Source organism: Durio zibethinus, chromosome 3 (genome assembly GCF_047325235.1).
Source record: "Durio zibethinus cultivar Kanyao isolate XHJ-2024 chromosome 3, ASM4732523v1, whole genome shotgun sequence".
Taxonomy (NCBI): Eukaryota; Viridiplantae; Streptophyta; class Magnoliopsida; order Malvales; family Malvaceae; genus Durio; species Durio zibethinus.
The window spans coordinates 11,798,385-11,919,977 of NC_143164.1; the positions used below are offsets into that span (position 1 = coordinate 11,798,385).

The window sequence follows — 121,593 nt, forward strand, 5'->3', positions numbered from 1 at the left end:
TTCTTATGTATTACGATAAAGAAATATGAATTTAAAAAAAAAAAAAAAGATGGAGAAATACGTGTGACCATAATTTTTTTTTCATTTTTGTTTGCGATTTCTCTCTCTCTCTCTCTCTCTCTCTCTCTCTCTCTCTCTCTTTTCATTTTACTAGTATATTTTTGTGCATTTAGTTGTTTGCTAAATCACAAACCAATATCATTTTAGTTAATTAAATTATATTTATTCTTATATATTTAACTTGTATCTTACCTTGAAGGCTTTCAACTCGAATTTCATACCAACAAAATTTTTGGATAATCACCTATATTTTATATTACTTTAGAAATAAAATTTTTTTATGATTTTAGTTTTTAATAATTTTATAGTATCTACTTTTTTCCAAAAATATTGAAAGGAAAATTGGTCCAACTTTCAAGAATATCACTTAAACTTTCTTTGATTGAAAATATTCATTTAATCTACTTTGAATATTATAATATTTAAAAAGTTTGATGAGTCAACTTGACTGATGAAGAAAACTATACATGTTTATATAGGAAATTATTGGACAAATAAATCAATTAAAAATCAAATAGCAATTATGCATGAATGACAATAAAAAGAATAAAATCTTTGTCTTGAAACAACTTGCATTAATTAAATTCAAATATAACAGTATACTTTTCTTTGAAACTATCATTATTAAGGAAAATTAAACTTGAAAATTTTGTAAGAAAATGGAATATATAAATATTAATATCTTAATTTCATGCTAAAACATGAAACTAAAGAAAATGATAAACATTGGCATGAAATGTTGAAGAACAGTGAGGCAAAATAATGAGTGTTATTTTTTAATATAATTGAACTATATATCAAAGCATTTCATACATATATTATTATACATTTATTAACCGTAACAAAGAAAAACACTTAAATTATTAATTATTGTTATCACTTTAAATTTTGATCATAAAATCATGTCTAATAACAAGCACATATATATTGAATATGCTTGATTTTTCTTTAATTTTTTAGTATTCAACAATGCAATAAACATGGGGATAAAAAGTGGATGGCACATAAATTAACTTGCACATAATATAGGGCTTTACTATTCTTTTACTTCAATATATATATATATATATATATAAATATATATATAAATATATATATATATATGCGTATTAATATGTGATTACGAGCTATAAATATATATAAAATAATAAATATAAATTTTACTTGTTAAATTCATTTTTATAAAAAAAAGTCAAAAGATAAGATTAAATTTTCATATGTAAAAACTTTAACATTTAATGTAGATCATTATTAACAAGATATTTTTGAAATTTCATCAAAAAGTATATACATGAGGATGGAGTTTTTTTTTATTATTATTATTCTAAGATATAAAATTATATTTTTAAAAAAATAAAATTAACTTATCTTTAGTTGATCAAAGTAAACATGAAAAGTTGTACTGATATTTTTACAAAATATGAAAATATATTAAAAATGAAAACAAATTTGAATCTATGCAAAATTTTATCTAAACATATTTTTTATTTTTTATTTAACAACATTTTTAATTGAATATTTGAAGTTCTTTTAAAAAAATAAAAAGATTATTTTATATATATATATATATATGAGAGAGAGAGAGAGAGAGATCCACAAAATTAATTTAGTTTTACAAATTTTCATACTTTTTATGCCATTTATATTTAATTAATCAAATTGTTGGATGTCATACTTCATTAATGTATTCATGTAAATCATGCATTGTGAAATTTTGAGTTAATTAAAATTATTTAACTATTTGTTTTGTAATAAAAATTTTCAAATGTTAAATATATATCTTGGTTTATATAATAGAGATATAGGATTGATTTAAAACTTTATATGCATAATAGATATAAGTACATTGATTTGAAAATTTTTAACAATTGAGTTGTTAAAATATTAATCATACTTAAAGCTATAAAAATATCTCAAATTAATTAATTTTATACCTATATAACATATTATATATTATTATACAATGATCATTTATTTATATTTATATATTTATAAAATATAAAAATAACCATGCACCAAATTAATTTTAATAAATACTAAATAAAACGAGGAAAGCGGCAAATTAAAATTGGGAATTGGGTGAGGGACCTGAACTTGGCATGTTGCTCCAGAATTTTGGACAGTATTGCCACTGCCAAGTGAACGGACTTCATAATGAAATTGGGGTCACATATTTTTCATTTTCAACTTTATCTACTAATATTTTCTCAGAAAAAAAAAAAAATTAAACACTTTAGCTGATATTATCAATGTTCCCTTGGACTCGGGGAAAAATAATTAGTTGTACAGCTGTACTTTTTCAGTGCTATATGCTTCACTGAAGTTTTATTTTTCTTGCATAAGGATAAGAATTCTATCATTTTTTATATTTTCTTTTGCTCGAATTTATTTAATTATTAAATAATAAAAGTTTAATTAATTTTAAATTTATTTTTAATTGATTCAAATTAAATTTTAATTAAATTATACTCCAACGCAAGTATATGTTAAATATTTTAAATTTATCTTTCATTCTATTATATATTATGTTTGAGATTAATGTATTATTTTATTTTTATTTAAAATAAATAATTATCATTATTTAAAAAAGTTTAATGATAAAAAAATTGATTAAAAAAATAAAAAGGATGAAAAAGGAAAAAAAAAAACCAAAACAAAGTATTTTTATTATTTAAAGTAAAAATTGAACAAATATTAGTTTCACTGATGGAATCCTAATTCCCAATACTAATTACTTTTTTAAGAGAGATAAAAAATGTTTTTCAAGCTAATAAGGATTAAGTTATTTTCAATAAAATGTCTTGGATGATAACTATATTTTTCTTTTTTTAAAATTTTTTTTTATTTTAGCCAATTTCTTTATCACTAAAACTTTTTTCAAGTAAGGGTGACTAATTTAGTTCAAATAAAAACAATTTAATAAATTAATCTAACAGTTAATATATAATTGAATTAAAAATAATTTTAAAATATTTAGCATATACTTAAATTAGAATATAATGTAATTAGAATTTAATTTGATATTAATTAAATATAATATTATAATTAATTAAAATTTGATTATTTTTAGTTAAAAAAGTCTTTGGTAAAAGAAAATATAAATATAAATATAAATATAAATAATAAAATATATATTTTTCGTTTAAAATTAATTTAATAAATTACACCTGTTAGTTGTTTGTTTTTTTTACTAAATTTCAATGAACAAAAAAGTTTTTTTTTTTCAACCTAACAACGAATAAGTATATTTTGACATATATAGTTAGTTTAGTATTAATATTATAGATGAAAAACTCGATTTAAAAAAAAAAAATTGAAAAGCACTATAAAAATTTATTGTAAAAAATTATGATTTAAGATTATTGATTAATGTTTGGTATTGCTGGAAAAAAATTAAAATATTTAAAGATGACATGATATTGGAAAGAAAGAATAAGTTGTTTTTGTCAAAAAACAATAATGAAGTAATATTTGATTATTTTATTTTTAAATCATAAATTTCAAATCACAATTATATTTTTTAATTAATTTTTAGGATTAGCCCATTTTTAACAATTAAAAAAAAATACTTTTAACTCGAATTATAATATATTTAGCATTACTTTTACATTAAAGAGCTGCATTTAAGAACCCAGATACAATGCTAAACCTATCAAATTTCATGGCAAATATAATTTTTTTTCAAAATCCCAAACATTAAATCAGGCTGACGTGAATGAGAAACGATTAAGTTTTGTCTTTTCTTGTAAATCTCACTTGTCTCATTTTAAAATGAAAATTACTTATAATATTCATTGTACTAAAAAAACTACATTCATTGTACTAAAAAAATTAATTATTATCTTTTAACTTGTTCCATGCAAATGTGCATGTTAAAGACTGTAAAAAACGAGAAAAAGAATCTCACCAACCATTCGTATATTCCATTCGGCAATTGCCCTCATCAAAATAATAATAATAATAATAAATCATAAAAAAAAAAAAGAAAGTTTTTTGTTTAAAGAAAAGTAAAAGTTTTTGTTTTTAAAAAAAAAAAGTCAATTACTTTTTCTTTGGAAAATTCATTTCCTTTAGAAAGAGTGATTTGACAATTGTTGAAAATCAACAAACAAGACATTTGAACACAGCAAAAACGTGGAAGAAATTTTGTTAAAAATGGGGCCTGGCATCTCGACCAAGGGGGGACCATGGCCTCCTTTTTGTGGCAATTAGAAATTTGGATAATTGAGAAAAACTAATTAGAGTTGGAGTTATAATTTTATCTTATTCAAAAAAAAAAAAAAAAAAGAATATTGAGATGAATGTTTGTTATTGTTTCTGGAAGATATTGCAATTACAAATTTACCATTAAATCTTTTTTTCAATTTAAGAAAGACAAAGAACCAGAGAAAATTAATATCTACTAAAGAGAATTCAAGCTAAATTTAATGATAACTAATTGATAAAATATTTTCTGGAGCTAAAAAGTTTAATGATAAAAGAAATTGATTTAAACAAAGAGCAAGAGAAAACAATATACATATATTTATATATATTAGCTAACTAATTGTGATCAAATTCAAGGTAAATTCTGTCTCGCAAATCAGAATGAATTGTTTGTCGATGTCGATCCGGCAGAAAGTACCATAGGCCTCAATGTTTTGGTAATTAAAAGGATCGAAGAGGATAATTTAAAAAGATAAAAAAAAAATAAAAATGAGTAATTTAGTAATTATGATTTCCTTCTTAACCAAACTATTAATTTCAGTAATGATTTTTGACAAACTATCATTATTTTTCATTCGTTGCCTTTATTTTTAATTTTCCTTTTTCTTTTAACAAAATTTATGCCAAAAATCCTTGACAATTGAAACCAACCACTTGTTGGCTCCTTGCCATTATAAGCTGTACATCACTTTGATGGTTAATTTGATTGGCGGAAAAAGTAAATTGGCAGCATAAAAGTTATGGTAAATTTGGTGGCATTTTCTTCACGAGAGTGGTTGTTGCTATCAAGTGATTAAATTCATTTTTCTTACAAAATGTTGATGAGACATACTTCTTTCCTCGTTAGAATTTCTTGCTTGTATTCTAAAGTTTATGTTTGTTATGCATGTACTCGATAGGGTAATAGACTTTTGAATTAATTAATTAGGAACAAAATACTAGTTTCTAAGAAAAAACAAAGCATATAATGAAAAAAATGCTAACACTAGCCAAAATTTTTGGCGATTTATATAGCAAAACAAACAAACAGGCAATACCCATACAACAAATAAAAAAGTAAGTTAAAAATAAAAATAAAAATTTATAAATATATTTATTTCAGTCCAACTTATAATGACTTGCTTAAAACCCAATCCATTAACAAAACAAATCTTTACAACCATAAGAATAAGAAAGTTTATACTATTTTAATAACACCCTTTTAATAATCCATTTATTTAGCCATTATTTTGATATCTAATTATTTGGGATTGTCAAACTAAAATCAAAATGTCTTATTTATAAAGATGAAACACTTTAGAACTTTACTAAACTTCCTATGTGGGATTCAATACAAACTTTTAACTCTTATAACTTCACTCAAAGTTTAATGTGAGATTAAGAGATTCAAGGCAAACCTCAACAAATTTTCCCTTGATATAAATTTATAAACACTTTAATAGTATTTGCAAAATTGACATGCTTGCTCTTTTTTTTTTTCATCTTAAGAATCCCAACAACTAAGCCTCTATAAAAAATATACAAGTGATTCTTGACTCTATTCCCTTGTTGAACCACATTACCATTCTTGTAAACTTTACATGAATCATTTCGTCCATAGTATGTATACTCACGAGAAACTAACTTACTCAAAACAATCAAATTATAGTTATAACTCGATACATATAAGATAAAGAGTCATAATAATACCATTATGAGATTTAAAGCGAACACTCTTAATATCTTGAATTTACACCTTTTCATTGTTGGCAACCATAATATCATCATACTTCTCATTCTCTTCCAACTTTATAAAGTAACTCTTATCATTGCAAATATAGACAGAAGTAGCTGAATCTAAAACTCAACCTTTATCACCTTTCAAAGTTTGAGTCTCTTCCACACAAGTCATTAAAAGGTCACCATCATCAAACACAACAACAATAGTATTATTTTTTCCTTCATTCGATTTCTTCTCATCATTCACCTTTTTGAAAGCAACCATATCCCATCTCAATTCTTGCAGTGCACTTGGATATTTACCTTTTTATCATAATAATAACATTTTATATCACTATGATTTCTTTCTTTTAATTTGGATCTCCTTTTTGATATTTCAATCTTCTCTTGAGTCTTCTCTCGATTATAACTCTTTATGGCTAGTACACTTCTTTTAGGTGATGAGTTCTTTATTCCCATAAATCTTTCATTCTTATGCAACATGGTAGTCACATCATTTAACTTCAAAGTAGACTTATCTACCAACAAAATCTAAACTAAAGGCTTATAGGACTTGAACAAATATGACAACAAATTTAAAGCATACTCTTCATCTTTTAACTCATCAACAGAAATAGTCAACAATTGAGAAACTAACTTATTAAACTCGTTCAGGTGATTATGAAGACTCATACCTTCTTTCATATTCAAAGAATACAAATTTATCTTTAAACATAATTTATTAGTCAATGATTTTGTCACGTAGATACCCTAAAGCTTATCTTACAAATTTTTCAGAGTACTCTCAATTAACACACTAAATTTTACCTCAGATCTAGGGTCAATTATTAAGTACTAATAGTTTTATTCTGAATTTTTATTCTAATTACTGTAAGACATTTTCTTAAGCTTACTATTCTCTTACGCTTGATCTAGAGATATCAATCTTGCCATTACCCAATAGGGAGCCCATTTTTTACTCAAATGGGGATAGAGATGGGTATTATATTATAGGTATAAGATGTGAACGGATATGATTTTAAATTTTTATTGAATATAAGGATGAGGATGGATAATATAGCACATGTCCTGTATCCGTACCCTACATATATATTTATATATATTTAGTAAATAAATTTTTATTAAATGATATATATTATTATTTTAAATTTACTAGAATTAATATAATTTTATTGAAAAAAATATATTAATATATATTTATAAAAATTACTTAAATATACAAGATAAAAATAAAAAAATAAAAATTGGTTTTTATTTTTTTTTAAAGCTATGGGTATAGGGATTATTCATACCTATTAAATACCTATAGGGATGAGGATGGGGATGAGAATAAATTTGAAATATTCTTTGGGTATAGATATGAGGATGTGTATAATATAAAAATTCAAGGATGGAGAATGTTTTACCCTCCTCAGACCCTATCCAATGACATCCCTAGCTTAATCTAACCCTTATTATATTAACAAATTTTGAATAATACTTTTTCATAGCATAAAATTACTCTTTTCATCAAATAAAGGAATCTCAAACTTAGTTAAACTATGCATACTTTCGGACACTTTGAGATACTCACACATTTTTCATGAAACTCGAACTCTTTTCTTTTAGGTTTGCCTTTTCTCATATCTCAAATCGAAAACAAATAAACATGCAACTCCCACACATAAACAATATAGTAAGCCTAAAACAAAAAAAAAAAAAAATACAAATATATTTGATTCAGCCCAGTCCAAAATAGTCTACTTCAAACCCAATCTATTAATAAAACAAATCTTTACAAATATGAGACTTTTGAAATGAAAAAATTATCAAAAATTCCTTATTCAAAACTTAACCTAAAACCCAATTACATCATTTTAATTGTCCACTCACTTAGCTATTTTTTTTTGTGTCTAACTATTTAAGATTACCAAACTAAATCAAAACATCTTATTTATAAGGGTGAAACACATTATAACTTTACTAAACTTCTCATCTGCGACAAACTCTCAACTTTTATAATTTCACTCAACTTTTGATGTGAGATTAAGAGATTTAAGGCAAACCTCAACAATTTTCACCAACAGTTGAGCAGCTCAATGCTTTGACCCGCTAGCTCTAAAACCTTATAGACTTGATCTAAAGCACATTGGTTCCAACTCCACCATTGAAAGATCCATAACTTACCTCAAAACTATTAGAAATATTTTTAAATATGGAAATAATATGATTAAGTAAAGATTTAATCAAATAAATTATATTAAGTTGTTTAATATAGTTTAAGGAAATGTTTCAAGGTAAATAGGATTGATTTTGGACTTAAAAAACAATGAAAGTTGGCATATACCATAGGAATAGTAGACTGCTTTAGTAAGAGCAATTGACTACCATGTTCATGCCTAAAGGAGCAGCGACTACTTATGAAGAAGTTGACTGCTATACATTCTAGAAATATATTCGGTACAAAACTTAAAAAATAAGCAATCGACCACCTACACTAGAGAATCAACAACTATGGATGGAACCGATTGCTATTTCAATTTCTATTAGTTTTGTGCATTTTGGAATTTAGGGAAATCAACTTCCTTAATACAACAATCGATTGTCCTATTTCATGAAGCATTCTAGAAACAGAAATTACAAAGAGGCAGTTGGCTGGCTTCAAAGAGTAGTTGAATGCTTTAGTGAAAAATTATAATTTTTTGGAAACGTGAAAAATGATTTCTATTAGAATGAAAAAAAATGACTATTCAAATGAACCAATTTGTTTGTTACTTTTAGAAAGATATCATCTTGATTAAATGAGGTGATTTTTTTTTATTAAAACAACAAAAAAATCAGAATCTTAAGATATAATCTCTATAAATAGACATTATGAGTGTTCATTTGAATATATACAAAAAGATTGAATAAATTCAAAAACTCTTTCTTTTCTCTCATTCTTTCATAAATAAAGTTCAGTTACTTTTATACTATTTCTGTAGAAATTAATGTTCAAAGTTTGATATTTTCGTTTTCATCAAAGAATGTTTAATAATTTGATATTACATATGCAAGGTGAAATCAAACAAGATTTTATTATATCTTGAGGCATTTTGATTATATCTCTTTTGCATACTATAACTAAAAAAGATGAACTAAGTCTTAAGGAAATTGGTATTACCTTGAAGTCAATTTTTTTTTGTTCTTTAAAAGTTTCATCATAAGTTCAATCAGGACTGTAAGAAAAGACTAAGTGGAAAATCATTATCAACTACAAGTTCATGAAAATGTGAGTCTTAAAACTAAAAAAAAATCTACTACCGACCCAAAAAAACCACCACATAACACGACAACGATGCTAATTCCTCAGCCCTGAAGGAACAAGTCCCCAAAATTATCACCCCAACTTAAAAGCAAATCACCTCCACCAAGCAAACTAATTCGGCTAAGCAAGCTTTTGATCATCAACAAAGCGCTCCCTATAAATAAAAAATTGAAAGCTCAGATAGAAGCAATGGAAAGACAATTGTTTGTTGGTTGATAAAATATTTTAAATTTGATTGTCAATTTTACTTAATTTGATAATTTGTATTAATCAATTATAAACTTATAAGATATGATAGAATTATCTTTATTATTATGCGATTTAAAATTCAATTTATCCAAAAAAAGAATTGTAAAACCAGCTTGTCTTAAAGGATAACATAATACCTAAAAGTTTAGTAGAAAGGGTGATATCAAGGGATTCAATAAAACAATCAACATTTGAAATAAAGATTTAATTAGCTGTATGTCAAAAGCTATCAACTCAACCCACACACGAAATTTCTTGAGCAATACGGCTATAAATTCTGAGTTGACTTCTCTCCTACAAGAGTCTTCCTCCAAACTGACCCTTTATTTATCTAAAATTAGGAAATTAATTATATGAACTATATATATTTATAACAGATGGCCTATAATATATATATAAAACATAATTATTAAATTCGGATTGACCTCGATCGGATTAATTGACCCAATGATCTAACACTTGGATGGATTCCTTAATCAGATCTTCATGCAATTGATCCCGCCAAAAAATCCGGATTGATCAGTTAGGTTTATGACGAGAGTGGATTTGTGTTTATGTGACTATTTTTAATTACATATAATCTGTTTATGACAGTTGACTAGTAAATGCATGGTAATAGAAGGATTTATGTAATAATTTCTTGATTTAATTGACTTGGTTTTTTTTTTTTTTTAACTTGAACTCAGAAACATTATTTGTTAATATGATCAAAATTGGTGTCTTTTCGTAAACTTCCTTTTGATACATTTCAAAATAATAATAGTAAATAACACAGGTGACTTCTCTAATTTTTGTTTATTAGAGACTTGTCAACTTCTAGAAATCAATGAATTTTTTCATGATACATTTAAATTCCTCCCTATTCCCATGCATGTATGTTTCCGGTCAGCCATCTCCAATACAAGGAATGAGGACACTAATATAAGTTCAGAATAAAGCTTTGTTTCCATATACAAGGAATGAGGACGTTAATTCTTTTTAATTAGGTATGGGTCGACCATTTTCATTAAAATGCAACAAAATTTAATTAATTACTTACATTCTATTTTATCAGAAAATTGTGGTCTAATCTGGTAGGTATGTACAAAATTCACTATTTAATCATTTTTGGTGTAAATTAGACAAATAATCATTAAACTTTCACATAATTCCTGTTTTGATTACTAAACTTTAATTTATTTTAAATAGATTAATAAAATTTGTCAACTAGATCAAATTCAGTCACTTTTAATATATTCTATCCAATCAAGTGACGAAAAAAATGATGTGGCTGCTACATTAGTCAAAGTTGACGTCTTTTTGTTCTTCACTTCTTCGTCTAGTGGCTAAGGAGCTTTTATAAGGATATAAAAGTTCTGATTTCTGAGTCATGATCTCTTCCCTCTTTCCCCCTTGCTAGGACTTCGCCCTCCCCTTAACCGGAAAAGAAAAAAAGTTCACGTCTTTTTTATTTATTTACCTCATTCCCACTTCTTTTCTCATTTTTTCTCTTCATTGATAGGTATATAGTTTTGATTTTTAAATGAAAAAATGCCTAAAAGCCTACTATTTGTAATTTAATTTGATTGATGAGCTAGTTTATGTAGTAGATTATATATATATATATGTCTGTGTATGGCAATTTATGTTATTCTACGATCACTTGGTTGATTAAAATCTATATATGGGTGACCAAATTTAGTATATATAGTCGACCAACTTCAATTACCTATCTGGAGACAAAATAAAGTAATTTAAAGATCAAAATGTAAGTATCTGAAAGGTTAATGCAAGACAGACCGGTTCTAGAAGCAAAGGAGGTGAAATTTTTAGGATGGTTAATTTCAAAAACAGTCCAAATTTTTTTGGTAAAAAAGAATCAGATAATTAAGGAACAGCCCTCGACCCTGCAGAGCCATATATCACCATTGAACAAGAAATAAGGGAAAATTGAAAAGAAATGAGGGAACATTTGTACCAAGTCTAAAAAATAAAGAACAAAGGGTATAAGAAGATTAAACATTATGTTACATGTATTTCAATTATCTTAATGAAATACATATGCTCTATGTTTAAAAACATGAATTTAACAAAATGAATTTTGGTTTAATTTGTTATATAAATTATGAGCATGAAATGTATACATTATGCATGCACAAATTAATTGTGTTTTAATATATGTGTATTTGAAAGGGAATTATAAGATAAATATCAAATTTACAAATACTTGTAGATATTTTAAATTTACCATTAAATATATATTCAACAAATTCATAAATTTAATAATGATCATGAATGTCATATTTACATTTATTTTATCACAAAATTTATAGTAAATTTAAAATCCACATCATTTCTTTTAAATCTAAGTTACCAACCGTCACATAATATTGAAGGTGAAACAATCTTTGTATTAATCTTCACTTGGGCTTAGCTCAAGTGATTAAGTGTACGGTGTGGATACGGCATAATACATATGCTTTGGTAAGTATATATATCCCGGTCAAGGAGGATTTCAAAGGGCACATTTTCGGACTTTTTGTGTGTGTGGAAACATCCTGGTCAAGGAGGATTTAAAAGGGCATATTTTGAGACCTTTTTTTTCTGTGTGGCATGCTTTAAATAAATTTTCACACGTGGTATGTCTGATACTCGCAGAAATGGTGATTTAATTAATAAATAATTACAGAAATAATTAATATTGGTTATGGCCTTAAATAATATACATATTTTTTTCTTTCATGGTGTAGTAAATATTTTTCTACTTTCAACTTTTTTTAACAAAGAAAATTATAATATAAGAATAAAAAAAAATTACGAATGTTATAGATTTAAATTTTAAATTTATAACATATCTATATAAATCAATTAAATTAAAATTTGAATTCATGTTATATCTTTCATGGTAATTAACTCGATGGTTTCAAAATCCCGTAAATATAGTCTCCAATTTTGCTCATAAATAAGAATATTTTTTTTTAATGTAAGATATATATCCTCTTTAATGAGGTGGGGTTAGGCAAAGCAATGTGTAAAGATTAGAGTTATAATGTAAACAATGCAAAGCAAAAGTCCCAGGCACGTGTGACGTGTCTGCATGAAGGGAAGGCTAATGTCTTCCACAAGGAAATTCCCTTGAAAATCCCCTTTAAATTGTTTTTTAAGCTCTCTCATTTGAAGTAAATCGAAAACAAAGAAATTTCCAACTCTTTGAAGATTTTCCACTCACACCCTCTCGTACTCCAACAATGTCCAACTCCAACGTCACCACCACCTTCCTAGCAATAGCCGAAGCAGCAGCAACAAACATCCCGCAAAACCCAACCCCTATTTCCACTCACACCATGGATATTAACAGTAGTGATCAGCAACTACAAGACTTTGAAGATTTTCTAATTCTTGCTGCCGCTGATCATGAAGAAACTAAGGAATCTACCGCCTCTTCTTGTCTCAAAGCGTCGACTACTTTTTCTCAAAACCCTTTCATTTCATCACATGATCAGAATGAGATGATGACTAGCAGTTCAGTCAATGATAGCTGCTGGGAGCAGGTTCCAAGAAGTAGCTCTGCTGATTATAATATGGAACCGTAACAAATCTCCTTCCAATTTATTGTATACTTTTTCTGCACTTAATTATCTATCTGTATAACTTATATAATTCCTTTGCTTGTTACTAATTCTGGTATTTAATTTTCTTTCTCGTGTAGAAATGATGATAAAAAGACAATGGAAAGGGATGATGACGTGGGGTTTAAAATTGCTTTCCGAACCAAATCTGATATTGAGATAATGGATGATGGGTACAAATGGAGAAAATATGGGAAGAAGATGGTTAAGAATAGCCCGAATCCAAGGTAATTGAAGCATATATAAGCTGAAGCTGGTCCTGGCTGTAGTCTCCTTTAATCGGCTTTAACTTAGATATGGTATATGTAGGAGTGAAGCACAGATGGATGATTTAACTAATCCCTTCAAGTATGTAAACCTCTTCTTCTAGGCTCTAGGAATATATTTTCTTTTTTTGGTAAAAAAAATGTTTAGGTACCCTAATCCATGATCAAGGTATATCACAAGCCTCAACGAAGATTTATATATTCATTAAATTATGGGAGCATCGCTTGCAGTGGAAATCGAATTTAACCCTTACAAGTAATTAAAGCATTCAGTCAACTCACTTGGCATCTAGGAACATATATTCATGTAAAATTAAAGGTTCCAATTTAGCCTGACTGACGGGCAAACTAATGGTGTCACTTACTGAGCTGAGGGGCTAGGCTAGGAATGGATATTATTGGAATAATTCTTTTGTTGCTCTTATATATATGATTGCGGTTTGTTAATTAATTTACTTATTGACATACATATATACATACATACAGGAACTATTACCGGTGCTCAAGCGGGGGATGCAAGGTGAAGAAAAGGGTGGAAAGGGAAAGAGATGATCCGCGGTTTGTGATAACAACTTACCAGGGGAAGCATAACCATGAAAGCCTTGCACCTGCTCCTGGTCACTGCACTTCACACTACGCCCTTCAAATTCTTCATCAGCCCTAGCCTTTCCTACATATATTGATCATATAATAGACTACAGCATATTTGCTTCAATCTATCATCAACTAATTAATGCAAATATGCTAAGGCTTTCAATATTGGAGATGAAGCTTGGTTCCATAGATGAAGCATCGGTAATTCACTCTCTTTCCTCATTGAAAGCATTAGCATATATAAGATAGGATTATGGTTGTAGTTAATCCAGTCTACTTGTTTATCTTATTTTATCCTATTATCCTTATTTTATATATGGTGTTACAAACTTTACCTTAATATCAATCAAGATAGGCTTATGGATGTCATGAAGTCAAGGTAACTAAATTGATGCCAAACTTAAACTTGACTCAAGTATGAAACTCAAGCTTAAATTGAATTGAGTTTTATTTTTAAACTCAGAATTGACATAAAAAAAAATTAATTGAGTGATTCAAGTTTAACTTTTACGTTTGATTATTATTTAAAATTAAAATGAATTTTTATTTCAAATTATTAATTAATATTAAGCTCAATGTAATTAGAGCTAATATTTTGTTTTATTGTTTTCATTTGTTACTTTTTCTAAATTTGTCATGTGATAAGCTATTCCTTTTACCTATATGTAATGGGTTTTGTAAAAATAGTGTTTAATGTCTCACATTGTTAAATATTAAATTTCTTGTGGTCTTATTATTACATGGGATCACTCCATCTAAAAGTCAGTTGGCTTTAAATTAGTTGTTTAACAAAAATAATTATAAATATAAACAAATTAATTACTAATTATGTTAACTAAATATTACTGAACTTTTTTTGTGATTAATCGTGTTTGCCATTATTTAGTTTCTTAATCAAGTACTGATTAGATCTAAATTTTGCTGTTACTAATCCTTAGGTTTCATTAAATTGGTGCCTTTATTATTTATTTTTTTTTTTAAAAAATAAATAGTAAAAGGTAAATAGTAAAAGTATAAACAAAAAAAGTCCTTAATTGATCAAATCATTTGTTTTTTTTTTTTTTTTTTTTTTAACATTCATGCTCAAACTATTGTTTTAATTATTAAGAGTATTACTAAGGTATCCTTCTTTGTTAATGAATACATATATATAGTTTATAATTGATGTAATAAGATTATAAATTTTATAAACTGTTATTGAAATATATGATGTTATTTTATTAATAAAACTATTTTAAAAAATAAAATTTTGTGTATTTACTGTAAGGGTTTATAAAATTTTATATTAACTTATTATGAGATTACATAATTTAATGATAGTGTAAAAATTTGCTCACAAATAATCCATCAAAAACAAACTTATATATATGCAATTTGTATATTAATTTATTTGTAAAAGGAGTCAAAATTCCAATGAGGAATATACGTAGATAAGCCATGATTACTACCAATTTGGAAAGACTATGATCTTGTCTTCTTTATTTCTTAATAAAACATATATAAAAGCAATTTGAACATATAGAATAGTAAGCACAAAATTAGCTGTTTAGCAAAGAAAGTGGTCAAGAACTTTTCTTCTATGGCTGCGTTAATTTTGGTGACAGCAACAAGGGCATTATCCCACGTTTTAATTCTCTTCGATGACCTTTTTTTTGAACTAATATAGACTAATCAAAATATTTAGCAGCAGCCAATGGGAGAAGATGATAAAACCTTAAGGTTTTAATTTCAAGTATTATTGTGTGTGGGTTTAATTGCTTAGTTAAATTATAATTTATTAGTTGATTTATTAAGTGATATATTAATTGATTTTATGAATGTAATATTTGATTATGAGTATAACTTTAAAAAAAAAAAAATGTAGTAGCATGTTTTTGGTAGTTTTTTTCTTCTTGCCGCTTACTAAATACGGTTTTGTCAACATGAAACATATGGACTTGTACATTTACACAAGATGATATTCAAATTCAAAGTAATTCATCAACATTTGCTTACTGTATTCATAATTTAACCTACAAAATCCATAATAAACTCAAAAATTTTAAAAATATATAATATTTGAAATTATAATTAAATAAAAATATTTTTATTAATTAAATATTATCTTGGATCGGGCTATAGTTATAATTACAAGACAATTTATTCGACTCTGAATTTTATACGAACAAGTCAATGATTTTGTTTTAAGAACTAACACGCATCAAAATTGGTTCATGTTGTCCATGGTTTGTTCTTTTTTAAAATGTTAGTTTAATCAAAATTAAATTTCTTTTATTATTAACAATAAAATTATTTTGAGTATTTTGTACTCAATGATTTTTCAATGCACCAAACAGAGTAATTTATGATATGAAAAATGCTCTGTTTAACTCATGTAAAATAGAAAAATGTCTAATATGATATATGTACCTCAACAAAAGTTGAGATAAAGAAAAAAAAAGATGTTGAAATTTTCAGGTTGGGTCTATGAAGCATAATTTTGGTAGCAAATCTTTCTCATTCATATGATTCAACTTCCCGAAAGGAACCAAATCGACAAAATAATATAGATAGTAATTTTTCAACAAATGATCATTTTATCCTTCTAATTTTTTATTAATTACTCGACATTTGTTCGAAAAGATAATAATGTCCTTTTTGTATTAAATGAAAAAAACACCCATCTTTTAAATGATAAACTACTATAATGTCTTTCCTTTATTAAATGACAAAAATACCCCTTTTATAAATATAAAATACTATAATGACACTTATATCTTAAATAACGAAGATATGCCTCTTACAAATGACGAATTATTATGATACCTTTAAGTCATAATTACAAAAATACCCACAATCCCATAATTGGTTAAAATTGTTATAGTATCCCTTTTACTATAATTACGGAAATGTCTTTACTACCATGATTGTCCAAAATTGTTATAATATCTTTTTATCGTAATTATGAAAATATTCTCCTACCAAAATTGATCAAAATAGTTATAATATTCTTTACCATAATTACAAAAATGTCTTTATGATTGCTTTATAAGAAGTTAATATGTACTATTTTATTTGAAAATTACTATAATACTGCTTTTAATTTACTTATTAAATTTTAACATAAAAATATAAAATTAATTACATAGTAAATTACTAAAATACCTTTATCATCGTTTTATAAAAAATTGATGTGTGAAATTTTATCTGAAAATTGCTATTCAATTACATATATTAAATTTTAATATAATATAAAATTAATTACATATTAAATTGCTAATCTCATTGAGATTATAAAAATGCCCCTATAGTTCTTTGATTAAGAGTTAACACATATCTGAAATGATTATAATATCCTTTTATCATAATTACCGAAATATCACGCTTACCATAATTGTTGAAATTACGATAATATCCTTTTTACTATAATTTGAGAAAATTCCTATGATGCCTTTATTATCATAATTATGAAAATATCCCTTTTATCATAATTTTTCAAAATTATTTTTATACCCCTCTTACCATAGTCAAAATTACTATAATGCCCCATATCATCTAACTATATATAAAAGTAATCTACCAAAGAAACAACAATTTTGCCCCTGTAGACACCTCAATTTGTTTGGGGGTCTACTTGGCATTGATTTTATTTAAAAAAAATAATTATTAAAAAATTAAAAAAAAGAAAAAATTGGGTGGTTGAATTTGTGTAAAACTGGGATTGAAGAGTTTGAAATAGATTGGTAAAGGTTAAGTTGAATTAAAGTTTGAAGGGAATTGGAATTTCTTTTGAGTATGGGGTTTTATGGATTTAAGCCTATAAATATAGCCTTAAACCAAGCAGCAAAAGAACAAATGAAAATCAGAGAGATAGATTGTCATTATGTATAGATCTGTGGACTTATTGCTAGACATGACTAAAAGGAGTCACCACTAATCTTTTTTGTTTAGGTGTGATTGGCCACCTGAAGCACATTCTGGTCCATTAAACTAGATGTTAGGTTCAGAGTACGGTTACACACAAGGAAGGTTATAACACTCCCACGACGCCCATCCAACAGATAGTACCAGCATGACTTCCAATTATTCAAGCTTTGATCATATTTTTGATTCACCAGATAATTTAATATTGAAAATATATCTTAATAGTTTGGTAGCAATTTAAGATAATTCTTTCACCTTATGAGTATTCATAAATACTAGTGTTACACTCTGAAAAGGCTCCGTTGTCGGATTTATTGATTTATTTTATTCCAAAAAATCAGTAAAGTCTTTCAATAGTTTGGTAAGACTTACTTTAAAGTAGATCTCTCAATAATTTATGAGATTTTATTGTAAAAAGATTTGTAAAACTTTTATGGATTTCATTAAATCTCCTAATAGTTTGGCAAAACTTAATTTGAAAGATAATCCTCCAATTAGAGAATGAAAATTATTTATTTATTATTTTTTTAAAAAAAACTGATTTATGAAATTTCTTAATAATTTGGTGGATTTTATAAATTTATTTGAAAAGGATTTTTTTTTAGACTTATTACTTTGTTTTTCTTTTTATCTTATTGGAAAAGATTTTTTCTTTGCTTATTCTGCTTTCCAGAAAGAAAAGATCTTTCTTCTTTTTCTTTTTTCCTTTTTAAAAAATGGATTACTAAATTAATTAAATAAAAAAACTAGTAAAATAAAATAATAAAAAAACTTAAAATAAAATAAAACGTAAAATATGAAAATAAATGAAAATCAAAAAATAAAATGAAAATGAAAAAGAAAATCTTACGAAGCAGGTTGGGTCTGCACATAGATCTTCACGTAGGTTGTTGGGTAGTCGCGTGGATATGGGGTGTTCAAAACGCTGTCTTTTTAGACTAGTATAAAAGCCAAGTCTCTATGCCTAGCTTTAGAAATCTTCTGCCCACTCTTTCTTTAACCTAAAAACTCTCTCCCCTCTTTTTAAAAACTTATCTAGAAACTTAATCAAAATTTGAAAAATTCATCGAATTCTAGAAATCTTGTCCAAATCTCATTGAAAACTACAAACTCTTGTTGAAAACTTCATCGAAAAATTCATATGTTCTTCTAAAAATCCAAAATTTTTCATAAAAAAACCATAATTTTCCTAGATTCTCCAAAGTTCCTCTAGAAACCTTTTAAAACCCTTAGAAGCTTAAAATCGAATCTAGAACTCCAAATTAATCCCAGAATCTCACAAATCAAAATTGCAGAAACTATCTTTTCCTAGAATCTCAGAAACCTACTCTTAGAAATTTTTCAGACCTTTTTTTTTCCAAAAATTCCCTACCTTGTTCATTTCTTTGTTCTTTGGTTTAATTTATAAATAGCTCCAGTGAGCATATTTAGGAAACGAATAGAATCATCTGAGGTTTGAATCCTAAAGTTGGATTCTGTCCAAGCATGATCTTAAGTCCTAGCAATTATACCAATTTGATTTCGCATTAAAGCTCTTTGAATACGCTGTTGAGGTTCTGGTCTGACCAATCTCAAATTTGGATTTCCTTATTCACGAGCAGATTCAAACAAAAAGGAAAAGAGCAAAGAAAAATAAAAATAACATTAATATAATAATAATAATAATAATAATAATAATAACAGTAATAATAACAGTAATAATAATAATAATAATAATAATAATTTTATAAATATAGAATACTATAATATAAGATACTATACTATATACTATACTATGATAATGCTAATAATAATACATTAGAATAGATAATAGCATATTATACTATAGTAAAAAGCGATAATAATAAAGAAAATCAACGCCGATTTGCCCCTGACACAAATGAGTGTTTACAGTTGCCCATATTTGCATATCACTATTAGAAAAGATGATGCAAATATCTAGACACCCACTATGTTCAAGTCAAATTAGCAAGTAAAATTGAGCAGGACTAAACCGCCAATTAAGAAGATGATCTGGGCTGAATCGAGATCGAATGACTGAGATGATGCCATGAGTCTGAAAGTAAATGGATCGAGTCAAGGTCAAAGTTAAATGACTGGGACAATGTCATGGGTTTGAAAGCAACCAAGATCGAAACAAGGTTGAAGATAAATGATCGGGACGATGCCGTGGGTCTGAAAGTGACCAAGATCGAGTTGAGGTCATAGATTAATGACCGAAACAATACTATAAGTTCAAAAAATGATCTGACTTAAGCTAAGATTGGATGATTAGGATGATGCCATAAGTTTGAAAGTGACCAAGATCTAGTCGAAGTCATGGATAAATAACCGGAATGATGTCGTGAGTCCAAAAATGATTTGACCTGAGTCGAGATCAGATGACTGAGACGATGCTACGAGTCTAAAAGTGACCAAAATCGAGTTAAGATCATGGATAAATGATCAAGATGATGTCACAAGTCTAAAAGTGATCAAGACTGAATCAAAGTCATAGATAAATGATCAGGTTGATACTACAAGTCTAAAAATGACCTGACCTAAGCCAATATCAGATGCTGAGATAATGCCACGAGCTTGAGAGTGGCCAAGATCGAGTCGAGGTCGTGGATAAATGATCAAGGCAATGACGTGAGTTTGAAAGTGATCAAGACCAAGTCGAGGTCATGGATAAATGATCAGAATGATGTCGTTAGTCGAAAAAAGATCTGGCCTAAACCAAGATCGGATGATTGGGATGATGTTGCGAGTCTAGAAACGATCAAGACTGAGACGAATCATAGATAAATGACTGAGATGATGTCGTAAATCAAGAAATGATCTGGAATGAGCTGGGATCGAAACCCATGATGAATGAACATGCAATGAATGTATGCCCTATTTAATATACAAATAGAATGTCTATCATGGTACTAAGGCTTCCACAGCTTTCATCTGCATTCTCATTTTTGCACACCTTTGGCAAGGAAACTATCCTTCGTTACCTTGAATAAGTATTTATCTTCATCCCAAGGAAAGCTTTTGAAATTAGTGATTTTCTCTTATTTGAAGGAGTTCATCCTTGGTTTTTATCTTTTTCAATTTTTTCAAAGAAACATATAATTTCTTATGACTGTGTTTAATTATTAATCATTTTCTTAATTTTAAAATATGAGATGCAGGTTATGCACTTCTTCTATTTATGGCAAGGCACAACGAGAAAAGGGAAAGTATATATTGAAAGTGGACAATAGGACGAATATCATTTATTTGGATAAGTAATAAATTACAAATGATGGCAAAAAACAAGATAAAGGTGTATAAGAATGGTTATTCAGGATAGCAATGCCCTAAAATAAATGATTAGATAATCATGACAGTAAATCTTGGATTTCATAAAAAAATTCAACCAAAACGTGATGCCCCAACACCTCAGAACTCTTTGAAATTCATTGTCTCAGGTATGTCTCTCATGTGATGCCATATTTTACTCATCTGAGTTGTTCTTCTTCAATTCAAGCTATCTCTTTGGGTTTTTAACTTAAACTTTTTTTTATTTTTTATTATTTTATTTTATTTTTTTTGGGTCATGCAAAGTACTTATTCATAGCATTAGAATTAATAGGATTAGAAAGCTCATCTCCATCCATTTTTGACAAAATTAAAGCTTTTTCTGGAAAAGCTTTCTTTACAATATATGGTTTTTCCCAATTTGGAGTCCATTTCTCTCTATCATCATGTTGGCTTGAAAGAATTCTTTTCAAAACTAACTCTTATTCTCGAAATTGATGAGGTCAGACCTTTTTGTCACAAGCTCTCATCATTTTCTTTTAGTACAGCTGGCCATGATAGAGTGCTGTTAGTCTCTTTTTCTCAATAAAGTTCAATTGCTCATAGCACTCCCAAATTCATTCAACTTCTTCTAATCCCACTTCCCTTAGGACTTTCAAGGATAAGATCTCTACTTCTACTAGCAATATGACTTTCATTCTGTGGATTAGGGAAAATGGAGATGCCTTGGTGGAAGTATATACAGATGTTCGATAAGCATGTAGAGCAAAAGGTAATTTTTCATGCTAGTTCTTATATGTTTCGATCATCTTTTTTAGGATCCTTTTGATATTCTTATTTGTAGCTTCCACTGTCCCATTCATTTTTGGGCGATATGAAGCTTAATTGTGATGCTTGATCTTAAACTTAGTGCATACTTCTTGCATAATTTTGCTATTCAAGTTCTTTATATTATCTGAAATGATCCTTTCTAGGAGCCCATATCTACAGATTATCTCTCTTTTAATAAACTTGCAAACCATAGATTTCATTATAGTTATGAAGGAAGTAGCTTCAACCCATTTAGTAAAGTAATCAATCATCATGAAAATAAATCTATTCTTATTTGAGGCCTTTAGGGTAATGGGACCAATGATATCCATTCCTCATATAGAAAATGGCCAAGGTGGTGCTATAACATGTAAAACACTGGGCAGAGCATGGATCTTATTGGCATAAATCTAGCATTTGTGACATTTTCGAGCATTGTCAATGCAATCTTTTTCTATTGTCAACCAGTAGTACTCGGCCCATATGATCTGTCTTGTCATCATATGTCCATTAACATGTGCCCTACATACACCATCATATACCTCATGAAGAATCTTCTTGGCTTTAGAAACACCTACACAACGTAATAATACTTGGTCTTTATCTTTTTTATACAAAATTTTCCTATCTAAAAAGAATCCCATAGCCAATTTTCTCAAGACTTTTTTATCATTTTTTGTTGCTTGATTTGGGTACTGTTAATTCTTTAGATATCGCATAATGTCATGACACTAGGGATTACCACTTTCTTTTTCCTCCAAGTTGGCATAATGCTGTGGCATATTTCTCACATCTAATTTGACGGGTTGAATTTCAGCGGTATCACCATTTTGCACCATCACAGCTAAAGTTGCCAAATTTTTACTATTTGATTACCTTCATGGGCAAATGTTCAAACTTGATGCTTTCAAATTGTTTACACAACTTTAAGATGTATTTGTGGTAAGGGATGAGTTTTGAATCCTTTGTCTCCCATTCACCCTGTAGTTTATAGATAACTAAGGCTGAATCTTCAAACACCTTTAATGATTAGATTTTTCTATCCAAAGTAGCATGTAACTCCATAACACAAGCTTCATATTCAGCCATATTATTGGTGTAGTTGAAGTTTAATCTTATTGTTACGGGATAGTAATGTTTTATTAGAGATATTAATATTGTTCCAATCCTATGTCCTAAGGCATTGGTAGCCCCATTGAAATACATCATTCATGTTTCATCCTTGTCTTCTTTTACTCTTGAGATGGCCATTAATTCTTCATCTGAAAAGTCCATTTTCATAGGTTCATAATCGTCAACAGCCCTAGCTATTAAAAATTCAGCAATAACACTTATTTTGATTGCTTTTTGGCTCACATACACTATGTCATATTCTGAAAGCATCACTTGCCATCTTACAATTCTTCTTGATAGTGATGGCCTTTCAAAGATGTATTTAATGGGATCCAACTTAGCTATGAGCCTGGTTGTATGGTAAAGCATGTACTACCTGAGTTTTTTAGCTGTCCAAGATAAAGCACAGCATATTTTCTTGAGTGATGAGTAATTATACTCATATTTTGTAAACTTTTACTCAAGTAGTAAATAGCCTTCTTCTTCTTGTCGAATTCATCTTACTGCCCTAACACACATCTCATTGACTTCTCATATACCACTATGTACAGAATTAGTAGTTTTTTTTAAAACAAGTGGTGCTAATATTAGAGGATTTGATAGATATTATTTAACCTTATCAAAAACTTCTTGACATTCTTCATTCCATTCATCGAGATTATTCTTTCGAATGAGTTTAAAAATGGGATCCCATTTAAAAGTGAGTTGAGAAATAAATCGAGAGATATAGTTCAATCTGCCTAAGAAACCTCGAACCTTTTTTTGTGTGCTTGGCAGGGATAAATTTTGAATGGCCCAAATTTTGTCTAGGTCAACCTCTATCCCTTTTTTATTGACTATAAATCCCAACAATTTTCCTAACCTGGCTCTGAATGTACATTTGATCAGATTCAGCTTGAGCTGAAACTTTCTTAACCTTTCAAATAATTTTTAGAGATTAGCTACATGATCTTCCCCTTTCCAAGATTTTGTGATCATGTCATCCATATATACCTTGATCTCCTTGTGCATTATATCATGGAAGAGTGTCACCATGGCCCTTGATAGGTTACCTCAATATTTTTCAGTCCACAGGGTATAACCTTATAACAAAAAGTTCTTTACATAGTAATGAAAGTGATCTTTTTCATATCATCTTAGGCCATCTTTCTCTAATGATAACCAGAGAATCTATCCATAAAAGAAAACACCAAATGTCGACCATATTATCCACTAATGTATCTATGTGAGGTAAAGAAAAATTATCTTTTAGATTAACTCTGTTCAAATCTCGATAGTTTACACACATTCGTACTTTTTCATCCTTTTTGGGGACAGGTACTATATTAGTCACCCATTCAAGATACTTGGCTACTTGTAGAAAATTGGCATCAAATTGTTTTTTTACCTCATTTTTAATTTTCAACAACATTTTTAGTTTCATGATCCTTAACTTTTGCTGCACCAGTTTGCATTCTGGCTTTAAAGGTAGCCTATGTTTTATTATTTCAATGTTAAGCCCAGGTATATCTTGGTAGGATTAGGCAAACACATCCATAAATTCTTGCAGCATATTTTTTAATCGTTGTTTATCAACTGCTGAAAGTGAAGTACCAACTTTGACTTTTTTTTTTATTTTCAGCATCACCCAGATTAATCATTTTAATAACTTTTTGATGAAGCTCGATGGATTTATCCTCTTGTTCAATTAACCTCATTAAATTCAAAGATAAGATGTATTCTTAAGAGTCATCTTCAATGTCAAGTTCATCATTATTAATTGAATTTTGGAAATTAAACACTGGATCATTATCATAATTACCTTCATATTCATTTGGAGACTTAAAATTTGATGAAATAGGAAATATTGGCAAAATGCTTTGATGGATAGAATAGAAAAAGTGGACAAAATGCATGTTTCTACTTTCATTGAAATAATGAAAAATAAAAGGCCCAAACATAAGAGTTCATCATAATCTTTTTGGGCATAAGCAATTAGGAGATGAGATTACATTGAACGAAAATCAGAAACAATAGGTATTTGGATGACCCTCCAATTCTTCAATTTATAGCTAGGTGGGCATGGATAAACTAGAGCTTCCTCACTTTGACTTTCATTATCCACCATATGAATGGATAACTTGGCAAAAGCTTTCTCCCATCCTGGTTCTTTTTTTGTGTCTTATTCAGCTTTCGGGTGCATTTATCTTCTAAGAATGAAAGTTTCATTTAAATAAGAAACAACCATCGATCCATTTTTTACCCTCCTACTATTGTTCTGCACTTCTTCCATCTCATAACCTAATCCTACTATACCATTGTTGTCTTTAAGTTTCGATGGCCCTCTTATCCCTTGTAGATTCTTACCCAAACCAGACCCAATGCTCCAACCCTTATTGATCATCTGATTGATCATCATTCTGCTAAATTTGAGCCCTTCACTTATTACATTAACGGGTTCAAAAGATGAGTAAGAGCATTCTAATGATTCTTTTATAGCTTTTATATATGGGATATTTATAGGTTGGGTCACCAATAAGTCTTCTTCCCCAGCCATAATCACCAATTATCCTTTCACATTGAATTTGATTTTTTAATGCAGTGAGGAAAGGACAGCGTCAAGTTTATGGATCCATAGTCTTCCCAATAAGCAACTATATTATAAGGAGATATCTATGACTTAGAACTTTATATTAAAAACACACGGCCCAATCTATATGGGCAACTCAATATCTCTCAAAACTTTTTATCTAATCCTATTGAATGCTCGGATCACCATATGACTTCTTTGGATGTATGACTTATCGAAGGGTAATCTGGTTAAGGTAGACATGGGCATAACATTGATAGCCAATCCATTATCAATAAAGACTTTGGTTACTATATGGCTTTTGTATTTGATAGTGATGTGCAAAGCCTTGGTGCTCCCTTTACCTTCAGGTGAGATCTCATCATCACTAAAAGAGATGTGATGCAGCACTACTAGGTTCTCTGTCAAGTGATTCACATACTCTACAGACACATTATAGGTCACATAAGCCTGATTTAATACCTTTAGCAAGGCATTATGATAGGGTTCTTAATTCAGAAGTAGTGACAACAAAGAGATTTTAGTTGACATCATGTTCAGTTGCTCCACTATAGAGTATTCACTATGTTTGACTAGCTTTAAAAACTCACAAACATCTTTTTTTGGCATAGACCTTGGGGCGTCTTTTTTTGGAATCTCTTTTGGTCTAGTTTGCTTCTCCTTCATTTTTTTGTTTTCTCTAAAATTTTTAGAGTATAATATATTCCACTTCTAGTTATGCCTTCTACTCTTGTTATGTTTGTAGATTTAGACTTTGGCATAGCTTTTTGTTACCTTAGGGTTATCATCTCATAATTATATCTCTATGGTTTTACCCTCTCATTTTTATAAGGGAATAGGCGTGAGACTTTGAAAGCTATTAGCTTGGGAACAAACTTATTCCCAATTGATTTTGGCTTTTCATTGTAGTGGATGGTGATAGGCTTTGGCACCTATTTGTCTATCATGGACACTTCATATTTTTTAAAGCTTTCAACTCTTTATATAATTCTATCTAGTAAGAGTCTATTAATTTTTGTAGCTCTTCATGAAATTATGTACAGATATCAATGAAATGTCTTGAAGCTCCACTATGATACTTTCATTTTTGCTTAGGGATACATCTTCCCACGTAGGTGTGTAAAACTGCTGGTTGTATTAATCCGACCTCATATAAGGCACATATAGCTAGTTAAATGACATTTTAAGCTCTTCCACCTTTCTTTTCATATGCCTTTTGTCCTTGTCTAAGGCATTGACTATATGATTGGGTAGGGGATTCTTGTTGACATTGGGTGCTGAGTTCCTACTAATATCAAAACTTATCAGCCCTTTTTTAATTAGATGTTGCATTTTTTGCTTCAAAAAAAGGTAATTTTTAGTAAAATGGCATGTTACTTCATAATGATAGTCATAATGGGCGATGACATCATACTATTTGGGATAATGAGGTTTAGGCTATTTTACAAGAATAAAGAAAATGAGATAGTTTTCGTAAAGCTCTTGATATAGCTCCGTGTAACTTATGGGTAAATGATCAAATGTGGGTCTTTCCCTTATCTATGCTTCTTAGGCATTACTTGTTGTGCTGACTAGATGAGCAGGTGATCATGGTGAGGATGGATAAGATGGCCGAGATGTTGGTTGGTAAGGAAAAGTGGAAGTATGGTTCATAGTGTGATGATATGTGGGATAGGTTAGCCGAGAGTAGTTTTTGAATTGTTGCCTTTCAAGACTCATAGCTTGAGTCTCACTCTTTTTCTTTTTAGGTGCTTTTTTGAAAGACCTATCTCCTTCAAGTTTACCATTTTTGATGGCATTTTTGATGATTTCTCCTGAAACCACCATATCAGTAAAGTTCTTAGTCACGTTTCGTATCATTCTTTCATAGTATAATGACTTTAAAGTACTCATGAATAGCACTATAGTTTTTTTCTCTGTTAAAAGAGGTTGTACCTGAGCAACCACATCTCGTCACCTTTGGGTATATTATTTGAAAGATTTGGATGCTTTCTTTTCCATTCCTTATAAGAAAAAGAGATTAGGGGCCATATCAATGATGTAGTGGTATTAATTGATAAAGGATCGAGTTAGATCTTTTTATGACTTTATGCGTGTCCCATCCAATTGAACATACCACCTTATTATCGACCTAATTAAGTTGTCTTGAAAAACATGCATGAAAAGCTTCTCATTGCTAGTATGTGCTACCATCTTGTGACAGTACATTGTGATATGTGTGATGGGACACTTAGTATCATTATACTTCTTAAATTTTGGTACTTTGAATTTAGGTGGCATCACCACATCCGATACAAAACAAATCCCTACTGTATCTATGGATCCATAAAAATCAATTTCTTCCATAGCTAAGTAATCTTTTCTCGAGCCTATTCATGGCTTGGTCAGTCTTAAAATTTTCCAAGAGCACAGCTGCTTGTAATTTTTCTTTCTCTTTTGTCTCATCTAGAGTAGGGAGTTGAATGGGCTCAAATACCTTTTCGATGAAAACATGATTATTATAACCCTGGACGTTCTCATGATCGGGTGTATAAGTCATTCATGGGTAGTTGTAATTTGGAAGGGTTGCCTATTATGGTTGAAAGATTAGGGCGATTTGATTATGATGTGGATAAAAACCTGAAGGATATGTTGATTCAGTAGCTTTAGGTGAAGTATCTTCTTCTATTGCCTTTCTTTTGTTTGTCTTTTCTAAGTTTTCCAGAATTTTGCTTAATTTTCTGAGCCTTAAGTACTTTATGAGCCTTTTCTATCCTTTCAAGATGATTTGCATTGTCTTGCTCTATCATTTTGTCTTTAGCCCAGGCATTGTATATGTAGACACCCAATTTGGTCCAAGCCCGGATCAATTGGGCCTGGTCCAAATGGGTAAGTCTGTATTTTTTTTTCTTTTTCTCTTCATTTTATTTTTATTTTTTTTAATTTATTTTTATTTTGTATTTTACATTTGTATTTTATTTATTTTATTTTTATTATTATTATTTTTATATATGTATATATATATATTTTCTTTTCTTGTATTATTATTATTATTATTTTTATTATTAAGGATTTATGTATTTATTAATATGTATATATCTTTATTATTATTATTATTATTATTATTATTATTTTATTTTTTCTTTCTTTTTTTTTCTTCTTTTCCTGTTAATATTTATGTAATTATCTGTTATTTAATTTTAACTTATCTGTTAATTTATCTGATTTATCTCATTTATTTTCGTTTGATTTTTTCTTTTATTTTTTTATCTGGCTAGAAATTGGATTGGGATTCAATCAATTAGAGTCCAGATTGGATTCAAAGACTGAATCCTCATCCAAAGAGGAATTGGGATTGATCAGAAACTCCTGATCAATCCTTATATAAAAGATCCTCTGGAACAGAACAGAACAGAGAGAAAAAACAGTGAGCAAAAAGCTACTGATTTGAGAGAAAAGAGGCGTATAGAAGAGTTTTTGAAGGCTAAAAGAAGGTTGAGAAGTGTTAGAATAGCTGTGGGAATCAGAAATAATTTTTTAGAGATTTTTGGTGAAAATTTTTTTGAAAATGTTTTGAAAATTTCCAGATTCCGGTGATTTTTCAGGCGAAGGTTGAATTTTTCGACGAAAATTTCGACCAACTTTGAAGTTTCCGACGAGCTGCCCAGTTTTCGACGAAGGATCCAGAAACTGACCAACTTTCCGATGAACTTCCGACGAAAAACCCAGATTTCGATGAGATTTTTCAAAATCCGGTGACATTCAACCGGAGTTCTTCCACCGTTTAGAGAGAAACGAGAGGAAAAAGGAAGAAGAGAGAGAGAGGAGAAAAGCTTTCTACCGAAAAGCAGAGGGAAGAGCCTTATATACCCTTTCAAAATGACGTCGTTTTTGCCTTAAGTGACCTAGAGGATCGGCGCGTTTTATCGAGATTCGACCCGAGCGTCGACCCGCTTCCTGACTCGCGCGTGTCTTCCCCCTCCGAGCTGATAGTCGAGCTGAGCCGAGGTCCTAAGCCATTTCTCCGGAGCCGTTTTCTCTTCCTTGAGTCGAGCCGAACCGAGCCGTACTCCGAGCCGCTCCAGGGTTTTTTTTTTTGAATTTTATTTATTATTTGTTTTTTATTTATTTATTTATTAGATTAGGTTTATTTAGTATCCTTTTTACCTTTATTTTATTTTTTTATTTTTGTTTTACTTTTTTTTTATTTTTTTTATTTTCACTTTTATTTTGTTTTATTATTTTATTTTCTTTAAATAAAAATAAAATAAATATTTTTGGGGAAAAGTTAAAAGTATCAATTTTCCTTAAAAATAAAATTTCAAAAAAGGTTTTTGGGGAAAAGTTGAAAGTATCAATTTTCCTTGAAAATCAAAGTTTCAAAAAAAGATTTTGCTTGAAAGTAAATTTTCAAAAAAAGATTTTTGGGAAAAAGTTGAAAGTATCAATTTTCCTTAGAAATAAATTTTCAAAAAAAGGATTTTTGAGGAAAAGTTGAAAGTATCAATTTTCCTTAAAAAGAAATTTTCAAAAAAAAAAAAGGGTTTTTGAGGAAAAGTTGAAAGTATCAATTTTCCTTGAAAATCGATGTTTTCCAAAAATATTTTTGGGGAAAAGTTGAAAGTATCAATTTTCCTTAAAAATAAAATTTAAAAAAAAAGGTTTTTGAGGAAAAGTTGAAAGTATCAATTTTTCTTGAAAATCAAAGTTTCCAAAAATATTTTTGAGGAAAAGTTGAAAGTATCAATTTTCCTTGAAAATCAAAATTTTCAAAAAAAATATTTTTGGGGAAAAGTTGAAAGTATCAATTTTCCTTAAAAATAAATTTTCAAAAAATCAATTTTTGAGGAAAAGTTGAAAGTATCAATTTTCCCTGCACAAAAACAATCATTCTTTCCTTCCTTTTTATTTTGATTTTGATTTTGATTTTTCTTTAAATAATCCGACGATGGAGCCTCTGCAAGTGAAACAGTAGTTTTTCTTGCATACTCCTGAGGTGAGGGAATTTTTTCAATTTTTTGCTAAAAGTATTATAGTCAATTGAAAATAATTTTCAATAACTAATTACTTGGTAAAATTTTAAGGCTCATTGGATAACATAAATTTAAGCTGGTACCATCTTTTGATGGGCGTTGTGAGGGTGCTATAACCTTCCTCACACATAACCAAACTCCCGAACCTTGTTTTGGTTAGTAGACCTGAACCTATTCTTTTAGGGACCCCTGAACTTAGGTGTTCCCTGAAAGGACAGATTCTTTAGGTGGTCGATCACACCTAGATAAAAAAAGATTGGTGACGACTCTCTTAAGTCAATGTCTAGCGATAGATCCCCGGATCTAGATGTTATGACAGCTTGGCGACTCCACTGGGGACCTTGAGAGTCAGGCCAGCAAATAATTTGTGTTATCCAAAAGCCTAATAAAATTGTACCTTTTTGTATATATGTGTTATTATTCATTCATGTTTATTTACTTTGTTAATTATGTCATTCATATACATGTGCATAACATGAGCTCTATACCCGAGCTCCGTCCTTCTAGGAAGGAGTAAAGTACCTATTGCTTTCATGAGGTTTAATGCCTCCGCAGTGGCTAGCGAAATACTCCCACTCAAATTGAACCTTTTCCCCTTGTAGCCTATAATGGGTGAGGATTAGGGTACCTTACTAGTCTGTAATGGACAAGGATGTAAGGAACAATTTGAGGACCTTTAGACTTTAACCTTAAAACCGCATATAGTGAACCTTAAGAGTGTCTAACCTATAGATAGATCCATCACTCTTCCCTTTTAGAATTGACCAAAAGCATAGGATTCATCCCTTTTACTTTGTGTGATGTTTAAATTTACTTAGTTATTTATTCTTTTTCTGGGTATACTAACCTTTTTCTTATTCTTTTGCTTTGGTTCATACGCATATCATAAAGTTACATAAAGAACATTTGCTTGAAAAACGGTCTTCAATAAATTTTTTTCATGGACGCCAATGAACGCTTAGTTTGTTCTTCATCAGTATTAGTACCCTGTAGGACACCTAATGAAGTAAGGGCCCAGTTAGAAAAGACTCAACTGAAGATGGGAGATTGCTTGCCAATTGGGTATGATTCTACTCTGTCTCAAGAAACATCTATCCTCCTCAAATAGAATAATTTAGAGGATTTGGTTGATATCTGGAAGAAAATGAGTCCGTCAAGACAAGAGCAGTTTTGTCAAAAACATGGGCATATAGCACACCTTCTAGCAGTGGTTGTTGATGATCAACTAATTAGAGCTGCAACACAATTCTGGGATCTTGCATACAAGTGTTTCATCTTTAACGAAGCTGATATGACCCCCACTATAGAAGAATATTCGGTCTTATTGGGTTTGCATCTCAAGACTCCTCACAAGATATATGTCAAAAAGCATAAGTCAGGGTTTCGTAAAAGTCTGGTTCAACTTATGGGGATAGATAAGGAAATTATGGATTCTCATACGAAGAAGAAACAAGAACAGGTCTGCTTACCTTGGAAGTATTTTCATGAGTTTCTGATGCAACATGCCAATGAAGAACGAGGGTTAGATATATTTGCCTTGGCTATATATGGACTGGTAATCTTTCCAAAGGTTTTGGGACATATTAAGATAGCGGTGGTTGATTTCTTCGAAAGTGTAATCAATGGCTGTAATCCTTCAATGGTAATATTAGCAGAGACTATTAGATCTTTGAGTTATTATCATCGGAATGGTGGGCGCTTCATAGGATGCATACAGTTATTGTACTTGTGGATGAAAAGCCATTTTGAACAAGGGAATGGTGCTTTCTCAAAGCTTTATATCTGTAATCATTTTTCGATCAAGAAATTCTGTGAAAGTGGGTGGTCAAAGAAAAAGTCTAAACAAGAATGGATAGCTTTCTTACAAAAGTTGGAAAGCGCCAGGGTAAGATGGTTAGCCCCATAGATGAATCGTGAGCCTATGTTATACCAATGTAGGGATAGTACAGTGGTTTCGCTTCTGGATTTATGGGGAGTAACGAATTATGCACCACTCCTAGTGAGAAGGTAATTGGGGGGAGAACAGTTTATTCCTATGACTTATGGGCTTCATCAATTAGACTTCTCTTACAGTGAGCCTAAAAGCATTTCAATGGATGAATGAGATGATTAAAGCATGGAAAAATCCCCAAAGAGTGAGTCCCGAACCATTCACTGAAAAAGTCACTTTAGGTTACTTGGTTTGGAGAACAAAGAGAAGACAAGAAATGGTATTCACCTATGAAATCTCTCAACCACCAACAGAAAAAAAACTTGAAGAGACACCATCAGAGTTAGAGCTGGCAACAAAAAAATTTGAGTTTGAAAAGATCAAGTTAAAGCAAGAGATTCAGAAACTTCAAGAAGAAAAAGCCCAGTGGAAAGGTAGAGCCGAAAGTTATGAAGTTAAAGTTCGCAAGATTGCTAGAGAACGTGATACAGCTACTGAAGATCTAGCAAAGTTACACCAAGAGCATGAAAGGCTATGTGTGAGAGAAAGAGCCAAAGAGATAACCATTGTTGAGTTGACTAAAGAAAATACAAGATTGAAGAAAGAGTATGCCGAATTGGAAGAAAAAAGTACCGAAGCACAGGTAGAAATTAACATGCTAAACAGTTATTTGAGCAGGCTAAGTCAAAAGTTGGATGAACAAGGAGACCACATCACTGCATTGGTTAGAGAACATAGAGAATTATCATACCAAGTCTGGTGTGGTAAAAGAGAGAACTTAGGAAGGTAGAGATACATTGAGCACTTAACAACCCAAATCCATAAAGGGGTATGTAAGGCAAGAGAGATGGTAGAAGAGGCAGAGGCATTAAGACAAGTGGTGACCCCAGTAAGGGAACATGGACAGTGTCTCTTGAACTTCATAGAAGAAGCCAAGGCCCAGTATGAACAGATCAAGCAATTTTATGGCTATAATTCTAAGATGATAAACTCAATGTAGATCAAAGTTTTTTTTGGAATAAATGAAATTTTTTAGTTGAATACCATTTTAAGGTAAATGTTCTTTGCATACATGCATTTTTCATTCATTGCATTCTCATTCATTACACTTAACAAAGTAAAAATGTGATGATCATGCAAATTTACTAATTCTAAGATATGGTACTCAAGGTTCCAGGATAGCTCCATCTAGCGAAAATCCTGCCCATCTACACAACACAAGATCCAGAGCAAGGCAAATAGAGCAAAAAATTTTCCATAAATTTGAAAAAATAGAAAAAGCACAGGAAAAGATTGAAAGTGAGCTAAGCAAGATTCTGGAGGCTCTTAATAACATGAATAAAGGAAAATGAGTTGAAAAAAATACAAGCCAGCAAGTTCCCCCATTATAAGAAATGGTTGACCCTTTGTATCCTCCAGGTTTTGGCCCACCTCAAGCTCAGTCTGCTCAAGAGGTTCCACCACAACACTTCGCATATTCGACATATCCTGGAATGCCATCAGCTTTCAACCTAGGGCAGTATAACAGCTATGTAAATCCTGTCTTCGCTGAAAAGGTAGCAGAACCAATTCCTGATCTAGATGATTTAAAAGAGAAGGAGAAAGAAAAGATAAGAGTGGAAGTTCAGGAAAGCTCCAAGATTAGCATGCTAGAGTAAAGGCTACGGGCTGTGGAAGGATTTAGCTTTTATGGGTCAGTTGATGCTACTGGGCTTTGCCTAGTTCCTGATGTGGTTATTCCCCATAAGTTTAAAGTGCCGAAATTTGAAAAATATGACAGTACAAAGTGTCCCAAAACCCACATCACCATGTATTGCAAGACGATGGCAGCTCATGCACATGATGAAAAACTCTTGATGCATGTTTTCTAGGACAGTCTTACTGGTTCTGCGACCAGATGGTATGTTCAGCTAGACAGAACTCGCATTCACTCTTGGAACGATATGGCACATGACTTAATCAGTCAATATCGACATATCATCGATTTGGCCCCTGATCGTTTGTCTTTACAGAATCTGAAGAAAAAAAGCAAATGAGTCTTTTAAAAAGTATGCCCAGAGGTGGAGGATGTTGCTTCTCAGGTACAACCTCCTCTGACTGAAAAAAAACTACAGTGCTGTTTGTTAGCACTTTAAAACCTCCTTATTATGAAAAGACGATAGGGAATGCAACGAAAAATTTTATTGATATGGTAATCTCGAGAGAAATCATTGAGAGTGCCATCAAGAATGGCAAGCTAGAAGAAAATGAAGCATCTAGTAAAAGAGTCCCGAAGAAAAAAAAAACTGAAGCTTAGGCTGTGAGCTTTGATAGACAGCAACTTAGAGGTTATTCACCTTACCCACCACCAGAAAATCTGCCATATGACCTTGCTGTAAATAACACTTCCTTTCACCCATACCAACCATTTACACAATCACCATACCCCCAAACATATCAAACCCCTCATAGACCCCAAAATACCATGTATAGTCCTAACATTCAACCTACCCGAAAACCTCAAAATCGCCCAACTAACCCCATTGGTGGCTCGCGGGAGCAACGAACCACTCGTGAGAACCCGTTTTTGACCTGATTCTAATGACTTATACAAAATTATATAAGGAGCTCTACAACAGTCATTTGATTGCTCCAAGTAAATTGGAACCCCTCAAGCCACTTTACCCTAAGTGGTATGATCCCACCGCCCACTGTGATTACTATTATGGGATTGCTGGTCACTTTACCAAAAATTGCACTACCCTGAAACACAAAGTGCAACGATTGATCAAGGATGGGATGATTTACTTTGATACTGGAGGGATGACTGCGGCGAATGTTAGTGGTAATCTTTTACCGGATCATAATGTGAATGCTACAAGTGAAGAACAGGAGCGTCACGTGAAGAAGAAAGTGGCAAATATTAAGACACCTCTCAGCCAACTATTCGATGTTTTATGAAAAATAGACATGATACAACTGGTAAGTCCACACAGCTATCATGGAGCATATATAGCTGGTACTAGTTGTAAGTATCATAATAGGGCAATGGGCCATTCCATTGAGACCTGTGAGCAGTTTCACCAAGAGGTGCAAAAACTCTTAGATTCACATTAGATGGAGATCTATGAAGAAAAAGAAGACTTGAAAAATGTTGAGGTGCACATGACTGATAGGCCTATAAAGCTGTTTCCAAAACCAGTGACAATTCAGTGTGGGAACAAACCAAAGTCAGTCATAGACAAACTTCTCCCTAGACTGGTAACTTTTAAAGTCCCGACTCTTTTTCCATACAAAGATGATAAAGCTGTATCCTAGAGATATGGCTGTAACACTGTAGTTCAGGGACAGAAATAAGAGGTCTCCAAAGCCGATGCTTCCAATATTACTGGTGTAGGAGGCATTACTCGAAGTGGGAGATGTTACACTCCAGAAATGCTAGAGAAAGCTAAAGAAGGAGAAAGATGAAATAATCCTGAGATAGAACCTGAAGAAGATCAGCCAAAACCAGTATCAGAAAGAGAGGTTTGTGAATTCTTAAAGTTGGTAAAACATAGTGAGTATTTTATTGTGGAACAGTTGAATAAAATGCCAGCTCAAATCTCATTATTATCATTATTGCTGAACTCAGAGCCACACCGAAACGCCCTACTGAAAGTGTTGAATTAGGTATACGTGGCACATAATGTATCTATTGAATATGTGAACCACCTGCTGAAAATTTAGTCATGCCAAATCACATTTCATTCAGCGATGATGAGATTCCTTTATAGGGAAAAAGAAATACCAAGGCTCTACATATCATAGTCAAGTGCAAGAGCCATATTATAGCCAAAGTCCTTATCGATAATGGCTCTGCTATCAACGTCATGCCTATGTCAACTTTGGCAAGGCTACCCATTGATTATTCTCATATGAGGGATAGTCAGATGATTGTGAGAGCCTTTGATAGGACCAGAAAAGAAGTCCTGGGGGATATTAAAATGCCTTTACAAATTGGGCCATGCACCTTCAATATAAATTTTCAAGTGATGGATATCTTTCCATCCTACAGCTGTCTGTTAAGAAGACCATGGATTCACATGGTAGGAGCTGTGCCTTCTACTTTGCACCAGAAGATCAAGTTCAATGTAAAAGGTCAATTGGTAGTGATAGTTGGGGAGGAAGACATGCTAGTGACCCAACCATTGAACACTCCATACGTAGAGGCTGTCGAAGAAGCATTGGAATGCTCCTATCGATTTTTTAAATTGGTCAATTCTGTAGGTGAAGGATTTTAAAATCAACCTTTTTCAAAAATAGTGGTGAGCCAAGTCATCAACAAAGGTTGGTATCCAGGACTTGGGCTAGGCAAAAACTTGTAGGGAATTAAAGAGCCTCCGACAATAATAGACAATAGCGACAAGGTGGGCCTAGGCTATGAGATGGCAGAGTGGGAAGTAAAAAGAAGGCCATCAAGAAAGACAGTAAGACTAATGTTTATCCCAAACTTGTATGAAACCTTCAGACCTGAGGGATTCATGTACCCAGATGCAAGAAAAAGTGTGGAAGACGTTTTTACCCAGTTAGCCATTAATGCTATTGAAGATGTAGTGGGGCTTAATCGAGAGGAGTGGGTTCGCCTTTGTCTACCAGATTTTGAGCTCAATAATTAGAGTGCCATCGAGATGCCTTTGACTTTTGATTTAGATGCAATGTAATTGTAACATCCCAATAGCTATTGCCCAAGGCATTGGGGTGATCTTTTTTGTTCGGGCCATTCATCATTTATTATTTTTAATAAAAAATATGAAGTATGCATTTTCATTCATTTCTTCTTGTGTTTTCATTATTTTTATCTCTCCAAGCACATCTTGCCAACATATCCCATTTCATTTAATTGCAGGTCTTTAAATGAACATGAAGATAATCATGATAACAATCAAGAGGTTAGCTTTGAGAATTCAATTAACACTGATGAACTTGACAATGAAGAAAATTTTGAAGAATATGTTATGCCTCCGGACCTAATGAGGATGATTGAACAAGAGAATAAGCCAATTGAGCCTCATCAGGAGGTAGTGGACTTAGTGAATCTGAGAGATGAAAAAAATAAGAAAGAGGTTAGAATGGGCACTTCACTTTCATCTGGAGATAGGCAACGATTGGCAGACCTACTTCAAGAATTTGTAGATATATTTGCTTACTCTTACCAGGATATGTCAGGGATGAGCACAGAAATAGTGGAGCACAGGTTACCTTTAAAGCCAGAATGTAAGTCAGTTCAGCAGAAACTGAGATGGATGAAGCCCGAAATGCTACTAAAGATTAAAGAGGAGGTGAAAAAATAATTTGATGCAGGTTTTCTACAAGTGGCTAAGTATCCAGAATGGATAGCCAATATAGTCCCAGTTCTTAAGAAAGATAGAAAAGTACGAATGTGTGTAGACTATCGAGACTTGAATAAGGCTAGCCCAAAAGATAACTTTTCTTTGCCTCATATCGACACACTGGTAGATAACACAGCTAAGCATTCGATTTTCTTTTTTATGGATGGCTTCTCGGGGTATAATCAGATAAAAATGGTTGCAGATGATATGGAAAAGACTATTTTTGTGACCATGTGGGGAACCTTTTATTACAAAGTCATGCCTTTTGGGTTAAAAAATGCTGGGGCAATATATCAAAGGGCCATGGTAACACTCTTCCATGACATGATGCACAAAGAGATTGAGGTGTATGTAGATGATATGATTGCAAAGTCTTGTGAGGATGAAGATCATGTTACTAGCCTCAGAAAGTTATTTGAAAGATTGAGAAAATTTCAGCTCAAATTAAACCCAGCCAAGTGCACCTTTGGGGTAAAGTCAGGGAAGTTGCTAGGCTTTGTGGTCAGTGAAAGAGGAATTGAAGTCGATCCTGATAAGATACGGGCCATCCAGAATTTGTCACCTCCCAGCACACCAAAATAAGTTCTAGGTTTTCTGGAGAGATTGAACTACATTTCTCGGTTCATCTCTCAGCTTACTTATAAATGTGATCCCATATTTAAGCTTTTCCGTAAGAATAATCCTGAGAAATGGAATAAAGAATGTCAAGAGGCATTTGATAAAATTAAGCAATATTTATTGAACCCTCCAGTATTGGTACCACCTGTTCCAGGGAAACATTTAATCTTATACTTAATTGTATGTGAAAATTCAATGGGATGTGTGCTGGGACAGCAAGATGAGGCCAGTCAAAAGGAGAAAACTATTTACTATCTGAGTAAAAAGTTCACTGAATATGAATCTAAGTATTTTTCATTGGAGAAAATATGTTGTGCATTAGCATAGACTGCCAAAAGACTCAGACAGTATATGCTCTATCATACTACATGGCTCATAGCGAAACTAGATCCAATTAAGTATATCTTCGAGAAACCTTCTTTATCTGAGAGAATTGCTAGATGGCAAGTAATGCTTTCAAAATACGATATTATATACATGAGCCAAAAAGTAATAAAATGAGGTGCTATAGCAGAATTTCTTATAGATCGTGCTACTGAAGACTATGAGTCGATGAAGCTGGAATTCCCTGACGAAGAATTAATGACTATTTCCCAACCGAAAGAAGGGGAACATGTAGAAAAATGTTAGAGAATGTACTTTGATGGAGCTGTTAATGCCTTGGGGCATGGAATTGGGCCAATTCTGATTTCTCCAGAGGAACAATACTGTCTTGTAACAGCGAGGTTAAATTTCAATTGCACAAATAACATCGCTGAATATGAGGCATGTGTCATGGGCTTGCAAGCTACTATAGATAGAAGAGTGAAAGTACTGAAAGTGTTTGGAGACTCAGCTCTAGTCATATATCAGTTGAAAGAAGAATGAGAGACGAGAGATTCAAAACTCGTTCCGTATCATAAGTATATTCTAGAGTTGATGAAACAATTTGAAGATATCCAGTTTGATCACTTACCTCGAGAAGAGAATTTGATTGCTGATGCATTGGCTACTCTGACTGCAATGATTCAAATTAATGATAATATCGACATTCAGCCCATCAAGTTAGATGTTAAGGATATACCAACTTATTATTCTAATGTAGAGGGAGAAGAAGATGGAAAGCCCTGGTATTATGACATTTACAGTATGTCAAGGATCAGTAGTATCCAGTTCAAGCAACAAAAAATTATTGGCTATGAGCTTTTTCTTGGATGAGGATGTCCTGTACAAAAGAAGTAAGGATCAAGTATTATTGAGGTGCATAAATGAGACTAAAGTGAAGAAAATCATTAAAAATGTGCATGATGGAATATGTGAGGCACATACTAGTGGACATGTGATGGCAAGACAGATCATGAGAGCGGGATATTACTGGCTGACGATGGAGAATGATTGCATTGACTATGCTCATAAATGTCATAAATGCCAGATATATGTTGATAAGATCCATGCTTCACCATCTATTTTACATGTTATGGCATCACCATGGCCATTTTCAATGTGAGGCGTAGATGTCATTGGCCCAATCACCCCAAAGGCTTCTAACTGGCATAGATTCATTTTTGTGATGATAGATTACTTCACAAAATGGGTAGAAGTAGCATCATATGCAAATGTGACACGCTCCGTGGTTTGCAAATTCATAAAGAAAGAGATCATCTGTAGATATGAACTTTCGGAGAGAATTATTTCAGACAATGCTAAGAATCTAAATAGTAAGATGATGCAAAAAATATGTGCTCAATACAAGATCAAGCATCATAACTCGGCACCATACCGTCCGAAAATGAATGGGGCAGTTGAGGCAGCCAATAAGAACATAAAGAGGATTTTGGAGAAAATGATCGAGACTTACAAAGATTGACATGAGAAGTTGCCATTTGCATTGTATGCATATCGAACGTCAGTTCGCACCTCTACTGGGGCAACCCCATTTTCTTTGGTTTATGGGATGGAAGCTGTACTACCAGTGGAAGTAGAGATCCCCTCTTTGAGAGTCTTAAAAGAAGTCGAGTTGGAAGAAGCTGAATGGATTCGAGAGCGTTATGAGTAGTTAAATTTCATAGAAGAAAAGAGATTGACTGCGTTGTGCCATAGTCAACTATATCAAAAAAGAATGATGAGGGCTCATGATAAGAAGACTCGACCTCGTTGCTTTCGAGAAGGAGAGTTGGTTTTGAAAACAATTCTTCCAATCCAGCACGATAGTAGAGGAAAATGGACTCCGAATTAGGAAGGACCGTATGTGGTGAGACGGGCTTTTTTGGGTGGAGCGCTAATACTGACTGAGATGGAAGGAAATGATTTACCTCATCCTATAAATTTTGATGCTGTGAAGAAATACTATGCTTGAAAAAATAAAAAAATGAAAAAAATGAAAAAAATGAAAAAAATGAAAAATGATGAAAAAATGAAAAAAAAAGTGAATGAAAAAGGAGGACTCAAGGCGAAAACCCTAAAAGGGCGGTTTGAGTCATAGGAGGTTTGTCTAAGTTGAAAACCTGAAAAGACAGCTTAGATAAAGAGAATACAACATCAAATTTAAAAGTCCGCTGATATGGAGGCTAGTAAATTCGAAAGGGTTCCAAGTTGTTAAATACATCAAAGGGTTGAGTTTTCAGAAAAAAAAACTTTGAGATGTGTTATCATGATTATTTGATTGTTCATTTTGGGCTTTGTCCCCATACCTATCCTTGTAATTCTTTCTTGGCCAAAGTTTGCCAACATTTTGCTAATAAGAGACATTCTATTTCATTCTTTGTGTCCTTTTCTTATGACTGTTTCTCAATATTCAGATTCTTTTCTTCTTAATACCCCACCATTGAAGAAATGTGCAAATGCATTCTTACTTTTTGAGTTTGAAATAATGATAGATGAATGAATAACAACATGAAAGATTTTTACATTACATTGAATAAGTCAAAAGTGAAAAAGGCAGAATCGAGGTGTTCAGTTCTTGATTAAGATATTGAATCTGAGAATAGATTTCTTACAGAAAGAATGTGAGTGGAAGAGACAATTAAGAGCTACACTGGTTCGATCTTAGAAGAGCAGTGAAGAATCAAAAGGCCTGACGCCCAAGGAAAAAGCTTGAGAAACTTGAGTACCATACATTGAATAAGAATTAATTAGCCAACATCTGCATAGCATGCATTGACATTCTATGCATTGCATAGCGTACACTACTTTCAGGAAAGTATAGTGTATAAATTCAAGAAGCAGGGATGTTCTAACATCCTACATAGAGAAGATAGATATGGAGACATTTTCAAAATTGAAAAAGAAAAAGCTTGTCAGGTAAGTTCCTAATCCTTGAAATAGGATGTCTTTTGGTATCAGGGTTGATTTATAAGACCTTTGGGCATAATCTCCTGAAATTCCTTCAAACACAACTTTCAACTCCTTTGGACATGATTGTCAAGGAGTAATTTACTTTTCAAAGTCATGGTGCCTCTATTTAGAGGAGCAATTTACTTTTCAAAGTCGTTGTGCCTCTGTTTAAAGGAGCAATTTACTTTTCAAAGTCGTGGTGCCTCTGTTTAGAGGAGCATTTACTTTCAAAGTAGTGGTGCCTCTGTTTAGAGGAGCAATTTACTTTCCAAAGTCATGGTGCCTCTGTTTAAAGGAGCAATTTATTTTTTCAAAGTCGTTGAGCCTCTGATTAGAGGAGCCATTTACGTTTCTCAAAGTCGTTGAGCCTCTGTTTAGAGGAGCTTTGATCAAAACCAAAAAAAAAAGAACAAAAAAAAAGTAAAAAGGTCGAGTTGAGATTTGATTGGGTGTCTACGTCTTTGCGTAATTTTTGTTTCACAGAAAATGTGCAAAGAGGGGCAACTGTAGACACCCAATTTGGTCCAGGCCCGGATCAATTGCGCCTGGTCAAAATGGGTAAGTCTGTATTTTTTTTCTTTTTCTCTTCATTTTATTTTTATTTTTTTTAATTTATTTTTATTTTGTATTTTACATTTTTATTTTATTATTATTATTTTATATATGTATATATATATATATATTTTTTTTTTCTTTTCTTGTATTATTATTATTTTTTTTTATTATTAGGGATTTATGTATTTATTAATATGTATATATCTTTATTATTATTATTATTTTATTTTTTCTTTCTTTTTTTTTCTTCTTTTCCTTTTAATATTTATGTAATTATCTGTTATTTAATTTTAACTTATCTGTTAATTTATCTGATTTATTTTTGTTTGATTTTTTCTTTTATTTTTTATTTTTTTTATCTGGCTGAAAATTGGATTGGGATTCAATCAATTAGAGTCCAGATTGGATTCAAAGACTGAATCTCCGTCCAAAGAGAAATTGGGATTGATCAGAAACTCCTGATCAATCCCTATAAAAAGGACCCTCTGGAACAGAACAGAACAAAGAGAAAAAATAGTGAGCAAAAAGCTACTGATTTGAGAGAAAAGAGGTGTATAGAAGAGTTTTTGAAGGCTAAAAGAAAGTTGAGAAGTGTTAGAATAGCTGTGGGAATCAAAAATAATTTTTTAGAGATTTTTGGCTAAAATTTTTCTAGAAATTTCTGAAAAATTTCCAGATTCCGGTGATTTTTCCAACGAAGGTTGAATTTTTCGACGAAAAATTTGGCCAACTTTGAAGTTTTCGATGAAGGATCTAGAAACCGACCAACTTTTCGATGAACTTTCGGTGAACTTTCGACGAAAACTCAGATTCCGGTGAGACTTTCCAGAATCTGGTGAACATTCAATCGGAGTTCTTCAGTCGTTTAGAGAGAAGCGATAGGAAAAAAGAAGAAGAGAGAGAGAAGGGAGAAGCTTTCTGTCAAAAAACAGAGGGAAGAGCCTTATATACCCTCCCAAAACGACATCGTTTTTACCTTAAGTGACCTAGAGGATCCACGCGTTTTACCGAAATCCGACCCGACCCGAGCGTCGACCCGCTTCCTGACCTGTGCGTGTTTTCCCCTTTCGAGCCGATAGCCGAGTCGAGCCGAGGTCCTAAGCCGCTTCTCCGAGCCGTTTTCTCTTCCTTGAGTCGAGCTGAGCCGAGCCGAGCCGAGCCGTACTCCGAGTCGCTCCAGGTTTTTTTTTTTTTTGAATTTTATTTATTATTTTATTTATTTATTTATTATTTATTTATTAGATTAGATTTATTTAGTATCCTTTTTACCTTTATTTTATTTTTTTATTTTTGTTTTACTTTTTTTATTTTATTTTTTTTATTTTCACTTTTATTTTGTTTTATTATTTTATTTTCTTTAAATAAAAATCAAAAAAATATTTTTAGGGAAAAGTTGAAAGTATCAATTTTCCTTGAAAATAAATTTTCAAAAAAAGATTTTTGGGGAAAAGTTGAAAGTATCAATTTTCCTTAAAAATAAATTTTCAAAAAAAAAAGGGGTTTTTGAGGAAAAGTTGAAAGTATCAATTTTCCTTGAAAATCAAAGTTTTTCAAAAATATTTTTGGGGAAAAGTTGAAAGTATCAATTTTTCTTGAAAATCAAAGTTTCCAAAAATATTTTTGAGGAAAAGTTGAAAGTATCAATTTTCCTTGAAAATCAAAATTTCCAAAAAAAATATTTTTGGGGAAAAGTTGAAAGTATCAATTTTCCTCTAAATTAAAGTTTCAAAAGAATATTTTTTGGGAAAAGTTGAAAGTATCAATTTTCCCTGCACAAAAACAATCATTCTTTCCTTCCTTTTTTATTTTGATTTTGATTTTGATTTTTCTTTAAATAATCCGACGATGGAGCCTCTGCAAGTGAAACAGTAGTTTTTCTTGCATACTCCTGAGGTGAGGGAATTTTCTCAATTTTTTGCTAAAAGTATTAGAGTCAATTGAGAATAATTTTCAATAACTAATTACTTGGTAAAATTTTAAGGCTCATTGGATAACACAAATTTAAGCTAGTACCATCTTTTGATGGGCATTGTGAGGGTGCTATAACCTTTCTCACATGTAACCAAACTCCCGAACCTTGTTCTGGTTAGTAGACCTGAACCTATTCTTTTAGGGACCCCTGAACTTAGGTGTTCCCTGAAAGGACAGATTCTTTAGGTGGCCAATCACACCTAGATAAAAAAAGATTGGTGGCGACTCCCTTAAGTCAATGTCTAGCGATAGATCCTCGAATCTAGACGTTATGACAGTATGAATGTGTAGCTATTTTTGCACCTTGGTACCATGATTGAAAATTAGTGATAATGCTATGCTAATGAATGAATGTAATGCAATGCATGAAAAAAGAAAAGAAAATAAAAAAGATATTTACCTCTTAAAATTTTCAATAAAAGTGAACTTTCATTATTCCGCAGAAGTTTGTTTTACATCAAATCTAATACTATTTCTCTATAAGATGCCTAATCTGCTCATACTGATCTTTAGCTTTCTTAATGAAGTTTAGTAGTCTCTATCCATGCTCCTTTGCTAGTGTGACTCAAGCTTTTAGTGCCTTAACCTCTTCTGCCATTTCACCTACCTTAATTACTGATTTGCCTATATATGTTATGAGATGCTCTATGTACCTTTGTCTTTCCAACCTTTCTCTTTTGCTGCACCACATTTGATAAGATAATTCTTTATGTTGTTCTGTGAGTGTTCTGATGTGGCTTCGTTATTCATCTAACTTTAATTTCAGGGTCAAAATGTAGTTTAAGAGCATTTCATTTTCCTGCTGAATTTTGACATAATCATCTTCTATTTGTGAACATTCTCTCTTCAACTCATTATTCTCACTGGTTAGATCTGTGTTGTTTATTTCTTTAGCCTATACCTGTACGTGCAACCTCTTATGTTCTTGTTATAGCTTTCTTAATTCTTTTAGGGCATCATCCCATTCTTAGACAACTTTTTGGGCTTTGCTATATTCCTTAAAAATCTTATGGATTTGGATTTCTAGTTTTTTTGCTTTGTTCTGCTACTTTTTCTTTTCTCCCTAGAGCTTCAAAATCTCTTATGTTAGTTTCTCTCTCTTTGCTTCATGTTCTCTACTTGTAGACTTTAGTTCTAGAGGCACATCATCTGACTTATGGTCTATTTTCTAACAATGATCTTTGGGCATAGGTGCCACCTCTTGGCCCCTTTCGATTCTCCAAATCAGATATCTTTGGGTGGCCTTATCAGTAAATGGTCTAGAACTTACTCTCTTGGGCCTCTTTCAGGCCTTGATCATGCTATCAATCTTTTAAAAAGTTTCAGGCTCTCCATATGAATAGTCAAACTGGCTGAGCTTATAAGTCTTAAGAGTAAACTGTTTGACTCCATGCTGTCTCCTTACCATTAGTGGTGCATAACTCGTCAACCCTTATAATCCTAAAAGTGGAACCCCTATCTCATTTCTACATTGATTCAACATAGGCTCCCTGTTCATCCATGGAGCTAACCATTTTACTTGATCGGCTGTGAGTTGTTGCAGTAGATATTTGCACTCCTTCTGAGTCTTTGCTTCTGGCCAAATACTTTGACAAAACTCCTTAATTGGGACTCGACTTTGAAAATAAAGCTTGGAAAAAGTATTCTTCTTGCATTCGAAATGACTTTTCATCCACAGATATAGTAATGGTATGTAACCTAGGAATCTTGCATTGTTAATTTGTCTACAAAAGTTTAGAGATCTGATGGTTTCTGCCAAGATAGCTAGTGAAAGATTACACCCTATCTCAATTTGCTCAAATAGATCAACCACTTCTATCTCAATATGGCCTAAGACTTTGGGGAAGATGACCATCCCATAAATGGCTAGAACAAATACATTCATTCCTTGATCATTATCCAAATTTTTAAGAACACAATCTCGAAGAATTTTCCATTGGATACCCTTATGCTTTCTTTTTCTTGAATGTATGAATTGATGATCTCTTTTCTTACTCCTAGAATCTGGACTAGCTTCCTATGATTTCCTAATTTATACTTCTTCACATATATTTTGTCTAGATATGGTAGATGCATACCTATTAAAGTTGAATACCTTTCTATCATTGGCACAAAATTAACCTTATTAAAGATAAAGCAATGATAGGAAGGATCCCATAATTGTACCATTGCCCTAATAAAGTTGAATACCCTTCTATCATTGGCACAAAATTAACCTTATTAAAGATAAAGCAATGATAGGAAGGATCCCATAATTGTACCATTGCCCTAATGAGGGAGTTAGCAATATCCACTTATAAAAGGCATACAATATGCCCAAATTTTTGACAAAAAGCTTCTTGACTTAAATGAGTCATCCTATTCCATATGTCTCTAAAAGTGGAACCCCTATCTCATCTTCACATTGATACAACATAGGTTCTCTATTCATCCATGGAGCTAACCATTTTACTTGATTGGCTATGAGCTATTGCAACAGATATTTTCACTCCTTTTGAGTCTTTGCTTCTGGCCAAATACTTTGACAAAACTCCCTAATTGGGACTCGACTTTGAAAATAAAGCTTGGAGAAAGTATTCTTCTTGCATTCGAAATGACTTTTCATCCATAGATATAGTAATGGTATGCAACCTAGGAATCTTGCCTTATTATTTTGTATACAAAAGTTTAGAGATCTGATGGTTTCTGCCAAGATAGCTAGTGAAGGATTACACCTCATCTCAATTGCTCAAATAGATCAACCACTTTTATCTCAATATGGCCCAAGACTTTGTGGAAGATAACCATCCCATAAATGGCTAGAGCAAACACATTCATTCCTTGATCATTATCTAACTTTTTAATAACGAAATCTTAGAGAATTTTCCATTAGATACCCTTATGCTTTCTTTTTCTCGAATATATGAATTGATGATCTCTTTTCTTACTCCTAGAATCTGGAGCAACTTCCTATGATTTCTTGATTTATACTTCTTCACATATATTCTGTCTGGATATGGTAAATGCATACCTACTAAAGTTGAATACCCTGCTATCGTTGGCACAAAATTAACCTCATTAAAGATAAAGCAATGATAGGAAGGATCCCAAAACTGTACCATTACCTTAATAAGGGAGTTATCAATATCCACTGATACGAGGCATGCAATATGCCCAAACTTTTGACAAAAAGCTTCTTGACTTAAAGGAGTCATGCTATTCCATATGCCTGATAAGCTTTTTAAATCATTCTATTTAATGAGCAAACAAACTTCCTTTGATAGTGTGGAGACATGACCAGGTGGTAAGCAATCTCTTTTTTCTTGTTACTTTTTCTCTAATTCTATCTTTACATCTAAGGGAGAATCGCATTTGAAAAGTATAGATAAGGCACAAACCTGATGTTCTATGGAGTCCATGAGAGCTTTTGTTGAAATGACTTTTAGGGCAAGAACACTATGCAATCTGTGAGTATGTTTATGAATATGCACAAGAGGAAAAGAAATAAAAGAAGATAAAAAAATTAGTTAGTCATTTCAATAAAAAGCATAGAATAAGCACCGTATAGCAAGTAAGATAATAGCAAGACCTTGAATTTTAGATTGTCTATAAAGGGTGGAAGAGTAAGGCTCTATCTATGGATGGGCTCTTAAGGTTAACTATATGCAGTTTGGGTTAATTCTAAAAAGTTCTCAAATTGTTCCTTACATCATAGTCAATCACAGACTAGTAAGGCACCCGAATTCTCACCCATAATAAGCTACAAATGGAAATGGTTCAATCTAAGTGGAAGTGTTTCACAAGCTCATACGGAGACATGAAATCTCACGAGGGCATAGGTACTTCACTCATTCTTAAAGGTAGAGCTTGGGTGGAAATCTTATATTATGCATATGCAAATGAATGACAAATATATATACAATAAATAAATAATTTAACAAATATAAGCAATGAATAAAAAGAAAAGCAAATGAATAATTAGCAAGTGTAAACAATGAAAAGAAAATAAGAATAAATAATTAAGCAAGTATAAGCAATGAAAAGGAATAAAATAATTTCAAATTTATTAAGCAACGCTTAGATATTAAGAAATCGTTTACTGGTGTGACTCACAATTTCTCCAGTGGAGTCATCATAACATATAGATCCATAAACTTACCGCTAGACATGGCTGAAAGGAATCACCACCAATCTTTTTTTGTTTAAGTGCGATTGGTCACCTGAAGCACATTCTGGTCCATTAAACCAGATGTTAGGTTCGAAGTACAGTTATGCATGAGGAACGTTATAGCACCCATACGATGCCTATCCAATGGATGGTACTAGCTTGACTTCTAATTATCCAAGCCTTGATCATATTTATTTTTCACCAAATAATTTAATATTGAAAATATATCTTAAAATTGTCCCAATAGTTTGGTAGTAATTTAAGATAATTCCTTTACCTCATGAGTATTCATGGAGACTAGTATCCCACTTTGAAGAGGCTCAATCGTTGGATTGATTTATTTATTTTATTCCAAAAAATTAGTAAAGTCTCCTAATAGTTTGGTAAAACTTATTTTGAAGTAGATCTCTCAATAGTTTGGTGAGATTTTATTGTAAAAAGATTTGTAAAAATTTTGTGGATTTCATTAAGTCTCCTAATAGTTTGGTAGGACTTAATTTGAAAGATAATCCTCAAATAGTTTAGATGATGAAAATTATTTATTTATTATTTTTTTTGAAAAAGACTGATTTATGAAATTTTTTAATAGTTTGGTAAATTCCATAATTTTATTTGAAAAAGATTTTTTTTTAGACTAATTACTTTGTTTTTCTTTTTATCTTATTGGAAAAGACTTTTTCTTTGCTTATTCTACTTTCCAGAAAGAAAAGATTTTTTTTCCTTTTTTTTTTTTAAATGGATTACTAAATGAAATAAATAAAAAAAAACCAGTAAAATAAAATAATAAAAAAATTGAAAATAAAATAAAACTTAAAATATGGAAATAAATGAAAATAAAAAAATAAAATGAAAATGAAAAAGGAAACCTTGTAAAACAGGTTAGGTCTGCACATGGATCTTCATGCGGGTTGCTGAGTAGACGCGCGAATCTAGGGTGTTCAAAACACTGTTATTTTGGACCAGTATAAAAGCTAAGTCTCTACGTATAGCTTTAGAAACCATTTGCCCACACTCTCTCTAACCCAAAAACTCTTTCTTCTCTCTCTAAAACCTACCCATAAACTTTACCAAAATCTAAAAACTTTATCGAATTCTAGAAATCTTGTTGGAATCTTGTCGAAAACTTCAAACTCCCATCGAAAACTTCATCGAAAAATTCATATGTTCTTCTAAAATTCTAGAATTTTCCAAAAAGAAAATTTTTCCTAAATTTTCCAAAATTCCTCCAGAAACCTTTTAAAACCCCTAGAGGCCTAAAATCGAATCCAAAACTCAAAATCAATCGTAGAATCCTACAATTCAAAATTCTAGAAACTACCTTTTCCCAGAATCTTAGAAACCTACTCCCAGAAATTTTTCAAACCTTATTTTCTCCAAAAATTCCCTCATTTGTTTGTTCCTTTGTTCTTTGGTTCAATTTATAGACAGCTCTAAGAAGCATCTTTAGGAAATGGACAGAATCATCCCAAGCTTGAATCCTGGGATTGGATTTTGTTCGAGCATGATCTTAGGTCCCAGCAATTATACCAATTTGGTTTCGTATTAAAGCTTTTTGATTACGCTGTTGAGGTTCTAGTTTGACCAATCTCAGATTTAGATTTTTTTATTCATGAGCAGATTCAAACAAAAAGGAAAAGAGCAAAAAAATAATGCGAATAATATTAATATAATAATAATAATAATAGTATACATAAATACAAAATACTATAATATAAAATACTATACTATATACTATACTATATAATGCTAATAATAATACATTATGTTATAAAATAGCATACTATACTAAAGTAAAAAGTGATAATAATAAAGAAAATCAACCTCAATTTACCCCAAATACAGATGGGTGTCTACACAGATAAAAAAAGTAGAGGGAAAAATACACACAAAAAAGAGAGAACAAACAGAATAATACACGGTAATACTGATAAAAAGGGAGGAAACAATCGATCTAATCCCAGCAAGCATCAGTTAGTTCCTAGATACTCCATTGTCAGTCGAACCTTCCTCTTACCCTGCAAATAATTCATCCAAGCCACAACTTTCCTCGTGCTATTGCTAGTAGCCAACTACCTACATCACCCACCATTTTTTTAAGGCTAGGTTTCTAGTACTTTTTATAGAGAGATAGAGGGAGAAAAAGGCACTGGAAATAATACAAAAGAAGGGTTTTTTTTGCCTAAAAGAGAAATTACACAGGAAGGGTAAGTGAAAAAACAAGGAAAGTAAAGTGACTTGATAAAGCTTGAATTAATTTGAGGACTTTTCAGGGAGGCCCATGTGCTTGTCTCATTTTAGTCAAACTTTGGTACTTTTTCTAACTTTTCTTAGTTCATCATTCTTTATTTGATTATTTAGTCACTTTATTTTATGTATAATTCTTAAAAAGTATTTTTATATTTGATATGGACAAAATATATAATAATATTATATTTTGGTATTTATTTATTTGGTTATCTTATTTGTTTATTTATTTTTATAATTTTTTTGGAATGATTAAATTTTAGGAAAAATTAGAAAAAAGTTAAAAAAATAAAAAAAAGTAATTTTTTGAAAATAGATGCTAATTATCCAATGATGGAATTTTTAGAGATTTCAAATGGTAAATTTCTATAAAATTCCTAAGTGAGAAACTTTTTCTAAATTTGTCCCAAATAATGGAATAATTTAGAAAAAGTTTCAATAACAATAATTAATATTTATTTTCAAATAAAAAACTAAAAAAATAAAATAAAAAATATTAATAAAAATTTTGAAATTAGATACAAATTATCCAAGGATGAGAATCTTAGAAATTTCAAATGAAAAATTTATTAAGAAATCTCTAGATGAGAAACTTCTCTAAATTTGCCCCAAATGGTGGAATAATTTAGATGAAATTTCAATAAAAGTAATTGTATTCTTTTCCAAATATAAAAATTTGATTGAAAATATTTGATAATTACCCAATGATAAGTTTCTTAGAAATTTCCAATGGTAAAGTTTCTAAGAAATCTCTAGGAGAGAAATTTTTTTAAATTTTTCCTAAATGGTGGAAGAATTTAAATGAAATTTCAATAAAAATAATTGTCATATTAATTTCTTTGCAAAAAAAATTTCTAAATTAGACCAAATGGTGAAAAATTTAGAAATAAAAATAAAATAAAAATAAATTTTGAGGATGAAATTCTTAGTAATCGTAAATTGATGATTATCTAAGAAAGTTTTAGGTGAGAAGATATTTCTAATTTGGCCCAAATGACGTAATAATTAGATTTATTTTTAATAAAGAAAACAAACCAAAAAAATTTAAAAAAAATAATTAAATTTTTTTCGATGATGGAGCCTTTTCATTTGAACTCTTGTAGCCGAACTCTTGAAATTTCAAATGGTAATCCCTATATGTAACCGAACTCTTGAACCCTGTTCTAATTAGTAGACTAAATCTATTCTTTTAAGGACCCTTGGTTAGGCTCAAGAGCTCTTTAAAAGTATAAATTCACTAGGTGGCCAATCACACCTAGTTAAAAAAGATTGGTGGTGATTTTATTTATTAAGTCTAGCTATAGATTTTTGGATCTATATGTTATGATAGTTTGACAACTCCACTGGGGAGGCTATAGAGAGTCGAGTCATAATAATTTTAGATTTATCCTATCCTTAGGTCTAAGGATTTTAATATGTAATGATATGTTATTTGTTTGTTTACTAATGTTTTTTCTTTTCTGTCTTGTATTTTATTTATGGGGGTTGACAATTATATGTTCTTTTACACACACTATCACCTGCATTTGCAGTACTTGAGCTTCATACCCGAGCTTCGTGCCTTTTAGGAGTGAGTAAAGTACCTATGCTTTCGTGAGATGATAATCTCTACAATAGCTAGGGAAATACTCTCACTCAAATTGAATCCTTTTCATTGGTAGCTTGTGATAGGTAAAGATTAGAATGTCTTACTAGTCTATGATGGACAATGATGTAAGGAGCAATTTGAGAACCTTTAGTGGTCAAAGTCACCTAACCCTACATATAATCTACACTTAAGAGGCCTACCTTAAGATAAAGCCATTCTCACATGTTGATAGATGTAATCCAAAGTTAAGACACAAGAAGGAATAGTTTTTGATCTAACCATTTTGTTTGTTTGACCTTGTGCATGCCTCACTTTCCTTGTCATGTGTAACATTGTGCATTTTGCATCATTTTCATATAGGAAATATTTGCCACACAGTAGTTATTGATAAATCAGATCTCATACTTACATCCATGAAAATGTATATTACATGCATTGTATATAAAGCATATAATTTCTTATCATAACTATGGTATTCAAGGTTCAAGAATAGCTCCACTAACCAAGAATCCCACACAATTAACTCACCAATATAATACCAGAGCTCGAGCCAGACAAATGGAACAAAAAAATTCTAATTGTCTTGAAAGAATAGAGAAAGCTCAAGAAAAGCTTGAAGGCGAGTTGAGTAAAATCCTGGATGTTTTGAACAAATTGAACAAAGGAAAGGGTACAAAAAAAATACTAGCCAACAAGATCATCCATTGTAAAAGGTGACTGACCCTTTGTACCCTTTTGGTTTTGGACCGTATCAAGCCTAATCCACACAAGACCCACCATCACAGTAGTTCACATATCCTATAAGGTATACATACCTTGGAATGCCATCAGGTTCAAACCTAGGATAGTACCAGAGTTATGTAAATTCCATCTTTATTGAGAAGGTAGTAAAACTAGTATCAATCTTCAACTTGGATGATCCAAAAGAGAAAAAAAATTGAGGCCTAAGGAGAAAAAGACTTTAGAAGGCTCAAAAGCTGAATAGAAGAAGAATTTGTTAAAGGAAAGGTTGCGAGCCATAAGGAGAATTAATTTTTATGGTTTAGTAGATGATGTTGGGCTCTGTTTAGTCCCAGATGTCATTATTCCTTCAAAGTTTAAGGTTTTAAAGTTTAAAAAGTATGATGATACAAAGTGTCTAAAGACCCACATTACATGTACTATCAAAAAATGACTGCCCAAGCTAATAATGAAAAAATATCAATGCATGTTTTTCAAGATAACCCTATGAGCTCTACTGCTAAGTGGTATATTTAACTGGACAAAACTCGTATTCAGTCTTAGAGTGATATGGCCCATGACTTCATTAATAAGTATCGACATATCATAAACTTAGCCCCTGATCGCCTGTCTTTGTAGAATATGAAAAAGAAGGCAATTGAATCATTCAAAGAGTATGCCCAGAGGTTGAGGGACATAGCTACTTAGGTACAACCTCCTCTAACTAAGAAAAAAACCACAGTGTTGTTTGTAGTACTTTAAAATCTTTTTATTATGAAAATATGATAGAGAATGCCACAAAAAATTTTGTTTATATGGTGATCGCAAGTGAAATCATTGAGAATGCCATTAAAAATAGCAATTTAGAAAGAAGGAAAACCAAAAAGGTGCCAAAAAAGAAAAAGACTAAAGCTCAAATCGTGAGTTTTGATAGCCAGTTTAGGGGATATCAACCCTATCCACCACAAAGTTATTCCCTATACTATCCTACTGTGAATAATACCTTACCCTACCCATATCAGCCTTCTCTACAACCATCTCACCCATCAACAAATTAGCCTGCTCCCATAGATAGCCTAACACTTAACCTCTTATAAGACCCCAGATTCATTTTGCTAATCCAATAAGTGGTTCACGAGAGCTACGAACTCCCTAAAAAAAACTCGTATTTGATCTAATCTCTATGACTTATACGGAGTTATACTGAGAGCTCTATACTAATCACTTGATTGCCTCTAGATGTTTGGAGTCACTCAAGTCATTTTATCCTAAGTGGTATGATCTTACAGTTTATTGTGACTAAAACTTTGGAATTGCTGGTCATTCCACTAAAAATTACACTGCTCTAAAGCATAAAGTGCAACGATTGATCAAAGATGGAATGATCAACTTTGATACAAGAGGGATATCGATGCCTAATGCTAGTGGCAATCTAATGCCTAATGCTATGTTAATGCTTCAAGTGAAGATCAAGAATAAGTGTGATCTGAAAAGACTTGGAGAGCTGCAATAAATAAGGGGGCTAAATGTCAATAAAAATCCTTCACTTGATTACATGAGAACATAATTTTGAAAAGGAAAAAGATGTTTAGGCTGGTTGGATGTTGTTTGTCATTTTGGATTTTCTTTCAAAGAATTTTAGGAATTATTTTATGTAATAAGATTTCATTTGTTATCATTTTAATAAAAGACAAGTTGATGCATTTCATTAAATTTTCTCTTTTGCCCAAACCATTATTCTATGCTTTGTTATTTCTCATATCTTTTTATTTCCATTCTTAAATTCCAAACGATGAATGTCTAGACAATGATAACATTAACTTTGAGATTTAATTTTGGAAACTCATTCATATTGACAAAATTCAATTTGTGAAGACTATTTGAGCAAAAGTAACAAGCTATTGGTAGATATAAAATAGATATATCTTGAAAATATACAGTTTTTTATAAAGATCCATGAACTTGTTTTTGTTTAATAGATTATTTTCAAGGAAAGCATTCACATTTGAGATGAAAAATGGTCATCTTTCTTTTACCATTTGTAAAACCAGTCATTGTTATTTCTTTTAAGCCTATTAGGATTTCTTTTTCTAAATAACCCTAATCAAGGATCACCCTCCATACTGAAGGGTAAATTTTGAGAAGAACATGCTTGAAAAGAAAAGAGGCTAAAGATCACAAAAGGTCTCAAAGATAGAAGTTAAAAAAATAAAAAATAAAAAAAATGAATGCCACAAATAAGTTAGGGTAAAGTAATGAGAATCTTTTTGCGAGAAATAAGATGAATGAAAAAAGCAATGGAATGATATGGGGAAAAGTGCCAAATTACATCAAATGATGAGAAATGATCATTTGGGTTTGAACCATTTCAACATGTGTTTTGAGCCTATTTTATCCATTTCTTTTATGACCCCTCACCATAATCTACATTACAACCTTTAAAAGTCTATTTTGATTAAATGTGAATGCTCGAATTAAATGATCATATGTTGGGCTAAGGCATGCTTATGGTAGAACCATAAGATCATGCTATGTGTTTTAAAGATAAATGTGTGGGGGAAAAATGAAAAAAATAAAATAATAAAATAAAAAAAATGAAAAAATGTGAAAGGAGAGAGAAAAAAAACTCAAATTGAAAATTCAAAAAAATGATTTGGGTAGAAAAACCTTTGAGCTAAGAGTTGGATAGACAGTTTAATATATAAAAGATCAAAGACACCTGAAGATCTTTCAAAGCTACGGTAAAGTTTAATGAGCTTAAAATTGATTTTGAAAGTTAATGGAAAGAATTTTTGAAAAAGAATTCTGGATTAATGTTAAGCATTGTCTAAATATTCATTGTTTGGACATTGTTGTACCATTCATCCTAATGACATGCTTTGAATTTGTTCTTTTGTCAATTTATTTTTATACAAGACTCACTTCTCATTGATTACCTTTTTTCTAATTCACCTTGTGTTATCTTATTTTTGCATCCCCAAAATAAATCAAGAAAATGTATGATTGTATTATATTTTTCTTAGTTTGAAATGATAATGAATGAATGATGATATTCATAAAAGACTTATGTATTCTTTTGAAAGGAAATCCAAGATGATAGAGAGCAAAAAAAGAGATGGTTGAAACCTAAAAAAGTTATTTGAAACGACACATAATGTGGCCAAATGATGAATATGGTGATAGATTGATCGACATAACTTGTGAGTTGTAATCAAATGATGAAAACAATGTGGATTAGTGGATGAAATTTATTTTAAAATTGCTAATACTAAGAAGCCTATGAGTTGTGTTGAAAATAATATGAATCAATAGATAAAATTTGTTCTGAAATTGCTAATGCTGAGAAACCTGTGAGTTATGATTAAATGATAGAAATAAAATGGATCAATTGATAGAATTTTTTTAAAAATGGCTAGTGCGGAGAAGCTAAAAAGGGAAAAATATGAGATGGTAGAGCTTTGAGAACTATGATGCCACAATTAATTATGATTTCATGACATTAATGTTAGTGATATCAGCATTACATGTATGTTATTTGGCTAGGCTAAGCACTTGCATTAGGCAAAGAACATATGAATCATGATTTATAATATGATGTTTGTAGTATTGTGAGAATCTAGACTGCTACATTTGCATCATTAGAAAAGCATTTGCATCATTATCATGACAAAGTTTGACTTGGATGAAAGTCTAAGAGTTTTCATGACACGAAATTTTAAATTTTTGGAGGAAAGTATAGCATGCATTGTATTTTGAATGTTTAGTGCATAGTATGCATTACGTGTGAGAATGTCCAGTGCATAAAGTAAGGATATTTCAATATTTTCCATAGAGAAGATAAATATGAAAACTTTCCAAGAAAAAAATTTCAACTTCTCATTTGAAAAAAAAAAAGACCTTCAAGGTAAAATTTTGATCCTTGAAAAATGATATTTCTCAATATTAGGAATGATTTGTAAGACTTTCTGGCATAATATTTTAAAATTTCTTTAGACACGATCTATGACTCCTCTGGACAAGATTGTTAAGGAGCCTTATTTACTTTTTCAAAGTCGTTGAACCTCTGATTAGAGAAGTCTTATTTACTTTTTCAAAGTCGTTAAGCCTCTGATTAGAAGAGCTTTATTTACCTTTTTCAAAGTCATTGAGCCTCTGATTAAAGGAGCATTATTTACTTTTCCAAAGTCATTGAGCCTCTAGTTAGAGGTGCCTTATTTATTTTTTCAAAGTCGTTGGGCCTATGATTAGAGGAGCCTTATTTGCTTTTTTAAAGTTGTTGAGTCTCTGATTAGAAGAGCCTTATTTACTTTTTTAAAATCGTTGAGCCTCTAATTAGAAGAGCCTTATTTACTTTTTCAAAGTCATGGAGCCTCTACTTAGAGGAGCTTTATTTATTTCTCAAAAGTTGTGGAGCCTTTATTTAAAGAAGTTTTTATGTTATTCCAGAAGTCTGAGTACGCTTAAAAAAGCAAAAGAAAAGAAAAAAAATGAGTTGAGTTGATTTTTGATTGGGTTGTCTACGTTTTTGCACAATTCCTGTTTCATAGAAAATATGCAAAGATGGGCAGCTATAGACACTCAAATTTGTCTAGGGGTCTACATGGCTTGATTTTGTTTAAAAAAATAATAATTAAAAAATACAAAATACAAAAAAAAGAGGAAAAAATAAGTGGTTGAATTTGTGTAAAACTGGGATTGAGAGTTTGAGATGGATTGGAAAAGGTTGAGTTGAATTAAAGTTTGAAGGGAATTGGAATTTCTTTCGAGTATGTGGTTCTATGGATTTAAGCCTATAAATATAGCCCTACACCAAGTAGCAAAAGAACACACGAAAATCAGAGAGATAGATCAAAAAAGTAAAAGGGAAAATGCACACAGAAAAGAGAGAACAAACAGAACAATACACGGTAGTACTAAGAGAGAGGGAGGAAACAATCGATCCAATCCTAGCAAGCATCAGCTAGTTCCTAGATACTCCATTATCAACCGAACCTTCCTCCTACCCTGTAGATAATTCATCCAAGCAACAACTTTTCTCATACTATTACTAGCAGCCATCTACCTACATCACCCACCATTTTCTTAAAGCTAGGTTTTCGATACTTTTTGTAAAGAGATAAAGGGAGAAAAAGGCACTGGAAATAATACAAAATGAGGGTTTTTTTTTTTTTTTTTGCTTAAAGAAGAAATTACGCATGAAGGGTAAGTGAAAAAACAAGAAAAGTAAAGTGACTTGATAAATCTTGAATTGATTTGAAAACTTTCTAGGGAGACCCATGTGCTTGTCTCATTTTAGTCAAACTTTGGTACTTTTTCTAACTTTTCTTAGTTCATCATTCTGTATTTGATTATTTAGTCACTTTATTTATATATAATTCTTAAAAAATATTTTCATATTTGATATGGGCAAAATATATAATAATATTATATTTTGGTATTTATTTATTTATTTAGTTATCTTTTTTGTTTGTTTATTTTTAAAGTTTTTTTTGTATGATTAAATTTTAGAAAAAATTAGAAAAAAATTAAAAAACTAAAAAAAATAATTTTTTGAAAATAAATACTAATTTTTCAATGATAGAATTTTTAGAGATTTCAAATGGTAAATTTCTATAAAATTCTTAGGTGAGAAATTTTTTCTAAATTTGTCCCAAATGGTAGAATAATTTAGAAAAAATTTTAATAACAATAATTAATAGTTATTTTAAATAAAAAAATAAAAAAAATAAAATTAAAAATATTAATAAAAAATTTGTAATTAAATACAAATTACCCAATGATGAAAATCTTAGAAATTTCAAATGAAAAATTTCTTAAAGAATCTGTAGGTGAGAAATTTTTTTTAATTTGTCTCAAATGGTGGAATAATTTAGATGAAATTTCAATAAAAGTAATTGTATTCTTTTTCAAATATAAAAATTTGATTGAAAATATTTGACAATTACCCAATAATGAGATTCTTAGAAATTTCAAATAGTAAATTTTTTATGAAATCTCTAGGTGAGAAAATTCTTTAAATTTGTCCTAAATGGTGGAAGAATTTAAATAAAATTTAAATAAAAATAATTATCATATTATTTTCTTTCAAAAAAAATTTTAAAATAAACCCCAATGGTGAAAAATTTAGAAATAAAAAATAAAATAAAAATAAATTCTAACGATGAAATTCTTAGTAATCATAAATGGATGATTATCTAAAAAAATTTTAGGTGAGAAGATATTTCTAATTTGGCTCAAATGGTGGAATAATTAGATATATTTTCAATAAAAAATAAACCAAGAAAATAAAAAAAAATTAAATTTTTTTCAATAATGGAGCCTTTTCAAGAAAACAAATGAGATTCTTGAATACTTTTGAGGTAAAAAAGTATTTTTAAGAGTTCTATAAGATTGATGGAGAATCTTAAGAATTATTTTTAATATTTCATCATAAATATTTAAAGCCATTAGAATCAAGATCTTAGGATAAATTTAAAATAAAATAGTACCATCTTTTGGATGGGCATGTGAGGGTGCTATAACCTTTCTCATGTGTAACCGAACTCCCAAACCCTGTTCTGATTAGTAAATCAGAACATATTCTTTTAGGGACTCTTAGTAAAGCTTAGGAGCTTTTAAAAAGAATAGATTCATTAAGTGGCCAATTATACCTAGTTAAAAAAAAATGGTGGTGACTCCATTTGTTAAGTCTAGCTATAAATTTTTGGATCTATATGTTATAACAGTCCCTTCAATTTTGTCTAATTACTTGACATGTGTATAAAAAGACGACAGTGTCTTCTTATGTAATCAAATCACTATAATGCCCCTTATGTTTTGTCTACAACTATATAACGAAAGTATCTATATCTACATAATGCATACAATTATACCATTTCAATTGTTTGCTAATTACTTGACACATGTATGAATTTACTATAATTACTAAAATTATTATAATACCCTCATATCATAATTATTGAAATGCCCCTACATCATAATTATAGAAATGCCCCCTATCATGATTAGTTAAAATTACTATAACGACCCTTAGACCATAATTACGAAAATATTTCTTTTACTATAATTAGTTAAAAATACTTTAATACCCTTATTAAATTATGTATTTATAACTATAATTAAAAGTAAACCCCAATAAAATTACATTAATACCTTTTTGATTGTTTCATAATTTGTTGACACGTGGCCTTTTATATCACCCTTACCAAAATTATAAAAATGCCCTTTTATATCTATTTTATTACATTATATAAATTACTATAATGTCATTTTTCTCACAAATAGTCAAAATTACTATACTGTCACTCTTGTCATAAACATGAAAATATTTTTCTTACCATAATTGGTCTAAGTTATTATAATACTCTCTCATTATAATTATGAAAATGTCATTTTAATTGCTTTATAATTACATATTAAATTTTAACGTCTATACAATAATATGAAAGTAATTTTCTTTAAAATGGCCATAATGACCATAGCCGGGTTATTTTTCTAGTCAGAATATAGATGAAAAGGTAAAGATGTTAAATATTTAAGAATGAATGTGTGCATGTACCAAAAAAGGAATGAATCTATGAAGAATTGGAGGTTGTTATAAAAACATTTCCGATCAAGACATTACTATTTAATTTAGTGGTTGATTACAATTTAATGGCTCATAAGTTCCAATAAAGAAATAAAAAAAAATAATTGGAAGTTAATACAAAAGAATTAACTGAATAATTAAAAGGTGTCATGATTTTTTTTATAGGAAATATGTTATAGAGTAGTTTTTAATTTAAGTAAGATTTAAACATTGTCCAGATGATTTAAACTTTTGTACATGTGATTTATTTAATTGGTCATTTGTATTTACTGGTTTTGAAATTCTTTTGAAGTTATATTATTACATTCATATAATTAATTAAATAATTAATTATTATATTGTAATTAAATTATAATTACTGATTAATTAAATAAAAAATTATAACTTAACTAAAGAACTAAATCCAAGATCCAAAAGTCCTCGAATATATTGATTTTAAATTTTATTTCATGAATTTTAAACTATAAGAAAATTAAAAATTGAACCCTGACATGACATTGATATGCGGAGAAAGCATCATCTTCATTACTTAAAAAGGAGCAAAAGTTTCCACTATTTTATTCAAAGATAGTAAGTGAAGTTTCAACTAAATCTAAAGTTAATATTTATTCAAATCATTTACTTTTTTAATTAATTTTTATATTTAATTTAAGATCATTAAATTTCATTTATAAATTGAATTTAAAGTGTATTTTTCACCGTTGAAGAAAGTAGTTACTATCTTTTAATTAGTTGAGAGGATCTTTTCTTGGGTACGTAGACAAAGTTGGTCAAATTGTCTAACCTAAATTTCATTGTTTGAAGGGGGAGTCAAGATTGTTATATAAGTTGAGATAAAGTAGTCCAACATGGGGTGGTTTTAAATCTTCACGCCAGTCTTTTCAGAATTGGCAAATTGGGATTGAAATTGAATCAACGATGAGGTCATTGTTGAATCTTCGATCAACACAGGTATTTTGTTTTGACCCAAATCCAGTTAATCCAACTGCTAATTGCTTGCAACTTGATAAACCATTCTGCAGCAATACCTGTGATTATATATATATATATAGAAAGATCAACAAACCCTGCCATTTCAAAGCTTCACAATGAACCAGTAAACGAGAAACATGTTTCTTCCTGATGGTCCAAAATACCTTATTTTTCGGCAAGAGAAACATGGTGGACGGGCTACCCAGATATGATACTTTCCAGGAAGAACACATTGAATGCTTGCCAGATATATGAAAATAATTCAAGCATTCATGCTATTACATGTAAGTTGTTGCCTGAGTATGATACAAAAATACTTTGAACATATTTAATTCCTCCACCTACCATAATAATGGTGGTGTACTGTATTAATAAGACTGAAAAAAAAAAAAAAAATAGAGAAGATAAATCCTGATAAGAAAACTCAAAGCTTATCACCTAATTCCTTTACTTCAAAGTCTTACAGACTAAGTAGAGAGAATGAGTTTCATTACGATTTAATGAATTTACCACATCTTCTGGCACCATTATGATATATGTGTTGAAGTGTTCCACAAACATCAACAGATTTTCCAGGCAAAAGAACGAGGGGGTGGGAGGGAGGGGAAGCACAGGGTTTAACAATGATCAGTATTTTATCTGGCCTACAAAATGGCCTCAAGAGCATCCCTATTCACCAACCAAGCTTCTTCAAGAAATCCCTAGTTCTCTTCCTCATGCGTGTAAAAACAATAACAATGCAAGCAAGGACACAAGGAGGGAAATCTCCAACGAAAATGTTTAATTTCTTGATCCATTCAGGAGTATCCTTCACTACCAGAGTTATCATAAGTGTTATAACTGCTATTCCTACCAAGATCTTGGTTATAGGTTTGATCAAAGAATCCTGAAATCAAAAACAAAAGAAAAGCCGCACATCATATCATCTTATGCAGCAGTCATATCATAAGCATCATGATGAGTTGAGTATGATTTCCAGTCATCAACCAAAGAAGCAGACAAGCTAAGATGAATGCAACACTTGAAGCAGTCACAGGCTCCATGATCATGATTTATTGCCCACAAACCCACCCACTTACTCATCAGCACACTTGCGCACACATATATATTGATATTGGTTTCTAGATTTCCAACCAAAAAAGTTCAAATACACTTAAACAAGTTTATAGGAAAGAAAAGTGGCAATTTCAAAGAATTTCTAAGATCTATGCAATGGAGGAACAGAGTAAATAAATAAGGCACCAGCAAAGAGAGCATATTTCATACATCATATGAGAAACTCAGCATATCAACTCTTTTAAGATCAATTTAATTGCTTTATATGAACAACTGGCCATCTGTTACATACATTAAAAAAATTGGAACATTGGAGATACTGAAAACTAATTGAGATCTGCAACATGAATCATCGGTTGAGAATCCTGAGCTTAGGAAGGTTTATAAAGTCTACAGGCAACTACACAAAGGATATAACACATTAATGATTTATTTGTATAAAGCGTTAGTGGGGAAGATTATTTGAAGAAGGTAAGAAAAAAGCAATCTCAAGGTTTTAATTGGTTTAGGGATGCAGTCCAGTCCATTTTTCACTTAAAACCATACTTGCATTCGACAAGTTAAAAATCCAATTAGCCCACCATAACTCAGTAGGTTTTAACTTGAGTTAACTGAATTTATCTGGTCTTTTTGATTGGTAAATTTTAAGCCTTATTATCCCCAAGGTTTAAACTATGGTTCTCAAAGCCATGACAAGTGCTTCTAAGCATCCCACCATGACTTGTTGCTAACTACTATAAAGACAAAATTTAAGCATAATTTCACCTATATTAATTGTACTGAGATGTAGTGTAGAATTTTGGTAAAAGCAGACTTTTTTCAGTATTCAGTCTTAAAACTTTATATGTACCTATTATTATAACTTAAATATCATTTACAAACATAGTTTGCACCAGAACCTTTGAACCTATTTATATCCTTAATATTAAATATCTTTTGTTCAAAAGAAGTTAGATTAAATGACCTAAAATTAAACACAAGTGACCTGATGATACAAAGCTGTCACCAAGTCGATGTACAGTCCAGGTTGAATAGCCATACTCTTAAGTTCGAAAACAACAGTAGAAAGCAGACAAAGATAATAAGACAAATTCTATTTGGATGAGGCTTGGGTGCTCTCTTCAGATGATATATGATCCTGATGACCCATCTTGATAGGTGATTCTCTAGAGGGTCCTAGTGCATCTACTTGACTAATTCATAACATCAATAAATCAAAAGCCAATTTCAACCTGGTGAAAGGATAGATGAGAATACAAGGGTTTAAATAGCTCAACACCCTTAACCTTTAATTAATCAGTGTAAAATACTTCCTCTAATCAGTGTTCACTGCTAAAATTTTCAATTTATTATGCAGTATATTCTAGTGATTTAGATTACAAGTGCAAACCTAAAAAAAACAGCCTTGACAACTAGCTAAGTAAAGCTCCAAATTGTTATTGCTTTCAATAATTACTTTTTGCTTTTTACTTCTTAAGAAATTGCTATAAAAGCAATGGTTTAAAAACGATGAACACTCCATTTGGTAGGAAGAAGGAAAAAGTTTTAATCAAAAGGTTGAGCAACAAAATAGCATAACTACTATGAATCTCAACCATTGGATTAAAACTTTTTACATCCTTGTCGCTTTCCATTCTCCCTACCAATCACAGCATAAATGACAAGAATGGAACACCGAAACTAATATAATTATACAGTTATTCTACATACAAGTAAAATCATGTGTTTTGTTCTCTAACAATCTTTAGTTTCTCAAAAATATTGTTTGTTTATAAACCCAAAGAGTACAATTTTGCATTTTGCCTTTTGCCAACAATTGCATATCCCCAAGGGGATACTCATCTTGGAAGCCTCGGGTTTTTAGTCCTGAGATAGTCAGGTTGGGATTTATGATATAGGAGAGGGCTACCTCTCAGTATGTAACTCAAGATATATATATATATATATATATATTTGACATTATTCATTTTACAAAATCACAAATAATCACAAATTACCTTTGGTTCGCTGTCAATGTGAACAACCGAAGAGGAGGGAACAATGCGATAATGCTTGACCAGTACAGTCATGGTGTCTTAGACTACAGATGATGAGTCATCAGGCACTTTCAGTTTGTCAGGATCAATCAGACGACAGGTAATCGGTGGGATTTTATTATAAAATGAAGAGTTGAAGCTTTCCCTAGTGGATTGTTATCTGCCTTTTATTAATCCCTTGGAGAATCCAGCTTTATATACTTTTTGGTAATCCATTAGAGGTTTGAAAATGAAGACTGCATTGTTATCCATTCATTTTGGAAACACTGGGAACTGGTTCTGGATTTTCTTGACCCCCAAGTGTCAATTAATGTGTGACCTTGGAAGGCATTGATTTGTTTGAATCTGTTGGAAAAAGGTGCATAACTAGTGATGATCGTCTTAAATCTTGTACACATCCTACATATTTTTTGTTCTCGTCCTATTTTAAGGAAGAGGCGTTGCTTTTGCACACACCATTGTTTACTAGTAGGATGACGTAACTGGAGTTATCATTGAGAAGGCTATTTTGCCTTATTATTGCAGATGTTTTCTCAAAAACTGATTTTCACATGTGCTCCTCCTGTACTTGGTATCTTGATGTGCAAACACAGACTATTTTTGTGTGGGTAAATTCAACAGCTTTACCACCAGCTTCACATACCGTACCCACTTCCCACAAAACCCAAGAAGGGAACAAGGCCTCTGTTATTTATAAGAGGAGAAAACTGCAGGCGAAACTTTAGATAAAAAGTTGTTTGGGCATCGCATTGGTAAACTTAAATTGCTTGGTGCAAGTTATTTGGGTCATTAATCTGATATTATTAAAATTTTTTTGTTTGATTGCAGAGTGAAACAGAGGCAGGCAGAATATTGAGTTCCTCTTGCCATCCCTATTAAGAGGACTTCATTTTTAGTTTCTTCTTCCGCCCCCCTCCCCCGCCCCCCCCCCCCCCCCCCCCCCCAAAAAAAAAAAAAGGGAAATGGATTGTTAAAGCATGATGTCTAATTTAATTTTATACTGTTTCATGACCATACTGACATGTCATAAACCGAGTTAGATTTTTGTTGAATGTATTTACAGTTAGCTTGATGTGTATTGACCATCCTTTTGTGTGTATTTGCACTCATAATTTGAAACGCCCTTTTTCACCTTAACCTTTCTTTGTCCATAGATGAATATGAACCTTTCAGTTGATGATGGTCATCTTTGTAACATGGGAAAGATGATAGAAGAAATGGAGGTTAAGCTCCGGAACTCATTGGATCAGGTATGTTGACTGCTTTCTTTATATCAATTGCCTTTGCATGTTGCAGTATCGATAATTTAGTGGTTTGGTTAGTAGGACGAGTCAGAATATCTATGTATTTTGCAGGTCTACTTTGGAAAGACGAGAGATGGTTTGCACTTTACGGCCACCTTCTGAAGTGGCACAGATGAGATTGCCTCTTATGTCACATGAAATTGATGATTGTATACCAGAATGACTAGTATGCTTTGCGTATGAGATATCCAGATCAATACAAATGATGGACAGTACGGTTGACATATTTCCAGTCTGCCGTTACAAATGAATTTCGTTTAATAACATTTCCATCAAATTTCTTTAGAATTGAGATCTTTTATATTATCTTACCATTAATGTGAAAAATATGAATAGGACATCTTCATGCTTAAAACAATCTGCCATGACATGAAGCCATGTTTACGTTAGAATTTGGTATGTAGAACTCAGTTTCGAACATATTTCGATTTGGAATCGTGGCATTTGAATTTTGCTTATCCTTTAGCTAGAAATACATTTTCATGTAATTTTTTTTTAAGCAACAAAGAGTTTATCTATATCAAATTTAGTGAATTTATAAATAAATAAAAAAACACACACACACTATTTTTATAACTTGAGCCAATCATTTATTTTCTTTCATGAAATTCTGGTGATTGATTGCAGCTTTGCCGATGCACTGACCCAGACAGGTCGTAGGCATGATCAAGCAAGATTGGATTTGTTGTGAAATTTAGAAATCTCCAATTACATTCTGGTTTAAGAATGTCAATCTTATCAAAATTTGAAAAATTTTTAATTTTTTATTCAAATAAAAATACATATTAAATTTGAAAGATGAGAACCAAAATAAAAATAATTTTAAAATTTTTTATCAAATACTAATACAAAAATTAATAAAATAACATTCATCTGTACCCATATTCCTATCATATGTATTTATATATTTAATAAACAAAATTTATTTAATAATATAAAATTTGTTTTAAATTAATTAAAATTAATATATTTTAAAAAATTACATAAATATGTATAGGTTAAAATAAAAAATTTTAAAAATAATTTATATTTTATTTTTTAAAAAAATTATGAATATTAAAATTACTCGAATCAATTAAATACTTATCAAAATAAAAAAAAAATAAATTTAAAATACTTATTAAATATGAAAAAGAAAAAGTAAGAATTGAAAAAAAAAAATCTTTATCCATTGACCATTAACCATTGACGTCCCTACAGGTTCCCAAGAACTCTTGTGATGGTGACATGAAGTAAAACCCCATTTTGCCTGGGTTAACGCTGATAGGTGTGACAAGTGCTTAGTTCAAGATTCAGACCACATCCCCCGAACCCCAAAAATCTAGATCCCATAAAGAGAAGGAAATTTCCTTCCTAATTCAAGTATGTAAGATCATAAATAAGAAGCAACAACTCGTATGGCAGCAAGATTATAGTTTCACTATCTGATTTGATAGAGACAATTATAACTCTCACAATCTAAAAATCTCAAAATGATAAGAGGTTTCGACTAAAAAAGAGGTTCAACAAGTAAAAACATTCATAATATTTTCATGTAAAAACATTCAACTTAATCTTATATATGATCGTGAGCCAAAACACGGCTTTAATCTTTTTTGACTTGAGATTCAACATAAAAGTGTAAATGATACATTAGTACTCGCAAGCTATTCGAATTCGATTCGAAAAAAACTCGAATTCGATTCGATTATTATCGAATCGAACTCGAACTCGAGTAACTCAACTTATCGATCGAACCAAATTCGAATATTCTTATATCTGACTCGAGTAGCTCGAGAGCCTAATCGAGCTTTTATATTTAAATATATTTTTATTATTTTAATTAATAAAATATTTCGAGTCCGAGTTCGAGTTCGAGTTCGAGCATGAATAATCAAATTCTTGTCGAGTATACGAATCGAGCTTATTTTTACATATTAATCGAGCTTAATCAAGCGAGCTCGAATAACTCGAATTCGATCACGAATTGAGCTCGAGCTTGAAAAATAAAACTCGATCGAGCTCGAGCCGAGTATCGAGCCCCGAGTTGTGAGTCGAGCTCGAGCTCGAGCTTCTCACTATTCGGCTTGGCTCGGCTCGTTTACAGCCCTAGTTCAGCACCAGATGAAGCGGCATCTTTCTTCAAAGGTGGTACTTCTTCCACATTTTCCTCTTCTGTATCACTATCATCATCTGCAAGGAGAAAACATCAAGAACCATATGGCAAATTGGCACACTCTAATTGATAGCGAATGGATTATGAAACTTACCATCCTCACCTTCAGCAGCACCAAAGCCTTCACTACCACCCATGTTCAGCTTCTGTAACAAAAATGGAAAAACTAAGTAAATAGTGTCAAGTCCAATTAAGACACTCAAATCATTAAATATTAGGTGATGACACCGCCACTCACAGAAAAGTCAAAGTCACCAAAGTCCATATCGGGTCCAACTGACAACAAAAATCCCCAGTGAGTCAAACTAAAAATAAAACTCTTCACCACAGAAATATAGCAGTGAAAAAACCATTCAAGATATTGATGAAACTAGTCTTACCCTTATTGTCCTGAACCTGATCCTCCTCTTCTTCATCAACCCATCTATCCCAATCAACTTTCAAAAACACAGGAGGTTTCCCTTCCTGTTTCAGCAATCTGCTCCACCACTTTTTCTCAGCCTTTTTCACAAGGTAACAGATATTTCTCTTGCCAACACTAGCCTTGCTTCCCTGCAAGCATCACAATGAAACATATTACAGTATAGCCAGTATGTATTAAAAGTTAATCATTAGAACAGAGATTTTAGATGTGGACCTACATCAATGTCAACTTTGTCATGCAGATCCATGTCAACTTCATAGGGAATCTTGTCCACTCCACTAGTGGCAGAGAAGAAAAAATTTCCTTCAGGCTCCAGTTTAAGCTTCACATCCTGTGCATCAGGAAGCTCAATAGTTATGAAGACTGCATCTGACCTCTGGGCCCATTTCACTGAAGGATGTCGGCTGCAATATGAATTGTCCAAAGGGAAACTTAGAAACAAGTTGAAATCATAAACACTCTTATCAATCTTTCTAGGATCATTTTTTGTACTTAGAACAATTAACTCAATCTATGCTGCAAATCTTAAAATGATATTTGCATCATAGTCTAGAACCCGAAACATCATTGTTCCAAGATTATATATTACCAAACAACCTAGACTAAAGACTACTGAATAGATAACTTACTTCCAAGTCAAATACTTACAGAACTATGACGTAGAAAAAAAAGTCCAAATTGGTCTGGCATAAACATGAAAATCTACATTATAGATGTTTAATAAAAGTTGATAATTTAAGAGACAAATGGCATGAGGCAACATAGCTGATGTAAAAGATACATAAACAATACAATGGGTAGACAGTAAGATAGGGTCATGGTCTGACAGCTATATAATGCATCCCTCGCAGCAACAACCAAAAATCTAGAGACCTGACAGGTTTATACACACACACACAATTTGAACGTGTTCAACCTCGTAAAATTTGGAAAGGATAACATAAAAAATTCTGAAAACTATACCAATATCTATCAGTAAGTTTCTTGATTAAAATTGCAGTGCTGTTAAACTTTAACAGGTGCGCAACAGGGGTGAACATAAATATCATACCGCTGTATCAAAAAACACTAAACTGGAAGAAGGGAGGGGATTTCTTTAAACTTCCAACAACAACCATGGTCATCCCACTATCTTACTTATTCAGCAGACATAACACGTATCACACTCCATTATTATAGAACCCTAAAGACTCCAGAACAAGGTATATCTGAGTTCTGACATCAACCTCCTTTAGCCAAGAGGCTGCAATTAGGCTATAACCAAACAACTTTTCAAATTTAAACAACAAAAACAATTCATAAGCATTGGATATCAGAATAAGAGTATCAATTTACATCTTCAACAAAATCGAACGAAAGGGTTTCTTCTTCTCACAAAGTCTTAGTATTTTATTTGCAAGTCGTAGCACTAAATAGCAATAGAATTATTGTACAAGTCAAGTTTCCAAATTTACGAGCTGTCTCCTATTATCATGAAGGAAAAGAGAAAAGCAATTACCCAAAAATAACTTTTTCGAGAGTTGCCCAAAGAGAAACCCTTCAAAAACCATACTTTTATTTACACTTCAAACCAAACCCTCTTCTTGGTTATTAAGAAAAGGGAAGAAACCCATAAAAAATTTCTCTTTCTTCATTTCTTATCCACTTCTTTTACAAACTAATAGAGTAAAATCATTCCCCCAAACAAAATCATTTAGAAAAAGACAACGCAAATAGTAAAAGTCTAAGCCCTTCAAGGCCTCTCTTAGCAGCATAATAGAAATAACAAAAACCAGAAAAAACAAAAAAACAAAAAACAGTAAACCAACAATAGCGGCAATGGAAGTTAATTTTTTTTTTCTTCATTTTTCTCCATTTTCTAAGCAACCAAACAAACTAAACAAAAAGGGTAGAATGAAAAATGTGAAAAAAAAAAATTAAAAGAGATGAAAAATAAAAAGGTAAAGGGAAAAACCTCATCTTTGGCGATTCCTAGCTACTATAGTTTGCTTCGCTTCGGAGAATTTAGGAGTGTGTTGTAGACTGTAAAGACTGTAAAAATTAAACGGAAATTAGAGAATTATTTATAGGATGTTTAGGTGAAAAAGTAAACGGTTAAGAATGACCGGTGAGTGAGGGTAAAAATAAAATGAAATTTGACTTTGCCTCTGGATAGTTCTTCTGGATTCCAGGTACGGCCGCTGATAAAAAAAACTTTGTAAATTTAAGAAAATAAATGAAGTAATAAGGACAAATAGGGCTACCATGTTACTAGATATTTATTGTTTGCAAAAATTTTGAAAAATCGTATGTTTGTATTTAATAAAATATTAATAATTTATATATTTATTTTATATTTTATACGAAAAAAATACGGTATAATTTGTATTAAAAGACACATGAAATTTTAATTAATTTGTATGTTTTTTAAAATATTTTTTATATGATATTGTACTTTAAATTGTTATATTTATTTGTAAATGAAAAAAGATGGACTGTTTTGGCATGATCTAAAATATGAATTTACGATTTTCATAGTTTACTAGTAAAATGCTCTCGCCGCGCTTCGGAGAGTAACAGATTTATTTAGTTTTAATTAATAAAAATTTAATTATTAAATTATTTAAAATTATTTCTAAGTGAATAAATTCATTTCATTTTGAGATTTGAGTTCAAATTTTTTAATAACAATTAAATTGATTTATAAAATATATTCTCTAAAATTATTTTAATTATTTGAAATGTTAGTTTTTTTTTTAAAATTTATTATTATGTTTTGTAATTATTAAAAACAATTGTATTATATTTTTATTAGTTTATTTAAAATTTCGATTATATAAAAAATTAAGAAAATTTTTAATTTTGATAGTAATAATAATGAACAAGTACATTACCCCTGTGCTTTCGTTGCGGGAATTGAAAGACAAGTAAAATATTTATTTTTCATATATTTTAAATTAATAAATACTTAATTATTATTATGTTTAGTAATTATTAAAATAATATTATATTATATTATATTATATTTTTATTTTTATTATTTTTTTATTAATGTTTCATTTATTTAACATACAAAGAATTTTTTAATTTTTATAATAATAATGAATGATTATTTTTACAATCATTTGAAATTAGTTTTTTTATTGGAATAAATTATAAGAACTTTCTTATATTTTAGTAAAATATACAATATGATTTTTCAACTTAAGATAATATTTGAAAATTTGTTATTACAAATTCAAAATTAATTTTCATCATTGGAGATTTTTCAAATGATCATTTTTATTATTAACTCTATCTCTTTAACTATTTAAAGTAACATGTAAAACCAATAAATATATGTAAATAAAAGTTAAAAAATATATTTAAAGAGTTAAAATATTTGTAAAAATTGAATAAAATTAAACTAGATATATTTTGAATTTAGGCTTGTTTACATAAAATGAACTAAAAACTTACTTTTGGTTCTTTTTTTTTATTTAAAATGGATTAAGCAATTGTGACAATTTTTTTAGAGACTTATTTTAATCTAACAAACAAAATTCAACCCATTTATTTTTCCTAATACCAAATTTAACTAACAAAATCACAATCCATTATCTCTTTAAAACCAATCAAAATAAACAAAATGTTAACACAGCTTACAAAAGTGGGCATATGTTAAGTATTAACCCTAAAGGGATGCTTTTAATATATAGGTACAGTGAATTATTATTATTTTTATGATCATTTGAAATTAACTTTTTTATTGGAATAAATTGTAAATTTTTTTACACTTTTAGTAGAATTGACTATATGATTCTTCAACTTAAGAAAGTATTTTAAAATTTGTTATTATAAATTCCAAAATAATTTTCATCATTAGGGTTTTTTCAAATGATCATTTTTATTATTAACTTTATCTCTTTTATTATTTAAAGTAACATGTAAAATAAATATATGTAAATAAAAGTTTAAAAATATATACCTAATGAGTGAAAATGTTTGTAAAAAATAAAGATAAATTACATATAAATATCCTTTGATATAAGATGGATTGAAAATGACTCTTGATGTTTAAAAAATGACACTTAATTACTCTATGATTTGTTTTATTGTTTTTTTACCCAAAACCATTATTTTTTTCGTTATTTTTTATCTTTTATCTTTTTTTTTCCTTCTTCATTATCAATTCATTCTCTCTCTCTAAAACCAAACAAATGAAGTTTTTCACCTCTTAATTTTTCTTGCATCTTCGTTAGAAGATTGAGTCTCCCTCTCTTAAACTTGGTACTAATGTGAAAATTGAAAATAGCTATAGATATGCATTAACACCTCAGGATGTAATTCATGCTAGCAGGGATGGCACATTAATTTGAGCTTGTAAGCAAGTAGTTTATTAAAAAAAGTAAAAGTTCAAAGTCAAATAGCATGGACTTTAAATATAAATTTGTGGCTAGAAGGTTTTATTTGCCATGAATCTTCCTTTAAACTTCTAGCAATGAAATTTCATGTGTTTTTAAACTGATTTGTCAAATTAAGACCAAACAATCAATCAAAACTTTCGTAATTAGTCTTTCAGTTGAAATTGGAGATCAAAAACCCCAATAAAAAGATGGGTATAGTCTCAATTGCAATTCCTTTTCATGATTAATGCGTTATTCTAGTCTTCACCGAAATTTTGAAAATGGTCCTTTGACTCTTGTGTTTGCTGAGACCCTACTCATTTATTTCATTTTACCAATTTCCTTATGGTACTTGAATATTTCCATGTTAAATGACAAACATTCGATTGATAATTAGTTACTTAAAAGTTTGCTTGTGAAAACCTAATGAAATTTTTGTCTCGAGAAAAATAGAGAAGCACTGGAAGTGTAAGCTAATCTGTGTCAAGCATTGGTAACCTTTCAACGTTTTACCAAGAGTTTTAGATGAAACAAGCCTTTGGAAAATAAACCTTCTTTCATAGTTTTACCAAGACCAAGACCTATAGTTTTATGCATGGCTTTGGCTTATCTCTCTAGCTTGGCCTAAACTTGAGCTAATGATTTCATGTTCGCAAGAAAATACTATGGTCATGACATGTTTAATTCAACTTATTTTATCCTTGATTAATTTTCCTTTCTTTTTCTATACAGTTGAAATTGAATATGCCTCTACAAAACTTTTAAGCACCTTGACAAACAAAGATTTCATATCAAGATGAAGAACTACATTTGTTTGGTTTTAGAGAGAGAATTTATCTGGTTTTAGAGAGAGAATAAATTGATGATGAAAAAAAATTAAAAAAAAAAGAAAAAAGTAATGATTTTAGGTAAAAAAAAATCATAAAGTAGTTAAGTGTCATTTTTTAAATCTTAAGAGTCATTTTCAATCTGTCTCAAGTTACAAGGTATTTATATGTAATTTACTCAAAAATAAAATAAAATAAAACTACTTATATTTTGTATTGGAATTATTTACATAAAATAAGTTAAAGATCTATCTTTGAGTTTATTTATTTAAAAAGAATCAAACCTTTGTCAACATTTTTTTTTTAAAGATTTGTCTTACTCTAACAAATAAAATTTTAACACATTTATCTTCTTTGAAACCAAATCTAACATGTAAAATCATAACTCATTTATCTCTTAAAAATAACAAAAATCAATTTAAATATTCATTGACTTATTTTATATATGAGTTTATATTTGATGCACTGTTAATGTATATATTATATGCATTATCACTGAATTAGATGATAATACCTCATTAATAAGCAAATATTAGCCTTTAAAATAATACAAAAAACTAATTTAAAAAAAAAACTTATTCATTAATGAGGTAATATCATCTAATTCACTTCATTAATGAGGTAACATTATTCGGTTTCACTGACAGTGTATAGAATCTATACATTGACAGTGCATCAAATATAAACCCTTAACATATAAACTATAAACATATAGCCCACCTCTCATAAACAAACAAGTCCATATCCCACACCCAAAACCTAACAAACCTATAAAATAGATATATGTTACCTCCCTAACTCCTTATGATTTTTTTTAAATATAAAAGAAACTACAATCTAGGAATAGAGAATGGGTTGATATAGATAAATTAGTATAGATAGTATAGATATAAATAATTTTTATGCCTTTTTTTGTTTTAATATTGTTAAAATAAAAAAATTAAATAAAAACTAAGAAAATAACACTTGTTGACATGAAATTCCTTAGGTGATTTTTTTCATCTATAATATAAATGATCAGTTGGGATACTCTTTTTTTTTTTCAACTGAAAATAATTAAGTTGCAAAAAAATAACAGGGATGTGAAGAAAGTGGCTGATTTTAGCTACATTAAGGTGGATGGTTTGAGGCACAAGTTTTCCATAGGTGATAAATAGTAATGCCAAATATATAAGGAAATATATTCAAAATTGGATGAGATAAGATTCAAGATTAAAGAGTTAGGCCATGTGAATTCAAAGTTTAATTTAATTAGGCCATGTGAAGTAATTTAATTGGTTCTACAATCACCATTTAAAAAGTAGTATTTAACAGGTTTGAAATTCGAATTTAACACTTACGACACTTTTTTTATTTCATATGACTGTTTATCCAAAAAAGAGTTAGATAGCTGAAACTAGTCTTGTTCTTCATGACATAGGGGAAGATAAGATGAAGAATCACTTGTGTTATCATACTAAAAGGTTGGCAGTGGCCTTTGGTTTGATTAGTAGGAGTGAAGCAACCCTAATTCTTAGTAATATGGAGATTGTCATGTTTTGATTAAGCTTATATCAAAGATATACAAAGGACAAATTATTTTGAGGATCAACTTTAGTTTCATCACTACAAAAGAATAGGTTTTTAGTAGTGTTTTTTTTTTTTTTTTTCATATTTAGCGACGTTTGCCAAAAATGCCACTAAGAGCATCAGCTATACCTATGTTAGGAAAAATAACGATGTTTTAGGTTAGCTATATTTATGAAAAAAAAAAGGCTACTAAATTTAGTAAATTTTTTAGGCACAAACACTGCTAAATTTAGTGGCATTTTTCACTACAAAAGTTGCTAAATTAAAAAATTTATTTTTTTAATTTTTTTAACATTTACTAATATAATTAAATAAAAATTATCCAAAAAGATAAAAATGAATTTAAATTTATAAACTAAATATTTTAAATATTTAAATATCTAAATATGTAATTTGTTTCAATATGCATCTAACACAAAGTTTAATACAATAACACTTAAATTGTTTCAGTACATTAGCTAGATATTTAAAATGTATGAAATTGATGATCTCTTGGACTTGGAGCAATGCCATTTGATGAAAGATATTTTCCATCATGATCACTAACGTGTTTAAGAACCTACTAAATAAAGTAAAACAACTTTTTTCACTTAATAATAAGCTATTTTTTGATATTAAAAAATAAAAATAGTTACTAAATATAATACCTAAGTTGTTGGACCACCTATATTGGTTCCTAAAAATTAGTATTGCACAAAATTCATAACAGTGTCTAATCGATCATGTAACTGCTGAAATCTTAAACACTCTTGATCCATTATAACATGCTTTTTTCAATTCTAGCACATTCCTTTTTTAGTCTGACACACTTACTTCTCTTTTTGCTTCAATTTGCTTGGCATGTTGCATAGTTTACTTGTCGAGATGTCTCATGAAGATTAACTTGTCGAGAACATAAATTATTAAGAGCTACATCCATAGTAGCTAGATGGTGTTGGACCCAATTTAAGGCCTTGGGACCCATCCATGTCTTACCTTTCTAGCACCTTCAGTGAATATTTGATTTTTCAAGTCTTGCATGTTGACAAAATAATCGGATGCTACTTCAATCTTAATGGTAATTTTTTCTTTCACTTTTTCCTATAAATTAATCAAATAATGCTATCAAGTTCAATAATTAATTCATAATATATTTGAAATAGTAAATATATACTTTCTGTATAAAATAAATCAAATAAATTACCACAATTTCTTGTATTTTGACATTTAAGCAAGATCCATATTTCTTTTATGAGTTAATCAAAAAAGTTTTAGACGTTCAACTTTTTCACCCAACTTAGTCTCCTATACAAAAACACATATTATCGTTAAAAACACATCAACTATAAACGTTTTTAATATATCAACCGTGAAAACTACGTTCAATCATTGTACAAGTTTAATATCATATATTTAAGCTATCTAAATTGTTAAAATAAAACTATAGCTGTAAATTTACATATTTGTCCCTTAACAGCATAATAAGTGCTAAATAGACATAAACAACGAGTTTTTCACACATATCAAGCGAGCAAGTTTAATATCATATATTAAAACTATTGAAACTGTTAAAATATAACAATAATTTCAAATTTATAATTTTTCCCTTTAAAGGCACAAAAGGTCTAAATAAACATAAACAACAACTTTTTCACACATATCAAGGGTGGAAACCAAGTTCAACACTTTTTGTTCCATTTAAGGGCAAAATTCAAATTTGCAGTTATTATTTTTTTTTAAAGTTTAGATAGCTTTAATACATGATATTAAACTTGTTTGATTGATTGAATTTGGTTTTCATGCTTGATATGTGTGAAAAATTTTCTGTTTATGCCTATTTAGCACTTTTTATGCCGTTAAAAGGTAAAATTTCAAATTTACAGTTATTGTTCTATTATAACAATTTGGATAACTTCAATATATTATATTAAACTTGTCCAAATGATTGAACTTGGTTTCCACCCTTGATATGTGTGAAAAAGTTAATGTTTATATATTTTAAGAACCTTTTATGCCATTAAAGGGCAAAAAATGTAAATTTGCTATTACATTTTTGTTTTAAATAGTTTAGATAGTTTAAATGCATGATATTAAACTTGTCTAAATGGTTGATCTTGGTTTTCACAATTTAAATATGTGAAAAAGTTACCGTTTATGTCTATTTATGACTTATTGTATCGTTAAAAAGAAAAATACAAATTTACAGTTATTGTTCTGTTTTAATAGTTTGGATAACTTCAATACATGATATTAAACTTTTCTGATTGACTGAACTTAATTTTCATCCTTGATACATGTGAAAAAATTGCTATGTTTGTCTACTTAGCACTTTTTATGCCGTTAAAGAGCAAAATTGTAAATTTGCAATTATTGTTCTATTTTAAAGTTTGGATAGGTTCAATACATGTTATTAAACTTGTTCGATTGATTAAACTTGGTTTTCATGCTTGATATATGTGAAAAACTCACTGTTTATATCTATTTAGCATTTTTTGTGCCGTTAAGTGGCAAAAATGTAAATTTACAGCTATTGTTCTATTTTAATAATTTAGATAAGACAACTATGAATTTTCTCATATCCAAGACCTAACTCTTTAATCATTTTATCTGAATCTTTACCTGATTTAGATATTTTTGTGAAAGAAAACATTTCTTTCATAAACTACAATAATAAAGTCAAAGAATTTCCCATCCATCCATATAAGCTTAAGTAAAAAAGACACACGTAGAAAGACAATCTTGAATGCTTAGATCCCGCATAAAGTTCCTCATTCATATCTTCAAGCAACTTATAAAACTTTGATGCTTCTCTACTAAGTTTTTGGTCACCTACACCTATTCAATATTCACCAAATTCATTCATTTTGGGGAGATGGATTATAGAAATGTTGGTTATGAATGTTGAAAGCATCTTGCAATATGTTTTCCATGTCATCTTCTCTAATAGGATCATGTTGCTATTGGGGAGCCCTTGAAGTTAAAGAAAATCTACTTGATGACCTTGATGGAACGAATTCTCCTTGAAATACCAATTAACAATTCGAGATAAATCTAATACAAACTAAATGTTCCAAAATAATTTCACAAATTTGCCAATCGATATTAGCACACCTCAAACATGGGTATAATATCATATTATATTCACTTGCATTCTTAAATGCAAAATTAAGAAATTTTTTCACTCTATCTTGGTACTTTTGACTTAATCTTAACTTTTGTATCCAACTCTTATCCATTTAGTGCTTGTTACATTATCAAACCAAAGTTATATAATTAGTTATATTAAAACAAACTATAACATACTAATTAGACTAACCCTAAAACTAAAAATAATATATATTCCTAATATAGTGGTACAACCAAAGATTACTTGTATAGAACAATTTGTTTTGCACATAGGAATTAACCATTTGAGCAAAGGCCATTTACAGATTGTTTCATTATTTGGTTAGAAAAGTCTTTTACAATCAAAAGAAAGGCAAGAAGGTAGGTTCATGTGAATGAAATGATAATAATAGCAAGATAACTAAGTAAATACTTATGAAGAGTAAAAGGGTTGCGAACACTTATGTCTACTTTAAGTGATAAATACTTGCAATTCTTCAAATCTAGATCAAGCTATAAAGAAACTCGTAGTGATCACTTATCTGTGACAAAAAGATAATGTTAGTATGCTAATTAATTAATTAGTATGCTATGCTCAAAGATAATATTGTTATCTATATATGGTTAAAAGCATTTATAAATCTAAAACATGATTACAAAAAATAAGGGTACAAAACTTATCAAAAAATAATAATAAAAATAAGAGGAATGGTTGACAATAAATATGATATCTATGAATTCCCTTCAATTTATAGCACTTAGACAAAAGTTTAGAGAGCATCATACAGGGGGTCCTAATAAATTGCAGATCATGAGATTACCATAGTTCCTACATAGAATCCAAACAATATAGCTAAAAGTTTGATTACTAAGAAGTCCTAATTTGCAAGCAGAATGAAAGGATAATAAGAGAGAAAATTGGTGGAATTTTAATGCGTATATGCTACAAAGCTAACTTAACATTGATTCGAGTCTTATATAATTGATAGAATAGGCTTACGCTATGATATAAAATTAAAATAAAAAATGGCCCCTCCTTAATTTAGTATGCTATAAAAATCACCTCATGTGTTATGGTCTATATAAACTTCAACCATCGTTTAATGCAAATGATAACAAGTTATTCTTTTTATTTTCATCAATAAACTTTAACTAAAATAGAATTTAAGGTTTAATTTAAACTTTTGAAGATATTTATTCCATTCTTAGTTTAACAATATATTATCTTTTATACATATATATTTTATCATAATGGTTGTGTCCAAATTCCATTGCTTGCATAAATGAATATGTTAAATGTTAGACCTAAGAAAAGGATATGTTTCAATTATTATGCTAACTAAAAAGTTTATAAAGCAGAAGATAAATACTAGATATCAACTTGATATTTTAATTTCCATTTTCTATATCAAGTCACAATATTGCATGAATGTGCTTTTTTTTTCTTCAAATTCAAATAGATAAACACTTTCTCCATGTTAAAATCTTCAAAGCCAAGCAGAAGAATCATGGTGAAGTGCAAACACCCTTGGTTGAATATTGTAGTGTCCATGATGGCTTGAAATTGTATGAAATCCTCTTGGAATGGAGATGGCCGAATGTGATGGAGAATTGAGAGTCTTTGAGCTTGCAAAATTCTTCAAATGTGCGCCAATCCTCTTACATTTTATCTAGCCGAATGGTGCAAGAGTCCATCATGAATGCAACTTCCTTTTTTTGTCGTATGGATAGGTGATTGAAGGCCATTAGGGTTCGATTACATCCTTGCATTGCTTGCCTGGATGTTATCCTGCATGTGTATGCATGCATTACATGAAAATCACATCCAAAAGCCTTAAACCCTAAAAATCATGAAAACAACATTAACAATACCAAACTCAACAAAATTTTAAAATTTTACACCAATTTTGATATGTAAAATCACTATAATTTTAGATGATATCAGCCAAATTAGTTGACTAGAAAAGAGCTAAAGTGGCTGAATATAAAATGGCAGTATTCATGTTGTTACTAACAATTGTTAAATATGACAAATGGTATTATGCATGGCGAGTATAAATGGGGACAAGAAAGAAAAAGGTAGATTTGGATGGTTATATGGATAGGGGAGCCAAGAAGGTGTTTTTTTCTTTATACCAATAAGTGCATTAAAATTCATGATCAATTTGACACCCTTGATACAGCTCTAAGTTATGTTATTCTTTACGACATAGTGTTGCCCTGATTAAGGAGATTTACAAGCAATTAGGACCAAATGCAAGAGGAACTTGTCAAGTTCTGTGGCATTGTCTTAATAATATGAACTCCATTGTATTCTAAAACTCAAAGAAGACCATTAGTAACAGTTTAATGGAAAAAAGATAAATGAAACTTAACATTAGGATGACATCTTACTATCATGACCTATACAAGCCAAGAATCAAATTTAGGGATGGGATCAATATACATAAATTTTACTAGAAATGTTTAAGTTTCAAATGAAAATACGCAATAATGAGCCATGAGCAGTTATCATGCAGCAGAAAAAGCTTGTCATGCAACAAAAAGGATCATATCCAATAAGTCTCGATATGTGTTAACAAATAGGAGATGTCAAACTAGAATATAATAAAATCAAAGGTCTAATTACCTAAAACAATCACTCAGTCCTAACTAGTATTCTTTAAAAGAAGAATGAGGGTAGGGGACATCTTACTATCATGACCTGTACATGCCAAGAATCAAATTTAGGGATGGCATCAATATACATAAATTTTAGTAGAAATTTTTAAGTTTCAAATGAAAATACATAATAATGTACCATAAACAGTTATCATGCACCAGAAAAAGCTTGTCATGCAACATAAAGTGATCATATCCAACAAGTCTTGATATGTGTTAACAAATGGGAGATGTCAAACTAGAATATAAGAAAATCAGAGGTCTAATTACCTAAAACAATCATTTAGTCCTAACCAGTATTCTTTAGAAGAAGGGTGAGGGTAGGGGACATCTTACTATCATGACCTGTACATGCCAAGTATTAAATTTAAAGATGGCATCAATAAACATAAATTTTACTAAAAATGTTTAAATTTCAAATGAAAATATGCAATAATGTGCCATAAGCAATTATCATGCTCCAAAAAAAGTTTGTCATGCAATAGAAAGTGATCATATCTAACAAGTCTCGATATGTGTTAACAAATGGGAGATGTCAAACTAGAATATAATAAAATCAAAGGTCTAATTACCTAAAACAATCACTCAGTCCTCAGCAATATTCTTTGAAAGAAGGGTAAGGGTAGAGGACATCTTACTATCATGACCTGTACATACCAAGAATCAAATTTAGGGATGGCATCAATATACACAAATTTTACTAGAAATGTTTAAGTTTCAAATGAAAATATGCAATAATGTGCCATGAGTAGTTATCATGCACCAGAAAAAGCTTGTCATGCAACATAAAGTGATCATATCCAATAAGTCTCAATATGTGTTAACAAATAGGAAATGTCAAACTAGAATATAATAAAATTAAAGGTTTAATTACCTAAAACAATCACTTAGTCCTAACCAGTATTCTTTAGAAGAAGGGTGAGGGTAATGAGAGAAACTAAAAAGAAAAGCATGCAATGTGAACAAAACTATTTTCCCTCTTGCATTAGATCACAAAGATTTCTCAAAAAAATCAACCTTGAAGGTATTTTTTTTACTCAGTAGCTAAGCCCATTGGAATGCAAATTTCAATTCCTCAAAAATATGAAAAACCAACAATCCATGTAATAGCTTCACATTCACTACAAAAGATATAATCCTATATGCTAATTTTAAGCAATGTAGATCACATAAATAAACATACATAGAAAATTACAAAAATTAACAGATGACAGTAGAGTTATCCCAACAATAATTGATTTTTGTATCTTTTTATTCCCCTTGTAATGATTCTAACCAAACTTAGTTAAGACAGTGCAAACACTAGGTTATCAAGTATTAAGGTTTGAAAAGTAAGGTCAAACTCTAGTCTTTCTCTGGTACCTATACATGTTCCATCACACCAAAAACTCTGCCTATTTTTGGTCTTTCTATAGTACCTAAAGAACAATGTACCAATCTATTGGTCAAACTCTAGTCTTTCTCTAGTACCTATGCATGTTCCATCACACCAAAAACCCTACCTGTTTTTGATCTTTCTCTAGTACCTAAAGAACAATGTACCAATCTATTCTCTAATGTTGATGGGAGTTTTAGGTCTTTATCCTTTCAAATTTTGCCTTGTAGCATCCTTTTTTTAGTCTTTCTCTAGTACTTAAAGAACAATGTATCAATCCATTCCCTAATGTTGATGAGAGTCTTACGTCTTCATCTTTTCTAGTTTTGCCTTGTAGCATAATTTATATCTTGCCACCATTGATCATGCCTCCAAATTATTTTTAACAATAAAGTAATTAAAGCAAATATTCAAACTTGATTCAAAATATAAAACCTAATCTATATTTACTCTATTCTCCTAGATGTCATAAAAGAGAAAAAAAATTTAACTGATTCCATAAACTTCAAAGACTAAGGAACATATCAAACCTAGTGTGAGGCATTGCTATTTTCACACAACATGCTTTCATTTGACAAAGCCATGAATAAATTCCACATAGTATTCATGCTTAATCCCATTTTGAACACAAACACTAATTGCCAAAATAAAAAAAAAATTTCTTGTTATTCTTAGCCTTATTTATACATAAGCTGCAAGGATATTTTGAAAACCCATTTCTTCAACAATGAGTTTAGTTTTACTTCTTTTTTTTTTTTTTATATTTGTAAGGAATTTAAATTCACAACTGTGAAGATGTAAGTAACACAATGTGATAAGATATTTCAGAAATGTAGGCTTAAGGCTTTTTTTATTTAATATTAAGATGTTTTACAAAATTAATCTTTATAATAACAATCATTACAACTTTATGCTTCTTTCTTTTTTCTTTATTTTTGCCTATAATATAAGTAACTAATTAGCTCATTTCCCCTTTCATTTTAAGGTGGTATATCTACTGATAACTCATAACTTTACTCTAACATTTTGCTTTAAATTTACAAAATTTTACAACATATCATGCAACAACAAAGATAATAGATGACCTAAACCATAAGATTAAGCATAGCACAACAAATCAAAGTAAACAATCTATTGAACAAAAGAAGCCAAGAAGCAGCAAGTGATCTCATAATTCTAAACACACTTGATACACTCATAATGAAGATTAGAAAGTTTCATTTATCCAAAAAGGAAAAAATAGATTAGAAAGCAAAGTAGATGATGAAAGTATAACATAATTTGACAACTAATGGAAAAAAGAAATTGAACAACTATTGCATGCACAAGCTGTTGAAGCAAAACACCCTTAACAACTAAAGCTAGGGGCATGAAATGGTACTAATTCGAAGGAGGTAACAGCTGATAAAACCTAGCATACAACCAATATACTACAATCGGGGCAAGTGTCCCCATTGCTTTATCATTCATATATCCTTCCCAAAACACATTTTTTCTCTTTTGTTTTAATAACCAATTCACCAAAGCATACAATTTCTGGATCAAAAATTTTCTTTTCTTTTTAGCCTAATACCCACTTTAAATTTACAAATTTAAAGTTGCATTTACAGCTTCAACTTTGAAATTAAAAAAAAATTATAAATAAGGAATCGTTAACATGAAATCAAGGAACATTTAGAAAGATTAAAACTTCTTTTAAAATGATTTTTCTTTAGTTAATTTCACATAGAAATTTCAAAAAATAACTTGACTATTAATTTTTCAAATGGTGACTCATGAGTACTATACATAGCCCTAAAATATGCAAAAGGTGAAAGAAAAAGAACTTAATTTTTTTAATAAAAAATTATGAAAAAATGGATCAAAATATTAAAGAGAGAAAAATTAATTCTTTAGCTTACACGGGATTGAGTCTATCACAACTGTTGAAAATTATAGTAAACTTGATGATGCATTTAGATATGATTTTTTTATATATATTAATATTCTCTTGAGAAATGGGGAGGTTTGGCCTTTGAGTTTGTTTGGGAGACGAAAATATGATTTATGATTTTGTGTTTATTTTTCTTTTGTTTTCTTCCTTTTATTTCTCCTTTTTTAATGATACTTCATGCCAATGTATGCATTGTATTGTATGCGTTGCTTTAATTTAAAACAATCTTTGTTATGTTGGTCAGTTTTGTATTTTTCTTTCTTTTGTATTTTTTCTTTTATTTTAGGTTACATAGTCCTAGGAAGATCAGATTTGTGGGCTTTTAAAAGGGTTAGTACTGTAGTGCAATCTTTGACAAGCTGGGATTATGCTAAGCACTCGAGTTTCATTGGCTAACTTATATGGACAGAGTCAATTCCCTATCCAAGGCCACACAGAATTTAGCTCAAGGTTGGAGTCCATGACATATGCACCAAGCATCATTTGGTGTTGATGGCGATCAAAGGGTAGACAAGTGCCTCGAGTGGGAGGGTTATAGTACAAACACTATACCAAGTACTAGTGTCACACCCTACATAAGCACCATTGGGGCCAAGGCCTGAGCAATAGTGCATGAAAGCCAAACCCTCGCTCAAGCACTAAGCCATGAGAATGATTCTCTATGAGAGTTACTTGATGCTGAGCCTGAGGACCATTCAGGAAAAGCTTCTAGAAATCTCCAAAAAAGGTAGTATAGGCATAGTGGGTATGAAAACTCTAGATAAGCCTAGACATAGGCCAAACGTGCAAGCATAGAACCTTCTAAAAAAGCCAGATACAAAAATGGGCATGGGTATTGTAGCACCCAGGTAAGGAAGCTTCTAGAAGGCCTAAGGTGTGGGTACTCTATGAGAGAGCCTAAAACCTTCTAGACTTGGTGCACCACAAAGTGTTTGGAACCAACTCCTTTATAGAAATTCCCTAACTAGCCTTGTATGTGTCTAGAGGCCTTAGAACCCTCTAGAATGTATATAAGAGCCACACACTTGGCTTTTTAGTGACCACATAGGCCTTAGGGGCTCAACTATAAATAGGGGTGCCCCTTCCCCATAGGACCAACTCATGAACCTGTGAACCAACAAGCTACATAAGCACATTTGTACATAGCCACATTATTCCAGCAATAGAAAGGTTCTTGTATTCTTTCACCAATGCCTTCTTAGTGTTCTATAGTGTTTGATTATTTCTAGGGTCTAACTAGTCCATGGTGAGTGGCACACTCACTCAACCCAACTAAAGGCTAACTTAGGCATATGTGAGAGGTAGTTTCCTATCTAAGGCCATATGGTTGCAAGGCTTAAGATTAAAACCCATGACAATTGGTATCAGAGTACGGTTTAGTATGCGACCCCAATCCAAGATAATGTCTACTTCTGAAATGAGCCATCAGCATATTGAGGGGCAAGAGCCTTGTGAGACATACATTACTATAAGGGATAAGAAAGGCACCAGTAGGGAGATAATCTCAGCCTTTGATGCCCAGTTGGCCAATGTGAAGTTGGCTATGGTTAAATAAGGACAAGTACAAAGACCAAACAAAGGAATTGGTCTCAATTAGAAATGAGATCACGAAAAAGTTAAGGCAAACTCTTTCTAAAGAGATCAAAAGCTTTATCTATAAGAAATCTACCCCAAAGAACTTGGTGGAGGTCATAAGAGAGGTGATGGAGTAGTTTAAGAGGAGGCTCTCTGTATGTAAGGTAGCCATAAGGGGAGGCATACTTTCAATTACTCCTAGGACTAGGGTAGAGGTTCTCAAGCTGAAGGAGTTTAAGAAGACACAATCTGTAAAGGATGTAAACAACTTTTTATGGGGTATGGACTAGTATTTTCATGCAATTGGCATCAAGGAAGACATTGCTAAGGTAAGCACTACCTCTATATATCTTGTAGACATCACGCTTCTATGGTGGCATCGTTGGTCTAAGGAGGCTAGGTGTAGAGGTGCTACCATTAGAACATAGAGGAGTTCTAAAAAGAGTTTAGGCAGTAGTTTTACCGATAATACACTATGAAGGAGGCATGCTCCAAGCTACAGTAGCTCATCTAACATAAAGAGGTACAAGACTATGTTTGGGAGTTCTCAAAATTCATGCTCCAAATTCTCAACCTTGGGGAACATGAGGCCCTTTTTGTATTTATGGATGGGCTCAAGCCATGGGCTAAGCAAGAGCTAAGAAGGATGGGTGTCCAAAACCTCACTCGAGCTATGACCGCTACTAAATCCCTAGAGGAATTCAAGAAATGAGACAATTTTGAGTCTTCTAAACCTAAGGGTAAGGGCAAAGGTAAAGGAGACAAGAACAAGAGTAGTAGTGTCAAGACACCAATGCACAAATAGAAGTCCTCTAAAGAATGAGACAAAAAAAAAACAAATGGCCAGTGACCAGATATAGACCCATGACTTATTTTTTGTGTGATGGTCAACATTGAGCTAGGCACTGTCCCAATAGAGCCAACCTCATGGCCATCATTCAAGGGTATGAGGAGCAACCCAATAAGGAGGAACTGAAGCTTGGTTCGATCATGCTAAGTTTTACCTAGTAAAGAAAGGGCATAAGAGAAAGAGGCTCATGTTCATTGAAATCTCAGTTATGGGCAAGCACTTGACTACCCTAGTGAACACATATGCATCTGATCTCTTCATGTCCAAAGAAATGGACAAGAGACTATGGTTCAAGGTTAAGAAAAGGGCTAGATGGATCAAGAACATCAACTTTAAATAGGTTCCAATTGTAGGCATGGCACAAGGAGTTAAGTTACAACTTAGAGCATGAAAAAGAAAGAACTTGTGAACTTGTAAACCAACAAGCTACTCAAGCACATTTATACATAGCCACATTGTTCCAGTAATAGAAAGGATCTTGTATTCTTTCACCAGTGCCTTTTTAGTGTGCTATAGTGTTCAATAGTTTCTAAGGTCTAACTAGTACTTGGTGAGTGGCACACTTACTCAACCTGGTTAAAGGCTGACTTAGGCACATGTGAGAGGTAGTTTTTACCCAATGCTACATGGTTGCAATGTTTAAGGTCAAAGCCTATGACACCAACATCTACTCAAGAGATGTTTAAGGCAACAACCCTTACAAGTGCTAGCATTTACTAAAAAAGTGTCCGAGGTAACAATCTATAAAAAAGGCCTGCTTGTGCCAATAGTAGTTAAGGTAGTTGCTCGCACCAAGTGCCAGCATCCAGTGATGCTATCCTAGGCAACATCCCACACCAAGTGCCCAACATCTACTGATGGTGTCTAAGGCAACAATAGGCCAGCATCAGCCAATGGTGTTGGATGTGAATGCCCGTACCAACCAAGGACCAAATGCTACCGATGGCATTTGAAGCAACAGCCATACTAAGGGCTAGCATGTGCTAATGGGTTTCAAGGCAAGTGCCCACACTAAGGGCGAGCTCATCCCTGTAACAAATACCAAGGCCATTTGGTTGAATGCTTGAAAGAGGGATGTCATCGCCTAGCTAAATTGTTGTAGTGGAGAACACCATTCATCCCCAACTCTAGTGGGGTGTGGTGTAAAAAAAAAAGTGAGAGAACTTTGATGGGTGTGGAGTAGAGGAACAAATCAAAGCGACAAAAAGGCTAATTCTCAATGGATTATGGCAGCAAGGCCTCTCTACCACTTACAATACCCTGTCACATATTTAAGTCATCTAGAAAAGATTTTACCCACCACTAAATGGGAATTGAGCTCTAAAGAGACCCATACATCTTGTCCACCATAGGAGCTACACTATGATGTATGCTGTTAGGGGATATTAGCCCCTACTATGGGTCAACAATTGAGCAATGGGCGTATGTGTCACTTCCTCCGTCTCTTAGGATCAACTAACCCATGTGCAAGTGTTGTTCACATGGAACCCACCCACTCTTCAGCCTTTAAAGTTCTTGTTTGAATATTCGCTACTACCACTAAGGTTTGCACTGATAGTCGGTCCAACCAGGCTCGTGTCTTAGGTTTTGTGGTGACCAACACACCCTCTTACTCATCGAGGCTTGGTCATTGCCTTGATGGCTAGGTATAGGTCACAAGTTTAAGCACCATCCATTTTCAGGGCTAGTTGATTCGGTAGGTGAGTTGTTATACACTCATTAGTGGATTTTAACTTCCATGACCTCTATTTTACTATCTTAATTAACTAACACACTTTATGGGTTCTAGGTTAGTGTGCTATTGGGTATCATAACTTGACTTCTGGTTTATCCCATGTTACCAGTTCTACTTACCAAAAATGGCCTACTTTGAGCTTTCGATTATGTGGCATGACTTAATGAAGCAACTGTGCCATCCTACCTATTTGGAGTTTAAAAATAGGTCAAGGGCATTGCACCCTCAATGCCTCTAATCCTTGGCTTTACTTGATAGAACTTGCTAAAGGCTCTAGCTATCTTGAGGAAAACTTTAAAAGGAACCAGCTACTAGATGGTTTGATTAGTCTTTCACCCATATACCTAAGTTAGACGAACATGCTAGCATCACTATGGGCCTCTATTAGAGTTTCCTCTAGCTTTGCCTTGCTTAGGCATAGTTCACCATCTTTAAGGTCTCAATAGGTATGCTCACAATTGAACCTTTCTCAAAAGATTATGGTCACTCGGTAATGCATCGAAGATTAAGGTCACTCGGTAATGCACCCACGAGGGATGCCACCAATTAGCTTTTTTACACCTTTAAGTTTTTTAGCCCATTTACTTGCACAGATGTCAGACTCCTTAATCCTTGTTTCAAGATGGGCAATATGGGGAACTCATAGGCTAATGTCAGGAGCATGCCAATGTTGAGGCACGCTGAGATGGCGTTTGCTACATTCCATGATTGTAGTAGCAACATTTTCCAAGCATATCGAAAGCCTAAGCTTGGGCTGCCATCATGACTTGTGTTAATCCATGCCCTGAGTCAATCAGTGGATCGACTCTTGCCATTGCACATTTGACCTAGGTGCATTGTTGGCCCTTATCCACTTCCCTCTTGACAATTTCAAGCACTCTTTGACTCTTTTTTCAAAGTCCTTTTAAATTTTCCTTTTGTGGTACTTATTCATTATCGATCTCTCACATGTATTTAGCCTTGCATAGAATTTACCACCTGATTACGGCTACATTCCCAAACAACCTGACTCGTAAATAGTGCCTTATGGTGTGACAAGGTTTAGGCATAACGAGACTCTCACCCTCTTCAATGACCCTTTTCAAGGGACTTAAGCCCAATCTGCTACTGAGGATGCTTTTCCATACTACAATTCGAAAGTTGAAGGCATCCAATTCTCTAGCTGGGCTCTTCTTAGTTCATTTGTTGTTACCAGGGGAATCCTAGAAATTTTATTTTACTTTGATTATTGATATGCTTAAACTCAGTGGGTGATCTTATTTGACCTAGGGTCACAATATAAGCACCAAACAAGACCTAATGGGGTTTGAATGGACAACGAGCTCATGTCATTGGAGACGAGGCATACTGGGAGTTTACCACTAGTAGTCATGGTACTATCATTGCCAGGGACTCATTTTTGGGCCAACCATGATCAACAAGATCATAGGAGGCCATCTTCCACCACCCTCACATAGAGCCTGATGGGTGAAGGTTTGGTGGGGGAATGATATGTGACACCCAGGTAGGGGCTTAAGGCGTAACTTACATTTAAAGACTCGGTGGTTCATGAGATTCTGCAATTCACACCAAGTACTACATTTTGATACATTCTTCATCAATACAAGAGTCGAGATATCCATTGTCAAGAGTCATTTTTTATTTTTCACAATAAAAAGAGTCACGGTGCTACTTACGCATGCACTGCGAATGGGATGGTGATGGCACACACACCTTTTTTTCATTTTGGTTCATTAGTGTGATTCATGCCAAAAGGTTGTTATTCGACTGTGGGCAATGATACCAATCGCTTTGCCTACCTGAGAGGTGGAATGAAGCAACCGTCATGCTCGCTCAAGGCTAGAAGGGGCTCGGGGCATAGAGGCACCCTTACCCTCTTAGTGTTTTGTTAACGTGTTCGTGGGTCATTTATTTAGTAGGTTTCAAAAATGATCCTTTTGTAGGTTCACATACGAAAATCTTATTATGACTTCTCCTTCCTCTAAATGATAAGGTCTAGTGGACTTCCATGACATTGTAGGTAGAAACTGTTGACATCATGATGATATGAACACTTCACTAAACCATTCAATTGGTAGGAGCGATGGTGGTGTGTACAAAAGGCAGTGACATAGTCAACATGAGCTAATGACTTGCATTGACTAGGATTTCCTCATTGAAGACCAACAATAGCAATGATCTATCCCCATCACGATGAAATTTCAAAGATTACGTAAAACTATTGGCCAAGGCTATAGACTTGTTGAATACATCAGTGTGCAACACATATGGCCTAAAACATCTAAGGCATCATAGACCTATTATTGCTTGAAAATTTTTTAGCCTAAGTGGCTATAGTCCCTCTAAGAAGCTAGCCATAAAGGATCACGTCAGCATAGCTAGTTAATAGGCTGAGGTCTTGTTCGTTAATGGAATTAACCAAATAAATCGCTCCACCAACTAAGAACAACCATGCACCACCATCCATAAAATCAAAAAAGAGTCTCAGTTTATCAATCCTTACTATGTCTGGACCTAGTAAGTTTCCCTATGTTGAGTCAAATTAAGCCATAAGCTTCATTCCTGGTGGTACCCTTCTTTCAGTTCCTCTAAGTTTCATCCTTATGACCATACTTCCCCTGGAACCCAAAGACTTTGATTTTTAATAAGGTGCCAGTAGAGTCCTAAAAGTAACATCTGTCGATCCTTAGTTAGCATCATTTATGGTTAAGACTAGAATGGTATTTGATCATCTTCAAGCCCTTAACTTTCATTATTGATTAATGAAAACATCCTTGGTAAATGCTTTCATAATTGTTCATCTTTCATAAATCCAAGAATTTCACCTTTGATAATGAAATATGAATATGTTAATCATTACTCTAATCTCAAAGGCCAACACAATAGGAATAGAATCTTATGATGCTATCACATGTTAATGTACACAAGCATAGGCTTGCTTTAGGCATTCTAATTTCTTCAAAGTAATAGCACCAGAGGAATGACCTGACTAGTTAAGGCCAGGAATGCATCACTAGTAGTAGAGCTGAGTAGATTGGTGCTCACCATGAGGCAAACTGGATGACCCAACCTTAGTTCCAACTATAACCTTTTTAATTGCAACAACTTAAATATACGCTATTGGAGCTAGCATTACTGTAGCTGTTGGCAACAAAGTTGCCCTCCAATGGATCCTCGTTAAGGGATTTAGATTGTACTCATCTAATAACAAACTCATAGAGCCTGGTATTATTATTTATTATCACTACCTCCCTGTGTTAAGATTGGGTAATTTGCGTGCCTGCTACCTTCCTTGGATGTGGTAACCATTTCTTTGGCTCCCTCTCCATAATCAAAACCTAATTTTCCATCACCCATCACCACCATACTAGGCCACTATCCTACCATCAAAAGTTGATAGGGTAAAAATTTGAATGATGTGTTGCCAGCATAAAGGTTATGTGATCTGTTGATTTATCATGAATCATAAGAGTAACAGGCAAAAACCATGTCGACCTTTTATCTAATAAATGCATCCTTTCAAAAAGTCAAGGTTTGTTGCATGTATTAGCTCTAGAATTACTATGATTATCTAAGTAGTAGTTACCATCAAACAAACTATAATTGATTTAATAAGCCATTCATAGTTTCATAGTCAGAATTAGTTCATACTTACACATGCATAGCTTAATCTTTGAGACAAACATATGACTACTATCAAGATCAACTAGGTAGCATTCCTTTACAATGTTGACATTGTATGAGCCTTAATGCATTGGTTAAGCATTGGAGAGAGCAAACATGGAGCACAAGCATTGTGCATGTTGAGCACATAAAATGCATAGCATCGAACAAACAAGGGTCGAGATCCCATGCCTACAAAATGTTCTGTATTTGAGAACACAATCGAACACCAGTACACTAATGCAACCACAGAGGTTTGGGTAGGACACTTGGGACACGAGGCACAATTAAGGTTTGACTCGTAGCCTTGAGGACATAACATAGATGAGGGATGGCAAGACATCTAATTTTTGTTGACTTAGGTATGTAGCACAGGATCCTGATTAAGCCCCTAAGGTACAATGACCATATGGGAGAGATTGAAGAGGATGATGGATTGATAGTTGGATGCTTCAAGCATGAATCCTACCAACACACACAACCATAGCACCACTCATATGGCCATTGTGTAAGAGTGGCAACATCTACGCACACTAGTAAATAGCCAACCTAATCGATTACTTGATGAGTATACAGAAGAAATGATGTACAATGCCATGCTATAATAGCTTAGCATGGGAAAAACACAAGCAAGGGCCATGAGCCTCCCCCTACCATCTAACAGGCAATAAAAGCTTGACACCACCAATGTTTGGTCCGACTGGGACCACACACGTAAACTCTAATGTCACCACCCTAAGGAGACATTGCCCTATTTAGGGACTTGTTCATAGGGTCTTGGGTAACATTGGCTGTATATGTCACTCCTCATGTGAGCACCCTTCAGGCTAAGGCACAAGCACTAACACTAAGAGGCCAAACCCTCACTCAAGCACTAGGCCATGTGAACTAGTCCCTATGAGAGTTACTTGATGCTAAGTCGAAGGACCATTCAAGAGAAGCCTTTGGAAAGCCCCATAAAGGTGGTGTGGGCACTATCATGGGCTTTGGGCTTAAGCCTTGTAGCCATGTGGCCTTAGGTGAGAAATTACCATTCACGTATGCCTAAGTCAGCCTTTAACTAGGTTAGTGAGTGTGCCACTCACCAAGGACTAGTCGACCCTAAAGACAATTGAACACTATAGCACACTAAGAAGGTACTAGTGAAAGAATACAAGATCATTTCTATTATTGGAACAATATGGCTATGTACAAATGTGCTTAAGTAGCTTGTCGGTTCACAAGTTCATAAGTTTATAAGTTGGTCCTATGGGGGATGGGGCACCCTTATTTATACTTGAGCCCCCATAGCCTATATGGTCATTAAGGAGCCAAGTGTGTAGCTCTTATATACATTCTAGAGGGTTCCAAATCCCTAGACATATACAAGGTCAGTTAGGGAATTTCTAAAATGAAGTTGGTTCTAGACACTCTATGGCACATTGGGTACAGAAGGTTCTAAGCCTTTTCACAGAGTGCCCATGCCTTGGGCCTTTTAAAAGCTTCTTTACCTGGGTGCTATACTACCCATGCCCATATTCATCTTTGGCTCTTTTAGAAGGTTCTATGCCCGTGCGTTTGGCCTGTGTCTAAGCTTATCTAAAGCCTTCATACCTATAGTGCCCACACCACCTTTCTGGGGCTTTCTAAAAGCTTTTCCTAAAGGGTCCTTGGGCTTAGCATCAGGTAACTCTCATAGGGACTCATTCATATGGCTTGGGGCTTGAGCGAGGGTTTGGCCTTTGTGTGCTAGCACTTGGCCTTGGCCTTGATGGTGCTCACAGAGGGTATGCCATTATTCCCCACCTATTCTATCGATGCTCTTGTCTCATCTTCTTTGTAGAACTTATCGATCTGATCTTAGAATTGCCACAATGCTTTAGCTAGCTTATAGCATATCTCACTATCCGATTGGCCTTTCCATTATACCAAATACTCATGCCTAGGTATGTGTTGCATCTATTGCACCATGTAGTTTGCTAAGATATGGTTAACCTTTTGATCATAAGAGGCCTTAATGCTTACTAGTGCTCTCTTTAATTATCTTTAGGGTCTGACTAGTCCTTGGTGAATGGCACACTTACTTAACCCTGTTAAAGGTTGACTTAAACATACGTGAATGGTAGTTTCTTGCCTAAGGCCACACAACTGTAAGGCTTAAGACTGAAAACCATGATAGTTGGTATCAGAGCACAGTTTGGTGTGTGTCCCCGATCTTAAACAATGTCTACTTTCGATAAGAGCCACCAGCATGCTGAGGGGCAATAGGCTTGCAAGATACACACTGCTAGAAAAGGTAAGAAATGCACTAGTAAGGACATGATCTCAGCCTTTGATGTCCTTTTAATGCTTAGTTGGCTAAGAAGGAGTTGGCCTTGGCTGAAGTGCAAGACAAGTACGAAGACCAAATGGAGGAATTAGTCTCGGTTGGAAAAGAGATCACGAAAGAGTTAAGGCAAACTCTTTCAGAGGAGATCAAAAGGCTTACGTATAAGAACTCTACCCTAGAAGCCTTAGTGAAGGCCATAAAGAAGGAGATGGAGCAGCTCAATAAGGCTCTCCACATGCGTGGCAACCATAGGGGGAAATATACCCATAATCACTCATAAGACTAGAGTAGAGGTTCCTAAGCTAAAAGAGTTCAAGAGGACATAGTCTGCAAAAGACGTAGATAACTTCTTACAGGGCATGGGGTAGTATTTCTATGTAATGGGCATTAAGAAAGATTCTGCTAAGGTAAGCATCACCTCTATGTATCTTATAGATATCGCACTTCTATGGTGGCATCATAGGTCCAAGGAAGCCAAGCATCGGGGTGCTACCATTATAACATAAGAAGAGTTCTAAAAAGAGTTTAAGCAGTAGTTTTACCCACATTATGCCATGGAAGAGGCATGTGCCAAGTTATGGTGGCTCACTCAATGTAAAGAAGGTGAGACTATGTTCGTGAGTTGTCAGAAATCATGTTCCAAATTCCCATCCATGGGGAAGATAAGGCCCTTTCCATATTTCTAGATGGGCTCACCTAAGCCATGGCTATAGTTGAATCCTTGGTGGTATTCAAGAAAGGGGACAAGTCCAAGTCTTCCAAACCTGAGGTTAAGGGCAAATGTGGGGGAGACAAGGATAAAAGTAATAGTGATAAGACACTAATGCATAAATGAAAGTCTTCTAAGGAGAGAGACAAGAAGAAAGACAAATGGCCAGTGATCGGGGATAGACCTATGACTTATTTTTTGTGTGATGATCAACATCGAGCAAGGGAATGTTCTAATAGAGCCAAGCTTATAGCCATTATCAAGAGGTATGAAGAACAGCCTGAAAAGGAAGGACTCAAGCTTGGTTCATCCATGCTACATTCTATTTTAGCAAAGAAAAGGCAAAAGAAAAAGGGGCTCATGTTTGCCAAAATCTCAGTTACATGCAAGTGCTTGAACACCCTGGTGGACATAGGTGCATTTGATCTCTTCATGTCTGAAGGAGTGGCTAAGTGACTAGGGCTCAAAGTCGAGAAAAGGGCTGGATGGATCAAGACCATCAACTCAAAAGAGGTTTTGATCACGAACACAGCACAAGGTGTTAAGTTACAACTTGAAGCATGAAAAAGCAAGGAATCAATCGAGCTAGTCCCTTTCGATGACTACGACTTTGTTATCAGTTTAGATTTCCTCGATAAGATTAATGCACTCCTTGTTCCCTTTGCCAACTACATTTGTATCCTAGACCATCGGTGCCAATGCATTGTCCTAGTGAAACGAGAATAAGGGACTGGAACCAAGGCACTATCTACCATCAAGCTTGCCAAGGGTTTGTAATAGGAGGAGCCTACCTTTTTGGAGGCCCTAAAGGAGGACAAACCTCAAGAATTGAAGGACAACACCCCTTTGGAGGTGCTAGAGATGTTGGAGTCCTTCAAGGATGTCATGCCTGCAAAACTACTTAAGAGACTACCACCTAAGAGAAAAGTAGGCCATAAGATCAAGCTGGTGCCCGATGCTAAGCCATCAGCCTGAGCCCCATATAGGATGTCACCCCTAAAGCTAGTAGAGCTAAAGAGGTAGCTCAAAGAGCTTTTGGATGCTGGGTTCATCAAGCCCTCTAAAGCTCTATACGGTGCACCAATCTTATTATAGTGAAAGCACAATGGGTCCTTACGGATGTGTATCGACTGCCAAGTTCTTAACAAGCTTACAGTAAAAAATAAGTATCCCATTGCCCTCATTGCTAACTTGTTTAACTAGTTGGGAGGAGCGCGGTGGTTCTAAGATTAGGATACTATCAAGTAAGGATTGTTAAAGGTGATGAACTGAAGATAGCATGTGTTACTCGCTATGAGGCGCATAAGTTCCTGGTTATGCCTTTTGGTCTAACGAACGCATCCATGACATTCTGCACACTGATGAACAAGGAACTACAACCCTTCCTTGATTGATTTGTTATAGTATACCTTAACGATATTGTTACCTATAGCTGAACACTTGAAGAACATGTGGATCACTTGCAGTAATTGTTCCAAGTACTCAAAGAGAATGAACTATATGTAAAGAAGAAGAAATGTTCATTCACCCAGCACGAGGTCTCATTCTTAGGCTACATTATGGGAAATGGTCATATTCGGATAAATGGCAATAAGGTTTGTGCAATTCGTGGGAACTACCAACCAAGGTCACCAAGTTACGATGATTCTTTGGTTTGGTAAACTACTATTGATGCTTCATAAAAGGGTACTCAGCCATTACAACACCCTTAACCTATATGCTCAAGAAATGATGAGTTTAAGAATGGAGTTCCAAGAGCCATGAAGCCTTTGATCTCCTAAAGTAAGCTATCACCAAGGAGCCAGTCCTAGCTTTCCCCTACTATACCAAGCCATATGAGGTACACACTAATGCATCTAACTTTGCTATTGGTGATGTGTTGATGCAAGATCAACATCCAATTACCTTTAAGAATAGAAAGCTCAACAAGATTGAGCTTCGATACACAGTCCAAGAAAAAGAAATGATCATAGTGCATTACCTACACACATGCAGGCATTACTTATTGGGAAGTAAATTCATGGTGATGGTCGACAATGTGGTGACCAGCTACTTTCAAAGTCAAAAGAAGCTTACTTCTAAACAAGCCCATTAGTAAGACTTCCTAGCTGAGTTTGATTTTACCATGAAGTATAAGCTAAGAAAGGCCAATGTCGTGGCAGATGCACTCAGCTACAAGGTTGAATTAGCAGCAATCAAATGGTTAAAAGTTTCTCTGGTTGCACGTATGAAAAATAGGTTGATCCAAGATCCCACAAACAAAACCTTGATCGAATATGCAAAACAAAGGAAGACTATATAGTTCTAGCTTGAAGGTGATCTACTCTACACCAAGGGAAATTGACTATTTTTTCTATTGTTTGGCAAGCTATGAAAAAAAGTCATGAAGGAGTGTCATGACTCATGATAGGTAGGCCATCTAGTTGTGCACTATACTTTAGCCATTATTGAGGACCAATATTATTGGCCTAGGATGAAAGATACTATGGAGGCTTGTGTTAGAACTTATCTTATATGCCTATAAGACACGATAAAGCAAAAATGTCCATCTAGCCTCCTAGAACCACTACTGATTCTTAAGTGCCCATAGTAGAGTGTCTCAATGGACTTCATTGTTAGACTACCCAAGGTAGATGGGTATGGTAGCATCTTTGTAGTGGTGGATTGGTTCCTTAAGTACGAAACCTTCATTCTAGCAACTAAGAAATGCCCAATGAAGAAAGTAGCCCAATTATTCCTCAAGAATGTAATCAAGTATTAGGGTGTTCCTCAATCCATCATCAGTGATTGAAATGGTAGGTTTACAGGCAAGTTCTAGAGTGAACTGTTTAGGCTTTTAAGGTCAAACTTAAGGTTATCCACCACTGTACACTCTCAGACAAATGGGCAAACCAAGAAGGTGAATGCTTTATTGGAAGTGTACCTTCAACACTATGTTAGTGCCTCCGAACGAGATTGGCCCAAGCTATTGGACATAGCTTAGTTCTCATACAACCTTTAGCAAAGTAAGGCTATGAATCAAAGTCCCTTTGAGATTGTGACCAAGCAACAGCCTTGTAACCTAGTGCTATTAGCTAGGGGTACACGAAACCAACCCTGTGTCTTACAAATTTGCTAAGGTATGGTAATAATAAGCCAATCTAGCCCGGGTGTGTCTACATAAGGCAGCAAAGTGATAAAAGCAATAGACTGATTGAAAATAGTAGGACATGTAGTATCTTGTAGAGGACTTGGTATTAGCTAAGCTACATTTGGTGCTATGGTATTTAGGGATCCATAAAGGGCTTACTCATAGATATGAAGATCCTTATCGAGTTCTTAAATGAGTAGGCAAGATTGCATACAAGCTTAAGCTACCCCTAAGGCTTAAAGCAAATCTAGTCTTCCATGTAAGTATGCTCAAACCCTACCATGAAGACTTGAATGATCCCTCTCAAGGCCAATCGAAGAAAGCACCAGTAAGCATTAAAACCTCTTATGATCAAGAGGTTGAGTGCATTTTAGCCAATCACAAGGTGTGACAAAGGTAACACATGACTAGGCATAAGTATTTGGTATAATAAAAAGGACAACTAGATAGTGAGATATGCTAGGAGCTAGTTTAGAAGTTATGGTAGTTCCAAGATTAGATTGATAGGTTCCACAAAAAAGATGCAGTGAAGGCATTGATAAAATAGGCAGGGGAGGATGCAACACCTCATGTGAGCACCATTGATGCAAGGTCGAGCACCAGTGCACCAAGGCCAGTCCTTCACTTAATCACCAAACCATGTGAATGAGTCCTTACGAGAGTTACTTGATGCTGAGCCTAAGGACCATAAGGGAGAAGCTTCTTAAAAGCCCTAAAAAGGTAGTGTGGGCACGTGGGTGCAAAGGCACTAGAGAAGCTTTAACACAGGCTAGGTGCATAAGCATAGAACCTTCTAGAAAAGTTAGATATGAAAATGGGCATGGGTACTGTAGTGCCTAGGAAAGAAAGCATCTAAAAGGCCCAAGGTGTAGGCACTCTGCAAGTGGGCCTGGAACCTTTTGGACCTGGTGCGCCACATAGAGTGTCTAGAACTAGATCTTTTCTAAAAATTCCCTAACTAACCTTATATATGTCTAGGGGCCTTAGAACCTTTTAGAATGTATATAAAAGCCACACACTTGGCTCTTTAATGACTACATAGGCCATGGGGGCTCAAGTATAAATAGGGGTGCCCCTTCCCCTATAAGACCAACTTATAAACCTATGAACTTGTGAACCAACAAGCTACTTAAGCACATTTGTACATAGCCACATTGTTCCAACAATAAAAAAGATCTTGTATTCTTTCACTAGTGCCTTCTAATTGTGCTATAGTGTTTGATTGTTTTTAGGCTTTGACTAATCCTTGGTGAGTGGCACACTCACCCAACCTGGATAAAGGCTGACTTAAGCATATGTGAACCATAGTTTCCCACTTCAGGCCATGTGGTTGCAATGCTTAAGATCGAAGCTTGTGACATATGCAGGGCATGGCCAGGCTAAGGCATTTTTGTGATTGATGATAAAAGAACATAAGACTACCAAATACATGAGAGATTCGACCAGACCAAGCCATCAACTGCAGTTTCTGCTTGCACTATCCTAGGGTGCCATTGCCTAATTTAAGGACTTGATATAGGGTAACAATAACTATAGGCACGAGCTTAAGCTTGGCAAAGGTAAGCCTTTTTTTCTACATGCATGCCAATCGATCGAGGCCATGGGTGCCTGTGGGTCAATGAAGTAACCAATCACCAAACAATACTGCCAAAAGGCATGCACAACCTATATTTTACTCTAGGGATATTTTCATGGATATACGCAATGATAGTCCTATCATGTACACCTACTTCCCTTGTGAGAGGGTTAAGAGGATCCAGATAACCACCCCCTAAAGAGCATAAAAGATTTTATAGATATTCTAGTAGTAGACATTAAAGTGTCTATAATGGGGACTTTTTTTCAAACAAGCATATCTCACACCAAGGGTAGATGCTAATGGTGGTTGAGGCATGTGCCTACACCAAGGCCTAGTATGTACTGATGGTGTTTAAAGCAAGTGCTTGCAGTAAGGGCCAACATGTGCTAATGGTGTTTGAGGCAACTACCCACACTAAAAGCCATTTTTTATTGATGTTGATTGAAGCATGTGCCCTACCAAGTCTAGATTGTGTTGATATTGATCAAGGCATATGCCCACACCAAGGGCTAGCATGTGTTGATGGTGGTCAAGACAAGTGCCCATACCAAAAGCCAACTTGGTCGATAGTGGTCGAGGTAGGTGCTCTTACCAAAGGCCAGTTTGTGCCAATGGTGGTTGAGGCAGGTACCTGTACCAAAACCTAGCTTATGCTGATAACGGTTAAGGCATGTGCTTACACCATACGCTAGCATGTGTCAATAATGGTCAAGGCCTTGGCCAAAGTTTGATCTGCACCATAATGCATATGCTAGGCATGGGCAAGTGTTAGTGCCAAATTGTTTTACCTAGGGTACCATCTCTAGAGCATCATCGGAGAACCTAACCGATAGCATTGGGTGTTTTGACGATTAGGGGAAGGGGGCTATGAGGTATGCACACATGATGTACATTGGGTGCTAGTCCTTAGCCCTTATATTGGCCCCCTATCCCCTAAAGAACCTAAAAAACTCACCCTTCCTTAAATAGTATAAGAGTTTTTAAAGGTTTGTAGCTAGCAGCTAGTAACCATTCAAGTGTTTAAAATAGAGATGTTTTTTTCAAATGGCCATAAAATCTTCTACATTATGATTTTTTTAACTAAATTTTTTTATGGATGCGAACAAAAATACATGGATCACATATACGAAATTTGGGGACGAAACCACGAAAAAAATTTTCAAAAAATCTTGGACAATAAAAAATTTTGAAAATTATGAAAAATATAAAACGAGTCATCTTGCCATGAAACTTCACATGAAGGCCTAAGGGACTGTTATATGAATTTACAAGCTATAAAAATGGCATTGGCACAGTAGAAATATAAAGATGGACCAAACCCAGCTACTGTCTGGTCATGATGCACATGGTGCGCAGCTTGAGCTAGGATACCCATGCATAGTGCATGGCCCAACATGTGCCGATGGTATTTAAGGGAACTTCCTAGAACAAGGGCTAGCATGTTCTGTCAGTGGTCGAAGCATGTGTTGAGACCAAGGACCAACATGCCTCGATTGCTGTTGAGGCATATACATGTGTCACAGTCTGTAAGCTAATCAAGGCTTGGGGTTTTCTTTAAGTTAAGGAGTGGTTTCAGTTCTAGCCAAACAACATTTGATTATTGGGGAGACCAGGCCTTGAGGCATGTTGGAGGCCCAGGTCATAAGGAACTACCCAAAATAGTGTTATAAGCAATGATCAAAACTCCAGAGGCTCAAGCACGATGTTTAGGTTTGACAAAATTGAGTCAGGCCCAGGTGCAGGTACTGGTAAGCACTTATATGAACTTGCAAGCCATAAAAATGGCATTGGTATGGTAAAACTATGAGGATGTGCCTAAACCCACATACTTTCCAGCCATGATAGGCATCATGGGTAGCTTGGGCCTAGGACACCCACACATATTGTGCGGCCTAGCATGTGTCGATGGTGTTCGAGTGAACTGCCCATACAATGGGCTAGCATATGCCAATGGTGATCGAAGAATACCTCGATGGTGGTCAAGGCATGTGCATGTCTCATGGTCTGCAAGTTGCTTTAGGCCTAGGGGTTCTCTTTGAGTCAAAGAATAGTTTTAGTTTTAAAGAGATAAGGTCTAAGAATAAGGGGGATCAAGCCTTGAGGCCTACTAAAGGCCCAAGTCATAGGGAATTAGCCCATAACAGTGGCATAGGTAGTGATCGAGACTCTAGAAACTTAGGCATGTTGTTTAGGTTTAGTAGAATTAAGCCAAGACTAGGTACAAAAGCTAGTAAGCAATGCATGGGCACACAATTAGACCCAGGTGTAGGCATTGATGATCGAGATATGATGCACAATCAGACCCATGTGTGTGTAGGCTTGAACATAATTCAGGGTGAGTCAAATTTGTAGGCTTTTAGAAGGCCTAGTACTATAACGCAATCTTTGACAAGCTAGAATGATGCTGAGCACTTGAGTTTTATAGGCTAACTTAGGCAGACAGAGTCAATTCCTTATCCAAGGCTATATGGTGTTTGGCTTAATATCAAAGCCCATGACTCATACACTGAGTGTTATTTGGTGTTGATGACGATCGAAGGGCGAACAAGTGCCTTGGGTGAGAGGGTCATGGTAAACATGTCGCACCAAGTGCTAGCAACTACCAAAGAGGTGTCTAAGGCAACTATCAACACCAAGTGCCAACATTTGAAAAAGAGGTGTTCAAGGCAACAACTTGCACCAAGGGCTTGTTTGTGCTGACAATTATTGAGGTAAGTGCCTATACCAACTGTCGGCATATAACGAAGGCGTCTGAGGCAACATCTTACACCAAGGGGCCAGCATCTGCTGATGGTGTTGGATGCAATTGCTTGCACCAACCAAGGGCCAGATACAACCAATGGCATTGAAGGCAATAGCTCACACTAAGAGCCAGCGTATGCCAATGGGGTTTGAGAAAAGTGCCCACACCAAAGGTGAGCCTATCCCTATAACAAATACCAATGGTTGTCATTAAGTTGGACACTCAAGGAAAGGATGTCATCACCTAGCTGAATCAGTTGTATTGGAGAATACCATTCATCCTTAACCCTATGGGGGTGTGATGTCAAAAAATGAAGTGAAAAGACTTTAGTAGGTGTGGGGGGTGGGATAAATCCAAGCAACAAAGGGCTGAATCTTAGTAGATCTTGGCAGCAAGGACACTCTATCACTTACAATACCCTACCATGTACTTAAGTCATCTGTAAAGGATTCTACCCATCGTTTGATGGGAATTGAGCTCCAAGGAGGCCTATGTGACTTGTTCACAATAGGGGCTACACCTACAATACGTGCCCTTAGGGGCAATAAGCCCTTTCTATGGGTTGACAATCGAGTGATGGGCACATGCATCATTTTTTGCCTGGATTCTGACTTAGAGGCATTCAGTCATAATCTAGCACATGGTAGTTTTGTGCCATTAGCTTTTTAACCGAGAGCAATGACCAATTGTACAAATCAATAATTCTTCTCGTACTAGGTTAAATTACTAATGTGACCTGCCATCAATAGGGTAAAACTAACCTATCCTATGAAGATCTAAACCTAGTTCACGTTCCCTATTAATGGTTGAACAATCCAACACTTGGTTAATTCTACTTCATAATGATAGAAAGAGCCAACATCGACGAAACAAAAAGTGATGTTGCTATGAACGCTTGGTTGCCATAAGCCAATTATCCCTATGGTAAATTTTTTGACATCTCTAGCTTTAAATTTTGAAGGTCTAAAGGATTGATAGGCTACATTTTCACAGTTCATATTCGTATTAAAAATCAAAATCAAACAAGCTTTTACCCTTTTGTTCCACATGAGATTTTTGTTATTGTTAAGCTCATCTTAGGACACCTGCGTTATCTTTTAATAGATGTGCTTTCCTAACCATACTCCCCACTAGTCAATGTCTTTCACCCAGATCAATTGATTGAAGCCAGTCTTGGGTCCAAAAGAAAAGGTCATGCCCAACCTCTAATTCATGGAATAAGTAAAATAATGTTAAAAGTAGTGGTATTTCAATTTTGGCCAAGGGTTCCCATTTATCCTACACCTTTCAAGTCATTTCACAAAGTAAAACTAGAGTCAAGCTTGACAAGGTCTTTTTTCCCTACTAATTCTTGCCTGTTCCTTTGGCTATGGTTTCGTTGGATAGTAGATAGGGTAGTGAAAATCTCGTTAATACATTCGTGCATGTCACTAATTAGATGGTGTGGCATTTGGCTACCTTAAAAGAGTCATAGTTACTTTCACCACATACCTGCACTTGGCTGAATTTTTTTTATTGACATTTAAAGAATTAGGTAGAAATCATAATGCGTAATCATCCATAGGGACCATTAAAATGTTTTGTTTTAATTAAATAGTCAGATTCCCCTTATGCATACAAGTTTTAAATCGATTGTCCATCGCTTGGGGAAGGCCTATGAAGGAGCCATTCCCTATTCATCCCCTGGTCAGCATGCAATGACCCACTCTCACTGTGAGAATAGCTTGAGTAGTGTACCAACAATCGATAGGTTCAAGATTGGGACTCTCATGCCTAACTTCAAAGCCAATTCTTTTCCCTGGGTTACGAATCTATTTTGCCAACTTCCCTTGCCATATTGTTCCATTGACTAGATGCTGTTTACCTTAAAGACTTAATGCAATTATGAGTATGACCAAGTATAGACAGCACTTAGTCTTCTTTACAAAGGTCGTCAGGGGTCCATTAGACACCACGTGATGTGTAGTGCTCTTTCGTCCACTAGACCCTACCTTTGACTAAGCTGCTTCTAGCATAGGTAGGTCGTTAAACAAAAAAATAACTTTTCTTAAGGCTTACACCGACATCTCCAAACTCCCTAATATTGCCATCAGCCATTGTATCCCAGTTCAAGAATTTTAACTCGATTCCATTTTGAAGTTCATGTTGAATGTGCTATCGAAAAGGTTTCCCCCATTTTTTAGGATTGACTAACCCATGTGCAAGGGTCGTTCATATGGAATCTTTTCCCTATTCGGCCTCCAAAGTTCTCATTTGAATATTTGCTACTACCAGTAAAATATGCATCGATAACCATTCTACCCAAGCTCGTGCTCCTAGTTTTACGGTGACTGTGGTGCCTTCTTACTCATCAAGGCTTGGCTCTTACCTTAACAACTGAGTATAGGTCTGCACTTAAGTGCCATCCATTTTCGGGGCTAGTTGATTTTGTAAGTGAGTTGTTACACACTCTTTAATGGATTTCAACTTCCTTGACCACTATCTTGCTATCCTAATTGACCAACACCTTTTGTGGGTTCTAGGTTAGCATGCAGTTGGCACCAAAACTTGGCTTCTAGCTCGTCTTGCATTGTTAAGTCTACTTACCAAAAATGGCCCACTTAGACCTATCAATTTCATGGTGTAGTTGAATAAAGCAATCATCCTACCTCTTTAAAGTTTGAGAATAGGTTGAGGGCATTGCTCCCTTGATGCCTTTAATCATTGGCTTTACTCGATAAAACTTGATAAGAGCTCCAGCTATCCTGAGGGAAACTTTTGAGGGAACCAGCTACTAGATAGTTTGATTTGTCTTTCGCCCCTATACCTAAGTCAAACAAATGATTTGCACATCAGTATCACTACGGACCTTCACCCGAGTTTCCTTTAGTTTAAGGTAGAGTTCATCGTCTTTTGGGTCTCGACAGGTATGCTTACACTCGAACCCTTCTAAGAAGATCACGGTTGATTGACGGTGCACCCGTGAGGGATCTCGATCTTGCCAATTAGCTTCCTTATGCCTTATGGGTTTTCTAGCCCGTTGACTTGCACACATGTTAGACTCTTTGGATCATGTCTCAAAACATGCTAGATGTGGAGCTTGCAGACTGACATCGAGAGCACATCGATGCTAAGGCATGTCAAGATAGTGCATGCTGCATTCCATAATCATGGCAATGATGTCTCTGTGAGCATATCAAAAGCTTAGGCTTGGGTTGGTGCCACTACCCTCATCAGTCCACACCCTAAGCTAATTGATAGATTAGCTCTTGTCATTCTACATCTGACTAGAGCACATCACTAGCCCACCTCTTCTGACAATTTTAAGCACTCTTTGACTCTTTCTTCAAAGTTTTTTTCATCTTTTCCTCGTAATACTTGTTCATTATTAGTTTTTCGCTCGTATCCAACCTTGGATGAAATTTACCACCCTACTGGACTGTATTCCCAAATAATCAAACTTGCATATAGTGCCTCATGGTTCAATAGGGTCTAGGCACAATGGGGTTTTCACCCTTTCTGGTGTCTTTTTCCAGGGGACTTGGGCTTAGTCCATCACTAAAATCACCTTTTTAGACTACAATTTAGATGTTGAGGGTGCTCAATTCTCAAGCTAAGCATTTCTCAGTTCACTCACCATTAGTATTAGAATCCTGGTAAGTTTCTTTTCCTTAATTATTGATATTCTTAAAACTCAATGGATGATCCGCTTAACCTGGGTTCATGATGCAAGCATCGACCGAGTGATGCAAGGGTCCCAACAAAATCTGGATAGATGATGAGTGGGCATCATAGGAGATGAGCCATGCTGGGAGCTTTACCACCAATAATCATGGCACTTTCATTGCCAAGGACTCACTTTTTTGCCAACCACAACCAATGAGATCGCAAGAGGCCATCTTTTACAACTTGCATTCAAAGACTTTATGGTTCATAGGATTATACAATTCACACCAAGTATTCTATTTCACTATGTTCTTTATTGATACAAGAGTTAAGATATCTATTGTTGAGAGTCATTTTAGTTTTTCACTACAAGAGGAGTCATGGTGCTACCCATGCACGCACTGCAAAAGGGATGGCGATGATACACATGCTTTTTTTCATTCTAGTTCCTTGGCATGATTCATGTCGATGCTTCGTTAATTGGCTATAGGTGATAATATCGATTGTTTGGCCTCGTTGAGAGGTGGAATGAAGAAACTGTCACACCTACCTAGGGCCGAAAAAGGCTTAAGGCACGAAGGCACCTTCACTCCCTTAGTGTTTCATTAAAGCATTCATGGGTCATTCTTTGAATAGGTTTCAAAAATGATCCTTCTATAGGTTCACCTACAAAAACCTTGTTACGACTTCTCTTTCCTAGAAATGGTAAGGTTTTGTGGACTTCTCATGACATTATGGGCAGTAAACCATCCACATTGCCATGATCTGAACACTTTGATGAACTATTCAATTGGTAGGGCAAGAATGTAGTCAATGCAAGATGATGACTTATACTTACTAGGAATTCCTTGTTGAAGACCAACAATAGTAATGATCTATCCCTATCATGATGAAATTTCAAAGATTACCCAAGCCTATCAATCAAGGCTATAGACTTATTGAATACATCAGTGTAGTGCGCATGCAGCCAAAACATCTAAAGGATTCAAAAAACTGTTATTGCCTCAAATTTCCTTGGCTTAAGTAGCCATAGTCCCTCTAAGAAGCTAGCCATGAAGGATCAGCTCTGCATAGCTAATTAGTAGGCTATGGTCTCATTCATTAACAGAATTAACTAGATAAATTGCTCCGCCATCTAAGAATGGCCATGCACCACCACCTATAGAATTAAGAAAGAGCTCTTAGTTTGTCAATGCTTATATTGTTTGGACATAGTAAGTTTTCCCTTGTTGAGTCAAATTAAGTTGCAGGCTCCACTCTTTAGTGGTGCCCTTCCATCAATTCCTTTAAGTTTCAACCTTATGACTATACTCCCCCTGAAACCCAAAGACTTTGATTTCTCATAAGGTGCTAGTGAGTGCTAAAAGTAATCTTTGGCATCATTTTTAGTTAAAACTAGGATAGTATTTGATCATCTTTGAGCCCCCAACTTTCATCCTTGATTAATGAAAACATCTTTGGAAAATGCTTTCACAGTTGTTTATCTTTCATAAATCCAAAAATTTCACCTCTAACTATAAAATATGAATGCCCTCGATTGTCCCCATTAATCATTACTTTGATCCCAAAGGCCAACACAATAAGACTAAAATCTTATGATGTTATCCCATGCTAACATATACAAGTGTAGGCCTACTTTGAGCACTATAATTTCTTTAAAGTAACAGTGTCAGAGAAATGACCTAGCCATTTAAGGCAGGAGTGCATCACCAATAGTAGGGATGAGTAAACCAATGCTTATCGTGAGGCAAATCGGATGACTTAGCCCTAGTTCCAACTATGAGCTTTTTAACTACAACAACTTAAATATATGCCATTGGAGTTGGAATTACTATGACTATAGGCATCAGACTTGCCATCCAATGGATCCTTGTTAAGTGATTTAGATTTGACTCATTCCAACTACTAGACTTATAACTGGTATTATTGTTTATTGTCATAACCTTCCCATGTCAAGATTGGATAACTTGTGTGCCTACTACCTTCCTTTGATGTGGTAGCTATTTTTCAAGCTCTTTCTCAAAAATCAAACCCTAATTCTCCATTACCACCATAGTAAGCCATTATCCTATCATCTACAATTGATAGGGCAAAAATTTGAATGATGCATTATCGGCATAAAGGCCATGTGATCTATTGAGTTATCATGAATCATCAGAGCAATGGGCAAAACTCACATCAACCTTTTATCTAATAAATGTATCTCTTCTAGAAGCCAATGTTTGTTGCACATATTAACTCTAAAATTGCTATGGTTATCCAAGTAGTAGATACCATCAAACAAACTATAACTAATTTAATAAGCCATTCGTAATTTCATAGTCTGAATTAGTTCATACTTATGCATGGCTTAATCTTTGAGACAAGCAGATGACTGCTAGCAAGATAAACCAAGTAGCATTCCTTTAGGATGTTGGCACTACATGGGCCTCAATGCACCAATTAAGTGGCAGAGAAAGCCAACATAAAGCACAAAACATAAAATACATAGCATCAGATGAATAAGGGCTAAGAGCCCATACCCATAAAATATTCTACATCTAAGAGCATAATCAAACACCAATGCACCAATGTGGCCATAAAGGTTCGGGTGGCACACTTAGGACATGGGGGACAATTGAGGCCTTACCTGTAGTCCCTAAAAACACAAGATGGATCAAGGATGGCAAGACATCCGATTTCCATTGATTTAGGTATGTAGCACAAGATATCAATTATGCCCCTAGGGTATGATGACCACATGAGAGAGAGATTAAAAAAGATAATAGGTCGATAGTTTGATGCATCTAGCATGGAGCCTACCAACATGTACAATTATAGCACTACATATATGCCCATTGCATATAAGTGGCAGCATCTATGCACATCGATCCATAACCCACCTAATTAATTACTCAATAAGCGAGTCAAGGAAATGACATATAAGGCCATGCCACAATCACTTGGCATGGGAAAAACACAAGCAAGGGCCATGAGACTGCCCCTACCATCCAATAGGCGATAATAGTATAACACCACCAATGCTTGGTCTGGCCGAAACCATGCACGCAAACTCTACTGTCACCATCCTAAGGGTGATATTATCTATTCAGGGTTTATTCTTAGAGTTTTAGGCAACATTAGCTGCATGTGTCATGGCTTGTGGGCTTCAACCTAGCACCTATGTGACCTTAGGTTGAAAACTACTGTCTATGTGCCTAAGTTAGCCTCCTTTTGACTTTGTGCTGAATGCTTGTGTCATGCACTCCATTGCTCCCTAAAAGCTTGGGAGAAAGTTAGGAAAGTGAGTTAAAGCAATTGTATTTCTATTTACTTAATGCTATGTACAATTGTACAATGTCCTTACAATGATTCCTAAGTCTATCCTCAAGTTTCTAAGATGGCTAAGTCTATGACTTTGTTCCTCTTTTGCTTTTTTCTTGTTGTTAATTTCTTACAAATGATGGAGAGTGCCTCTATTTATACTTGAGCCTCTCCAGCACATATGGCCCTTATTGATCTAAGTATATGGCCCTTATAGGCCTTATAGAACCTTCTATAGTCCCTAGACACTTCTTAAGTCAGTTAAGGCCTTTACAGAATCCAACTTGGTCTAGGCTCCTTATTGAGCCTTGAGTCTGGAAAAGTCTGGGCACTCTCGTTGAGTGCTCACACCTACAAGTTCTTGAACCTTTCTTTTTTTGCTGTGGTTTTGCCTATATTTAAGGTCTTTTAGAGCCTTTTTTGTTGAAGCACTATAGTACCCGTTACTGTTCTCGAGCTTATCCCTTTTGGAACCTTTGGAGCCCATGCACCTGGCTTACCTCTAGGCTTTTCTAAACTCTTCTATGCTTGTGTACCTAGTATCACAAGCCATGCATTCCTTATATTGAAACCATACATTTATGCAGCACTAAGACTACTTTTAGTTAAGGTCAACCTTTTTTTAGTCAATTTCTCTATAGATAGATCATTACTAATCCTTCTAGCTACATACTCATGAGCCCTTCTTCAATCAAACCATGTAGGGTTGCACATAACATTCCTAAACTTAATAGGAAGGAACCCAAATCACATTATCTTATTAGCTCACAATTTTCAAAGTGGCCTCAAACATCCATTTCTGTCCACAAACATCAAGGTCCCAAGCACTGACCCTCTTTACTCATAAGGGTACATGGCCTTGGTTCTTATATATTATCTAGACATGGTGAGAACCTAACACCATGTCTGCTCAAATCATTCGTAAGCTCTCGTGCCTAGATTCAGAAGGCATAACATAGATGCTAGTCAACAGCCAACTCGAAGCCACACTAGGCTCATATCATCTCATGAAACTCATATCTCAAGGCCTTAGCCCTTAGCTTCACTCCAGGCTATCCACACGCATGATGGACACTCAACATCATGTTCGTCCCACCTTGGGGAACTCGAGTGTGCTACCCTATAGTAGCACACCTTGATCAATTGGCCATAAGGGTCTAACAGCATGCTTGCCTGCTAGCCTACTCATCCGTTAGGCTCAATGGTGCCCCTTCTATGTAAACACTATCTCATGATCCTTGGTTACTATCGAACTAGCTCACAGAGGGGAAACATAAGGGCATGGTGAATGCTATCATCTAACCCCATGGTTCAAGGCAAAGGTGTAATACGATGCATGCCAGCCTTAACCATCCTCAGGTTTACCGTGACCCAAGGAGACATCATGCTACACTTGTGATCCAATGATGCCTACCTACCTAGACACCACATGTGCCTAAGAGTAACTCACTTCAAACCACCCGGGCCTTTACCTATCCATTAACCAAAGGGGTGGTGGAGAGTTGACACCAGTTTCCCCTATAAAGAGTGTATGAGATTTCCCAGCCATCCTATTAGGAACTATAAGACTATATAAAATGAGACACTTTTTCTTCAACCATCTCAAGGCCTTTCTTCATCCAACTCAAGGCCTAGTGACCTTACTTTTGGTCACCATAATTCTTAAATTTAGCTCATTGCTCCACCAACCCATTTGAGGGTGCTCACACATAGCTTCAACCAATAGCACCCAATTGGCTATCTGGCTCTAGGGTGCCCTCTCAGTAGCTTGCACTTGCTCATTTACCTTAAGAAACTAGGGCACACACTATCCGAATAATCCATTAGCATGATCTTTTAGGGTTTACACTTGCTTATGCACTGCTCTAAGACCACTGTCCCAACCATAAGACCTCAACTGTTGCTTAGCTCAAGGTCAGTCATGGTAGGATCAAGGCACACCAGGGCTTGACCATGATACCTGGCCTATCTCTAGGCTAATCTAGAGCCTTTTATGCCTACCTACCCATGCCACTCTTTTGGGGCATTCTAGATCCTTCTAATGAGCAGTCCCTATCTCAACACTAGGTTGCTCACCTTATTGTACTCCCACATCTTAGCCTAGGCCTTGGTTTACACACTTGGGCCTCATATTTGCCTTTAGGGCCTTCGTCTTAATCCTTCCATATCCTTTACCTACACTAACTTGAGCAAGCTATGTCTTTTGACCCATTTGGCTTATGACTTAGCAATGCTTTTGTTGCTAGGGGATGTCATTGTTTCACCACATGTGTACGCTGGATTAATGTCCCATTATTGTCCTAATGGTCTTTGGCACATGATTGTTCTTGGTATATGATGGTTCTCAATACAGCTTTGTAGTCATTCCTTGCTTTACTTGTGATCCTAATGTGGTCACATAAAACCATGATTGTCAAAGCATGCAGTGCCTTAGTTGGTGAGTTGCCATTACCTTTCTCTGAGCTAAATGGGCCATTTGGGCCATGTAGTGCCCATGTCATGTAGGCTGTTGCGATCCTTGTCAAAGCATGCAATGCCTCTATGTTTGACATGCTATTACCCTCTCATTTGCACTATGGGGTCTTTACCTTTTTCTCACGCTTAATAGGCCCTTCGAGGTGTACAGTACACACAGGTGTAGGGTATGCAATGCTTATGTCTAGGCCATTACCCTTTCTTTGACAAATCATCCATCTTTGGGGTCGATGGCTTTTTATATCCACACTCACCTGAGAGATCCCTTCCTTTTGGCTTAATTGCCATTACACTCTCCTTAAGTCCTCATAATGGCTCCAAGCTTTTTTTGTTGTGGGTGTTCTTGGCCTTATGTAGTTGTAAGCATAAGAAGTAGCTAAAAGACATGGTCATTGTACCTTTGTCCTAGACCAAACCCTTAGTCCTTACCTTTCAATGTTGTTGTTCTTCATTGGCCTCTTATTACCTTAAGAAACTGCTACTCTTATCTTTTTTATTCAAACTCTTACCTCTAGGCTTAGCCTTTACCTTTGGGCTATGGAAACTTAGTGCACTCAACCTAGACCACCGACTTAACAATGGTAATACTCTTACTTCAAGTCTCATACCTTACTGCTTCACTCTGTTTTTACCTATGGCTTTTACCCTTCTTCAAACTCCACCCATGCGGAGTCTAGCACTCGTATGTGATCCTTGGTGTCCTCAAACTAGCTTTTATAGATGACAACCTCTCCTTTGAACTAGCCTTTTCCCCCATGCAAATGGGTGGATGGACCTCACGCATATCACCCATGCACTCAACCACAAATGTGAAGCTTGAACTAAGGATCTTTCGTACATCTTCAAAGCACTTAAGCATTCTTGTGCCCTACTCTTGGCATTAACAACCAGTAATGCCCACACTGGTAACCCTGCATGCAAGCTATAAGCACAAATAGCAGACTAGTACATAAGCTACTTGCGTAATAAAATTGACACCAATTTTTATCGTAATGAAAGTTTTGATCCCACCATGATCAAAACCTGCTTTGATACCAACTCCAATTGAAACTAGCTTTGATAGCAACTATTATGGGCTGGGGGGTTTAAGCATAGCACAGTATAGCCTTAGGCTGAAAACTACCATCCATGTGCCTAAGTCAGCATCTTTTTTGACTCTGTGCCAAATACTTATGCTGTGCAGTCTATTGGCTCCCTAGAAGCTTAGGAGAAAGTTAGGAAGAAGAGTTAAAGCAATTGTATTTCTATTTACTTAATGCTATATACATTTGCTCAATGTCCTTACAATGATTCCTATTTCTATCCTCAAGTCTCTAAGTATGGCTTATTTTATGACTTGGTTCCTCTTTCGCTTTGTTCTTGTTGCTTTTAACTTTTTACAAATGAGAGGGGGCCCTATTTATACTTTAGCCTCCCCAAAACATATGGCCCTTCTTGATCTAAGTGTGTGGCCCTTATAGACCTTTTAGACCCTTCTATGGTCCTTAGACTTTTCCTAGGTTGGCTAAGGCTTTTGTAAATCTAGCTTGTTCTAGGCTCCTCATTGAGCTTAGGTTTAGAAAGGTTTAGGCACTCACACTGAGTGCCTACACCTAACAAGTTCTAGAACCTTCCTCGTCTAGTTGATACGCTACCCACATCTAGGGCCTTCAGAGCCTTTCTTTTTTGGGTGATACAGTACCTACTATTGTTCTCACTCGTAGCCCTTCTGGAACTTTTAATACCAGCACACTTAGCTTACCTCTAGGCTTCTCTAGACTTTTTTGCACCTGTATGCTTACCCTATTCCAAGCTAATCTAGAGCCCTTTTATGCCTACCTATTTGCACCACTCTTATTAGGCATTTTAGATCCTTCCAATGAGCATTCCCCATTTTTGGCACTAGGTTGCTCACCTTGCCATGCTTTTGCAACTTAGCTTAGGCCTTGGTCTACACACTTAGGCCTTGCATGTGCCTTTAGGACCTTGGTCTTGATCTTTCCTAGTCTTTTACCCATACCAACTCAAAAAAGCTACGTCTCTTGACCACTTGGCTTAGACTTGCACATGGACTATGACACATACATGAGCTTAGCCAGGCCAAGGCATTTTTATGGCTGACTAAAAGGGACCATGAGACTCTCAAATACCCGATAAACTTGGCCAGACCAAGCCTATGAGTGTAGCTTCTACTTGTACTAGCCTAGGGATTTGTTGTTCAATTTAGGGACTTGGTTTGGGTCTAGGGCAGCATCAGCCATAAGCACTGGCTTGAGCTTAAAAAAAGTCAAGCTTTTTTTTTGCATACATGCCAATTGGTCAAGGCCATGGGTACTTGTGGGTCACCAAAGCAACCAATCACTGGACAACATGGCCAAAAGGCATGCACGGTGTCATGAGCCACCCTTGTATAGGGCCATGACTGGGACTTAGGTTGCCATGAGCCACCCATGTATAGGGCCATGGCGGGGTAGATCCCTTGTGCTAGGAAAAATGTCCCCATTTCAAACATTGTAACGGTTACTGGTAGCATAGCTCTAAAAGTTCTAAGGCTCTTTAGGGGGGGTGAGCCGGCAGCGTAGTGTTGGGCTGTCTCACCGGGTGCTATGTGAGCTTAGGCCACCAACCAAGGGCTGCCCCCCTGGCCCTGGTGATGGTGGGAGGTCCCGATGTATGATTCCCATTTATAATATAATTCCCCGATTGAATGCCCGATTGTTGCCTCGATGTGTTTTTTTCTTTCTCGATATGAATGTGCCTTATTGTGTGTATGCTTGAGATTGACCTCGATATATTGTGCCTTATTGTGAATGCTTGAGACTAACCATGGTTTATGGTTATTTGTTCAGATCTTGATCTATTGAAGGCTGACTTGGGTGGAAGCGTCCATTCAAGTGCCACCGGGCTAGTGCTTGTTGAGAGAAAGCTTAGTCCGTGACACGTGGTATCAGAGCACGGTTGAGAAGTGCTAGAGAAATGGATGAGATGGCCACAAGTGGTGGACCGGATCATCAGCAGAGAATTGAGGAACTAGAGGCCGCGGTTGCCGCAATGAAAACTCATATGGTGACAAAAGACCGAGTGAGGGAGATTGAGACAACCCAGTGGGAGTTGTCCGATACTCTCCACAATGTGAGCGAAGAGGCTAGAGATGCCTTGAACATTCTCCAAAAGGAGTTTGAGGAGCTCAGGGCCCAGGTGAGCATCCTACAAATGGCTGTGGCCAGATCGGGTTCGAGCTCGATGGACAGGAGACAAAGGCCCAAGGTGCCGGAGCCTCGATGCTATGACGGGGCAAGGGATGCCAAGGAACTTGAGAACTTCTTGTTTGACATGGAACAATACTTCCGAGCTGTACACACAAGTTCAGAGGAAGACAAGGTGACAATGGCATCGATGTACCTCGCAGGGGATGCCAAGTTGTGGTGGCGCTCCAAGTTTGTTGATGACGAGTGCCTGATTAAGACTTGGACGGATCTGAAGCGAGAACTGAAAAACCAATTTTTTAGGAGAATGTGGAGTATATGGCTCGAAAGAGACTTCGAGAGTTGGTGCAAACCAGAACGGTGCGAGAGTTCGTAAGGAACTTTTCTACCCTGATGCTAGATATTCGGGACATGTCCGAAAAGGACAAGATGTTCTATTTTCTTGAGGGCCTCAAGCCGTGGGCGAAGACAGAGCTACAAAGGCAGAAAGTGCAAGATGTGGCCACGGCCATGGCTACAGCGGAACATCTTCATGATTACAATGATGGCTCCTTAAAACGGAAAAATCCTCCATCAATTGGCAGTAGCTTTAACCTTGAGAGTGGGGGAAAGATGACTAGGTTGGACCGACCCTTCAGTGGGGGATCAGACAGGAGGTCCTTTGGGCGAGATAGCACCCAGCCCAAGACAAACAACACAGGGATTTTCAGGCCCAGACAACCGCTAGCTTGCTTTCTTTGTAAAGGGCCACATCGAGTGGTTGAATGCCCGCACCGAAGAGCCCTTAATGCCTTAAGGACCTCATCCCAAGAGTCCACAAAAGTGCCAGAGAGCGTTGAAGAAGCTGAAGAGGAGCCAACCAGGATGGGCTCAATAAGGTTCCTCAGTGCCCTCCGCACCCAATTGAACACTATAAAGAAAGAGCAAAGTAGAGGCTTGATGTACGTGAACTTGACGATCAATGGGAAAGCCACCAAGGCCATGGTGGATACGGGTGCAACCGACACTTTCATCACACCAGAAAAAGCAAAAAGGTGTGGTCTTCAAATTAGTAAAGACTGTGGGTGAATGAAGGAGGTCAATTCACCAGCCTTTGCGATCAGTGGAAGCTCGAAAAGTGTGACAACCCGATTGGGGCCATGGGAAGGGAAGGTAGACTTCACAGTCTCCCCTATGGATAACTTTGATGTCGTTCTCAGATTGGACTTCATGACGTTGGCTCAGGCGATCCCTATCCCTGCTGCTAGCTGCTTGTTGTTCTTAGGAGAACACCCATGTGTGGTGCCAGCCAATATCTTGCCAAAGAGTGGGAAGAAAATGATTTCGGCTTTGCAATTCAAGAAAGGGGTAAAGAGAGGGGAACCCTCATTTGTGGCCATGCCGATCTACAAAGAAGGGTCGAAAGTAGAACCAATACCCGATGGCATAAAGAAAGTGTTGGAAGAATTCGGAGAGGTGATGTCAGAGATGTTGCCTAAGGTTCTACCCCCTCGACAAGCAGTGGACCATGAAATTGAGCTCCTCCCAGGAGCAAAACCCCCTGCTAGAGCTCCCTATTGCATGGCCCTGCCAGAGTTGGCCGAACTGAGAAAACAGTTAGATGAGCTTCTACAAGCCGGGTTCATCCGACTATCAAAGGCTCCTTTCGGAGCGCCAGTGCTATTCCAGAAGAAGCATGATGGGAGTTTGCGCTTATGTGTTGACTACAGGGCCCTGAACAAAGTCATCGTAAGAAACAAATATCCTATCCCGCTTATAGCCGACTTATTTGATCAATTGAGCCGGGCCAAATACTTTTCCAAACTGGACTTGAGATCTGGATACCATCAGGTCAGAATCATTGAGGGAGATGAGCCAAAGACCACTTGTGTAACACGGTATGGCACATTTGAATTTCTTGTTATGCCCTTTGGACTAACCAATGCTCCTGCCACATTTTGTACATTGATGAATCAGGTGTTCCATGACTACTTTGACAAATTTGTAGTCATTTATTTAGACGATATAGTGGTGTACAGCTCCACCTTGGAAGAACATGAAGAACACCTACGCCGGGTTTTTGAAAGGCTGCAGGACCACCAGTTATATGTAAAAAGGGAGAAATGCACGTTTGCTCAGACCCAAATCCACTTCCTCGATCACATTATCGAACGTGACTACATTCGAATGGACATGGAGAAGGTTAGGGCCATTAAAGAGTGGACTACACCAAAGAATGTTAGTGAACTCCGCTCATTTTTGGGACTAGCCAACTATTATAGAAGGTTTGTGGAAGGGTACTCTCACAAGACCACGGCCCTCACGGAGTTATTGAAGAAAGAGCATAAATGGTGTTGGACCAACGAGTGCCAAGAGGCCTTTGAGAGATTGAAAGATGCTATTATGAAAGATCCCATCTTAGCTCTCCCCGATATTGAAAAGCCTTTTGAAGTTCAGATAGATGCATCAGATTTTGCTATTGGAGGTGTGCTTTTACAACAACATCACCCGATAGCATTTGAAAGTAGGAAGCTAAGCGAAGCGGAGAGGAAATATACGGTCCAGGAAAAAGAGCTCCTGGCGGTGGTTCATTGCTTGAGGGCTTGGCGACATTACTTGTTGGGTTCACACTTTGTCGGAAAGACAAACAACGCAGCCGTTAGCCACTTTCTCACCCAACCAAGGCTTACGGTGAAACAAGCTAGGTGGCAAGAATTCTTAGCGGAGTTCGACTTTCACCTTGAGCATACCGCTGGAAAGACCAATCAAGTGGCGGATGCATTGAGCAGGCGACCAAAGTTGGTGGCCCTCAGAAGAATGGCCCCAATGGCAACCAGTAGAGCCACTACGAACATTCATAAGTTGATTGGAGATCATCTAGGGAAGGACCCGCAAGCCTGTGCCATCTTGAAGCTAGTGGAAGAAGGGAAATCCAAATACTTCTGGCAAGAAAATGGTGTCTTGTGGACCAAAGGGCCGCGAGTATTTGTACCAAGAGCAGGAGGGCTGAGACAGATGCTGGTGAGGGAATGCCATGACACCCCATGGGTGGGACACCCAGGCTAGCAACGCACTTTAGCGTTACTGAAACAAGGATACTATTGGCCCCACATGCGATAAGATGTGATGGACTACACGAAGACTTGCCTCATTTGCCAACAAGACAAAGTCAAAAAGAGGAAACCTGCGGGCATGCTGGAACCATTACCGGTACCCACCAAACCGTGGGAAAGCATCTCCTTCGATTTCATTTCGAGCCTACCCAAGATTGGGGATCTTGGAACTATCTTGGTGGCAATTGATCGGTTCTCCAAGTATGCCACATTCATCCCCGCTCACAAGTATTGTACAGCAGAAGACATAGCTTGACTATTGTTCAAACATGTGGTCAAATATTGGGGCCTCCCTCAAAACATCGTCAGTGATAGAGATCCGAGATTCACGGGGTCCTTTTGGAGAGAACTTTTCAAGATTTTGGGGCCCCAACTCAACATCTCTTCGAGCTACCATCCTCAGACCAATGGCCAAACGGAACGTTTCAATGGATTGTTGGAGGAATATTTGAGGCACTTTGTCCAAGCCAACCAAAAGGACTGGCCTTCATTGTTGGACGTTGCTCAACTCTGCTTCAATTCCAACAAGAGCTCTTCCACTAACAAGAGCCCATTTGAGGTGGTCACTGGACAACTACCAAGGCTACCCCACACTTCCTTGGAACAATATGGAGGAAAGAATTCGAGAGCTTTCAACTTCAGCAAGGAGTGGAAACAAAACACAGAGATTGCACAAGCTTACCTGGAGAAGGCATCAAAGCAGATGAAGAAATGGGCAGACAAGAATCGCAGAGCTCAGCAATTCCAAGTTGGTGATTTGGTTTTGGTCCGACTAGTTCCAGAACAAACCAGATTCTTAAGAAAGAGAGATCGTAGACTGGTGCGCAAATATGAAGGTCCAGTAAGGGTCATTTCTAAAGTGGGGAACGCTTCTTACAAAATCGACCCACCGAAGTGGATAAAGGTGCACCCAGTATTTCATGTAAGCAACCTGAAGCCTTTCTATGCAGATCCTACAGATATTAGCTGAAGGGAGCCAACCAGAGCCGCCATCACCATGAAGCCACCCTCAGAGCATCGAGTCAAAGAGATCTTAGCTGACAGGGAAACTAAGATATCTCGAAGACTAGTTAGGGAGTACTTAGTGAAGTGGGAAGGCTTAGGACTAGAAGAAACTAGCTGGGAGAGAGAACACGACCTCCAGAGATTTCAAAGAAAGATTGAAGAATTTCAAGCCAGCAAGTCGACGGGAACGTCGATAGAATAGGTAGGGGAGGATGTCATGAGCCACCCTTGTATAGGGCCATGACCGAGACTTAGGTTGGAATGAGCCACCCATGTATAGGGCCATGGTCGGGTAGATCCCTTGTGCTAGGAAAAGTGTCCCCATTTCAAACATTGTAACAGTTACTGGTAGCATAGCTCTAAAAGTTCTAAGGCTCTTTAGGGGGGGTGAGCCGGCAACGTAGTGTTGGGCTGTCTCACCGGGTGCTATGCGAGTTTAGGCCACCCACCAAGGGCTGCCCCTCTGGTCCTGGTGATGGTGGGAGGTCCCGATGTATGATTCCCATTTATAATATAATTCCCCGATTGAATGCCCGATTGTTGCCTCGATGTGTTTCTTTCTTTCTCGATGTGAATGTGCCTTGTTGTGTGTATGCTTGAGATTGACCTCGATATATTGTGCCTTATTTTGAATGCTTGAGACTAACCATGGTTTATGGTTATTTGTTCAGATCTTGATCTATTGAAGGCTAACTTGGGTGGAAGCGTCCATTCAAGTGCCACACGGGCTAGTGCTTGTTGAGAGAACTCTTAGTCCGTGACACACGACTTGGATTTTGCTCTAGGGATGATGTTGTGGATGTACACTATGACAGCCCATTATGCACATCTACTCCCCTCGTGAAGGAGAGAAGGCACCCTAGACAACCACCCCCTAAAGTGTGTAAGAGATTTTATAGATATGCTAGCAATAGACACTAAAGTATTTGTAATGGGGTCACTTTTTTCAAACAAATATATCCAGTACCAAAGGTTCATAGGTGCCAATGGTGGTCAAAGAATGTAGCTACATGAAGGTCCAACATGTGCCAATGGTGTTCAACTCAAGTGCCCACAGCAAGGGCCAGCATAAGCCAATGGTGTTTCAAGGCAACTACCCATATCAAGGGCCATCTTCTATCGATGTTGATTAAGGCATGTGCCTATGTTATGAGCTTCGACCTTTAAACTAGAATCCATGCGATCTTAGATAGGAATAAGTTTTTTTATGTCTAAGTCAACCTATAAACCAAGCATGTGGGCACTAGATCAACTAAAAAGGCAGAATACGCAAGCTAGAAGAACAAGAGAATGTTGGAATATGATGTATATTAATAAAGAAAAATGTGTCTGATGATGTACAACTGAGGGTAGGGCAATCTTTATTTATAGTTGAAGCCCCAACACTAATTATGGCTACTTCCTAAAATCAATGGATTACTTGATTCCTAAAAAAAAGGGATTACATAACAATACATAGATTACATCCTGATTCTAAAGGTTGACTAGATCCCCTACTGAATACTATTGATTTTAGATACTTGTAAATGATTTTGGATTGACTAGGCTCTCCTAGGTCCATCTAGGTGTGGTACGAGCATGTTGCGGGCCTAGTCCAGTAGTGTAGGTAGGCTTGGCTGCTGTGCAGGTGGTTTGGATGCTTCTCCTATGCTTATTGTGTCAACCCTCATTTCTATCCCTGGTGCTCGAGCCTTGGTGCAAGTGCTCAAGCCTCAACTCTTGGTGCACCCACCCAGGGTGTGACATTCTCTCCCATTTGATTGCATGATGCTCTTATCACGTCCTTTGCATAGAACTACCCGATTTGGTCTTAGAACTACCATAAGTCCTCCGTTGGTTCCTAACTCACTTCACTGTCTAGAAGCCCCTTCCATTGCACCAAGTACTCTTATCTTGGTTGATAATTTCATCATGTCGCCTCACTTCCCAGTTAGCAAGAATGCTTTGGACCTTTTTCTCATATAAGGCCCTAGCTCCCAATGGTACACACCTCAACTTTACTCATCTTAGATCCTTTTAGTCCTTATAGAATGGCTTAAGCATACTAACATGGAAAACTAGGTGTACCTTTAGCTTGGGTGACATATCTAGCTTGTAAGCAACCTAGCCTACCCTCTTAAAAACTCTGAAATATCTTTCATACCTTTGGA

At 33.9% G+C, this 121,593-nt stretch overlaps 2 protein-coding genes and 6 pseudogenes across 3 annotated transcripts; 1 reads left to right on the plus strand and 7 right to left on the minus strand.

Annotated features, from left to right (window-relative positions):
- Nucleotides 1–12,674: 12,674 nt before the first annotated feature.
- On the plus strand, nt 12,675–14,345 carry LOC111302106 (uncharacterized). Its single transcript, XM_022898047.2, has 3 exons — nt 12,675–13,088; nt 13,209–13,355; nt 13,881–14,345. The coding sequence occupies exons 1-3, from the start codon at nt 12,748–12,750 to the stop codon at nt 14,056–14,058; spliced, it is 666 nt and encodes a 221-aa protein (XP_022753782.1). The 5' UTR covers nt 12,675–12,747; the 3' UTR covers nt 14,059–14,345.
- Nucleotides 14,346–67,555: 53,210 nt separating this feature from the next.
- Nucleotides 67,556–70,836, minus strand: LOC111302115 (co-chaperone protein p23-1-like). 2 transcript variants are annotated; one of them, XM_022898056.2, is made up of 7 exons: nt 70,779–70,836; nt 70,588–70,664; nt 68,851–69,037; nt 68,590–68,761; nt 68,448–68,485; nt 68,304–68,355; nt 67,556–68,226 (listed from the first exon to the last, which is right to left on the minus strand). In XM_022898056.2, exons 2-7 carry the CDS (start codon nt 70,590–70,592, stop codon nt 68,135–68,137), a joined length of 546 nt encoding a protein of 181 aa, XP_022753791.1. In that variant the 5' UTR covers nt 70,593–70,664; nt 70,779–70,836; the 3' UTR covers nt 67,556–68,134. The 2 variants fall into 2 exon arrangements, with proteins under 2 accessions (XP_022753791.1, XP_089614571.1); XM_089758445.1 differs by lacking the exon at nt 70,779–70,836 and having other exon boundaries at nt 70,588–70,709.
- A 17,222-nt stretch (nt 70,837–88,058) lies between these two features.
- On the minus strand, nt 88,059–89,880 carry LOC149519616 (25S ribosomal RNA; annotated as a pseudogene).
- A 220-nt stretch (nt 89,881–90,100) lies between these two features.
- On the minus strand, nt 90,101–90,239 carry LOC149519617 (5.8S ribosomal RNA; annotated as a pseudogene).
- A 293-nt stretch (nt 90,240–90,532) lies between these two features.
- On the minus strand, nt 90,533–92,319 carry LOC149519618 (18S ribosomal RNA; annotated as a pseudogene).
- Nucleotides 92,320–103,085: 10,766 nt separating this feature from the next.
- Nucleotides 103,086–106,441, minus strand: LOC149519619 (25S ribosomal RNA; annotated as a pseudogene).
- A 144-nt stretch (nt 106,442–106,585) lies between these two features.
- Nucleotides 106,586–106,735, minus strand: LOC149519620 (5.8S ribosomal RNA; annotated as a pseudogene).
- Nucleotides 106,736–107,026: 291 nt separating this feature from the next.
- On the minus strand, nt 107,027–108,780 carry LOC149519621 (18S ribosomal RNA; annotated as a pseudogene).
- Between the last annotated feature and the right edge of the window lie 12,813 nt (nt 108,781–121,593).

Bases quoted from the DNA above. Each gene is read 5' to 3' on its own strand.
- LOC111302106 (XM_022898047.2), top strand. From the start codon at position 12,748: ATGTCCAACTCCAACGTCACCACCACCTTCCTAGCAATAGCCGAAGCA. The intron at 13,089-13,208 runs GTAACAAATCTC...TTTCTCGTGTAG, and splicing joins GCTGATTATAATATGGAACC to AAATGATGATAAAAAGACAA. The intron at 13,356-13,880 runs GTAATTGAAGCA...ACATACATACAG, and splicing joins AAGAATAGCCCGAATCCAAG to GAACTATTACCGGTGCTCAA.
- LOC111302115 (XM_022898056.2), bottom strand. The intron at 68,356-68,447 runs GTGAGTGGCGGT...TTTTTGTTACAG, and splicing joins TTGGTGACTTTGACTTTTCT to AAGCTGAACATGGGTGGTAG. The intron at 68,227-68,303 runs GTAAGTTTCATA...TTCTCCTTGCAG, and splicing joins TGCTGCTGAAGGTGAGGATG to ATGATGATAGTGATACAGAA.